At 48.7% G+C, this 117,265-nt stretch overlaps 6 protein-coding genes, 1 long non-coding RNA gene and 1 pseudogene across 17 annotated transcripts; 6 read left to right on the top strand and 2 right to left on the bottom strand.

The window, feature by feature from the left end:
• Positions 1 to 21,694: 21,694 nt before the first annotated feature.
• Positions 21,695 to 22,189, bottom strand: LOC129489758 (small ribosomal subunit protein uS8-like). Its single transcript, XM_055292836.2, has one exon. The coding sequence runs from the start codon at positions 22,130 to 22,132 to the stop codon at positions 21,740 to 21,742; it is 393 nt and encodes a 130-aa protein (XP_055148811.1). The 5' UTR covers positions 22,133 to 22,189; the 3' UTR covers positions 21,695 to 21,739.
• An 8,843-nt stretch (positions 22,190 to 31,032) lies between these two features.
• On the top strand, positions 31,033 to 35,688 carry LOC134737518 (uncharacterized). The gene is made up of 2 exons (XR_010122610.1): positions 31,033 to 31,126; positions 32,804 to 35,688. It is a non-coding gene; the product is annotated as an uncharacterized lncRNA (long non-coding RNA).
• Positions 35,689 to 49,686: 13,998 nt separating this feature from the next.
• LOC129489751 (speedy protein E12-like) lies at positions 49,687 to 56,624 on the top strand. Its single transcript, XM_055292829.2, has 6 exons — positions 49,687 to 50,228; positions 51,217 to 51,381; positions 52,415 to 52,473; positions 53,705 to 53,790; positions 56,154 to 56,397; positions 56,520 to 56,624. Exons 1-6 carry the CDS (start codon positions 50,111 to 50,113, stop codon positions 56,577 to 56,579), a joined length of 732 nt encoding a protein of 243 aa, XP_055148804.1. The 5' UTR covers positions 49,687 to 50,110; the 3' UTR covers positions 56,580 to 56,624.
• On the bottom strand, positions 55,321 to 71,787 carry LOC129489755 (putative postmeiotic segregation increased 2-like protein 1). 2 transcript variants are annotated; one of them, XM_063646450.1, is made up of 7 exons: positions 71,700 to 71,787; positions 67,996 to 68,135; positions 65,746 to 65,832; positions 65,462 to 65,564; positions 63,855 to 64,038; positions 61,716 to 61,802; positions 55,321 to 57,677 (listed from the first exon to the last, which is right to left on the bottom strand). In XM_063646450.1, exons 1-6 carry the CDS (start codon positions 71,720 to 71,722, stop codon positions 61,770 to 61,772), a joined length of 570 nt encoding a protein of 189 aa, XP_063502520.1. In that variant the 5' UTR covers positions 71,723 to 71,787; the 3' UTR covers positions 55,321 to 57,677; positions 61,716 to 61,769. The 2 variants fall into 2 exon arrangements, with proteins under 2 accessions (XP_063502520.1, XP_063502521.1); XM_063646451.1 differs by lacking the exon at positions 61,716 to 61,802.
• A 41-nt stretch (positions 71,788 to 71,828) lies between these two features.
• Positions 71,829 to 91,689, top strand: LOC129489754 (cohesin subunit SA-3-like). Of its 8 annotated transcripts, XR_010122564.1 has the most exons (9): positions 71,829 to 72,202; positions 77,292 to 77,374; positions 81,118 to 81,189; positions 84,493 to 84,591; positions 84,802 to 84,881; positions 85,189 to 85,242; positions 85,563 to 85,677; positions 85,986 to 86,137; positions 90,391 to 90,435. XR_010122564.1 is itself a non-coding variant. In XM_063646420.1 (8 exons), exons 1-8 carry the CDS (start codon positions 71,920 to 71,922, stop codon positions 90,514 to 90,516), a joined length of 912 nt encoding a protein of 303 aa, XP_063502490.1. In that variant the 5' UTR covers positions 71,829 to 71,919; the 3' UTR covers positions 90,517 to 91,689. The 8 variants fall into 8 exon arrangements, 6 of the variants coding, with proteins under 6 accessions (XP_063502490.1, XP_063502489.1, XP_063502492.1 ...); XM_063646420.1 differs by lacking the exon at positions 85,986 to 86,137 and having other exon boundaries at positions 90,391 to 91,689; XM_063646419.1 differs by lacking the exon at positions 85,986 to 86,137 and having other exon boundaries at positions 85,563 to 85,751; positions 90,391 to 91,689.
• A 219-nt stretch (positions 91,690 to 91,908) lies between these two features.
• LOC129489746 (transmembrane protein PVRIG) lies at positions 91,909 to 102,767 on the top strand. 2 transcript variants are annotated; one of them, XM_063646417.1, is made up of 7 exons: positions 91,909 to 91,994; positions 99,894 to 99,916; positions 101,094 to 101,307; positions 101,393 to 101,743; positions 101,826 to 101,952; positions 102,039 to 102,099; positions 102,202 to 102,767. In XM_063646417.1, the coding sequence occupies exons 3-7, from the start codon at positions 101,190 to 101,192 to the stop codon at positions 102,520 to 102,522; spliced, it is 978 nt and encodes a 325-aa protein (XP_063502487.1). In that variant the 5' UTR covers positions 91,909 to 91,994; positions 99,894 to 99,916; positions 101,094 to 101,189; the 3' UTR covers positions 102,523 to 102,767. The 2 variants fall into 2 exon arrangements, with proteins under 2 accessions (XP_063502487.1, XP_063502486.1); XM_063646416.1 differs by having other exon boundaries at positions 91,910 to 91,994; positions 99,894 to 101,307.
• LOC134737517 (cohesin subunit SA-3-like) lies at positions 92,201 to 99,916 on the top strand. 2 transcript variants are annotated; one of them, XM_063646456.1, is made up of 4 exons: positions 92,201 to 92,356; positions 92,544 to 92,694; positions 94,879 to 94,950; positions 99,810 to 99,916. In XM_063646456.1, exons 1-4 carry the CDS (start codon positions 92,352 to 92,354, stop codon positions 99,834 to 99,836), a joined length of 255 nt encoding a protein of 84 aa, XP_063502526.1. In that variant the 5' UTR covers positions 92,201 to 92,351; the 3' UTR covers positions 99,837 to 99,916. The 2 variants fall into 2 exon arrangements, with proteins under 2 accessions (XP_063502526.1, XP_063502525.1); XM_063646455.1 differs by lacking the exon at positions 99,810 to 99,916 and adding an exon at positions 95,190 to 95,540.
• Positions 102,768 to 102,871: 104 nt separating the features above from the next.
• Positions 102,872 to 108,772, top strand: LOC129490680 (paired immunoglobulin-like type 2 receptor beta-2; annotated as a pseudogene).
• Positions 108,773 to 117,265: the final 8,493 nt, after the last annotated feature.

Raw genomic sequence — 117,265 nt, 5'->3', positions numbered from 1 at the left:
GAACTTGATATAAAGGTATGTTTTACTGTGGGTCTTGGTAAAAAAAAAAAGATATATATATATATATATATATTTTTTTTTTTTTTTTTGAGACAGGGTCTTGCTCTGTCACCCAGGGTAGAGTGCAATGGCATGATCTCAGCTCACTGCAACTTCTGCCTCTTGGGTTTAAGCAATTCTCCTGCCTCAGCCTCCCGAGTAGCTGGGACTACAGGTGCACACCACCACGCCCGGCTAATTTTTGTATTTTTTTTGTTTGTTTTTGAGACGGAGTCTCACTCTGTAGCCAGACTGGAGTGCAGCATCATGATCTCGGCTCACTGCAACCTCCTCCTCCCAGGTTCAAATGATTCTTCTGCCTCAGCCTCCCGACGAGTTGGGACTACAGGCATGTGCCACCATGCCAGCTGATTGTTGTATTTTTAGTAGAGGCAAGGTTTCACCATGTTGGCCAAGATGGTCTTGATCTCTTGACCTTGTGATCCACCCACCTTGGCCTCCCAAAGTGCTGGGATTACAGGCGTGAGCCACCACGCCCAGCCAATTTTTGTATTTTTAGTAGAGACGGGGTTTTACCATGTTGGCAAGGCTGGTCTGAAACTCCTGGCCTCAGGTGACCTGCCTGCCTCAGCCTCCCAAAATGCTGGGATTACAGGCATGAGCCACTGTGCCTGGCCAAAACTATTTAAAAGCATTGTGGGCTTTATATTTCATCAAGCCAGACTGCCATAAAGTTTGCAAATTTAGACCACTTTGTTTTGACTTGCAGAACTGCTTTCGCTCAGTTGTATTTGGTGCTTAAGATTTCTGTGAAACTAACTTCCGAAATTCACGTTGGAGTGTTAAGGAAATTGACCTCTGAGTTGCCAAGTCCTGAGGATTCAGGCTGGGATTGGGGTGAAGCAAGTTGAAGCACTTTGGGCCCTGTATTTAAGGAGGTACTGGCAGGCCGGGCGCGGTGGCTCACGCTTGTAATCCCAGCACTTTGGGAGGCCGAGGCGGGCGGATCACAAGGTCAGGAGATCGAGACCATGGTGAAACCCCGTCTCTACTTAAAAATACAAAAAATTAGCCGGGCGTGGTGGCGGGCGCCTGTAGTCCCAGCTACTCGGAGAGGCTGAGGCAGGAGAATGGCGTGAACCCGGGACGCGGAGCTTGCAGTGAGCCGAGATTGCGCCACTGCACTCCAGCCTGGGCGAAAGAGCAAGACTCCGTCTCAAAAAAAAAAGGAGGTACTGGTAGAATTCCCTCCTCTTTCGGTTCCTTAGCACTACCCTTTTCTGGTATTTCACTCATTGGCTCTAGGTCTGGCTATGTGATTTTCATGGCTTTGGCCAATAGGGTATTGGCAAATCTGCTCCCTAAGTCCTGTGCATTGGGACTTGCCCTCTCGGAAAGAATGCTGCCCTGAGAACATCCTGCCGTAAAGAAGCTTGCAAGAAAGATCATATGAAGAGGTCCAGGTGTTCCAGCTGTGTCAGGCCTCTGCCAACAGCTAGCACCAACTACCAGACCATGCTAAGATGTGAACGAGACCATCTTGGACTTTGCATCTGACTATCTAACTGAATGCAGCCACACACATTAGCCCAGGTGAAACCAGAACTATCCAGCCAACCAATAGAAACATGACGAATAAAAAATAGCTGTTGGCTGGGCACAGTGGCTCACGCCTGTAATCCCAGCACTTTGGGAGGCCGAGGCAGGTGAATCACAAGGTTAGGAGACTGAGACCATCCTGGCTAACATGGTGAAACCCTGTCTCTACTAAAAATACAAAAAATTAGCCGGGCATGGTGACGGGCGCCTGTAGTACCAGCTACTCGAGAGGCTGAGGCAGGAGAATGGCATGAACCCAGGAGGTGGAGCTTGCAGTGAGCTGAGATCGGGCCACTGCACTCCAGCCTGGGCGACAGAGCGAGACTCTGTCTCCAAAAAAAAAAAAAAAAATAGCTGTTGTCTGGGCGCAGTGGCTCACACCTGTAATCCCAGCACTTTGGGAGGCCAAGGTGGGTGGAGCCCTTGAGGTCAGGACTTTAAGACCAGGCTGGGCAACATGGCAAAACCCCTTCTCTACAAAAAAATACAAAAATTACCTGGGAATGGTGACACACGCCTGTAGTTGCAGCTACTTGGGAGGCTGAGGTGGGGGGATCACTTGAGCCCAGGAAGTTGAGGCTGCAGTGAGCCGTGTTTGCACCATTGCACTCCAGCCTGGGTGACACAGTGAGAACCTGCCTCTGACCAAAAAAAAAAAGTTATTTTTCGCCATTAAGATTTGGAATGGTTTGTTGGGTAGCAGTGGATATAGCTGACACATCCCCGCAGCCCTCACCTTCTTTTACTGTGTGGGTGTACCCAGTCTCTGGCTTCTAATGTCAAGTCTCCAACTTGACACTTCCAGCTCCGAGTATGTTCTTAAGGCCCTGTCTCACTTATAGAACTTCCTAGTGGTTAGCTATGATGCATGGCAAACACACCTGACAACACTAACATCAGCATACCTTGAAAATGACCCCATGGTCTAAGAAGAGTATGTGTTGAAAGTTCTAAGCTAAGGAATCCAGGAGTGGCCAACCCAGAGATTGATTTCTTATCTATGAGGAACATCTGAACCCCTGGACCATCTAGGGGATGGTGCCCTTTGTTTGGGGTTCAATGAAGGTTGCCAGAGGGAGGGTGCTAGGGGGAGGGTGCTAAGTGGAAATGCTGTATAAACTGCATGCTTTTTTTTTTTTTTGTGAGACGGAGTCTCGCTCTGTCACCCAGGCTGGAGTACGGTGGCATGATCTCGGCTCACTGCAAGCTCTGCCTCCCGGGTTCACGCCATTCTCCTGCCTCAGCCTCCTGAGTAGCTGGGACTACAGGCACCTGCCACCATACCCGGCTAACTTTTTGTATTTTCAGTAGAGACGGGGTTTCACCGTGTTAGCCGGGATGATCTCGATCTCCTGACCTTGTGATCCGCCCGCCTTGGCCTCCCAAAGTGCTGGGATTACAGGCATGAGCCACCGCGCCCGGCCCAACTGCATGTTTTTTATAAGCAGGTGTGGTTCTCCTGTTCCACCTGCCATGTCTGGACTACCCTGTAAGTCCCCTCAATAAACCCTATGTCTTGCTTGCTGGCCAGGCATGAGCCTGGCCAGGCATGGTGGGTCATGCCTGTAATCCTAGCACTTTGGGAGGCCAAGACAGGCAGATCACTTGAGGTCAGGAGTTTGAGACCAGCTTGGCCAATGTGGTAAAAACCCCATCTCTACTAAAAATACAAAAAAAATTAGCTGGGTGTGGTGGCATGCACCTGTAATCCCAGCTACTTGAGGGGCTGAGGCAGGAGAATCACTTGAACCGGGGAAACGGAGGTTGCAGTGAGCCGAGATCACCCCATTGCACTCCAGCTTGGGCAACTAGACTCTGTTTCAAAAAACAAACAAACAAACAAAAAACAGGCCAGGTACGGTGGCTCATGCCTGTAATCCCAGCACTTTGGGAGGCTGAGGCAGGTGGATCGCCTGATGTCAGAAATTTGAGACCAGCCTGGTCAACGTGGTGAAACCCTGCCTCTACTAAAAATACAAAAGTTAGCAGGGCATGGTGGTGAGTGACTGTAGTCTCAGCTACTCGGGAGGCTGAGGCAGGAGAATCTCTTGACCCTGGGAGGCGGAGGTTGCAGTGAGCTGAGATTGCACCACTGACTCCAGCCTGGGCAATAGAGTGAGATTCCATCTCAAAAAAACAAAACAAACACAGTACAAACCAAAAAACAAAACCCAGCTGGGTGCGGTGGCTCATGCCTGTCATCCCAGCATGTTGAGAGGCTTGAGTTGGGCAGATCACTTGAGGTCAAGAGTTCGAGACTAACCTGGTCAACATGGTGAGATCCTGTCTCTACTAAAATTACAAAAAAATTAGCTGGGAACGGTGGCATGTGCCTGTAATCCCAGCTACTAGGGAGGCTGAGGCAGGAGAATCACCTCAACCTGGGAGATGGCGGTTGCAGTGAGCCAAGATGGCGCCACTGCACTCCAGCCTGGGCGACAGAGTGAGTGAGACTATGTCTCAAAAAAACAACAAAAAAAGAAAAATGATGTCCAAGTATGTTTGGAAGAGGTTGACCAACTGCCCTGATTTTCCTGGGACCAAGGAGAATTTCAAGATGTAAGACTTTCATTTTTGAAACCAGGACACTCTCCAGGAAGACAAGTTGGTCACAGGACTTTGAAACAATTTAGTTATGTAAATCTATGAACTCTAAATACAGATCGAGTATTGTGAATGAAAATTAAGCATCCAAACTGAGATGTGCTATCATGTAAAATGAACCCTGGATTGCAAAGATTATTATGAAAAAATTTTAAAGAATTTTATTAATAATTTAAAAATATTGATTATATGTTGAAACACATTCTTTTTTTTTCTGAGATGGAGTCTCACTCTGTCGCCCAGGCTGGAGTACAGTGGCGCAGTCTTGGCTCACTGCAACCTCTGCCTCCTGTGTTCAAGTGATTCTCCTGCCTCAGCCTCCTGAGTAGCTGAGATTACAGGCATGCGCTACCACGCCCAGCTAATTTTTTTTTATAGCAGAGACAGGGTTTCACTGTGTTGGCCAGGCTAGTCTGGAACCCCTAATCTCAAGTAATCTGCCCGCCTCGGCCTCCAAAGTGCTGGGATTACAGGCGTGAGCCACCACACCGGCTTTTTTTTTTTTTTTTTTTTTTTGAGATGCAGTCTTCCTCCCTCACCTAGGCTGGAGTGCAGTGGCACGATCTTGGCTCATTGCAACCTCTGCCTCCTGGGTTCAAGCGATTCTCCTGTCTCAGCCTCCTGAGTAGCTGGAGCTACCGGCGCGCGTCATCATGCCCAGCTAATTTTTGTATTTTCAGTAGAAACGGGGTTTCACCATGTTGACCAGGCTTGTCTTGAACTCCTGACCTCAGGTGATCTGCCCGCCTCAGCCCCATAAAGTGCTGGGATTACAGATGTGAACCACTGTGCCTGGCCAAAATGCTAATATTTTGGCAGCACTTTGGCAGGTTGAGGCAGATGGATCACTTGAGTTCAGGAGTTTGAGACCAGCCTGGCCAACATGGTGAAACCAAACCCCATCTCTACTAAAAATACAAAAAAATTAGCTTGGTGTTGTGGCAGGCGCCTATAATCTCAGCTACTTAGGAGGCTGAGGCAGGAGAATTGCTTAAACCTGGGAGGCAGAGGTTGCAGTGAGCCGAGATCATGCCACTGCACTTCAGCCTGGGTGACAGAGTGAGAGTCTGTCTCAAAAAAAAAAAAAAAAAAAAAAAAACAACAGAGTGAAGTCAGCACCCAATTCAACATGGCAGGTTCTAGAGAGGTTCAAATCATGATGGGGCAGGGTGCGATGAGGGGAGGTCACTTCTGTTACAGGCTACTGTTAGTCCACACTTGGTCTGACCTAGTGGCCTTCTGTGCATGGCGGCCACCCAGCATAGATTTTGATGATTTCCCATATCATGAGCCCTGTCTTCACAAGGTGAGCTCCTGCAGCCTCCCTGTGGCTAAGATGCAGGTACATCAGACCTGGGTATGGCTCAGGTTCAGAAGTGAGCAAAAGGTGCATGGATGGGATTTCAGAGAAGGCAGCAGGGATTTGTCTGGTAACAATTACTATATACTACATAGCTCACACTTAGTGGAGAAAAATGACAAAATAGCCCGGTGCAGTGGCTTATGCCTCTAAGCACAGTGGCTCATGCCTGTAATCCCAACAACTTGGGAGGCTGAGATGGGAGGATTGCTTGAGACCAGGAGTTTGAGACTAGCAAGATCCTGTCTTAAAACATTTTTTTTAAAAAAATAGCTGGGGATGGTGGCACACGCCTGTTGTCCCAACTACTTGGGAGGCTGAGGCAGGAGAATCACTGGAACTGAGTGATTCTCAGTTCAATCAAGGCTGCAGTGAGCTGTGATTGCACCACTGCACTGTTGTCAGTTCAATCAAGGCTGCAGTGAGCTGTGATTGCACCACTGCACTGTTGTCTGGGCAGCCAGGCAAGACCCTGTCAAAAAGAAAGAATGAAAGAAAAGAAAGACAAAAGAAAGAAATGAAAGGCCAAAGAAAGAAAAGAAAGATGAACGAAAGAAAGAAAAGATGAAAGAAAGAAAGAGAAGAGAGAAAGAAAGAAAGAAAGGAAAGAGAAAAGAAAGAAAGAAAGAGACAGAAAAAGAAAAGAAAGAAAGAAAGAACAGGAAGGAAGGAAAATAGGAAATGACATTATATTAACTCATGAATTCTTCTTTTTTTTTGAGATGAAGCCTCACTCCATCACCCAGGCTGGAGTGCCGTGGCACAATCTCAGTCACTGCAACCTCCACCTCAAGTGAGTCTCATGCCTCAGCCTCCCGAGTAGCTGGGATTACAGGTGCACACCACCATGCCCAGTTAATTTTTTTGTATTTTTAGTAGAGACGGGGTTTCACCATGTTGGCCAGGCTGGTCTCGAAGTCCTGATCTCAGGTGATCCGCCTGCCTCGGCCACCTAAAGTGCTGGGAGAATTCTTCCTTTTTTTTTTGAGACAGGGTCTCACTCTTACCCAGGCTGGAGTGCAGTGGCATGATCACGGTTCCCTGCAGCCTCAAGCGATCCTCCCACCTCAGCCTCACAAGTAGCTGGGTCTACAGGCACACCACCACACCTGGCTAATATTTGTATTTTTTGGTAGAGATGTGGTTTCATCATGTTGCCCAGACTGGTCTCAAACTCCTGATCTCAAGTGATTCTCCCACCTCTGCCTCCCAAAGTGTTAGAATTACAGGTGTGGGCCACTGTGCCTGACCTGAACTCACGAATTCTATAGGTTGTTAATTCAGACAGGGCCTGTGAGAACAGTTTGTCTTTGCTCTGTGGTATCTGGCCTTTACTTGGAAAGACTTGAATGCTGGTGGTGATTTGGATGCCTGGAGGCTAGGGTCGCCTGGAAGCTTCTTTACTCTATGTCTGGAGCCTGGTTGATGGGTGCCTCTCTCCATGGGGCTAGGGCTTCTCACAGCTTGGCAGCTGGATTCTCAGAGAGGACATTGCAGGGAGAGTCTGGAGAGCAAATGTGCCAAGAAAGTCAGCTGGAAGCCACATGGCCTTTTATGACCTAACCTCAGAAATCAAGCTGGGCGTGGTGGCTGCGGGGCGCGGTGGCTGTGGGATGCAGTGGCTCAAGCCTGTAATCCCAGCCCTTTGAGAGGCTGAGGTGGGCAGATCATTTGAGACCAGGAGTTTGACACCAGCCTGGCCAACATGGTGAAACTCAGTCTCTACTAAAAATACAAAAATTAGCTGGGTGTGCGCCTATAATCCCAGCACTTTGCGAGGCTGAGGCGGGCAGATCACTTGAGGCCAGGAGTTTGACACCAGCCTGGTCAGGGTGGTGAAACTCTGTCTCTACTAAAAATACAAAAATTAGCCAGGCGTGGTGGTGCATGTCTACAGTCTCAGCTACTCAGGAGCTGAAGCATAAGAATTGCTTGAACCCAGGAGGCAGAGTTTGCAGTGAGCCAAGATTGCGCCACTGCACTCCAGCCTGGGCAACAGAGCAAGACTCCATCTCAAAACAACACACAAAAAAAGAAATCATAGGGACGTCACCTGCATGGTATTCTCTGGATTGAAACAGGTGCAACCCCAGCTTGAGTTAGGGGAGGGGGCTGATATAGTCTGAATATTTGTCCCCTCTAAATCTCGTGTTGAAATGTGATCCCCAATGTTGGAGATGAGGCCAAGTGGGAGGTGTGTGGGTCATGGGGGCAGATCCCTGATGAATGGCTTGGTGCCCTCCCTGTGGTAATGAGTGAATTCTTGCTCTATTCAGATGAGAGCTGGATCTTTGAAAGAACCTGGCACGTCTGTTGCTCACCACGTGATCTTGTCGGCCCCTCTTCACCTTCCACTATGATAGGAGGCTTCCTACAGTCCTTACTAGCAGCAGATGCTGGCACCATGCTTCTTGTACAGCCTGCAGAAGCATGAGCCAAATACACCTCTTTATAAATCACCCAGCCTCAGTATTCCTTTATAGCAACAAAAACAGACTAAGACAGGGTCATAGACCCTGCTTCTTGATGGAGGAGTGACAAAGTTACTTTGTAAAAGAGCATGTTGGATGAAGTTACTATCGTAGCCATTTTGGGAAAATACAACTCACCATTTAGAAACGAGAAGTCCTGGAGAAGGTGTGGCTGTGGAAGCTGCCACAGCTTCATTTTCTTTCTCCCTTCCCTTCCCTTCCCTTCCCTTCCCTTCCCTTCCCTTCCCTTCCCTTCCCTTCCCTTCCCTTCCCTTCCCTTCCCTTCCCTCCCCTCCCCTCCCCTCCCCTCCCCTCCCCTCCCCTTCCCTTCCTTTCCTTCTTTTCCTGTCCTCCCTCCCTCTCTTTCTGTCTTTCTTTTTTTTTGAGACAGAGTCTTGCTCTGTTGCCCAGACTGGAGTTCAGTGGTGTGATCTCGGCTCACTGCAATCTCCGCCTCCTGGATTCAAGTGATTCTCATGCCTTAGCCTCCCAAGTAGCTGGGACTACAGGCACCAACCACCACATCCAGCTAATTTTTGTGTAGTAGAGATGGGGGTTCACCATGTTGGCTAGGCTGGTCTCGAACTCCTGACCTTAAGTGATCCACCCACCTCAGCCTCCCAAAGTGCTGGGATTACAGGCGTCAGCCACTGTGCCCGGCCCACAGCTTTATTTTCTTATCAGGCCAGTTCTGCCCCATGGTGCTGGGTAAGGGTCCTAGAACTTTAAGCCTAGACTTTATTTCTTCAGCTTTCCAAAAGATCCTGTTCTCTGTTCAGTGTTTTAAAATTAAGCTTTTTGGCCAGGTACTATAGCTCATGTCTGTAATCTCCACACTTTGGGAGGCCAAGGTGGGAGGATCACTCGAGGCCAGGAGTTTGAGACAAGTTTGGCCAATACAGTGAAACCCTGTCTCTATAAAATAAATAAATAAAATTAGGCTTGTTATCTTAAGATAATTGCAGAATCACTTGCAATTGTAAGACATTAATACCCAGAGAGCCCTCGTGCCCTTCATGCAATTTCCCCCAATGGTAACAGCTTGCAAAACTAGAGTACAATCTCACAACCAGGAAATTGACTTCGATACCATCCACTGAACTTATCCAGGTTCTATCAGTTTTACATGTAATTGTGCGTGTGTGTTTAGTTCCATGCAATTTACTCAGTACTCTAAAAGTAGACTCTTCATCTTACAATGCTTTACATTTACAGAAAAATTGTTAAGGCAGTAGGATTATCATATATCCTGTACCACTTCCCCCTATTATTAACATCTGGCACTGGTATAGTATATTTGTTACCGTTAATGAACTGAAATTAATACATTGTAATTAACTGAAGTCCATACTTTAGTTAGACCTCCTTTTTACCAATTTCCTTTTTCTTTTCTTTTCTTTTCTTTTTTTTTTTTTTTTTTTGAGACGGAGTTTCACTCTTGTTGCCCAGGCTGGAGTGCAATGGCACGATCTTGGTTCACCGCAACCTTCGTCTCCCAGGTTCAAGCGATTCTCCTGCCTCAGCCTCCCAAGCAGCTGGGATTACAGGCATGTGCCACCACCCCAGCCAATTTTGTATTTTTAGTAGAGACGGGGTTTCTCCATGTTGGTCAGGCTGGTCTTGAACTCCTGACCTCAGGTGACCCACCCACCTCAGCCTCCCAAAGTGATGGGATTATAGGCGTGACCCACCCGCCAGGCCCAATTTCCTTTTTCTGTCCGAAAATCCCATCCATGGCACCATGTGACATTTAGTAGTAATGTCTTCTTAGGCTCCTCTTGGCTGTGATAGTTTACAAAAAAAAAATTAATTTTCTTTGAGACACTCTCACTCTGTCACTCAGGCTGGAGAGTAATGGTGTGATCATAGCTCACTGCAGCCTCAATCTCCTGGGCTCAAGTGATCCTCCCTCCTCAGCCTCCCATATTTTTAATAGAGATAGGGTTTCACCATGTTGGCTAGGCTGGTCTTTTTTTTTTTTGAGACAGAGTCTCGCTCTGTCACCCAGGTTGGTGTGCAGTGGCGCGATCTCGGTTCACTGCAAGCTCCGCCTCCTGGGTTCACGCATTCTCCTGCCTCAGCCTCTCCGAGTAGCTGGGACTACAGGCGCCCACCACCACGCCCGGCTAATTTTTTTGTATTTTTAGCTGAGACGGGGTTTCACTGTGGTCTCGATCTCCTGACCTCGTGATCCGCCCGCCTCGGCCTCCCAAAGTGCTGGGATTACAAGCGTGAGCCACCACGCCCGGCCTAGGCTGGTCTTGAACTCCTGATCGCAGGTGATCTGACCTCAGGTGATCTGCCTGCCTCGGACTCCCAAAGTGCTGGGATTACTGGTAGGAGCCACCACACTTGGCCAGTTTACTTGATATTTTAAAAATAAATTCCCTTGCTATGTAAACTGACCAGAATGGATTCTGTTGATTGCAACTAAGACCCATAACTGATGCAGTTGGCATTCAAGCCTCACGCTGGCTAATTTTGTGTGTGTGTGTGTGTGTGTGTGTGTCTGTGGAGTCTTGCTATGTTTCCCAGGCTGGTCTCAAACTCCTGGCCTCAAGTGATCCTCCTGCCTTGGCTTCCCGAAGAGCTGGGATGACAGTTGTGAGCCACCACACCTGGTCAGTTTACTTGACATATTAAAAATAAATTTCTGGCCAGGCGAGGTGGCTCACACCTGTAATCCCAGCACTTTGGGAGGCCAAGGCGGGTGGATCACTTGAGGTCAGGAGTTCGAGACCAGCCTGGCCAATATGGTGAAACCCCATCTCTACTAAAAATACAAAAATTAGCTGGATGTGGTGGCACATGCCTGTAATTTCAGCTACTCAAGAGGCTGAGGCAGGAGAATGGCTTGTACCCTGGAGGCAGAGGTTGCGGTGAGCCAAGATCGTGCCACTGCACTCCAGCCTGGGCGATAGAGCAAGAATTCGTCTCAATAAATAAATAAATTCATTCGTTCATTTCTTTGCTATGTAGACTGACCAGAATGGATTCTGAGACCCATAACTGATGTACTTGGCATTCAAGGCTCACTGTGGTGTGGTCTTTGCTTATATCTCTGGTCCCATCTGCCACCATTCCCAGCCTAGTACTTTACCCTCCAGTGAGAGGTCTCTCTCCCTCTTCCATACTCTCTCATGGCCTCTGACCCTAGTATAGGCTGACAGATCCATATTTATTTCACCTCTGTCATCACGTCCTCTGGGAAGCTTTCTGTGATTTTTCCCAGCAGTCTGGGGTGCCTGCCTCTCATCTGTATGTCCACAGTTCTTCGGGACAGGGCCATATGCTCATTAAGATCATGGTCTCTGGCCAGGTATGGTGGCTTATGCCTGTAATCTCAGCACTTTGGGAGGCCAAGGCAGGCAGATCACTTTGAAGTCATGAGTTCAAGACCAGACTGGCCAATATGGAAAAACCCCTCTACTAAAAATACAAAAATTAGCTGGTGGTGTACAAAACCCCTCTACTAAAAATACAAAAATTAGCTAGGTTGTGGTGGTGTATGCCTGTAATCCCAGCTACTTGGGAGGCTGAGGCAGGAAAATCACTTGATCACTTGAACATAGGTGGCGGAGGTTGCAGTGAGTGGAGATTATACCACTGCATTCCAGCCTGGGCGACAGAGACTGTCTCAAAAACAAAAAAGAGGCCGGGTGCGGTGGCTCACGCCTGTAATCCCAGCACTTTGGGAGGCCTAGGTGGGCGGATCATGAGGTCAGGAGATCGAGACCATCCTGGCTAACACGGTGAAACCCCATCTCTACTAAAAAATACAAAAAATTAGCCGGGCGTGGTGGTGGGCGCCTGTAGTCCCAGCTACTCTGGAGGCTGAGGCAGGAGAATGGCGTGAACCTAGGAGGCGGAGCTCGCAGTGAGCCGAGATCGCGCCACTGCACTCCAGCTTGGGCGACAGAGCGAGACTCTGCCTCAGAAAAAAAAAAAAAAAAAAGGAAAAAAAAAAAAAGGCCAGGGGGCGTGGTGGCTCATGCCTGTAATCTCAGCACTTTGGGAGGCTGAGGCGGATGGATCATGAGGTCATGAGTTCAAGACCAGCTTGGCTAACGTAGCAAAACGTTGTCTCTACTAAAAATACAAAAATTAGCCAGATGTGGTGGCAGGTGCAGGTAATCCCAGCTACTTGGGAGGCTGAGGCAGGAGAATCGCTTGAACCTGGGAGGCGGAGGTTGCAGTGAGCCGAGATCGTCCCATTACACTCCAGCCTGGGTGACAAGAGCAAGACTCCGTCTCAAAAAAAAAAAAAAAAATCATGGTCTCTGATGTCAGACATAGCTGAGTTCTGACACTGCCTCCTTCTAGCTGTGTGGTTTTAGGCATGTTGTTTATTTTTTATTTATATTTTTATCTTATTTTATCATCATTTTTATTACTATTTTTTGACAGAGTCTCGCTTTGTCACCCAGGCTGGAGTGCAGTGGTGTGATCTCAGCTCACTGCAACCTCCGCCTCCTGGGTTCAAGCAATTCTCCTGCCTCAGCCTCCTGAGTAGCTGGGACTACAGGCGCATGCCACCACACCCAGCTAATTTTTGTAATAATAGAAACGGGGTTTCACCATGTTGGCCAGGCTCATCTCGAACTCCTGACCTCAAGTGATCTGCCTGCCTTGGCCTCCTAAAGTATTTTATTATTTATTTTTTTAAAAAAGAGATGGGGGTTTTACTAAGTTGCCCAGGCTGGTCTTGAATTCCTGGACTTAAGCAATCCTCCTGCTTTGGCATCCCAAAGTGCTGGGATTACGGTTGAACCACTGCATCTGGCCTGAACACACTGTTTAATCTCTGCGAATGCTCTTTTCCTCCTAGGTAAAATAGCATAATAAGAGTTCCTGACTCATAGGTTGCCACAAAAACTAAAGAAAATGCTGAAAAGCACACAGCGTGGCCGGACGCGGTGGCTCACGCCTGTAATCCCAGCACTTTGGGAGGGCAAGGTGGGTGGATCACGAGGTCAAGAGATGGAGACCATCCTGGCCAACATGGTGAAACCTGGTCTCTACTAAAAATACAAAAATTAGCTGGGTGTGGTGGTGAGCGCCTGTAGTCCCAGCTACTCGGGAGGCTGGGGCAGGAAAATCGCTTGAACCTGGGAGGCAGAGGTTGCAGTGAGCCGAGATCGCACCACTGCACTCCAGCCTGGCGACTTGAGTGAGACTCTGTCTCAAAGAAAAAAATAAAGCAAACAGCACACAAAGTAGGCCCATGGTCAGTGTTAGCTGTGGTCATTCCTACAGTCATGCCCAGAAGCCCTGACCTGTCATTCATCACATGAAGTTGAAATGGTCCGATTCCATGGGGGCTGTCACTTCCCTTATACCAGTTGCTTAGCTCCAGGATGGCAGAGGCCACTCCTTTTTCATCTTTCTATTCTCAGAGTTGACCTAAAAATAGGTGTTTGTCAAGTGGCCTAAACAGATTACCCACCCCAGCTCCTGTAGTTCCTGCCACATGGGACACCATGAGAATCTTCTTTTCTAGCTCTGTGCCAGGAAAGCTTTTGCTGCCTCCGAAGACCTGGGATTTTCTCCTTGGGGACAATTAGGCAACATGGTTCAAGGGCTGCTGCTGGTATCTGGAGTCTGTTAGCCTGGGTTTTGTTTCGTTTCTTTTCTTTCTTTCTTCTCTTCTCTTTCTTTCTTTCTTTCTTTCTTTCTTTCTTTCTTTCTTTCTTTCTTTCTTTCTTTCTTTTCTTTCTTTTCTTTCTTTTCTTTCTTTCTTTCTTTTTCCTTCTTTCTTCTTTCTCTTTCTCTCTCTTTTTTTTTTTGGAGTCTCGCTTTGTTGCCCAGGCTGGAATGCAGTGGCACGATCTCAGCTCACTGCAACCTCTGCCTCCCAGGTTCAAGCAATTCTCCTGCCTCAGCCTCCCGAGTAGCTTGGACTACAGGCGCCCGCCACCACACCCGGCTAATTTTTGTTTGTTTGTTTGTTTGAGATGGAGTCTTGCTCTGTCACCCAGGCTGGAGTGCAGTGGTGCGATCTCGGCTCACTGCAAGCTCCACCTCCTGGGTTCACGCCATTCTCCTGCCTCAGCCTCATGAGTAGCTGGGACCACAGGCGCCTTCCACCACACCCAGCTAATTTTTTGTATTTTTAGTAGAGACGGGGTTTCACCGTGTTAGCCAGGATGGTCTCGATCTCCTGACCTCGTGATCTGCCCGCCTTGGCCTCCCAAAGTGCTGGGATTACAGGCGTGAGCCACCGTGCCCGGCTAATTTTTGTATTTTTAGTAGAGATGGGGTTTTACCATGTTGGTCAGGTTGGTCTTGAACTCCTGACTTTAGATGATCCATCCGCCTTGGCCTCCCAAAGTACTGGGATTACAGGCATGAGCCACTGCACCCAGCCTAACCTAGGTTCTAATCGCAGCTGTGTGGCTTGCATCCTGTGTGAACCTTGGTGGAGTTATTTCCCTCTCTGTGCCTCATTTCCTTATCTGCTAGTTTGGCCTGACACCCAGGACCGGCTACATAATTTGCAGGGCCCGTTTCAAAATGAAACTTGAGGGCCCTTGTTGAAAAATTATTAAGGATTTCAAAATGGCCACCGTAGAGCATGAAACCGAGTGTGTAATTGCATGGGTCATGCTCCCTAAGGCTGGCTCTGCTGACACTCACCTAGAGTAGTGCTCGTTTTTTCCTATCTTGCTCAGTGCTCTGTCCACAGTCCCTAGAACAGTAGGTACAGACTGAATACATGTTTATTGAATAGGCCGGGTGCAGTGGCTCACGCCTGTAATCCCAGCACTTTGGGAGGCTGAGATGGGCAAATGACGTGATGTCAGGAGTTCCAGATCAGCCTGGCCAACATGGCGAAACTCCGTCTCTACTAAAAATACAAAAAGTAGCTGGGTGTGGTGGCACATGCCTGTAATCCCAGCTACTCAGCAGGCTGAGGCAGGAGAATTACTTGAACCCAGGAGGCGGAGGTTGCAGTGAGCAAAGATCGAGGCACTGCACTCCAGCCTGGGTGACAGAGCAAGACTCCATCTCCAAAAAAAAAAAAAAAATTATTGAATAAACAAACAAATAAATAACTAAATGGAGGCTGGGAGAAGTGGCAGCTGGTGGGGTTGGGGATGGCACAGGGCTCTCATCTCTGCCAGTCTCCTCTCTGGGACTCAGTTTCTTCTTTCTCTCTGTCTCTTTTTTTTTTTTTGAGATAGAGTCTCACTCTTGTTGTCCAGGCTGGAGTGTAATGGCGCGATCTCGGCCCACTGCAACCTCTGCCTCCCAGATTCAAGCGATTCTCCTGCCTCAGCCTCCCGAGTAACTGGGATTACAGGCGCCCGCCACCATGCTCGGCTAATTTTTGTATTTTTAGTAGAGATGGGGTTTCACCATGTTGGCCAGGCTGGTCTCAAACTCCTGACCTCAGGTGATCTGCCCATCTCCACCTCCCAAAGTGCTGGGATTAGAGGTGTGAGCCACCACGCCTGGCTAGGACTCAGTTTCTTTATCTGTAAACTAGAAGGGGTGGCCTATGATCTTGGATCTTCTTCTAGGTCTCTAGTTCCATGCCACCATCACTCAAAACAAATCTCAGCTCCCCTTTTGGGATTTGCCGTCAGAGGTGGCAACACTTTCTTCTGACTTTTTGTTACTCATGGCTTGGTTATAAAAAACAGACAAGGCTGGGTGTGGTGGCTCAAGCCTGTAATCCCAGCACTTTGGGAGGCTGAAGTGGGAGGATCACTTGAAGCCAGTAGTTCAAGACCAGCCTGGACAACAAAGCAAGACCCCATCTCTACAAAATGTAATAATAAAAAGAGAAATCAGCCGGTTGTGATGACAGGTGCCTGTAACCCCAACAACTCAAGAGGCTGATGGACTGGATGTCCCACTGGCCTGATCTGTGAAAGCCCAGGCCTCAGCCACCTCCGTTTCTCACACTTTACACAGTGCTTCAGGAAGGTAAACAGGCACAGCTTAATCCACATCGGCCATTATCCTGATCTTGGGAACAAGGGCTTCCTTCTCCAGTGCTCCCGGGCCTGCCCAGCCTTGCAGGAGGCCCCAGGGACCATATGCCAGCCTCTCTGTGCAAACTCATACGCTTAGACACAGATACCAGGCATCATTCAGCCCCGTCATGGTGGAGAGTGTGCATCTGGGAAACAAACAGACATTTGCATCCCAGACAGCCAGGCACCGTCTGAATCTGGTCTCGATCGCTTTCTGTGCTTTGCAGTTACTTCTGCTTTCTCTGCTTTGGTTGACTTATCTGTAAAATGGGCACAATGGTGCCTGTCTCGCAGTGCGCATGCCTGTGTGTGCGTGCATGGGAAATACATGAAAGAATGCCTTTAGAGCTGGGCGCAATGGCTGATACCTGTAATTCCAGCACTTTGGGAGGCTGAGGTGGGTGTCCGTAGGCAAGGCTGCAGCAGGACAAGAGGCCACTTGAGGTCAGGAGTTCGAGACCAGCTTGGCCAACATGGCAAATCCCCGTCTCTACTAAAAATACAAAAATTAACCAGGCATGGCAATGCATGCCTGTAATCCTAGCTACTCAGGTGGTGGGGCACAAGAATCTCTTGAACCCAGGAAGCAGAGGTTGCAGTGAGTCAAGATCGCACCACTGCACTCCAGTCTGGGCAACAGAGCAAGATTCCGTCTCAAAAAAAAATAAAATAAAGGAAAGGAAAGAAACAAGGAAAAGAGAATGCCTTTAGGAAAGGAAAGCCTCGGCCGCCCCGTTTGGGAAGGGAGGAGCGCCTCTGCCCGGCTGCCCTGTCTGGGAAGAAGTGAGGAGCGCCTCTGCCTGGCCACCCCGTCTGGGAAGAAGTGAGGAGCGTCTCTGCCCGGCCGCCCTGTCTGGGAAGTGAGGAGCGCCTCTGCCCGGCCGCCCCGTCTGGGATGTGGGGAGCACCTCTGCCCGACCGCCCCGTCTGGGAGGTCTACCAGGGAGGCCAGAAGCAATGTGGGGGCTGGACGTGGTGGCTCACGCCTGTAGTCCCAGCACTCTGGGAGGCCGAGGCGGGTTGATCACTTGAGGCTAGGAGTTCGAGACCAGCCTGGCCAACACGGCGAAACATATGAAAAATACAACAGACAAACCAACCAACCAACCCAGCGACAACAAAACAGCTCTACCCTGAAGTCATACTCTAATTTTTTCTATTTTCCTCCCTTTCTGATCCTTTATCCCACTTTCTTTTTCTTCCTCTTCCTTCTCCTTCTTCTTTGTCAAATAGAGGATTGAGTTATTATCATTGATCCATAAAAAAAAAAAAAAGAAATTATGTATTTGGTCTGTCTTCCACTCTTCCTTCCCTCAGGACTCAAGGTCTCCTAGCACAGACTCCACTCCTTGAATTCCTGGCCCACCAACATCAACCCAGAGATCACGTCCTTATCAAAGGCTGAAAAGAGGGAAAGCTTGAGCCTACCTGGGAAGGACCCTATCTGGTGCTCACAACAACTGAAACAGCAGTTTGGACCACTGAAAAAGGGTGGACCCATTATATTCGAGTCAAGAAGGCTTCACCTTCTCTGGAGACATGGACCGTTATTCGGTTAACTCCCACCAGAGTAACAATAAAAAGAGAAACTTAAAAAAAAAAAAAAAAAAAAAAAGGAAAGGAAAGCCTCAGTGCTCTTCCTGGCACACAGTAGATGCTCAGGAAGTATCTGTTGAATGACTGAATGAATGAATGAATGAATGCATGGACAAAGCAATTCTTTGGCAGTCTGGCTTAAGGGCAGGTTCCCTTTGTGGCTTGTATTCTGTACTCTTTCCTGACTTATGAAGGAGGAAAGGAAGGAAACGGGTGTGTGTCCAGGGCTCCTCCTTGGTGCCCATGGGTACATTGTTGCGTCTGATCCTCTGGAGAGGTGGGGATTCATGTGCCCTTTCTACAGATGGGGAGACTGAGGCTAGAGGAGGTTAGGAGGAAAGGTGCACGTGGACCCAGCTTTCCTTGGGTCTCCCCAGGGCTGCCGCACGGCTGAGCAGGCAGAGGTGGTGAAGGAACACCTATGAGTCGGATCAGTGAGGGAACACTAGGCACCATGGTGAGGGTGACAGCTCCAGGCTGTCCGTAGGCAAGGCTGCAGCAGGACAAGAGGCCACTCAGTCTTTCCCCCCATCTCTCTCTGCATCTGGGCTCACTTCCATCTGTCTCTTCTCCTCTCCTCTCCACTCCTCAGCTTGTGCCCTTTCAGCATTTTTTTTTTTTCTTTCTTTTTGGTCTTAATCCATGGCTGAGGACTTGCCTGTGCAGTTTCTGTTGCCCAGGCTGGAGTGCAGTGTCATGATCCTGGCTCCCTGCAACTTCCGCCTCCTGGGTTCAAGCAATTCTCCTGCCTCAGCCTCTCGACTAGCTGGGAATACGGGTGCGTGCCACCACGCCTGGCTAATTTTTGTATTTTTAGTAGAGACGGGGTTTCGCCATGTCAGCCAGGCTGGTCTCGAACTCCTGACCTCAAGTAAGCTGCCCGCCTCAGCCTCCCAAAGTTCTGGGATTACAGGTATGAACCATTATGCCCGTCCTGCCTGCACAGTTTTTCTTTCTTTCTTTCTTTCTTTCTTTCTTTTCTTTCTTTTCTTTCTTTCTTTCCTTCTTTCTTCTTTCTTTCTTTCTTTTTCTTTTTTTTATTATACTTTAAGTTCTAGGGTACATGTGCACAATATGAAGATTTGTTACATATGTATACATGTGCCATGCTGGTGTGCTGCACCCATTAACTCGTCATTTACATTAGGTATATCTCCTAATGCTATCCCTCCCCCCTCCCTCCACCCCACAACAGGCCCTGGTGTGTGATGTTCCCCACCCTGTGTCCAAGTGTTCTCATTGTTCAATTCCCACCTATGAGTGAGAACATGCGGTGTTTGGTTTTCTGTCCTTGCGATAGTTTGCTCAGAATGATGGTTTCCAGCTTCATCCATGTCCCTAAAAAGGACATGAACTCATCCTTTTTTATGGCTGCATAATCCATAAATGGATTTCTTAATCCAGTCTATTATTGATGGACATCTGGGTTGGTTCCAAGTCTTTGCTATTGTGAATATTGCCACAATAAACATACGTGCCTGCCTGCACAGTTTCTAAGAACCAAAAGGTTGACCTGGTGGAAGATAGAGGTTGCAGGCCCTCCACACCCCTGCTACTCATACCTCCATGCTTCAACTTTTCCATCTATAAATTGGGGTTGTTATAAGGATTCTGGGTGATGTGTGTTGGTTCTGAGTACAGTTCTGGCCAATGGGAAGTGCCCCAACAGAGGAAAATTGTTGCTGTTATTATTTTGCCTGTTCCTAAGGCTAACCCAACAGAAGCTCTTTAATATTCTGGAAACTGGGCCGGGCACGGTGGCTCACGGCTGTAATCCCAGCACTTTGGGAGGCCGAGGCGGGCGGATCACAAGGTCAGGAGATCGAGACCATCCTGGCTAACGCGGTGAAACCCCGTCTCTACTAAAAATACAAAAAATTAGCCGGGCGTAGTGGCGGGTGCCTGTAGTCCCAGCTACTCGGGAGGCTAAGGCAGGAGAATGGCGTGAACCCGAGAGGTGGAGCTTGCAGTGAGCCGAGATTGCGCCACGGCACTCCAGCCTGGGAGACAAAGCAAGACTCCGTCTCAAAAAAAAAAAAAAAAAAAATTCTGGAAACTGGGATGGCACAGTGGCTCATACCTGTAACCCCAGCATTTTGGGAGGCCAAGGTCGGAGGATCACTTCAGCCCAGGAGTTTGAGACCAGCCTAGGCAACCTAGTGAGACCTTCTCCCTACGAAAAAATTAAAAAGTAGCCAGGCCCAGTGGTGAGCACCCGTCGTCCCCCAGTGGCTTGGGAGGCTGAAGTGGGAGGATCACCTGAGCCTGGAAGTTCGAGGCTGCTGTGAGCTATGATGGCACCACTGCACTCCAGCCTGGGTGACAGAGCAAGAAATTATTATTATTATTATTATTTAAAGTGGCCAGGCATGGTGACTCATACTTGTAATCTCAGCACTTTGGAAGGCTGAGATGGGAGGATTGCTTGAGCCCAGCAGTTCAAGAGCAGCCTGGGCAACATAGTGAGAACCCTTCTCTAAAAATAAAAATAAATGTTTAAAAATCTGGAAACTAATTCTGGAGAGGATTGGAGTCTGAGATTCTGAAGGTTTATTTTGGATACATTGTGCTTCAATTTTTTTTTTTTTTTTTTTTTTGAGACGGAGTCTCGCTCTGTCACCCAGGCATCCAGGCTGGAGTGCAGTGGCGCGATCTCGGCTCACTGCAAGCTCCGCCTCCCGGGTTCACGCCATTCTCCTGCCTCAGCCTCTCCGAGTAGCTGGGACTACAGGCGCCCGCCACCACACCCGGCTAATTTTTTTTTGTATTTTTAGTAGAGACGGGGTTTCACCGTGGTCTCGATCTCCTGACCTCGTGATCTGCCCGCCTCGGCCTCCCAAAGTGCTGGGATTACAAGCATGAGCGACCGCGCCCAGCTACATTGTGCCTCAATTTTATGATCACTAAAATGCAAGTCTCTGCATGTCTGACCCCCAGGAAGGTGTTGAGATGTTGGTCATTTGAGTCAGTGGACAGGAAAACCAGGGGTGAATCCTGTAGAATTTACACAGGGCCAAGTTTGGATAGTAAGCCCAGGGAGGGCAGGGCTGAGACAAAGCATGGCCTTCCCCAACATGATGTTCATTTAAGGTTTGTGGAGTGACTTGTGACGCATAGGTGGTGACTGACCACTGGTGAGTATCCTGGAGCTAGAGAATTACCCCATGTCCTACGCAGCCCCAAAATTTCTTGGCAGGTCACGGCAGAGGGAGCTGTGCCCAGGGAATCTTTTTGGACTTTGCAAAGATGATTTTCTCTCTTGGGAAGGAGTCTGATCTCTTTAATTCCTTTGTGAAGATGCCAAAAACATCTGCAGTGGACGCTGCTGGAATTGCTCATGAGATGTAAGCCACGTTTCAGAGAAAAGAGCAATCTATTGGAGGATATTCCTTCCAGCAACTGAGAACCTTTCAGAGCTTGATTGCTGTGAATGCTCCAGCCTTTCCAAAGTGTTTTATTCTACCTCAAATGAGATAATGAAGACCTTTAATTTACTGTTCAACTCCCAAACAGAGTGAGCGGGTCAGGTGTCATTCACACCCCAGGCCCAAGGAGATAGAAGGCTGGAACCAGGCTCAGGAGGCCACACTGAACCCGGCATGTTGTCAATGGTCCTTCTCAGATCTTTTTTTTTTTTTTTTGAGACAGGGTCTTGCCCTGTCACCCAGGCTGGAGTGCAGTGGTGTGATCATAGTTCACTGCAGCCTCAAAATCCTGGATTCAAGGGATCCTGCTACCTCAGCCTCCTGAGTAGCTGGGACTACAGGGACATACCACCATGCCTGGCTAGTTTTTTTCATTTTCTTTAGAGATGGAGTCTTGCTATGTTGCCCAGGCTAGTCTTGAATTCCTGATCTTAAGCAATCTACCCACCTTGGCCTCTCAAAGTGCTGGGATTGCAGGCATGAGCCACTGTGCCCAGCTTCTTCCTAGCTCTTGGGTCCCTCTTGCAAACTGACCCATAGGAACAACTTTGCTGGGCCTCTGAATTTGACTAAATGTCCTTAAATCCTTTGGACATGATCAGAGTTTAAATTAAAGTGAGGACATCTCCTTCTCTTCCTTTTTTTTTTTGGAAGCACCAGAGTCCATGAGGCATTTTATTTGTAAATATATGTATTACATCCCTAGAAAAAGAATCCCAGGATTTTCCCTCCTGTGTGTTTTCGTCTTGCTTCTTCACGGTCCATGATGCCAGCTGAGGTTGTCAGTACAATGAAACCAAACTGGCGGGATGGAAGCAGATTATTCTGCCATTTTACCAGATCTTTGAGTTGCACATCAAATCTAGGGCTGATCACTCCACACTTGTTTAGCCTGCCTGTGAGGTTCACAGCAATTTTCCCAGCTCTGTGATCATCAATGATTTCAAATTTGCCAATGTAACCATGCTTCATCATCACAGCGAGAAACCGGATGATGACTTTGGAGCATGGCCCAATAAGCACCTGGCGTTTGCCTCTCTTTTCGGCATTGTTGATGCTCTTGAGAGCATCAGCCAGGACATTCATGCGCACCATTGTGGCGGTGCGGAAAGATGGCGGAAAGAGCCTTCTCTTCCTTTTTATCCCCCACCCCTGATCACAATCCCAGTCATTTTATGAGAGGGAAACTGAGGTTCAGAGAAGTTGAGTCACTCCCTTCAGAGCACAGAGTTAGGGCATGAAAGACTAAAATTAGATCCAGGTCTGCCTGGCCTTCCACTAGAAGCTGCTCCAGAGGGGTTCCCTTGTGTCTCAGGAAGGCCTGAAGCCACTTGGTCACCCTCTCCAGAACCTCCCTCCAAGAATATGAAAAGGCATTCTTCCTCATTCATGGCAGATGCAGATGAAAACACAAAACGTAAGGCTAGGCGTGGTGGTTCACGCCTGTAATCCCAGCACTTTGGGAGGCTGAGGTGGGAGGATCACTTGAGGTCAGGAGTTCGAGACCAACCTGACCAACATGATGAAACCTCGTCTCTACTAAAAATACAAAAATTAGCCAGACGTGGTGGTGCACACCTGTAGTCTCAACTACTGGGGGGGCTGAGGCAGGAGAATCACTTGAACTTGGGAGGTGGATGTTGCAGTGAGCCGAGATCGCACCATTGCACTCCAGCCTGGGTGACAAGAGTGAGATTCCGTCTCAAAAACGAAAAAGAAAACACAAAGTATAACCCTACTGTGGCAGACTGCAGAGGCGCATGGTTCACACCACCTTCCATGAAGGGTTTGTGGCCCCTCTGTGAATGCTGCCCACAGGAACTGTCTCAACTACAGGGAGCTCCTTCTCCCAATATCCCATGTCTGTGGAAGGGTGGAGGTCCAACCACCTTGGCCAAGCCTGGACAAGTGTGAATGGCTGTTTCAGCTCCTGTTCTCCTTCTGGGCTCAGTGGAAGCTTACCTTCTCGCCGTTTCTCCATTACTTGCTCCTGCTTCCTTCTGGCCTCTTGCTCTCAAGAACACCTTTTTTTTTTTTTTTTTTAAAGAGACATTGTCTCACTCTGTCACCCAGGTTGGAGGTGCGGTGGTGCAATCATGGCTCACTGCAGCCTCTTAACTCCTGGGTTCAAGTGATCCTCCTGCCTCATCCTCCTGAGTAGCTAGGACTACAGGTATGCACCATCATGCCCCGCTAACTTTTTATTTTTTGTAGAGGTGGGGGTCTTGCTATGTTGCCCAGGCTGGTCTTGAATTCCAATTCCTGGGCTCAAGGAATCCTCAACTTCCCAAAGTGCTGGGATTACAGGCATAAACCACTGTGCCTGGCCTTCAAGGGCACTGCTTAATAAATATCCTGCTTGCTCAACCCATCTCAGTGTTTCCTGGGGAACGTCATCTGTAAGGTTGCACATACACCTGTGCGTATGTATCAAAACATCCCTAGGTACCCCGTAAATATGTGCAATTCTTATTTGCAATCGAAACAAAACAGGCTGGGCGTGGTGGCTTATGCCTGTAATCCCAGTACTTTGGAAGGCTGAGGCGGGCAGATCACTTGAGGTCAGGAGTTCGAGACCAGCCTGGCCAACACAGTGAAACCTCGTCTCTACTAAAAATACAAAAATTATCCAGGTGTGGTGGCACATGCCTGTAATCCCAGCTACTCAGGAGGCTGAGGCAGGAGAATTGCCTGAACTCAGGAGATGGAGGTTGCAATGAGCCAAGATCTTGCCACTGCATTCCACCCTGGGCGACAGAGTGAGACTCCATCTCAAAAACTAAACTAAACTAAACTAACTAACTAAATAAATACAAATCTTGAAAAATATTAAAGAATTTTATCTATCTAAATTCCCCTTTCCTTCTCCCTAACAGGCAAAGCTCTATCCTGTTAACCATGTTTTGAAACTCCATAAACTAACACATACATGGTCAGTTGATTTTTTTTTTTTTTTTTTTATAATAGAGATAGGGTTTCACCATGTTGCCCAAGCTGGTCTTGAACTCTTGGGCTCAAGCGATCTGCCCACCTCAGGGTCAGTTGGTTTTTACAAAACGGCAAAGACAATCAAATGGATAAATGGTAGTCATGTCAACAAATGGTGTTGCAGCTGGGCGTGGTTGCTCACGCCTGTAATCCCAATGCTTTGGGAGACTGAGGCAGGAGGATGGCTTGAGGCCAGGAGTTCATGACCAGCCTGGACAACATAGCAAGACCCTGTCACTAAAAAAAAAAAGAAGCAGCAGCTGTGTGTGGTTCTATGTGCCTGTAGTCCCAGCTACTTGGGAGCCTGAGGTGGGAGGATTGCTTGAGTTTGAGGCTGCAGTGACCTGTGATTGTACCACTGCACTCTATTCAGCCTGGTTGACAGAGGAAGACTCTGTCTCAACAACAAACAAACAAACAACAAATGATATTGGAACAACTAGTCATGCATATATTTTTTAAAAAAAGAAAGAAACTTGACCACCTCTACCTCACAACTTAACAAAAATTATTTCAAAATGGATCATAGGGCCGGGAGCAGTGGCTCACGCCTGTAATCCCGCACTTTGGGAGGCCAAGGCAGGCGGATCACGAGGTCAGGAGATCGAAACCATCCTGGCTAACACGGTGAAACCCCGTCTCTACTAAAAATACAAAAAATTAGCCGGGCGTGGTGGCGGGCGGCTGTAGTCCCAGCTACTTGGGAGGCTGAGGCAGGAGAATGGTGTGAACCCGGGAGGCGGAGCTTGCAGTGAGCCGAGATTGCGCCACTGCATTCCAGCCTGGGTGACAGAGCGAGACTCCGTCTCAAAAAAAGACAAAAAACAAAATGGATCATAGACCTAAATCCAACCTCAAAATTAAAATACTTCCCAAAGGAAACATAGGAGAAAATCTTTGTGAGCTTAGATTAGGAAAAAAGTTTCTTAGATATAGCTTCTATATCCATGAAGCATAAACAAAAACATATGCTAAACTAGATTTCATAAAAATTAAAAACATCTGATTTTCAAAAGACACTCTTATGAAAATGGAAAAGCAAACCACAAACCGGGAAAAAATGTTTGCAAGGCACATATATGATAAAGGACTTTTATTGAGAATGTAAAGAATCCTCAAAAGTCAGTAGTAAGAAAATTAATAACTAAATTTAAAATGGCCAAAAAGGCCAACACAGTGGCTTATGCCTATAATCCCAGCACTTTGGGAGGCCAAAGTAGGAGGATCGCATGAGTCCAGAAGTTCAAGACCAGCCTGGGCAACACAGTGAGACCTTGTCTCTACAAAATATATATAGCTGGGTATGGTGGTATGTTCCTTTGGTCCCAGCTACTCAGGAGGCTGAAGTAGCAGGATCACTTGAGCCTGTGAGGTTGAGGCTGCAGCAAACTGTGATTGTGCCACCGCACTCCAGCCTCAGCAAAAAATAAATAAATAAAAATAATTTTAAATTAAAAAGAAAAAGAAAAAAATTTAAAGTGAACACATAGCCGGGCATGGTGGCCCACGCCTATAATCCCAGCACTTTGGGTGGCTGAGGCAGGTGGATCACCTGAGGTCAGGAGTTTGAGACCAGCCTGGCCAACATGGTGAAACCCCATCTCTACTAAAAATACAAGAATTAGCCCGGCATGGTGGGTGGTGTCTGTAATCCCACCTACTTGGGAGGCTGAGGCAGGAGAATCACTTGAACCTGGGAGGCAGAGGCTACAGTGAGCCGAGAAGGTGCCACTGTACTCCAGCCTGGGTGACAGAGTGAGACTCGGTCTCAATAAATAAATAAATAAATAAATAAATGTAACATACACTTACCACATGACCCAGCAATCCCATTTTTAGGTGTTTAACCAGGAGAAATGAAAATTTGTATTCAAACAAAAGTCAGTTTGTTTACAGTCAGTTTATTTATAATTGCCTCAAAGTACAAACAAGTCAAATGCACTTCAACTACAGAATGGATAAATTGGTACATCCATACAGTAGACTACTATTCAGCAGCTAAAAAAAAGCTGTTGAGATACTCAACAACATGAATGAATCTCAAAGGCATTCTGCTAAGTGGAAGAAGACAAACTCAAAATGCCACTTGCTCCATGATTACAGGAGATGTGAGGTGGGGGAAAGACTTGACTACAATAGGGCAGTGTGCAATTTTGGGGAATGATGGAACCCTTTTATATCTTGATTGTGATGATGTCTACCTAAGGGTACGCATTCCCCCAGACTCACAAAACAAAGACTTCTAGTCTTTGTGTACAGTTTTGTGAGTCTGGGGGAATGCGTACCCTTAGGTAGACACCATCACAATCAAGACCTTGTCTCTTTTTTTTTTTTTTTTTTTGAGACAGAGTCTCGCTCTGTCACCCAGGCTGGAGTGCAGTGGCGCTATCTCAGCTCACTGCAAGCTCCGCCTCCCAGGTTCACGCCATTCTCCTGCCTCAGCCTCCCGAGCAGCTGGGACTACAGGTGCCCGCCACCATGCCCGGCTAATTTTTTGTATTTTTAGTAGAGACAGGGTTTCACCGTGTTAGCCCGGATGGTCTCGATCTCCTGACCTTGTGATCTGCCCGCCTTGGCCTCCCAAAGTGCTGGGATTACAGGCTTGAGCCACCGCACCCAGCCAAGACCTTGTCTCTAAAAAGAGAGAGAGAGAAACCCTGCATGGACCTCCATTCAGATGGCCATTCTGTTACCAGAAGGGTCCAGACCAACACAAGAGCACTAGGAGCCAAAGATGAAATTCACAAAAGAGCAATTATGAGAAATCGGAGAAAGATGGAGGGATTGCAACATAGGGCTACTAGACGTTTTAGAAAAACAGCAGAAAATCACAGAGAAGCAATATATGATAGATAATCAATGAGAATTTTCAAAAACTAGGCTGGGCGTGTTGGCTCATGCCTATAAACCCAGCACTTTGGGAGGCTGAAGCAAGTGGATCACCTGAGGTCAGGAGCTCCAGGCCATCCTGGCCAACACGGTGAAACTATGTTTCTCTCTCTCTCTTTTCAGAGACAAGGTCTTTTTTTTTTTTTTCTTGCTTCATTGTCTATGCTGGAGTGCAGTGGTGTGATCTTGGCTCACTGTAACCTCTGCCTCCCAGGTTCAAGCAATTCTCCTGCCTCAGCCTCCCAAGTAGCTGAGATTACAGGTGCATGCCAGCACACCCGGCTAATTTTTGTATTTTTAGTAGAGATGGGGTTTCACAATGTGGGCCAGGCTGGTCTCGAACTTCTGACCTTAGGTGATCTGCCTGCCTTAGCCTCCCAAAGTGCTGGGATTACAGGTGTGAGCCACTGCACCTGGCCTAGAGACAGGGTCTTGCTCTGTTGTCCAGGCTGGAGTGCAGTGGTGCAATCCTAGCTCACTGCAGCCCCCAACTCCTGACTTCAAGAGATCATTCCTCCTTAGTCTTCAGAGTAGCTGGGACCACAGGTGCGTGCTACCATGCCTGGCTAAGGTTTCTCTCAAAAGTGACATTGAGGGCCGGGCGCGGTGGCTCACGCCTGTAATCCCAGCACTTTCGGAGGCCGAGGCGGGCAGATCACGAGGTCAGGAGATCGAGACCATCCTGGCTAACATGGTGAAACCCCGTCTCTACTAAAAAAATACAAAAAATTAGCTGGGCGAGGTGGTGGGTTCCTGTAGTTCCAGCTACTCGGGAGGCTGAGGCAGGAGAATGGCATGAACCCCAAGGGGCGGAGCCTGCAGTGAGCCGAGATCGTGCCACTGCACTCCAGCCTGGGCAACAGCGAGACTCCGTCTCAAAAAAAAAAAAAAGTGACGTTGAGATCTGAAGGGTGGCAAAATGTCATTTAGGAACAGGGGAAGGTAGGGCTGGGGGAGTCCTCCAGGCAATAGAAACAGGATTTATGAAGATAAGATGGTACCTGACACAAAGGGCTGGGAGGGTGCAGATTGGAAGCCACGAGAAGGCTCTAGCCCAAGAGAAGACTTGATACTTTGGCAGATTCTTCTGGCTGCCTTGTGGAGTAGAGGACAGGAGAAGGTCAAGGGCAGGGGTGGGGAATCCAGCCTGGAAGTGATTGCAGCCTAGCTGAGAGAGCCGTGGTGGCCAGAACCAGTGAGGTAGCAGTGGGGATGGAGAGAGAGAGGAGGGATGCAGAGATGTTTAGGTCGTGAGCTGGCTGGTGATGGATAGCATGGGGCAGGCTGGTGGTGGTGAAGGGGTCCAGGGTCCAGCTGCCACTAGGAGGGTGGGGAGGTTTGGGCATAACCCCTTGTCTTTCTGATCCTTGTTCAGGTGAGATCCCCCTGCACAAATTTCACCTGCTTTTTTTTTTTTTTTCCCTGAGCCATTTCAGACTGCCTCCTGGGGATGAGGTCTGCATAATTTTATTTATTTATTTATTTATTTATTTAGACAGAGTTTTGCTCTGTTACCCAGGCTAGAGTGCAGTGGTGTGATCTCGGCTCACTGCAACCTCCGCCTCCTGGGTTCAAGCGATCCTCCTGATTCAGCCTCCTGAGTAGCTGGGACTACAGGCACGCGCCACCACATCCGGCTAATTTTTGTATTTTTAGTAGAGACAGGGTTTCACCATGTTGGCCAGGCTGGTCTTGAACTCCTGGTCTCAAGTGATCCACCTGCCTTGGCCTCCCAAAGTGCTGGGATTATTGGCGTGAGCCTCTGTCTACAGAATCTTGTAGCCTACAAAATCTTCTGGCCTCTGTCTGCAGAATCTTGTCTCTACCCTGTGCTAGCCTCTCCTCTGACCCACTGGGAGTGTTAAGTCCATTCTTCTGGACTTTTGCTACAGTTGTGATGAACACTATGCTTCTACCTCAGTCCTGAGCCTGGACCCAGCTGTGCAAGCCTGGCCAGACCCCTCTCCCAGGGCTGGACACCAATTTCATGTCTTCAGGACTTACTGTAATCTAAACAGGCTATCCAGAAGAGAATCCTTCACCAGCCCAAGTGTGAGCAGGCCTGGAGACTCTGCTGCTGAACTGCACCCCCTGATGGCCAGCCTGGATGTCACTTCTATCCTGCTTGAGCCAGGCTCCCTGGATCCCTGGACCACCTCCACTCCAGACCAGACAATGGGGAAGCTGCTGGTCCCACACCATTTCTGAGTTTTCTCCTCTTTCCTTCTGCTTAAAGTTCCCTCCAAGGATTTAAGTGCAAGTCATCCCAGGAACCCAGGTAGGGGAGTAGAGAGGCCAGATATGGACAGGAAGGCTGCCAAGAAAGGGGTGTTAGTTGGGCACAATGGCTCAGGTCTGTAAGCCCAGAACTTTGGGAGGCTGAGGCCGGAAGATTACTTGAACCTAGGAGGACTGCTTGAGACCAGCCTGGGCAACATGGTGAAACCCTATCACTACAAAAAAAAAACCCCACAAAAATTAGCTGGACGTGGTGGTGTGCACCTGTAGTCCCAGCAGAGGGACTCTTGAGGCAGAGGTTGTAGTAAGCCCAGATCACACCACTGCACTCCAGCCAGAGAGAGAGAGAGAGGAAGGAAGGAAACGGCCAGGCGCGGTGGCTCATGCCTGTAATCCCAGCACTTTGGGAAGCTGAGGTGGGTGGATCACTTGAGGTCAGGAGTTCAAGACCAGCCTGGCCAACATGGGGAAACCCCCTCTCTACTAAAAATATAAAATTAGCAGGGTGTGGTGGCACATGCCTGTAATCCCAGCTACTCATGAGGCTGAGGCAGGAGAATCGCTTGAACCTGGGAGGCAGAGGTTGCAGTGAGCTGAGATCGCACCATTGCACTCCAGCTTGGGCGACAAGAGCAAAACTCCATCTAAAAAAAACACCAAAAGAATGAAAAAAGAAATCAGTGTTATCAAGGAAGTTACCAGTTACCAGTGTAGGCAATTGAGCTTAAACCTGGTGAGGACCTCTGGGAGGCAGTACAGAATGTGGAAACCCATGGTTGTCCCCACCTGTGTGGGGTCATGTGGCTAAGCTGTTGATACACCCATTGTCATCAGTCACTGGCTAAGAGCAGCCCCTGGGGGAGGGACCTTCATGCATTTGCTTCTGCTCTGCTCTGGCAGGCTCAGAGACTCAGGCAAGAGCTAGATGCTGATGACTGAATGTCTCACCTGGGCCCGGAATGGCAGCATCAAGCACCCTCTTAGCCTAGCTCAGAAGTCAGAGTTCCTATTTCATCAGCTGCAAAGCAGAGACAATGCCATCTGCCCGATAGCAGAGCAAAAGGCAGGTGGGAGCAGGGTCCTCTGAGAGCTGGGGAGGGGCTGGAGTGGCCCTCGGTGCTGTGCACATGTGCCCTAGGTACATGGGAATTGGACCTGGATCCTCCCTTCCCCCTAGCTCTGGCCACTGGCTCCTGCTGATGTGATGTTCTTGTTCTAAAAACAGATATGTCACACCTCAAGCAGATTTGCAGTCCCTTGACAGCAGCCTTGTCTGGCACATAAAGGACCTCTGCCTCTCTGCATGGCTTCCCAGGGCCCCGGAGAACAGTGAGGGCCAGTCCGAGGGGGCTGCTCCAGAGGGCAGCACAGCCCGGGAATCCAACTCCCCAGCCCCTGTGGCAAGGGGGATGTTCCTCGAGTGGGGGCCCAGTTGGTCTTACAACTCTGCTAACGATGGTTGGTACCTCCGAAGGCTGAACTGGGGAACCGTTTTATTTTGCTGCCCAGCTGTTTTTTTTTTTTTTTTCAGATGGAGTCTCACTCTGTCACCCGGGCTAGAGTGCAGTGGTGCTATCTCAGCTCACTGCAACCTCTGCCTCCCAGGTTCAAACGATTCTCCTGCCTCAGCCTCCCGAGTAGCTGGGATTACAGGTGCCCACCACCACACCCAGCTAATTTTTGTATTTTTAGTAGAGACAGGGTTTCACCATGTTGGCCAGGCTGGTCTCAATCTCTTGACCTCGTGACCCGCCCATCTTGGCCTCCCAAAGTGCTGAGGTTACAGGCATGAGCCACTGCACTGGGCCACCACCCAGCCACTTGGTTCCTCCGGGTGACAAGATTCAACATGTCCCTGAGGCTAGGGAATTTCTGTCCAGAGCAGGGTGGCCCCATCATCAGAGAGGAGCCTCCCACTTCAGGAATCCTAAGGCCCATGGAGCCTGGGTACCCTCTCTACTCTTCTCCCAGAAGGTATTTGCCCCAGGCACTTTGCAGACCAACCAGGAACCATGGCAGAAGGCCAGGAATGGCTGGGGGCTGGTGGGAAGGATCAGGCCCAGCCCAGGCATTGCTGCTCTAGGGTCTCAAGGGTTCCCTGTCACTTTGGCCATTCTTCTGTTGCTAGTGTTCCTGGGCCCTTGGCAGCTGGGACCATTGAGTCCTCCCCACTGGGGGTGCTGGGGCCAGTCCTAGCCAGGGCAGAGAGTGGGTCAGCTGTCTCAGCTCCTTGAGTGGTTGGTGTTGGTACTGGTCTCATGGTTTTAGACCTGGTACCCAGTGGGTATGGGGAGCCCTGGGCACCTGTGGGCCTACTTATGGAAGGCATCCTCTTCTCTTATCAGGTACTGCCAACCCTGTGGTGCAGCTGCTGCCTCAGTTTCCCCTCATGCTCCAGGTCCCCACTGTGGCGGTTGCTCTTCCCTGAGATCCAGCCAGTGTAGCTGAGTCCCTGGTGTCTTGCTAACTTCCTGCCAGCCCCTGAACCCAGAGCTCTCTCTTTCCCTTGGCCACTGGCTAAGAGCCTCTACCACTGAAAAAACTCAGTTTCCTAGCCAGGTGCAGTGGCTCATGCCTGTAACCTCAGCACTTTAGGAGGCTGAGGCAGGAGGATCGCTTGAGAACAGGAGTTTGAGACCAGCCTGGGCAACATAGTGAGACCCCACCTCTAAAAAAAAAAAAAAAAGCCAGGCATGGTGGTGCATGCCTGTAGTCCCAGTTACTTGGGGGGATTACTTGAGCCTGGGAGGTTGAGGCTGCAGTGAGCTATGAGGGGTGCCACTGCACTCCAGCTTGGGAGACAGAGTATGACCCTGTCTCAGTAACAAAAACCAAAACCAACCAACCAAAGAAAAAACGAAAAACCCTCATTTTCCTTCTCTGTTATATGGGTGATAATGCCTACCCTATAGAGTTGTTGGAAGGCATACTGATAGCATTTTTACACATTTGACACTCCCTGGTAGATAGCAGGTGCTCAGTAAAAAGTGACAATGGGCTGGGCACAGTGGCTCACGCCTGTAATCCCAGCACTTTGGGAGGCTGAGGCAGACAGATCACCTGAGATCAGGAGTTCGAGACCAGCCTGGCCAACATGGTGAAACCCCGTCTCTACTAAAAATACAAAAATTAGCTGGGTGTGGTTGTGGGCACCTGTAGCTACTCAGGAAGCTGAGAGGCAGGAGAACAACTTGAACCCAGGAGGTGGAGGTTGCAGTGAGCCATTGCACTCCAGCCTGGGCAACAACAGTGAAACTCTGTCTCAAAAAAAAAAAAAAAAAAAAGTGACAATGATCATTCCTGGTGTTAATAACAGACTTCCTTTTTTTTTTGAGACAGAGTCTCCCTCTGTTGCCCAGGCTGGAGTGCAGAGACACAATCTTGGCTCACTGCAAGCTCCACCTCCTGGGTTCACGCCATTCTCCTTCCTCAGCCTCCCAAACAGCTGGGACTACAGGCGTCCACCACCACGTCCAGCTAATTTTTTGTATTTTTAGTAGAGACGGGGTTTCACCATGTTAGCCAGGATGGTTTCGACCTTCTGACCTCGTGATCTGCCTGCCTCGGCCTCCCAGAGTGCTGGAATTATAGGCGTGAGCCACCGCACCCGGCCAATAACACACTTATCTTTCTGCCTCTCACCTGACTCAGAGAGACTTTTGCTGCCATGATCTCTACATGTGAACTCCTCCCAAGAGTAGAGCTGCCCAGAAGGACCATCTGTGGTGATGGAAATGTTCTACGAATGTGCCATTCAATATGCCGGCCGCTTGAACACATGTCGTCCTGGCCCTCTTGGGCACTGGAATTGTGAGCAGCGTGACTGAGTATCTTAGTCCATTTGGGCTTCTATTACAGAAAACCATAGGCTGGTGGCTTAAACAACACACATTTCTTTCTTACAATTCCAAGATTGAGGAACCAGCAGATTGGTGTCTGGTGAGGGCCCACTTCCTGATTTGTGGATGGCTGTCTTCTCCCTGTATCCTCACATGATGGGGAGTGATATGGTTTGGCTGTCTGTCCCCTGCTTAAATCTCATGTCGAGACCAGGTGCAGTGGCTCACACCTGTAATCCCAGCACTTTGGGAGGCCAAGGTGGGCGGATCACCTGAGGCCAGGACTTTGAGATTAGCCTGAACCACATGGTGAAAACCTGTCTCCACTAAAAATACAAAATTAGCCGGGTGTGGTGGTGGGCGCCTGTAATCCCAGTTACTCGGGAGGCTGAGGAAGGAGAATCACTTGAACCTGGGAGGCAGAAGTTGCAGTGAGGCCAGATGGCGCCACTGCACTCCAGCCTGGGCGACAGAGTGAAACTGTCTCAAAAAAAAAAAAAACCAAAAAAAGAAAAAAAAAGAGGTCTCATGTCAAATTGTAATCCCCAGTGTTGGAGGTGGGGCCTGATAGGAGGTGATTAAATCACCGGGCGGATTTCTCATGAATGGGTTAGCACCATCCCCTCCGTGCTGTTTTCATGGTAGAAGGTTATCATAAGCTCTGCTTGTTTAAAAGTGAGTAGCACCTCCCCACCTCTCTCATCCTCTTGCTCTGGCCATGTGAGATGTGCGTGCTTCCCCTTCACCTTCTGCCATGATTGTAAGTTTCCTGAGACCTCCCCAGAAGCTGAGCAGATGTCAGAATCATGCATCCTGTACAGCCTGCGGAACGTGAGCCAATTAAAACTCTTTTCTTGGCTGGGTGTGGTGGCTCACACCTGTAATCCCAGCACATTGGGAGGCCAAGGTGGGTGGATCACCTGAGGTCATGAGTTCGAGACCAGCCTGGATAACATGGTGAAAACCCGTCTCTACTAAAAATACAAAAATTTGCTGGGCGTGGTGGCGGGCACCTGTAATCCAGCTACTCAGGAGGCTGAGGCCGGAGAATGGCTTGAACCCAGGAGGTGGAGGTGACAGTGAGCCAAGATCGTGCCATTGCACTTTTGCCTGGGTGATGACAGTGAAACTCCATCTCCAAAAACAAAACAAAACAAAACACCCCTCTTTTCTTTAAAAATTACCCAGTCTCAGGTTTTTCTTTATAGCAGTGCCAGAATGGACCAAGACAGGGAGAGAGGAAGCAAGCTTGGTGATGACTCTTCTCGAAAGGCTGCTAATCCCATCAAGTGAATTCCACCCTTACAACCTCATCTAAACATGATCACCTCCCAAACTTCTCACCTCCAAATACCATCACACTGGGAGTTAGGAGTTTGACATATGAATTTTGGAGAGTCCACAAACATTCTGCCTATAACACTAGAAATGAATTTCATTTCATTTTATCTATTTGTTTGAGACAGAGTCTTGTTCTGTCGCCCAGGCTGCAGTGCAGTGGTGTGATCTCCGCTCACTGCAACCTCCACCTCCCAGGTTCAAATGATTCTCCTGCCTCAGCCTCCTGAGTAGTTGGGACTATAGGCACCCACCACCATGCCTGGCTAATGTTTTCTGTATTTTTAGTAGAGACAAGGTTTCACCATGTTGGCCAGGCTGGTCTCAAACTCCTGACCTCAAGTGATCCTCCCACCTCGGCCTCCCAAAGTGCTGGGATTACAGGGTGAGCCAGAGAACTTGGCCTTCCTTTAATTTTAATCAATTTAAATGTAAAGAGCTGCATGTAGCTAGGAGCTACTGAATTGGACAGCACAGCCTTAAGGAGAGTGGAAATCAGCTGAATCCAGTTGAAACAGGAGTTAAACCAGTTGGAGGCAGCCAACATTGGATGACCTTGGCTGAAACTAGCTGAAGCTGGTTGAAAGGAGCCACAAACTGTTCACAACCACCTGAAGCTGAATTAACTTGGCTGAAACTGGTTGAAGTCATTTGAAACCAGCTGAAACTGGATCAAACCAGCTGGCAGTGGTTGAAACCAGATGAAATCATTTAAGTAGGGTTTGTCATATTATTTTGCCTCTTGATGAACTAGTCCTGGGTTTGTTTTTTTTGAGGCAGAATCTTGCTGTGTCGCCCAGGCTAGAGTGCAGTGGTGCGATTTCAGCTCACTGCAACCTTCTCCCAGGTTAAAGTGATCTTCCTGCCTCAGCCTCCTGAGTAGCTGGGATTACAGGAGCGCACCACCACTCCTGACTAATTTTTGTATTTTTAGTAGGGACGGGGTTTCACCATGTTGGCCAGGTTGGTCTCAAACTCCTGACCTCAGGTGATCCACCCGTCTTGGCCTCCCAAAGTGCTGGTATTACAGGCACGAGCCCTGGTGCCCAGCAGCATACACATTTAGTTTTATTCTAACAAGGTAGCTTGTACATTTTAAGATATAAAACTGAACATCTTTTTTCCTCTGGAGAAACATAAGGAAAACCAAGGAACTTTTTACAACAAACATTTTTAAACATTTACAAAAGTAGACAGAGAGTACAGTGAACCCCCGTGCACCCACTGCCCAGCTTAAATAACAATCAGGATTTTGCCAATGTGCTCTAAACTATCCTCCCCTTCCCCTCTTTTTCTTGGCTGGGATGTTTTAAAGCAAATCCCAGATATGTCGTAAAAAGAAAATGTAAAAATAAAACAGAGCAAAAATTACAATGCAGATGCCCCGTCTGGGAAGAAATGAGGAGCGCCTCTGCCCGGCCACCCATCGTCTGGGATGTGAGGAGCGCCTCTGCCCGGCCGCCCCGTCTGGGAAGTGAGGAGCCCCTCTGCCCGGCCGCCACCCCATCTAGGAAGTGAGGAGCGTCTCCACCCGGCCACCCCGTCTGGGAAGAAGTGAGGAGCGCCTGTGCCCGGCCGCCCCGTCTGGGAAGTGAGGAGCTCCTCTGCCCGGACGCCACCCCATCTAGGAAGTGAGGAGCGCCTCTGCCCGGCCGCCTCTTCTGGGATGTGAGGAGCACCTCTGCCTGGCCGCCCCGTCTGGGAAGTGAGGAGCGCCTCTGTCCGGCCGCCCCGTCTGGGAAGTGAGGAGCGCCTCTGCGCGGCCACGCCTTCTGGGATGTGAGGAGCGCCTCTGCCCGGCCGCCCCATCTGGGAAGTGAGGAGCGCCTCTGCCCGGCCACGCCTTCTGGGATGTGAGGAGCACCTCTGCGCGGCCGCCCCGTCTGGGAAGTGAGGAGCGCCTCTGCGCGGCTGCCCCGTCTGGGAAGTGAGGAGCGCCTCTGACCAGCCGCCCCTTCTAGGGTGTGAGGAGCGCCTCTGCCCAGCCGCCCCTTCTGGGGTGTGAGGAGCGCCTCTGCCCGGCTGTCCTGTCTGGGAAGTGAGGAGCGCCTCTGCCGGGCCGCCCCTTCTGGGATGTGAGCAGCACCTCTGCCTGGCCGCCCCATCTGGGATGTGGGGAGCGGCTCTGCCCGACCGCCCCGTCTGGGAGGTCTACCACAGAGGCCAGAAGCAATGTGGGGGCTGGACGTGGTGGCTCACGCCTGTAGTCCCAGTACTCTGGGAGGCCGAGGCGGGTTGATCACTTGAGGCTAGGAGTTCGAGACCAGCCTGGCCAACATGGCGAAACATATGAAAAATGCAACTGACAAACCAACCAACCAACCAAGTGACAACAAAACAGGTCTACTCTGGAGTCATACTCTAATTTTTTCTATTTTCCTCCCTTTCTGATCCTTTATCCCACTTTCTTTTTCTTCCTCTTCCTTCTCCTTCTTCTTTGTCAAATAGAGGATTGAGTTATTATCATTGAAAAAAAAAAATTACAATGCAGAATACCATTTCCAAATAAGATCTGGCCAGGCATGGTGGCTCATGCTTGTAATCCCAGTACTTTGGGAGGCTGAGCAGGGGCAGATCACATGAGGTCAGGAGTTCGAGAACAGCCTGGCCAACATTGTGAAACCCTGTCTCTATTAAAAATACAAAAATTAGTCAGGCATGGTGGCATGCACCTGTACTCTCAGCTACATGGGAGGCTGAGGCACGAGAATCACTTGAACCTGGGAGGTGGAGGTTATAGTGAACTGAGATCACACTGCTGCACTCCAGCCTGGGCAACACAGTGAGACTCTGTCTCAAAAAAAAAAAAAAAGATCTCTTAGGCTGAAGCTGGGTGCAGTCGCTCATGCCTGTAATTGCAGCACTTTGGGAGGCTGAAGCGGGAGGAATGCTTAAGCCCAGGAGCTTGAGATCAGCCTGGGCAATGTAGCAAGATCCCCCAACTCTACAAAAATATAGAAGCCAGGTGTGGTGGTACATGCCTGTGATCCCAGCAACTTGGAGGGCTGAAGCAGGAGGATCATGTGAGCCCAGGAGCTTCAAACCAGCCTGGGCAGTATCAGAGACGCCATCTCTACAAAAAATTTTAAAATTTAGCCTGGCATGGTGATGTGCACCTATGGTTCCAGCTACTTGGGAGGCTGAGACTGGAGGATCATTTGAGCCCAGGAGTTTAAGGCTGCAGTGAGCTATGATGGCACCACTCAACTCCAGCCTGGCTGAGCAACAGAGTGAGACTGTCTCTAAAAAATAAATACATAAATAAATAAATAACGAAAACTAGGTATAGTGTGTAGTGGGTCATGCCTATAATTCCAGCACCTTGGGAAGCTGAGGTGGGAGGCTAGATTGAGCCCAGGAGTTTAAGACTAGCCTGGGCAACATGGCAAAACCCATCTCTAAAAAATATATAAAATTTAGCCGGGCATGGTAGTGCATGCCTATGGTCCCAGCTACTTGGGAGGCTGAGGCAGGAGGATCATCTGAGCCCGGGAGTTCGAGGCTGCAGTGAGCTGTGATCGTGCCACCACACTCCAGCCTGGGTGAAAGGGTGAAACCCTGCCTCAAAACAAACAAACATACAACAACAACAACAAAAAAATCCCTCAAACAAGATCCTTTATGTTCTTCAGTTTCTCTGTCAAGCAGCAGGGCCCCGGGTAGCATTAGAAGTGGATTTTCTTTCTTTTCTTTTTTTTTTTTTTTGAGGCGGAGTCTCGCTCTGTCACCCAGGCTGGAGTGCAGTGGTGTGATCTCGGCTCACTGCAAGCTCTGCCTCCCGGGTTCACGCCATTCTCCTGCCTCAGCCTCTCTGAGTAGCTGGGACTACAGGCGCCCACCACCATGCCCGGCTAATTTTTTGTATTTTTAGTAGAGACGGGGTTTCACCGTGGTCTCGATCTCCTGACCTCGTGATCCGCCCGCCTTGGCCTCCCAAAGTGCTGGGATTACAAGCATGAGCCACCACGCCCGGCCTAGAAGTAGATTTTCTTTCTTTTTTCTTTTCTGTTTTTTTTTTTTTTTTTGAGACGGAGTCTTGCTCTGTTGCCCAGGCTGGAGTGCAGTGGCACAACCTTGGCTCACTGCAAGCTCCGCCTCCCGGGTTCACACCATTCTCCTGCCTCAGCCTCCCTAGTAGCTGGGACTATAGGTGCCTGTCACTATGCCTGCCTAATTTTTTTGTATTATTTTAGTAGAGACGGAGTTTCACCATGTTAGCCAGGATGGTCTCGATCTGCTGATTTCGATCTCATGATCCACCCGCCTCGGCCTCCCAGAGTGCTGGGATTAGAGGCATGAGCCACCGCACCTGGCCAGGAGTGGATTTTATTTCTAAAGCTACAGTTTAAACCACAAGGGCATCTGCTAAATACCACCCAAGGAGAAGCTAAGTGGTCAAAATGCCCATTCAACCCTCCCAAACATCTCAAACCCACCCTTTTCTGATCTTCTCTGCTCCAACGTCTTTTGTTTTTGTTTTCTGTCTTACGCCAGGAGAAGAGAGAGATACGTGTTGACAAGTCCTTGTTATCCAGACGCACACAGATACAGCTGTGGGGAAGGAAGGAAGGCTGCAATGCTGCTGTTTCCATGAACATGCCTGGCACCCTCCAGGTGTCAGCAGGGCCAGGGGAGTGGAGAACTGGTCCCCCTCCCCGCTCCTCTATATAACACAGTATGTGGATTCTGTACAGGTTTTGTTGGGAAAGAAAGGAGTAAAAAGGGACTTGGGACAGAAAATGTTTCCTCCTTTTCAAATAAATTGTGCATCAGGATGTAGAGAGAGTGGAAGAGGGAGTTCAGAGGCACCAGGTGACCAAATGTAAGAGAAAAGAACGGTCCAGGTGAGGTGGCTCACACCTGTAATCTTAGCACTTTAGGAGGCGGAGGTGGGTGGTTCACCTGAGGTCAGGAGTTCAAGACCAGCCTGGTCAACATGGTGAAACCCCATCTCTACAAAAATACAGAAATTAGCCGTGTGTGGTGGTGGGTGCCTGTGGTCCCAGCTACTCGGGAGGCTGAGGAGGGGGAATTTCTTGAACCCGGGAGGCGGAGGTTACAGTGAGCCCAGTGCACTCCAGCCTGGGTGACAGAGTGAGACTCCATCTCAAAAAAAAAAAAAAAAAATCAGATGACCCGCTGTGGAGCTGACTCTATTCCCAAATCAGGATTTTCATCAAGGTAAAAATCTAGGCTGGGCTGGGTGGCTCCAGCCTGTAACCCCAGCACTTTGGGAGGCTGAGGTGGGCAGATTGTTTGAGCTTGGGAGTTGAAGACCATCTTGGACAACAGGGTGAAACATCGTCTCTACCAAAAATACAAAAAATTAGACATGCGTGGTGGCGTGTGCCTATAGTCCCGGATACTTGGGAGGCTGAGATTGGAGAATTGCTTGAACCTGGGAGGCGAAGGTTGCAGTGAGCCGAGATTATGCCACTGTACTCTAGCCTGGGTGACAGAGTGAGACTCTGTTTCGGAAAAAAAAAAAAAATAGGGCTTGAATCGGCAGAGTGACATGATCTGATTTACACTTGTGAAAAGATCAGTGTCATGAATACTTAGTGTTGGCAGAGATTTGAAACAAAGAATTCTCCTATGTGCTGGTGGGAATGGAAGTTGTTCAAACACCCAAGGAAACCCCAGCACCGGCAATGGACTCACCTACACCCCATTCACTCCACTCCTGGGTGAATGTTCTAGAGAGGTGTGTTTGTGCAAAAACGTTCATCACAACACTGTTCACAGTGGCGCTGGAAGGACCCAAGTGTCCACCCGCAGGAGAAATGAACAAATGCACTGTGGCATATTCATTTTTTCTTTTTCTTTTTCTTGAGACAGAGTCTCACTCTGTCACCCAGGCTGCAGTGCAGTGGCGTGATCTTGGCTCACTGCAACCTCCGCCTCCTGGATTCAAGTGATTCTCCCACCTCAGCCTCCCGAGTAGCTGGGACTACAGGTGTGTGCCACCATACCCAGCTATTTTTTTTTTTTTTTTTTTTTTGAGACGGAGTCTCACTCTTGTAGCCCAGGCTAGAGTGCAAATGGCACGATCTTGGCTCACTGCAAGCTCTGCCTCCCGGGTTCACGCCATTCTCCTGCCTCAGCCTCTTGAGTAGCTGGGATTACAGGTGCCCACAACCATGCCCGGCTAATGTTTTGTATTTTTAGCAGAGACGGGGTTTCACCGTGTTAGCGAGGATGGTCTTGATCTCCTGATCTTGTGATCCACCCTCCTTGGCCTCCCAAAGTGTTGGGATTACAAGCTTGAGCCATGGTGCCCGGCCCCGTCTTATTTTTTGTATTTTTAGTAGAGATGGGGTTTCACCATGTTGGCCAGGCTGGTCTCAAACTCCTGACCTCAGGTGGATCTGCCCACCTGGGCCTCCCAAAGTGTTGGGATGACAGGTGTGAGCCACTGTGCCCAGCCATTGTAGCATATTCTTACAATGGAACAAGAAAGAAGCTGCTGCTTCATTCAAAAACATGTATGAATCTCATGTTCAACATCTATGAACATAATGATGAGACCAAGGAGTAATACATGAAAGCATGTACAAAATATGATTCAATGCGTACAAAGTCTTTTACCTTTTTTTTTTTTTTTTGAGACGGAGTCTCGCTCTGTCGCCCAGGCTGGAGTGCAGTGGCGCAATCTCGGCTCACTGCAAGCTCCGCCTCCCGGGTTCACACCATTCTCCTGCCTCAGCCTCTCCGAGTAGCTGGGACTACAGGCGCCCGCCACCACGCCCGGCTAATTTTTTGTATTTTTAGTAGAGACGGGGGGTTTCACCATGGTCTCGATCTCCTGACCTTGGGATCCGCCCGCCTCGGCCTCCCAAAGTGCTGGGATTACAAGTGTGAGCCACTGCGCCCGGCCTACTTTTATATATATATATATATATATATATATATATATATATATATATAAAATACATATATATAATATATCATGGCTCACTGCAGCCTCCACCTTCCAGGCTCAATTATATATATATAAAATATATCATATGTACAATATAAACATAATATCTATAATATAATATCTATTATATATATATATATATATATATTTTTTTTTTTTTTGAGACGGAGTCTCGCTCTGTCACCCAGGCTGGAGTGCACTGGTGCAATCTCAGCTCACTGCAAGCTCTGCCTCCCGGATTCAAGCGATTCTCCAGCCTCAGCCTCCTGAGTAACTCGGATTACAAGGCACGCGCCACCATGCCCTGCTAATTTTGGCATTTTTAGTAGAGATGGGGTTTCACCATGTTGGCCAGGCTGACTTTTTAATATTTTTAAATTCTTATTTCAATAGCTTGCAACATTTTTATTTCTGAGATTTTAGTGCGCCTGTCACCTGAATAGTGTACATTGTACCTGATGTGTTGTTTTTTATCCCTAGCACCCCTTCCCCCACTCATGCATGTCAAATTTAAGAACAGGTAAAACAGGTCAGGTGCAGTGACTCATGCCTGTAGTCTCAGCACTTTGGGAGGCCAAGGTGGGTGGATCCCTTGAGCCCAGGAGTTTGACACCAGCCTGGGCAACATGGTGAAACCATGTCTCTATTAAAAAATACAAAAAATTAACCGAGCATGGTGGACTGCACCTGTAATCGTAGCTACTTAGGAGGCTGAGGCAGGAGAATCACTTGATCCCAGGAGGTTGAAGCTATAGTGAGCTATGATTGTGCCGCTGCACTCCAGCCTGGGTGACAGGGTGAGACCCTGTGTCAAAAAAAAAAAAAAAAAAAAAGGCCAGGCGCAGTGGCTCACACCTGTAATCCCAGCACTTTGGGAGGCTGAGGCAGGTCGATCACGAGGTCAGGAAATCGAGACCATCCTGGCTAACATGGTGAAACCCCGTCTCTACTAAAAATACAAAAAATTAGCCGGACGTGGTGGCGGGCACCTGTAGTCCCAGCTACTTGGGAGGCTGAGGCAGGAGAACGGCGTGAACCCAGGAGATGGAGCTTGCAGTGAGCCGAGATTGCACCACTGCACCCTGGCCTGGGTGACACAGCGAGACTCCATCTAAAAAAAAAAAAAAGACCAGGCAAAACAATATTATTAAAGAATACACGCTGCCTTCTTGGCTGGGCATGGTGGCTCACGCCTGTAATCCCAGCACTTTGGGAGGCTGAGGCAGGCGGATCATGAGGTCAGGAGACCGCAACCATCCTGGCTAACACGGTGAAACCCCGTCTCTACTAAAAATACAAAAAATTAGCTGGGCGTGGTGGCGGGCGCCTGTAGTCCCAGCTACTTGGGAGGCTGAGGCAGGAGAATGGCGTGAACCCCGGAGGCGGAGCTTGCAGTGAGCGGAGATCGCACCTCTGCACTGCAGCCTGGGCGACAGAGCGAGACTCCATCTCGAAAAAAAAATAATAATACATATTTAGATGGGATAAATGATGAAATTATTTTATTTTATTATTTATTTTTTTGAAGACACCACTGCCACCCAGGCTGGAGTGCAGTGGTGCGATCATGGCTCACTGCAGCCTCCACCTTCCAGGCTCAAGTGCCCCTCCTGCCTCAGCCTCCTGAGTAGCTGGGACTATGAGGCACAGACCACCACACCCAGCTAATCTTTTTTATTGTTTGTGGAGATGGGGTCTTGCCATGTTGCCCAGGCTAATAGATAGTGAACTTATTTTAAAGGAGCAAGAAAAAAATGTCCATCAGCACATGAATGGATAAAGAAAATGTGATATATACATACAATGGAGTATTTAATTCAGCCTTAAAAATAAGGAGATCCTGTCATTTGCAACACCGTGATTGAACCTGGGGATGTTATGCTAAGTGAAAGGCCAAGGTGGGCGGATCATATGAGGCCTGGAGTTCGAGACCAGCCTGGCCAACATGGCAAAACCCTGTCTCTACTAAAAATACAAAAATTAGCCAGTCGTGGTGGGGCACACCTATAGTCCCAGCTACTTGGGAGGCTGAGGCAGGAGAACTGCTTGAACCTGGGAGGCGGAGGTTGCAGTGAGCTGAGATCATGCCACTGCACTCCAGCCTGGGAGATAGAGTGAGACTCTGTCTCAAAAAAAAAAAAAAAAAAAAAAAGAGTCAAACTCACAGAAGCAGAGAATAGCCTGGTGGTTGCCAGGGGCTGGGAGGAGGGGAAATGGAGAATTGTTCTTCAATGGGTGCAAAGTTTCTGTTATATAAGGTGAATAAATTCTAGAGATCTGCTGTCAAAATAGTACCTATAATTCACAAGCCACCAAGCCAGACCAGGTCTCAGTCTGCAGTGAGCCTATGCCCCGGGGTTGTGCCTTTCACAGATTTCTCTCAGTTCCATCCCTACTGCCCTTTAGGCTACATAGGAAGGCTGGGGGAGCTGGAATAGGTATTTCTCTTATCCAGTTGTGGAAGGAGGGGGGTCAGGTTAGATATTTTCTTTTCCGCAGGCCAACTAGGCTCTGGAAAAACAGTTTCTTTTTTTTTTTTTTTTTTTTTTTTTTTTTTTTTTTTTTTGAGACGGAGTCTCGCTCTGTCGCCCAGGCTGGAGTGCAGTGGCTCAGTCTTGGCTCACTGCAAGCTCCGCCTCCTGGGTTCACGCCATTCTCCTGCCTCAGCCTCTCTGAGTAGCTGGGACTACAGGCGCCCGCCACCACGCCCGGCTAATTTTTTTGTATTTTTAGTAGAGACGGGGTTTCACCGTGTTCTCGATCTCCTGACCTCGTGATCCGCCTGCCTCGGCCTCCCAAAGTGCTGGGATTACAAGCGTGAGCCACCGCGCCCGGCCTGGAAAAACAGTTTCAATAGAGGGCAGGCCTTGCTAAGAATAACAGAATGTTCTAGGCATTTAAAAAGTATATTTTATTTATTTTATTATGTATTCATGTATTTTTGAGATGGAGTCTGGCTCTCTTGCCCAGGTTGGAGTGCAGTGGCAAGATCTCGGCTCACTGCAACCTCTGCTTTCTGGGCTCAAACCACCCTCCCACTTCAGCCTCCTGAGTAGCTGCGACTACAGGTGCCTGCCACCATGCCTGGTTAATTTTTGTATTTTTTGTAGAGATGAGGTTTCACCATGTTGCCTAGGCTGGTCTCTAATGCCTGGGCTCAAGTGATCCTCCTGCCTTGGCCTCCCAAAGTGCTGGGATTACCGGCATACCCACCACACCTGGCCTCTAGGCAGATTTTTACGTTTTTATTTTTAATTTAATTTAATTTTTTTTGGTATCTAAAATACCAAATACCACTCTGTCACCCAGGCTGGAGTGCAATGGCATGATCTTGGTTCACTGCAACCTCCGCCTCTTGGGTTCAAGCAATTCTCCTGCCTCAGCCTCCCAAGTAGCTAGGACTACAGGTATGCACTACCGTACCTAGATAATTTTTGTATTTTTAGGAGAGATGGAGTTTCACCATGTTGGCCAGGCTGGTCTCGAACTCTTGACCTCAAGTGATCTGCCTGCCTCGGCCTCCCAAAGTGCAGGGTTTACAGGCATGAGCCACTGCGCCCAGCCTAGGATTTCTTTGTCTTCTTCCAGTAAGCATTAGTTCAAGCTTTCCTCTCCCTACTGTTGTTTCTTACTGAGTCCCTCAGCAATCCTCCAAAAACCATATTATAGATCTAAAATTGCTTTTCAATTCTGGAATTCAAAAAGGTCTGGAGACTGGGCAAGGTGGCTCACTCTGGTAATCCCAGCAATTTGGGAGGCTGAGGCAGGAGGTGGGCTGGAAGTCAGGTGTTCAAGACCAGCCTGGGCAACATAGCAAGATCCTTGTCTCTACATCTCTACAAACAATTAAAAAATTAGCTGGGTCTGGTGGCATTCACATGTAGTTTCAGCTACTCAGGAGGCTGAGGCAGGGGGATTGTTTGAGCCCAGGAGTTCGAGGATGCAGTGAGCTATGATTGCACCACTGCACTCCAGGATGGGTGACAGAGTGAGACTGTGTCTCTTAAAAAAAGAGGAGGCATGGGTGGGCACGGTGCTCACGCCTATAATCTCAGCACTTTGGGAGGCTGAGGTGGGTGGATCACTTGAGCTCAGGAGTTTGAGACCAGCCCGGCCAACATGGTGAAACCTTGTCTCTCCTAAAAATACAAAAATTAGAGGGCGGGTGGTGGCACAAGTCTGTAATCCCAGCTACTCGGGAGGCTGAGGCAGGAGAATCGCTTGAACCTGGGAGGCGGAGGTTGCAGTGAGCTGAGATTGTGCCATTGCACTCTGCACTCCAGCCAGGGTGGCAGAGTGAGACTCCATCTCAAAAAAAAAAGAAGGGGAGATTAAGACATTCAGACAGAGACACCAGGGGTGTGTGTGCACAGAGGAAAGACCACGTGAGAACCCAGCAAGAAGGCGGCCATCTGCAAGCCAAGGAGAGAGGCTTCAGGAGAAACCACCCCTGCCAACATCTTGATCTTGGACTTCCAGCCTCCAGAGCTATGAGAAAATAAATCTCTGTTATTTAAGCCACCTGGTCTGTGGTATTTTGTTATAGCGGCCTGAGCAAACTAATAAAGCATCTCAAAGATGCCTCTAACCCAACTCCATTCCCACCCTAAGAAAGAAACTATGGAGAACCTTCAAGTTCAAGGGTATAATTTTGAGGTCAATACAGTAAGTCTGTCCTTTTAAATAGATCAGACCTGTGAATGTAAATGCCAGCTCCCAGCCCCTCCCAGGAAGCCTGAGTCTCAGACCCAAAGAAAAAGAGAAAAAGCCAATGACCCACCCTGCCTCCCTCATCCGTTCTTCCCCTCCATGGGGCTGGCTGAATGGGAACCTCATGAACTCCTCAGCCCTCGGCAGGCTTCAGCCCCGTGGGACTCTACTTTGTGGTCAGAGAGTCATCCATTTGCCTTCTGTCGCGGCACAGCCAGCAGACCTGCCCTGTCCTCCTTCTAATTAGGTCTGCAGACCCCAGAGCCTGCCACTCACCTGCTACTATCCCGGCAGCATGCAGCCATCTTCCCAACAGAGGCACCGATGATGAGCACCTGGGTCAAAGACCTTGACCCTGCCATAGCTTTCTCCAGACCATGGCAGCGTGGAGGCTGCTCCAGTGTCTGGGCCCAAAAGCTGGGTTTCCCTATCAGCCTTTCTCCCAGCCTCTCTCCTCATTAAAACAGCCATCCTTCATGGCATCATGCATCCAGACTCGCTGTGCATTGATCAGCTCTATTAACCTACTTTTCATTCCAAAGCTACACAGCCATTCCCACCGTTTCTGTCCTGGGTAAATCCTCACCCAAAGCACACTGCATGCCCTTTGTCTTCCTGCTATTTTTTGTTGGTTTGTTTGTTTGGTTTCCTACTCTTTTTTCCTAACAGTTTTTCTCTCTCCAAGGCACATGATCCCACAACCCATGTGATTTTAAAATTCTCTCGGGGGCCGGACATGGTGGCTCACATCTGTAATCCTGGTACTTTGAGAGGGCGAAGCGGGTGGATTGCTTGAGATCAGGGGTTCAGACCAGCCTGGCCACATGGTGAAACCCCATCTCTCTACAAAATACAAAAATTAGCGGGGGGTGGTGGCGCAGGTCTGTAATCCCAGCTACTCAGGAGGCTGAGGCAGGAGAATCGCTTGAACCTGGGAGGTGGAGGGTGCAGTGAGCTGAGATTGTGCCACTGCAGTCCAGCCTGGGTGACAGAGCAAGACTCCATCTCAAAAAAAAAAAAAAAATTCTCTTTGCAAGAGTGAAATTCTGTCATTTGCAGGAACACGGGTGAGCTTGGAGACCATTATGTTAAGTGAAGTAAGTCAGGCACAGCAAGACAAATGGGCCAGGTGAGGTGGCTCGTGCCTGTAATCCCAGCACTTTGTGGAGGTGGGGGGATTGCTTGAACCCAGGAGTTCGACACCAGCTTTGGTAACAGAGCGAAACCCTATGCCTACACAAAATAAAAATAAGAAATTAGCTAGGCGTGATGCTGTGCACCTACAGTTCTAGTTACCAGGAAGGCTGAGGCAGGAGGATCGCTTGAGCCCAGAAGGTCGAGGCTGCAGTGAGCTGTGATTGCATCACTGCACTCCAGCCTGCGTGACAGAATGAGACCCTGTCTCAATGAAAAAAAAAAAAGACAAATGCCACATTTTTGTGTCAACATGTTGTAGCTAAAAAAGTTAATCTCAGAATTAGAGAGGAGAGGCCAGGTATGGTGGCACACGCGTGTAATCTCAGCATTTTGGGAGGCCAAGGCAGGCAGATCACCTGAGGTCAGGAGTTCTAGACCAGCCTGGCCAACAGGGTGAAACCCTGTCTCTACCAAAAATACAAAAATTAGCTGGGAGTGGAGGCAAGTGCCTGTAATCTCATCTACTCGGGAGGCTGAGGCAGGAGAATTGCTTGAACCCGGGAGGCAGAGATTGCAGTGAGCCGAGATTGCGCCACTGCACTCCAGCCTGGGCGATAGAGGGAGACTCTTTCTCAAAAACAAAACAAAACAATTTATTTTCTATATTCAAATAGGTAGAAGAGCTGATTTTGAATGTTCCCAACACAAAGAAATGATAACTGAGGAAATGAATCCACTAATCACCCTGATGTGATCATTACACATTGTATACATATATTGAAATATCACCCTGTACCCAGTAAATTATTACAATTATTATATAAAGGTACAATTATTATACAAAATTAAAAATAATAAAAGCAAGAAAGAGTTCTTTTTGGCATTTTAAACAGGAATTCCCCCTCTTTTGCTTGTGAATTTGAGAGGCAGTGTTCGAATCACAGCTTGTTAGTGTGTGACCTCAAGGAATGTTGTTATCTGGGGCTGCTCAAACAAACCATCCCACAATTAGTAGCATTAAATGGATTGCCCCAAACTTGGTGCCTGTTGTGATTTCTTTGGACCAGCAATTCTGGAAGTACTTGGCTGTGCAATTCTGGCTGGAGGCAGGTGGAGGGGTGGAGGGAGTAGGGAGGTAGGCGGGGGTGAAAATGGGGCAGTGAAGGATGGGGTAGTGGAATGCTGGCTGGGGATGCATCTTCACGTCATTTCAGGGCACATCCTAGGGTTAGCTTGGGCTTCCTTGCAGCATGGTGGCCTCAGGGTGGTGAGTCCATTTACACAACAGCTCAGGGCCACCGCGTACATGTTTTTGACGGTAAATTGGAGGCTGAAAAACATCATAACATCACTTTTGCCTTACTCAATGACTATCCTGTTACCAAGGTTGGGCCAAAATTAAAGGGGGGGTCATAGGCCCCCACCTCTGTTATTTTCAGACAGGGTCTCCCTCTGTTGCCCAGGCTGGAGTGCAGGGGCGTGATCATAGCTAACTGCAGCCTTGACCTCCCAGGCTCAAGCAATCCTCCTGCTTCAGCCTCCCAAGTAGCTGGGACATGGGCATGCACCATCACACCTGGATAATTAAAAACTTTTTTTTTTTTCTGAGACGGAGTCTCGCTCTGTTATTCCGGCTGGAGTAGCGCGATCTTGTCTCACCGCAACCTCTGCCTCCTGGGTTCAAGCAATTCTCCTGCCTCAGCCTCCTGAGTAGCTGGGATTACAGGTGCCCAACACCACACCTGGCTAATTTTTTGTATTTTAGTAGAGACAGGATCTCACCATGTTGCCCAGGCTGGTCTCAAACTCCTCAGCTCAGGCAACCCGCCTGCCTTGGCCTCCCAAAGTGCTAGGATTACAGGCATCAGCGACCATGCCCAACCTAAAAACTTTTTTTTTAAGGGATGGGATCTTGCTAGGCTGCCCAGGCTGGTCTTGAACTCCTGGCCTCAAGCAATCCTCCCACCTTGGCCTCCCAAAGTTCTAGGATTACAGGCGTGAGCCACCATGTCTGGCTGACCCTCACCTATTTTTCTGTTGTTCTTTGTTTGAGACAGGGTCTATCTCCATCTCCTCGGCTGGAGTGCAGTGGCTTGATCATGGCTCACTCCAGCCTCAACCTCCTGGGCTCAAGCGATGCTACCACTTCAGCCTCCCGAGTGGCTGAGACTACAGGTGTGCACCACCACACCCTGCTAATTTTTGTATTTTTTGTAGAGATGAGGTCTTGCTATGTTGCCCAGGCTAGTTTCAAACTCCTGGCCTCAGTCAATCCTCCCACCTTGGCCTCCCAAAGTGCTGGGATTACAGGCGTGAGCCACTGTGCCTAGCCACAATAAATCATTTTTTAAAGGTTAAATTTAACCTCATTTAAGTAATACATGTAAGTCTCATTGAATAATTGAGGCCAGTTTGTGAGGTAAAGTCTATTATTATGTGCATTTTAATTCTTAGCATTAATTTTTAGCATTTAATTACAGCCTCATAAGTACAAATAAAAACAGGACTTGCTATTGTTGCCACCTATTTTCTTTAAAGATGACAAGCAGCATCTTATTTGTGTTCACAAGTCATCCACATAACAAATATAGATAAGAAAAGTGGCCAGGTGTGGTGGCTCATGCCTCTGCTGGGACAGGGAACAGAGGGATGCGGAGACCCTGAAGATGCTTTTGGACAATGGTCTGCAGTTGGGACAGTAGCAGGAGATACCATTCACTCAGGGTCTCCAGGACAAGAGATCAGCCTGGCAGTTACATGTGTTTCTTTTCAAACTGGTTGCCAGGTTGGACTGACCGATGACATCAGAGATTCCGACCTTCCTGATTGGAAGGACCGGACTCTGTGGGCACCTGGAAGTTCAGTTGGATAACAGCATCTTCTCAGAGCTGATCTCCACTCCCGACTTCTCCCAGCCTCGAGAATTGATAACACACTCTTCGGGATCCTACCAGTGCCCACGAGAAGGCCACGGACAGAACAGAGACTAGTTTCCGTGAGAGGGGATAGATTATGGGAAACATCATGACCTGCTGTCTACCGCACCCCCAGGATGAGCAGAGCCCCCAGCGAAGCACCTCGGGGTATCCCCTCCAGGAGGTAGTGGATGATAAAGTGTCGGGACCATCAGGTGAGGGGACTGGAGGAAGAAGAGGTGGGAGGGGACTGGAGGAAGAAGAGGTGGGATAGGACTGACTAAGACGAAGGAAGGGCGCCGGGCACAGTGGCTCACGCCCGTAACCCCAACCCTTTGGGAGGCCGAGGCGGGCCGATCACCTGAGGTCAGGAGTTCAAGACCAGCCTGGCCAATATGGTGAAAACCTATCTCTACTAAAAGTACAAAAATTAGCCAGGCGGTAGTGGTGCATATCTGTAATCCCAGCTAATCGGGAGGCTAAGACAGGAGAATCGCTTGAGCCTGGGAGGAAGAGGTTGCAGTGAGCCGAGATCATGCTACTGCACTCCAGTCTGGGTGAGAGAATGAGACGCTGTGTCAAAAAAAAAAAAAAAAAAGAAGGGCCAGAGGTCAGGAAGGAGAACCTGAGGAGGGTGTGTGGGAAGAATGGAGAAATTCAGACCGGGTGCAGTGACTCACCCCTGTAATCCCAGCACTTTGGGAAGCCAAGGCAGGCAGATCACTTGAGGCCAGGAGTTTGAGACCAGCCTGGCCAAGATGGTGAAACCCCGTCTCTACTAAAAGGACAAAATTGAGCTGGGCATTATGGCAGGCGCCTGTAATCCCAGCTACCTGAGAGGCTGAGGCAGAAGAATAACTGGAATCTGAGAGATGGATGTTGCAGTGAGCTGAGATTGCACCACTACACACTAGCCTGGGCGACAAAGCAAGATTCTATCTCGAAAAAAAAAAAAAGGAGGGACTGAGAGAGCCAGGGACCAGGGAAGGACATGAGTAGTGTTCTGAGGACAGAAAGACGGAAGAATGGGGAGGGGAAGGAGCGGCATGTGGGGTTGAGCAGAGGAGAAAGTCAGAAAGATGGCTTGGAGAAGCCAGCAGTCTGTGAGGCTGGGGAGGATGGAGAGTGGTTTGGGGTTTGGGGTCAGGCTCTAAGGTGATCAGTTGCAGAAGCGTTACACGGTGGCCTGGTTTCTTTACTCAGCCCCTGGGGGAGATCACAGCCCCCCAGGTAGGTCCTTTTGCTGGAAAAGGAAGGAGTGGTCGGACGAATCTGAGGAGTCGTTGGAAGAGCCACAGAAGGAACTCAAGCGACAGCGAGTGTTGCTCGTGCTCCCTGAGCACCACGAGGCCTTCAACAGGCTGCTCGGTAGGAGGACACCCCAGAGAGCACCTCCAATCCTGTTCTTCCTAAAAAGAGGAAACTTCTAATAACCACACTTTTCCAATGGGAAAAATATGCCCCCACTACTGGGTGAGCTCTCCATGCGGGAGGACTCTGAAGTGATCACCCATGAGGGACACTTAGGAGACGACAGAGGATTAGGTAGACTTGACAAAGGTTGGCGCTTGGGATAAGAAAACTTGGTTTTGGGCCAGGCGCAGTGGCTCCTGCCTGAGATCCCAGCATGTTGGGAGGCTGAGGCAAGAGGACTGCTTGAACTCAGGACTTTGAGGCTGCGGTGAGCTATGACTGCACCACTGCACTCCAGCCTGGGTGACAGAGCAAAATTCTGTCTCAAAAGAAAAACCAAGGCTGGGCACGGTAGCTCATGCCTGTAGTCCCAGCTACTCAGGAGTCCGAGACAGGAGAATCGCTTAAATCTGGGAGGCAGAGGTTGCAGTAAGCCAACATCACGCCACTGCATTCCAGCCTGGACCACAGAGCAAGACTCTGTCTCAAAATAAATTAATAAATAAATAAAAATAAAAATCAAATAAAGAAAAAATCAATAAACAAAGAAAGTGGTTTCAGCTGTGCCCTCTGAAACTTAATGTCTCTTACTGACTTTTCTAAATCTAAGTGTCTCCATCCATAGTGGGGGATACCAAGGCCATGGTCACACCCTGATGTGACTGTCTCATGAGGAAATGATGGGAATTCCTTTATGACTCTGCAGTGGTCCCTCCGTGTCTGCTGGAGGGGGTCCTGGCTGATTCCCAGCTCTACATCCTGTAGATTCTCACACCCAGGGCCTCCTTCGGCCTCTTCTCAGGGGATTCTCAGAGCAGGAGCCTCTCTCCCTTGCCCAGTGAAAGTCATTCTCCCCTCTCCCATCCACCTCACCCATGGCCACAATCCTGAGACTTCCCCCCGGGAGGCACACTTCTCCTCGCTGCCCTGCTGCTCCCACGGAAACCCTGTCCTGCTTCTCATGCTGACATCTGCTCTCTAATCACAGAGGATCCTGTCATTAAAAGATTCCTTGCCTGGGACAAAGATCTGAGGGTGTCGGACAAGGTAAGGTTGTTCTCCATGTAACTGTGTTCCTGTTCCAATGCACGGCCGGGGGAGGGCGCAGCTTCCAAACCCACAGTTCTCCCTCCACCACCCCCCACCAGATGCTCCTACAGTTTTTTTTGTTGTTGTTTTTTTTTTTTTTTTTTTTTTTTTGTGAGACAGAGTCTTGCTCTGTTGCCCAGGCTGGAGGGCAGTGTCTTGATCTTGACTCACTGCAGCCGATGCCTCCCGGGTTCAAGCGATTCTCCTGCCTCAGCCTCCAAGCAGCTGGGATTACAGATGTGAACCACTATGCCAGGCTAATTTTTGTGTTTTTAGTAGAGACGGGGTTTTGTCATGTTGGCCAGGTTGGTCCCGAACACCTGATCTCAGGTGATCCACCTGCCTTGGCCTCCCAAAGTGCTGAGATTACAGACATCAGCCACTGTGCCCGACCAGCTCCCACGGTCTTGAGTTTCGGCATCCACACATTTTTTTTTCTGAAACAGAGTCCAGCTCTGCTCCCCAAGATGGAGTACAGTGGCATGATCATAGCTCACTCTAATTCTTGGGCTCAAGCAATCCTCTCTCCTTAGCCTCCTGAGGAGCTGGGACTAGGCACATGCCACCACGCTCAAGTAATTTTTGAAATATTCATAGAAACAGGGTCTCGCTGTGTTGCCCAGGTTGTTCTCAAACTATTGGGCTCACATGATCCTCCTGTCTCCACCTCTCAAAGTACTGGGGTGACAGCCTTGAGCCGCCACTCCTGGCTATTTTTATGATTTGTCAGCATCTCCCTCAAGACTCTGCTGGTCTCTTGCAGAGTGAATGAGCGGCCCCTGCCTCTCCTACAGGTCGTTTGGGATCTGAGCCCTCGGCCACAGTCTGGCCGCAGCCCTGAAGCTCCTGGCCCCTCTACTCTCAACTCTTTGGGACAGTTCTCTGCCTGGCACACAAAAGACCCTCCTGACACCAGCCGACCTAGACACACCCCGACCTAGACACGCTCCTCCATCGGAGCCCACCATCCTGGGAGCATCACCAAAAACCCTTCCTCCAGCTTCTCAGATTTGCATCCGACCTTCGAATATCCCTCCACCCTGCAATTTCCACATGAGCACAGTCACCCCAATGCTGAGGTCCCTTCTCTGATGGGCAACCCCTCCCCAGGCCCCCATTCCACTATCTCCACAATCTTCCTCTCCCAAGATGTGACCTCTCCTTCTCTGTGTTCTTTTCTCTCCATCAGTACCTCCTGGCTATGGTCATAGCGTATTTTAGGCGGGCCGGCCTCCTCTCCTGGCAATACCAACGCATTCATTTCTTCCTGGCTCTGTGAGTGGTTTGCTGCCTCCTATCCGTCAATATCTAATGCCCTGGGACAGCCGGAGAAGTGGGATTCCAGCCTTTCATTTATTCTTTCACCTATTTGTCCTCTTTACTCTGTGTACAAAAAAGACAGGATTATAGCATCTTAGACTGTTGTTTCTAAAAAGAAACTCGGGCTGCACGTAGTGGCTTACGCCTGTAATCCCAGCACTTTGGGAAGCCGAAGCAAGCGGATCACCTGAGGTCAGGAGTTCGAGACCAACCTGGTCAACGTGGGAAAACCCTGTCTCTATTAAAAATAGAAAAATTAGCCGGGCGTGGTTGTGTGCACCTGTAATCCCAGCTACTGGGGAGGCTGAGGCAAGAGAACCCCTTGAACCCAGGAGGTGGAGGTTGCAGTAAGCTAAGGTTAAGCCACTGCACTCCAGCCTGGGTGACAGAGTGAGATTTTTCTGAAAAACAAAACAAAACAAAACAAAAAAAACCCAAACTCCAATGCCAGTATACAAATAAAAGAATAAAAGAGGCCGGGTGCGGTGGTCCATGCCTGTAATCCCAACACTTTGGGAAGCCAAGGCGGGTGGATCACAAGGTCAGGAGAGCGAGACCATCGTGGCTAACACGGTGAAACCCCGTCTCTACTTAAAAAAAAAAAAAAAAAAAATTAGTCAGGTGTGGTGGCGGGTGCCTGTAGTCCCAGCTACTCGGGAGGCTGAGGCAGGAGAATGGCGTGAATCTGGGAGGCAGAGCTTGCAGTGAGCGAGATCACCTACTGCACTCCAGCCTGGGCGACAGAGCGAGACTCCATCTCAAAAAAAAAAAAAAAAAAAAAAAGAATAAAACAAAAGGAACTATAAACTGCTCCTAAGGGGAGAAGAAAAGGAGCAGAGGAATGGACATGACACTTCCCCCAGCAAGTAGATGTTTCTGGTTCTCTCTCTGTCCTTCCCACATCAACCACAAACGCCATCAACCTCCTCCAGGTTCCCATGACAGAGGTCACAGTTCAGTTCCCCCTTGCATCACTCGAATCCACTGTCAAATGCTCCCTGCTGGGGTCTCCTGGAGTCTCTCCCCAAGCCAGGGGGCTTCCTAGGGCAGCCTGAGCATCTTCCCAAAGCATGACAACCTCACTGCCCATCTGAACAACTTCATTAGCTGATGTCTTTCTCTATCGAGGCCAGGGTCCACAGTGCCAATTCTGCCCTCTCTACAATCCCTACAAGCACACTGGCTCGCCATCTTGGTGTTCTCTGGTTTGGCTTTACTGCTTCTTCCAAATGCCCTCCACTCGACTTTGCATTTGTGTTTTCTGTCTGGGTGTCCCACACACATGTGGTTCTGAAGGGAAGGACCCATTCCTTGAACTCAGTTCACCCCACAGCCTCTGGGATGCCTTCCCTCATCTTCCAACTTCTGCATGCCCATAGCTCTCTAGTTACATCCTGGACACTGGGATTAGGTCATCTGCCCTGATTACTCCCAGTCCCATTAGACTAGACGCCTGTAGAAGGCAGAGTCCTGGCAAGATATCAATGTATTCAATTTCTTTTATTTCTTTGAGACAGACTTGCCCTGTCCCCCAAGCTGGAGTGCAGTGGTGAGATCATAGCTCACTGCAGCCTCCATATCCTGGGCTCAAGCGATCCTCCCACCTCAGCCTCTTGATTAGCTCCGACTACAGGGCTGTGCCACCACACCTGGACAGTTTGTTTGTTTATTTATTTATTTATTGAGACAGAGTCTTGCTCTGCCTCTCAGGCTGGAATGGAGTGGCCCAATCTCAACTCACTGCAGCCTCCGCCTCCTGGGTTCACACAATTCTTATGCTTCAGCCTCTTGAGTAGATAGGAATAACGCATATGCTACCACACCAGGATGATTTTTGTATTTTTAGTAGAGATGGGGTTTCTCCATGTTGACCAGGCTGGTCTCCAACTCCTGGCCTCAAGTGATCCACCTGCTTCAGCCTTCTAAAGTGCTGGGATTACAGGCAGGAGCCACCGCGTCTGGCATATTTCTTATACTTGTAATAGAGACGAAGGTCTTGCTATGTTGCCCAAGCCCATCTCAAACTCCTGGCCTCAAGTGGTCCTCCTGCTTCGGCCTCCGAATGTGCTGGGATTCCAGGCATAAGCCACCACTCTTGGTCACCAATTAGGTTTTTGTCTCTATCCTGAAGGAGTGGGAGACGCCCTTGATCAGGTCTCTGTCCAGCAGAGCCCTCCTGAGGAAGGCGTGGCTCTCTGCAGGGTGGGTGCCAGTCCTGAACTAGGGATGGTCCCCTGCCCCCCTCTCTGGGAAGCTGACCTCAGCCGGAGGTCTCTCCTGGTGGTGCCCCTGAGCAGTAACCTGATTTCTGTCCCCAGCTACCTGGCCAATGACATGGAGGAGGATGACGAGGCCCCCAAACAAAACATCTTCTACTTCCTGTATGGGAATACCCGCTCTCACATACCCTTTTTCCATAAGCATCAGTTCCAGTTACGCCATTCCATGAACTGGAGGGCCAAGAAGATCCGCTCTCAGATAGCCTTGTTCCACAAGCTTCGGTTCCAGTTCTTCTGTTCCATGCGCTGCAGGGCTTGGGTTTCCCCGGAGGAGTTGGAGGAGGTGGGTGGGGCCTTGGGAGGTGGAGGAGGTGGGGAGGAATCGGGTGGGCTGGAGGCTGGATGAGGGGAGGGAGGGGTATCCTGGGGAGTCCCTGTCTTCTCAAAGGGCATTTGTTTTTCCAGATCCAGGCTTATGACCCACAGCACTGGGTGTGGGCGCGAGATCGCGCCCGCCTTTCCTAGAGCTCCAGGGACCGTGGAGGCCTGAGGTCATCGGCCTGAGAGAAGGTACGACTGCATCCTCCGGGGTAAAGGCAGAATATTGAGGTCTATTTTGGAAATCCGAGGAACCCAATTGCTTGATCCAGCTTCAAGCCTGGGCAACGTGGCGAGATCCCCTCTCCACAAAAATACAAAAATTAGCCAGGCGATGTGGGAGGCATCTCTACTCCCAACTACTCAGGAGGCTGAGGCGGGAGGATCGCTGGAGCCTGGGAGGTCAGGGCTGCAGGGAGCCCTGATCCTGCCACTGCGCTCCAGCCCGGGTGACAGAGTGAGACCCTAACTCAAAAATAATCATACTGAGTTCGGGGAGGTTCATTATGATTGACACACCTGAGATACCGATTTGGGTCGAGGGTTCAGTGAAGCTTTGGTTACATCTTGCGCAGCTAACCACATTAAGCACAGAGCATGAGACTTCATCATGAGGAGGGAGGATTAGGATTAGGCTTCTGGACTCGTGGTTCGCGATGTTGTCACATTAGAAACAGATCTAGCATGGTTGCAAGTTTAGATCTTAAGTGACACGAAAGGCCCCAGCTGTGATGAAGTCCAAAGCCACATTCTCTGAGGGTGCCCTACTCCCTGGGCAGACCCACCTAAAGTCCTTGCTATGAAGCAGATCACTGGGGCTGACCTTGGGTGTATTAAGTGAGTTTTGGAGTCATGGTCACCAAAGCGTGAGTATCACATTTGAACACGATGGTTCAGAAGCAGGATATAGAATGAAAGGCAGGAGATAAAATTGCATTTCTCAATTGCTCTGAACTCTAGTTAGACTTGACATGGGATGTGAATAACCTTCCTGTCTCGAGAGCTGCCTCCTTGAAGTGTCACATCGTCTCTCTCACTTCCAGAACACTGGGCCCAGGGGAGATGTGGATTTTCAGCAGGAACTTTATTCCAATGCTAAAGGCAGACACCAGGAAGGAGGAGAGGAGCCATTTGTGCAGATCATCTAGAAGAACCTGGACCGTTCTTGATGGAGCTGAATACAGTGATCACGTTGTCCTCCTAGGAGCAGGGGTGGGGGTGGGGGTTGGGGTACTTCTAGGAGTCCTTGGAGAAAAGTAAGAAACCAGGAGTGTTTCCAGCTATGTAGTAGTTCCCTTAAATTCTTATAAAAATAAATGTTTATTTGATATTTAGTGTATGTTTGAGATGTGAGAATTCAGATGTAATTTTTTTACCTTGCATTGGCATGTTTGTATGTTACTTTAAAGAGGATGTGTGTTCTAAAGGAGGGCATGAGCTATGTGTTTTCTTTTTTTTTTTTTTTTTTTTTTTTTTTGAGACGGAGTCTCGCTCTGTCGCCCAGGCTGGAGTGCAGTGGCGCAATCTCGGCTCACTGCAAGCTCCGCCTCCCGGGTTCACGCCATTCTCCTGCTTCAGCCTCTCCGAGTAGCTGGGACTACAGGCGCCCGCCACCACGCCCGGCTAATTTTTTGTATTTTTAGTAGAGACGGGGTTTCACTGTGGTCTCGATCTCCTGACCTCGTGATCCGCCCGCCTCGGCCTCCCAAAGTGCTGGGATTACAAGCGTGAGCCACCGCGCCCGGCCGAGCTATGTGTTTTCAAGAGAACAATGCAGTGCGTCTCTTGGGGAAACATAATAAAGATGAACTTTTCTCACCTTCACAGCGAGTGTGATCACCTTGGTCTGGATTGATTATTTGCTGTCAAGTGATGTTTTTTCCTTAATGGGGTTGTGGTTATTTGAACATATTTATTAGCTCTGGAAGATAATCCTGTGTTGTTTTTTATGTAGAAAAAAACAAAAGGCTGGGTGCAGTGCTCACACCTACAATCCCAGCAGTTTTGGAGGTCATGGCGGGAGGATCACTTGAGGCCAGGAGTTTGAGGCCAGTCTCAGCAACATAGCATCTACATCTATTTTTAATTTTTATTTTTTAAAGAAAAACAATAGAAGAGAAGGCTGATCCCAAGCTACAGGGTTTTGGTTTGTTTGTTTGTTTGTTTTGGAGACAAAGCAAGACTCTGTCTCCAGGCTGGAGTGCAGTGGTACAACCTCGGCTCCCTGCAACTTTCACCTCCGGGTTCAAGGGAATTCTCCTGCCTCAGCCTCCCAAGTAGCTGGGACTACAGGCACCCGCCTGTACGTCCAACTAACTTTTGTAAAAATAGTAGAGACAAGGTTTCAACATGTTGGCCAGGCTGGTCTTGAACTCCTGACTTCAAGTGATCCACCCACCTCGGCCTCCCAAAGTGCTGGGATTACAGGCATGAGCTACTGCGCCCAGATGCCAAGCTAGAGTTTTAAGGCAGGAAATGAGAGAAAGATATTGAGAGAGGAAAACCAGGTGGTAAGAAAACTCTAAAGGTGGCCGGGCATGGTGGCTCACGCCCGTGATCCCAGCAGGAGTTTGAGACTAGCCTGGCCAACATGGTGAAACCCTGTCTCTACTAAAAATACAAAAATTAGGCAGGCATGGTGGTGCACGCCTGTAATCCCGCTATTTGGGAGGCTGAGGCAGGAGAATCACTAGCAGAGATTGTGTCTCCCCACCCCCTCTCAAAAAAAAAAAAAAGGAAAGTTCCTGCAGCAGTTCAAGCTGTGAAAGGCAGGCACTCTGCCATGCAATTCTTTGTGATTTTTCTTTTTTCTTTTTGGAGTCGGAGTCTGGCGCTGTCACCCAGACTGGGGTGCAGTGGTGTGGTCATAGCTCACTGCGGCCTCAGACTCAAGCTGAAGTGATCCTCTTACCTTGCCTTTCAAATTACTGGGATTATAAGCATGAGCCACTGCATCTGGCCTGTGTGACACGATTCTGTTTTTTTCTTCTTTGAGATGGAGTCTCGCTCCGTCAGCCAGGCTGGAGTGCGGTGGTGTCCTCTTGGCTCACTGCAAGCTCCACCTCCTGGGTTCAAGCCATTCTCCTGCCTCAGCCTCCTGAGTAGCTGGTACTACAGGCGCCTGCCACCACGCCCAGCTAATTTTTTGTATTTTTAGTAGAGACGGGGTTTCACTGTGTTATCCAGGATGGTCTCGATCTCCCGACCTCGTGATCTGTCTGCCTCAGCCTCCCAAAGTGCTGGGATTACGGGCGTGAGCCACCGTGACCGGCCTGTGTGATGCAATTCTGATGTCAACTCCCTGATGTTACCTCAAACGCCACAGGTTAAGGCCACCAGCCCCAATAGGCTGCCCTCGCTTTAGACGCAGCTGCAGGCTTGGGTGTCCTCAGACCACAGGTACTTCTCACCAACTGGCTGCAAATTTGGAGGTTCCCACCATGCCTTCAAGTTTGATAATTCACTATAACAACTCACAGAACTCAGAAAAGCATGATACTTTCTCTCTCTCTCTCTTTTTTTTTTTTTTGAGATGGAGTCTTGCTCTGTCGCCCAGGCTGGAGTACAGTGGCCACCACGCTTGGCTAATTTTTCTATTTGTATTGGAGATGGGGTTTCGCCATGATGGCCAGGCTGGTTTTGAACTCCTGACCTCAGGTGATCTGCCCACCTTGGCCTCCCAAAGTGCTGGGATTACAGGCATAGCCACCATGCCCAGCCGACTTCTAGAGTTTCAATAACAGAGATGTGGTTCAAGAAGAAAAGGAAGATATGTTTTGTAGATGGCAGGAGCTTCATGAAAAGAAGCCAGTGAAGGGCAGGGTGTGTAGCTGTCTACCTACGGGAACCAGCCAGGAGCCTCCCCGCAGGGACTTCAGCACAGACGGCTGGGAAAATCTGCATTCACCTGAGCTCTGGACCTAAGAGAGGACAAGGCCTTGACTGTTTCTACAGACTCACAAGATGCAATCTCTGTGGTCCATGCCCAGGGTGCGATCTGCAAAACAGAGGGCCTTCTAAATGCCAACAATAAGGAAATCAAATGTGCAACACACAGAAATACTGGCATTGATGTGGGCCGTGGAGAGGCCTAAACAGATGACTGCAGTCCACTGCCAAGGTCATCAAAGGAGTGACTCTGAAATAATAAATTTCAGACGCCATGGCCCAAATAGCTGCATGAGGTGGGGAAGTCCTCCACATGCCTCTGCTTCCTTCAGTACCTCTTTATGAAATAAGCCGAGGTACTTCCCTGGGGAATTTCCTTTTTCTTTCTTTCGAGACGGAGTCTTGCTCTGTCACCCAGGCTAGAGTGCAGTGGCGCAATCTCGGCTCACTGCAACCTCTCTCTCCCAGGTTTTAGCAATTCTCCTGCATCAGACTTCTGAGTAACTGAGATTACAGGTGCGTGCCACCATGCGCAGCTAATATTTGTATTTTTAGTAGAGACGGGGTTTCACCATCTAGGCCAGGATGGTCTTGAACTCCTGACCTCGTGATCCACCTGTCTTGGCCTCCCAAAGTGCTGGGATTGCAGGCGTGAGCCACTGCACCCGGACTTCCTTTTTTATTTTTTGAGATGAAGTTTCGTTCTTGTTGCCCACGCTGGAGTGCCATGGCAAGATCTCAGCTCACTGCCAGCTCCTCCTCCCAGGTTCAAGCGATTATCCTGCCTCAGCCTCTTGAGTAGCTGGGATTACAGGCACCACCCAATACCAAACCCAGCTAACTTTTTGTATTTCTAGTAGAGATGGGATGTCACCATGTTGGCCAGGATGGTCTTGAACCCCTGACCTCTAATGATCCACCCGAAATTGGTCTCCCAAAATGCTGGCACTACAGGCAGGAGCCACTGCGCCCAGCCCCTCCCATACCTCTTTTGGCTAAGGCAGTACAATTCAGAAGAATCTTGCCAGGGAAGACTGGTAAATGGACATCAATGTGATGCCGATGGCTCCTGGTGGATTTAGATACCTCCTGGTGCTTATAGATACCTTTACCAGTTACATGGGGGCTTTCCCATGCCAGACTGAAAACGCAGGAGATCACTGATCAACCTTCAGGTATTCACTAGCAGAACACTGAGGGGACTGTGCGGTCACCAATACCTCCTATTGCACTTGGATAAACACCTCCCGGGAAATAGAGATGAATAGAAAGGAAATAGTCAAACAAGCAGAATGGCTTCATTCCTTCAACCAGACAGGTCAATTAGTCTGTTTTCATACTGCTATAAAGAACTACCAGAAACCGGGTAATTTAAAGAAAAGAGGTTTGACTCACAGTTCTGCAGGCTGTACAGGAAGCGTGGCTGGGGAGTCCGCAGGAAACTGACAATTATGGCAGAAGGTGAAGGGGAAGCAGGCACATCTGGCCATGGTGGAGCAGGAGAGACAGAGAGAGTGAAGCCGGAGGTGCTGCACGCTTTTAAACAACCAGATCCCATGAGCGCTCACTCACTACCATGAGAACAGGAAAGGGGAAGTCAGCCCCCATGAGCCGATCACCTCCCACCAGGTCCCTCCCTCAACACTGGGAATTACAATTTGACATGAGATTTGGGTGGGGATACAGAGCTGAACCATATCAAGGGTAGTTCAACCACTGAGATTGATTGATTGATTGATTGACTGAGATGGTGTCCCGCTCTGTTACCTAGGTTGGAGTGCAGAGGCACAATCTCGGCTTACTGCAACCTCCGTCTCCCGGGTTCAAGCAATTCTCCTGCCTCAGCCTCCCAAGTAGCTGGGACTACAGCACATGCCACCACGCCTGGCTAATTTTTGTATTTTTAGTAGAGATGGGGCTTCACCATGTTTGCCAGGCTGGTCTTGGAACTCCTGACTTCGTGATCACCCTACCTCAGCTTTTCTTTTGCTGGAATTACAGGCGTGAGCCACCGCACCTGGCCAACCACTGAGATTTAGAAGGCAGTCGAGTCCACTATACCACACCTCACCTGGTTTCTTCCTCTGTTGGGGCCCCTCGTGGCCATTGTTCTGTCACTTTTCGGTCCTATTCATTTGAATGGATGGTGAGCTGTTGGTCCTCCAGGCTCCAACACTTCCAACTTCAGCTTGTATTACAACCCAGGAGGCAGAGGTTGCAGTCAGCCAAGATCACACCACTGCACTCCAGCCTGGGAGACAGAGTGAGAAGACTCCGTCTAAAAAAAACAATGTTAAAATTAGCACCCAATGCTCTACAAGTAAAAAAAGTTTTTAGTTGCATATGTTTACATAACTTCTTAGATTACAAAAAACACACATACAAAATGGAAAGGCACAAAGAAGAGAGCAAAAAGTGCATGAGATCTCACACCCAAGGATAACCACTGAGAACATGAAGTGCTGACTCTTCCAGCCTTTATACTATACACATTTAGGCCTGTTGTTTTGTTTTTATAAAACTGTAATCATATAATACAGATAGTTTTATAATCTGCTTTTTAAACACAACAATTACATAACATTTAGCTGTTTCATTTGCATTCAAATTCATAAGGGTTCCAGTAACTCATTTATCAGAAAACCAAGAGAAATATTCTCATGAAAATATAAGTACGTAAGGCCAGGCATGGTGGCTCACGCCTGAAATCCCAGCACTTTGAGAGACAGAGGTGGGTGGATCACCTGAGGTCAGGAATTCGAGACCAGCCTGGCCAGCCTGGACAACATGGTGAAACCCTCTCTCTGCTAAAAATACAAAAATGAGCCGGGTGTGGTTGTGTGCACCTGTAATCTCAGCTACTCAGAAGGCTGAGGCAGGAGAACCGCTTGAACTCGGGAGATGGAGGTTGCAGTGGATCGAGATTGTGCCACTGCACTCCAGCTAGGGTGCCAAAGTGAGACTCCATCTCAAAAAAAAATAAAAATAAAAAATTATATATATATATATATGTGTGTGTATATATATATGTGTATATATATATTATACATATATATGTGTATATATATATTATACATATATATGTGTATATATATATTAAATATATATGTGTGTATATATATATATTTTATATATATATGTGTGTATATATATATATTTTATATATATATATATATGTGTATATATATAGCTCACTGCAGCCTCAAGTTCCTGGGCTCAAGTGATCCTCCCACTTCAGCTTCCCAAGTAGCAGGAACTACAGGTGCATGCCACCATGCCCAGTCAATTTTTTTCAACATAGTGAGACAGGGTCTCACTATGTTGCCCAGTCCTAATAAACACTATGTGATGAAAACAAAAAAGTAAATCACCCTAAAGTTAAGTCTTTAATGTTGTCTTTAATGAGAAATGCAAATAAAGCATTTCTCAATAAATTATGGGAAGAGAATCAACTGAAGAATAAACATCTTTAGTAAATCTTTTGCTCATGTGCATTAACCAATACTCTTGAAAACCAGGATTAATTTACTGTACCTTCTTAACATTCCTTTGATATTCCTTATGGCGCACAGGTACCGTAGAAAATAACTGCTTCACGCTGACTGTGGTCCCTCTGGGGCAGGGGTAGGGGGTTTTCTGGATGATTTTCCCATTGTGATCAAACACCAGCTGAGTCCCAACCTTTGTCGATGCATGGCAGGTAGAAATGGTGACATTGCTGTGAGAGAATACCAGGCAGGGTGTGTTCAGTGAGAGACCCATGATGTTGGGCACTGACTACGCTTTTCTTCACTTGCTTTTCTCTCAAAACTTTCTTAAGAAGCTGATGATCCCTCTGAGATAACCAAGATCTAAACGGTTGAGGAGTCATCATAAAATCTAAGGTTTGGCATCTAAAAGACAGTGAGACAGAGAGCACTAAACATGCTTTGTTTTGAAAAAAGCTTTGATTTCATTTTCAGGTTGAACTGTAAAACCATAAATGAATGATCTCAAGATTTATTTATTCACAAATAGAGATTTGTTTTGTTATTACTCTTCAAACAACATTTTTTTAAAGAATTTTAAAGAATTTTTAAAAAGTTTAAAAAAAATTTTTAAAGAATCCAAAAGATACTATAATTAAAATGTATATGTAGGGCAGGGTGCGGTGGCTCATGCCTGTAATTCCAGCACTTTGGGAGGCTGAGGAGGGCAGATCACTTGAGGCCAGGAGTTCCAGACCAGCCTGGGCAACATGGCAAAACCCCATCTCTATTAAAAATACAAAAATTAGCCAGGAGTGGTGGTGCACGCTATAGTCCCAGCTCTTCAGGAGGCTGTGGCACGAGAATCACTTGAACCTGGGAGGCAGAGATTGCAGTGAGCTGAGACTGTGCCACTGCACTCCAGCCTGGGGGACAGAGTGAGACACTGTCTAAAAAAAAAAAAAAAAATATATATATATATATGTATTTATATATAATTATAAAAATTTCATATCTGTGCTATAATTAAATAGTGCTTTGGTGAAATGTTTCCCTAAAATTTGATAGTGAAAACTAATGGTAACTATCATTTATTATCTACATGTTATGTTAAAATTGAGAAGTTACTGTTTTAATAAGGGTAGCCATTTTTTTAACAATACTATTTGCTTCATTTCATTCATTTACTGCTCACATTTCAGAAGTACTATGACTTAGACTGGCAGTGAGACAAAACAGAATTCAGAAGCTAGAAGCTGAGATACTGAGATAGAAAATTGCTAATAATAACGATTCCAACTAATTTTCAGAGAGGTTTTTCTAAGGGGTCAAGTGAATGGATAAAAATATTGTTTCACGCCGGGCGCGGTGGCTCACGCTTGTAATCCCAGCACTTTGGGAGGCCGAGGCGGGCGGATCACGAGGTCAGGAGATCGAGACCACGGTGAAACCCCGTCTCTACTAAAAATACAAAAAATTAGCCGGGCGTGGTGGCGGGCGCCTGTAGTCCCAGCTACTCGGAGAGGCTGAGGCAGGAGAATGGCGTGAACCCGGGAGGCGGAGCTTGCAGTGAGCCGAGATTGCGCCACTGCACTCCAGCCTGGGTGACAAAGCGGGACTCCGTCTCAAAAAAAAAAAAAAAAAAAAAAAAAAAAAAAAAAAATATTGTTTCACCTCAGTGCACAAAGTGAGCTCAGAGCTTCCCCCCGAAAACCGAAAGTTTCAACCTGAGTTAGGTCGGCAAACTCTTGAATCCTAGATGTGTGATGTTTCAGAGCTTCATGAAAGAGAGTGTAAAGTAAGGACTAAGATATCTCAAGTGCTATAACAACGAATATACATGATATCTAGTAACTCTCTTTAAAAAACTGTTTTTGCGTTTCCCAAGACAGTTTTACTCAAAATTCTGAGACATGTGGCCCATTATTTTATAATAGGATTAGAAGAAGTCAACTTACTTAAGCCTTCGAAGTTTTCTTCTTCTACCCTACATCCATTGTCTGAAACTTCAGTGAGATCCACACCATAATCCTTAAGCTTTAGATCTAGAAAGTTTAAAATATTTACATAGTTAGGCCGGGCGCGGTGGCTCACGCCTGTAATCCCAGCACTTTGGGAGGCCAAGGCGGGCGGATCACAAGGTCAGGAGATCGAGACCATCCTGGCTAACACGGTGAAACCCCGTCTCTACTAAAAATACAAAAAATTAGCCGGGCGAGGTGGCGGGCGCCTGTAGTCCCAGCTACGCAGGAGGCTGAGGCAGGAGAATGGCGTGAACCCCGGGGGGTGGAGCCTGCAGTGAGCCGAGATCGCGCCACTGCACTCCAGCCTGGGTGAAAGAGCGAGACTCCGTCTCAAAAAAAAAAAAAAAAATTTACATAGTTATTAAAAATGGACCCATGCTATAAGTTTTTATATTGATATTATTTATAACATATGCAAATTTAAGAGTCATAGCTATACCTTTAGTTAAATGTACTACTGTCATTTTGTATATTTCATTTTTATAAAGTCCTTTCTGGCTATTTACTAGCCCAGATTAAAAAGTTTAGCGTTTTCTTTCTTTTCTCTTTTTTTTCTTCCTAGGCTAGGCAAGTGAAGCAGTTGGAGTGGAGAAGGAAGAAAAAATCTGTAACTGGTTGTGATCAAGTAGTGGGTAACACCGTTGCCCTTTGACCAGCTTTTTCTTTTGAAAGAAATAATTTTAACATACCCAGTAAGGAGAACGGGGGCTGGGTGTGGTGGTTCATGCCTGTAATCCCAGCACTTTGGGAGGCCAAAGTGAGCGGACCACCTGAGGTCAGGAGTTCCAGACCAGCCTGACCAACGTGGAGAAACCCTGTCTCTACTAAAAATACAAAATTAGCTAGGCGTGGTGGCGCTTGCCTGTAATCCCAACTACTCGTAAGGCTGATGCAGGAAAATCGCTTGAACCCGGGAGGCAGAGGTTGCGGTGAGCCAAGATCGTGCCATTGCACTGCAACCTGAGCAACAAGAGCAAAACTCCATCTCAAAAAAAAAAGAAAGAAAAGAGAACTGGTTCTGGAATCAGACTTCCTGGATCCTATTTTATTAGCTTTATAATCTCAAAAACAGGAAATTTCCTGTTCCTTAATTTCCTCATCTGTAAAATGGAGATAGTAAGTTCTACCTCACAAAGTTATTCAGCAGATTAATAATTTTTTATTTGTTTTAATTTTGTTATTTTCTTTCTTTTTTTTTGAGATGGAGTTTTGCTCTTGTCACCAAAGCTGGAATGCAGTAGCACGATCTGATCTTGGCTTACTGCAACCTCCACCTCCGAGGTTCAAGCAATTCTCCTCCCTCAGCCTCCTGAGGAGCTGAGATTATAGCCATATACCATTGCATCTGGCTAATTGTTGTATTTTTAGTAGAGACAGGGTTTTACCATGTTGGCTAGGCTGGTCTCGAACTCCTGACCTCAAATGATCAGCCCCCCTCAGCCTCCCAAAGTGCTGGGATTACAGATGTGAGCCACTACTCCAGGCCTATTTTATTTTATTTTATTTTTTTAAGACAGAGTCTTGCTTTGTCCCCAGGCTAGTGTGCAGTGGCATGATATCGGCTCACTGCAACCTCCGCCTCCCGGGTTCAAGCAATTCTCATGCCTCAGCCTCCCAAGTAGCTGGGATTACAGGCTTCTGCCACCAGGTCTGGCTAATTTTTGTATTTTTAGTAGAGACAGAGTTTCACCATTTTGGACAGGCTGGTCTCAAACTCCTGACCTCAGGTATCCACCCGCCTTGGCCTCCCAAAGTGCTGGGATTACAGGCGTGAGCCACCACATCTGGCCTACTTTAGTTTTTAATAGAGACGAGGTCTCACCATGTTGGCCAGGTTGGTCTTGAACTCTTGGACTGAAGCAATCCCCCCAACCTCGGCCTCTCAAAGGGCTAGGATTACACGTGTGAGACACCATGCTCAGCTATTCTGCAAATTAAATGAGATATTTCTGTCTAATTCTTAGCATAACACCTGCCTGGCACACCATAAGAACACAATAAAAGCTGTTATTATTATTACTACCTAGCTAAGTACTAGGCACATAATAGGTGCTAACTTTAACTAAAAAATAATAATTTATTACTACATCAACACTTGATAGTCTTATTTCAATAACAAATGTTTCTTGACTACAACAACATTCACTGATCATTTCTTGTGGCTTAAAACTCTCCCAAACTTACCAATATTAGTGGCACCAGCATCTAGACTGTTTTCTACTAACTCCTTCACTGCAGTGCTTAGACTCAGTACCACCGGCCCAGAGCAAATCTGATGGACTGACTTCCGACCAATAGGTTCGATGGCCTTAGCAGGTTCTGTACTAAAGAAATGTTGTAAGAAACAAAGCAACTATTCAACTATATATTTTCATCCTGATTTTAACTGTGGGAAATGACTCAACACCGTAAATAGTTTATGGGTCTAATCCATTTATTATATTAACAAATACATTTATTATATCCAGAAATAGAAACACTGTTTTACAATCCTTAAACACATACCCAAAATACTTCTGGATAGATACTTGAAATTCAACAGATCCTTACTATCTAATTATACTAGGATCCACATGGAGAAAACATACATTCTATCTCTCAAATTACCAAAATCTTTGGCAACAATGGTGTCTTCTTTCTTGAAAACTGAAAGCATGGCCGGGTGGGGTGGCTCACGCCTATAATCCCAGCACTTTGGGAGGCAGAGGCAGGCGGATCACTTGAGGTCAGGAGTTGGAGACCAGCCTGGCCAACATGGTGAAACCCTGTCTCTGCTAAAAATACAAAAAATTAGGCAGGCATCATGGTGGGTGCCTATAAACCCAGCTACTCAGCAGGCTGAGGCAGGAGAATCACTTAAACCCGGGAGGTGGAGGTTGCAGTGAGCTGAGATTGCAGCATTGCACTCCACCCTGGGCAATGAGCAACAAAACAAAGTGAAAGCAACATAATCTCCCACAGAATTAGAAAAACCAACAGTATGCTTGAAAATACACAATGTTTAAGTCAAAATCATCTCAGAAATTGGGTACCAGTTACATAACTATTCCTTATACACAGTTGCCTTTGATACCCTACTCCAAATTGAAGCTGCCAGCTGCTGTCTTAGCAAAGACCCTCAAAGTTCTTGCTGTACTACCTTTAAGAGTTTTATAATGGTTTTATCTCCCCTTGTTCCCTGCTCCAAGCCATCCTCCACTCTATCACCCGAGCTATTTTTGAAATCACAAATCTGGTCAAACAATTTTTCTGCTTAAAAATTTACTAGTGCCCCACTTCCTACTATATGAAATTCAAAATCTAGTCATCACTGGGCCCCAGACTACCTTCTTTTCAGAATCTTTCTAACCCTTTTCCTTTATCAAGTCCCCTACATTATTACTATTATTATTATTTATTATTATTCTTATTATTATTTGAGAGTGCTCACCCTGTCGCCCAGGCTGGAGTGCAATGGCATGATCTCAGCTCACTGCAGCCTCTGCCTCCCAGGTTCAAGCGATTCTCCTGTCTCAGCCTCCCGAGTAGCTGGGATTACAGGCACCCACCATCACACCCAGCTAATTTTTGTGTTTTTAGTAGAGATGGGGTTTCACCATGTTGGCCAGGCTTGTCTTGAACTTCTGACCTCAGGTGATCCACCCGCCTTGGCCTCCCAAAGCGCTAGGATTACAGGAGTGAGCCACCGCAAGTGGCTGTCCCCTATATTGTAGCACAGCGAACATCACAAGCTCTTTTAGACACTACAGTGCATAAGCAGGTCTCTCTCTAAACTGCTCTCCTCTTCCTCCTTTGCCCAACCAATGTCTGCTCATCCGAAGAATGTATCCCGTGTGTTCATTAACTTACCAATTTCCAGTAAACAGGTTAATTGACAACTTGTTAAGAGAAGGCAGGAAACCTCCATGAAAGAGAATTCACTGGGTATTTTCTACAGCATTTAACACATTGTAGGCCTTCAATAAACCCTTGTGAAATAAACAAACCTCTTTACTCTTCATTCTACCTTGCTAAGAATCTCACCTAAGTCTGTCTACCATGTGAAACTGCAGATGACCTCACAGAAAATGGAAAGAAGTATCTCTAAAAATAAGTTTATTTGGCAACACACCAAGGCTACAGGTCCACTTCTGATTTTTTTTTTTTTTTTTGAGACGGAGTCTTGCTGTGTCACCCAGGCGGGACTGCAGTGGCGCGATCTCAGCTCACTGCAACCTCCGCTTCCTGGGTTCCAGCGATTCTCCTGCCTCAGCCTCCCAAGTAGCTGGGATTACAGGCGCTGGACACCATGCCCAGTTAATTTTTGTATTTTTAGTAGAAACGGGATTTCACTCTGTTGGCCAGGCTAGTCATGCACTCCTGACCTCATGATCCACCCGCCTTGGCCTCCCAAAGTGCTGGGATTACAGGTGTGGGCCACCGCGCTAGGCCCACTTCAGATATTTATTTTGAGGAGGGAGCGCATTTAGATAGAGACCGAAAATGTATTTAAATGTCTCAATACATTTCAATGTAGTTACTTAAATATATCTAATATATTTAAATGCAGAGAGCAAATTTGCGTTTACAAATCTGACATGGAATGCAACTGTGCTAGCCAAGATTCGGTGTAGCTTACCAGCGAGAAATCACATACCCTAACAGGTAGAAATGCATTGCATTTTGTAAAACTGCACGGCTATGCAAATTAGGATGTGTCTGGACGCTCTACCTTCCCCAAAATAACCTCAATTTTTTTAAAAGGCCAGGCACAGTGCATCACGCCTGTAATTCCAGCACCTTAGGGGGCCGAGGCGGGCGGATTGCTTGAGCTCAGGAGTTCGAGATCAGCCTGGGCAACAGCGAAATCCCTGTCTCCACAAAAATAAAAAATAAAAAGTAGACCGGGCGTGGTGGCTCACGCTTGTAATCCCAGCACTTTGGGAGGCCGAGGCGGGCGAATCACAAGGTCAGGAAATCGAGACCACGGTGAAACCCCGTCTCTACTAAAAATACAAAAAAAAAAAAATTAGCCGGGCGTGGTGGCGGGCGCCTGTAGTCCCAGCTATTCGGAGAGGCTGAGGCATGAGAATGGCGTGAACCCGGGAGGCGGAGCTTGTAGTGAGCCGAGATTGCGCCACTGAACTCCAGCCTGGGCGACAGAGCGAAACTCTGTCTCAAAAAAATAAAAATAAAAATAAAAAATAAAAGGCCGGGCGCGGTGGCTCACGCTTGTAATCCCAGCACTTTGGGAGGCCGAGGCGGGTGGATCACGAGGTCAGGAGATCGAGACCACAGTGAAACCCCGTCTCTACCAAAAATACAAAAAATTAGCCGGGCGTGGCGGCGGGCGCCTGTAGTCCCAGCTACTCAGAGAGGCTGAGGCAGGAGAATGGCGTGAACCCGGGAGGTGGAGCTTGCAGTGAGCCGAGATTGCGCCACTGCACTCCAGCCTGGGCGACAGAGCAAGACTCCGTCTCAAAAAAAAAAAAAAAAAAAATAAAAATAAAAATAAAAATAAAAAATAAAAAGTAAAATAATATAAAAATAAAAATAAAAGGGGAGAGAGAACAGGTAGAAAGGAAATACATTCAGTCTATGGGGATTTCACGCTCCGGCTTCAAGTCCACGGCCCTGTGATGGGATGTGGGCAGGGCCTGTCTGGGACAGGCCGAACCCAACTCCTCACAGGGCCGAATCCTTTGCCCGCAGCCCAGGACCCGGAAGGAGCTTGCCTCGGCCTCAAGGCGCACCCAAGGGGCACTGGGTCGCTGAGGACGCCACTCCGGGGCCTCCACGCGGCGGCCTCGCCACGCCCTTCGGCCATGTTCCCCCCATTTCCAGGGAGGTTGGAACGCCGTGGTTCTCCAGGACGGCGCGCGAGAGGGGAGACCGCGAGCCCAGCTCACCTCGAGCTCTCAGCTCGCTCCATGGACTCAACACCCGATCCGCCTCGGGGCCTGGGAAAGTTCCCTCCTCGACTCCCACAGGCGCCCCGCCTCCTGGGCTCCCATTGGCTGCTTTCGACGTTGTGCTCCACCCTTTCCGGGCGGGGCGAAAAAAATACTTCCCGTCTCTCCTTTTCGCCTATTGGCTCTGTCAAAGGTCGAGTCCGTGACGTCAAAGAGCATGGGCCAATCAGAGCACACCGGACTGCGTGTTTTCCGAACCACTGCAGCAGGGTCAGAAGGGAGATGGCCGCCTTCAGTCGTGGCCTCAGACGGTTTCCGAGCGTTAGTGTCTGGCACGCACCACCCCCTCTTGCTTTGGTTCCGCCACGCCGATGTACCAGGTAAAGCCTTATCACGGGCGCGGCGCGCCTCTCCGTGTGGAGCTTCCCACCTGCATGTACCGGCTCCCCAACGTGCAAGCCAGGAGCGGCAGCCCAGAGGCCGGCGTTGCCCACGTGCAGGTAGGAGCGCGGGCCCTCCCCCACCCCGCCCAGTGCGCACGCGCGGCGGCCCGCTGCTGGCCCGAGTCCCCGCGAGCAGGAACGAGTGTGTCCCACCCGGTTCGCGGTCTCACCCCGGCATCTGTGCCGGCCGGCCAGGGACTCACCCAAACCTTTATGTTTTAAAAGATTTATTAAGGCCTGGCGCTCTGGCTCACGCCTGTAATTCCAGCACTTTGGGAGGCCCAAGCAGCAGGTCACCTGAGGTCAGGAGTTCGAGACCAGCCTGGGCAACATGTTGAAACCTCGTCTCCACTAAAAATACAAAAATTAGCCGGGCGTGTGGCGGGCGCCTGTGATCCCAGCCACTTGGGAGGCTGAGGCAGGAGAATCGTTTGAACCCTGGAGGCGGAGTTTGCAGTGAGCTGAGATCAAGCCATTGCACTCGAGCCTGGGCAACAAGAGTGAAACTGTGTCTCAAAAAAACAAAAATATGTTTATATATCTTTCCTGGTCGGGCGCGGTGGTTCACGCCTGGAATCTCAGCACTTTGGGAGACCGAGGCGGGAGGATTGCTTTAGCCCTGAGAGTTTGAGACCAGTCTGAGCAACATAGTGAGACCCTTGTCTCATTTTTTTTTTTTTTTTGAGTTGGATTCTAGCTCTGTCGCCCAGGCTGGAATGCAGTGGCCTGTTCTCGGCTCACTGCAAGCTCCGCCTCCCGGGTTCACGCCATTCTCCTACCTCAGCTTCCCGTGTACCTGGGACTACAGGTGACTGCCACCACGCCCGGCTAATTTTTTTTTTTTTTTGTATTTTTAGTAGAGACAGGGTTTCACCGTGTTAGCCAGGATGGGCTCCATCTCCTGACCTTGTGATCCGCCCGCCTCGGCCTCCGAAAGTGCTGGGATTACAGGCCTGAGCTACCGCGCCCGGCCACCTTGTCTCTATTTTTAAAATATTTTATTTAAAATAAAAATCTATGCATATTTTTTCTTTTTTTTGTTTTTGCATATGGCGCTTAAACATGTTAGTTCAGAGAGTCCACCCTCTGAAAAGTGAATAGCACATAAATGCTCATTTTGAGGAATTGCAAAGCGAACTCTGGGGTCACCACCTCCCAGGTTGACACACAATGTCACTGCTCCATTCTTTCCACTTAAACCTTCCCCCCCCAACCCCCCCAGGTCCTGATTTTTATGGTAATTATGTCCTGCTTGTGTCTATTATTTTGTCAACTAAGTATCCCTAAACAATATAGTCTGGGTTTTTGTTTTTTTCAGACACCATTACCCACACTGGAGTGCAGTGGCATGATCTTGGCCCACTGCAACCTCTGCCTCCCAGGTTCAAGCAGTTCTCCCGCCTCAGCCTCCTGAGTAGCTGAGATTACAGGTGCCGTCCACTGCACCTGGCTAGTGTTTGTATTTTTAGTAGAGACGGGGTTTCACCATGTTGGCCAGGCTAGTCTCGAACTCCTGACCTCAAGCGATCTGCCCACCTTGACCTCCCAAAGTGCTGGGATTACAAACATGAGCCACTGGTGCCCAGCCCTGCCTTCTTTTTTGTAGACATTATTTTAGAAGTCATTTGATTGTAACAACAGAAGTATTCATTTTCTCTCTAGTATACTGGTATACTGTTCTTCGTATACTGTTTTTTTTTTTTTTTTGGGACGGAGTGTTGCTCTGTCACCCAGGCTGGAGTACAATGGTGCGATCTCGGCTCACTGCAATCCCCGCCTCCTGGGTTCAAGCGATTCTCCTGCGTCAGTCTCCCGAGTAGCTGGAACTACAGGCGCGCGCCACTGTGCCTGACTAATTTTTGTATTTCTAGTAGAGATGGGGATTCACCATGTTGGCCAGGCTGGTCTGGCACTCCTGATCTCAGGTGATCCACCTTCCTGGGCCTCCCAAACTGCTGGGATTACAGGCGTGAGCCACCCCACCCAGCGTTGTTTTAAGCATTTGGGGATCAATTGCAGGGACCTATTGAATTATGGGGAAAATGAGATGGTTCTACTCCTGTATTTTAAAGTCTTCTTTTTCTTTTTGGTTTCTTTACTTTGTAGTTAAGGCTTTGCAGACTTGCATCCAATAATGTCTTCTTTTATTTTTTATTTTTTTAATTTTTATTTATTTATTTTTTTTTTAATTTTTATTTTATTTTTTTTTTGAGATGGAGTCTGGCTCTGTCGCCCAGGCTGGAGTGCAGTGGCTCGATGTCTGCTCACTGCAAGCACTGCCTCCCAGGTTCACGCCATTCTCCTGCCTCAGCCTCCCGAATAGCTGGGACTACAGGCGCCCGCCACCGCGCCCGGCTAATTTTTTTGTATTTTTAGTAGAGACAGGGTTTCACTGTGTTAGCCAGGATGGTCTCGATCTCCTGACCTCGTGATCCGCCTGCCTCGGCCTCCCAAAGTGCTGGGATTACAGGCGTGAGCCACCGCGCCCGGCCTTATTTTTTTTTTTTTTTTTTTTTTGAGACGGAGTCTTGCTCTGTCACCCAGGCTGGAGTGCAGTGGCGCAATCTCGGCTCACTGCAAGCTCCGCCCCCCGGGTTCATGCCATTCTCCTGCCTCAGCCTCTCCGAGTAGCTGGGACTACAGGCGCCCGCCACCACGCCCGGCTAATTTTTTTTTGTATTTTTAGTAGAGATGGGGTTTCACCGTGGTCTCGATCTCCTGACCTCGTGATCTGCCCGCCTCGGCCTCCCAAAGTGCTGGGATTACAAGCGTGAGCCACCGCGCCCAGCCGGCCCGGCCTTAATTTTTATTTTTTGTAGAGTCTCACTCTGTTACCCAGGCTGGAGTACAGTGGTGTGATCATAGCTCACTGCAGCTTTGAGCTCCTGGACTCAAGCAGTCCTCCCACCTCAGCCTCCTGAATAGCTGAACACAGGCATGCGCTACCATACCTGGCTAATTAGTATTACTTTTTTTTGGAGAAATGGGGTCTTGCTGTATTGCCCAGGCTGATCTTGAACTCCTGGGCTCAAGCCATCCTCCTGCCTTGGCCTCCCAAAGTGCTGGGATTATAGGCATGAGCCACGGTACCCAGCCTTTGTCTTAGTTTTTGGTCACCGTCACCCAACCCCAGAGTTCTAGAACGATTCCCTTGGAAAGAAAGGGACTGGTCAGGGCTGGGGATGGAGAAGTGCTGTGGTAGGAGCCTTTTCTTCTCTTTGTCTCCCCAGCTGGATCGCCAAACCTACCCTGCGGTCCTCATCTTCCTGGCCCCCTAGCTCCTCCTCTCCGTGCATGTCTTCCCCACTGCAGAGAACTGCGGGAGGTACCAAGAGGGCCTTGTCTGCATCTTCTAGTTCCTCTGTCAGTCTACCCTTCGATGACAGGGACTCAAACCATATCTCAGAGGGGTAAGTAGATGTTGTAGCCGGGCGCGGTGGCTCACGCTTGTAATCCCAGCACTTTGGGAGGCCGAGGCGGGCGGATCACGAGGTCAGGAGATCGAGACCACGGTGAAACCCCGTCTCTACTGAAAATGCAAAAAATTAGCCGGGCGTGGTGGTGGGCGCCTGTAGTCCCAGCTACTCGGAGAGGCTGAGGCAGGAGAATGGCGTGAACCCGGGAGGTGGAGCTTGCAGTAAGCCGAGATCGCGCCACTGCACTCCAGCCTGGGTGACAGAGCGAGACTCCGTCTCAAAAAAATAAGAAAAAAGATGTTGCACTGTGCGGCCACTTCCTGTGTCCGTGGCAGCCTTCCCCCTCTCGTTTTCCCACATTGATGGTAATATGCGTGGGACTGTGTGTAAACACAAGAAGTGCTATACGCGTTCAGCACAGTGGCACCCTCCCTCCAGCTCCAGGTGTTTTTTTTGGTGGTCCTAGATGTTGTAGACATCAAAATAGTAGTACATCCTGGTTTTTGTTTGTTTTTTTTTTTTGAGATGGAGTCTCACCCTGTCACCCAGGCTGGAGTGCAGTGGTGCGATCTCAGCTCATTGCAACCTCCGCCTCCCGGGTTCAAGCACGTCCTGTTTTTAATCCATCATCCATGTTGTCTAAACCTCTCTTAAACACATTTCTGTGTTCAGCATGTACAACCCCTGGTGGGGGCTGGGAGGTGGCAGATCGGGGAGTAAAGAGTTCTTTATTTGTTGCCTGGTAAATTGTATATACTTTTTAGCTGGTGTCCCCTAGTTCTCCTACTTGGGGATTTTGTAAACAGGTCTGTGTATCCTTATTTATTACAATATATGAGTTTATTCTGTGTAGGTTATAATATATCTTGGTTTTTTATATTTCCAGAAGGAAAAAAGCTAATTTCATACAGATCTGCTTTATCCCCTGGCTGTTTTAATTGGCTTTCTCTGAATCATTTCTGTTTCTGTCAGTGCTGCTGTGGGGGACCCGATTATATCAATGTTATAAACTTGAATTGATAAGACATGTGGTTGATGTTTCACGGGGTGAAATTTAACTCTAGGTCCATATTACTCTCCTGTTTATGGATGAGTGATGGATGACTTCCTGAGCCATGATTATTTTTCTCTACAAAGAGCAGTGATCTCTGTACCCGCTAAGGGAGTAACATTTGATTCTCTTCTTCGGAGAGAATACTAGGAAGGGTTGTCCTTCCCGTGCCTCGTTTCCTCATTCTTCATCTCCATTCCTTTCACCTGAAAGTTTTCCTTTAAGGCTTTGTCCCAGCTGGGTGTGGTGGCTCATGCCTGTAATCCCAACACTTTGGGAGGCCGAGGCAGGTGGATCACCTGAAGTCAGGAGTTTGAGACCAGCCTGGCCAACATGGTGAAAAACACCTGTAATCCCAGCTACTAGGGAGACTGAGGCAGGAGAATCGCTTGAATTTGGGAGGTAGAGGTTGCAGTGACCTGAGATCACGCCATTGCACTGCAGCCTGGGTGACGAGTGAAACTCTGTCTCAAAAAAAAAAAAAAAAAAGACTTTGTCCCAACTTTCTACTAACAATAAGCTCATTTTTTCTTAAAATCTGAATATGTTTTTCTCATGGAGATGGAGTGTGGTGAGAGACAGAGAAACTATAATTCATTAACCTTTTATATGGAGGGAATAGGGTGGTTATATTTAAAGAGAACCGTACTTTCTCACAGGAATACTGACTCTTTGTTAGCTGATGAAGGCAGTGACTTTGAGGACAGCTTGAATCGCAATGTGAAGAAGAAAGCAGCAAAACGACCACCGAAAACAACGCCAGTGAGTCAGCCAGTTTTCTTTTGTTTTTGAATCTTGTGGGGGAAGCAGCCCAGCTACTCGGGAGGCTGAGGCAGGAGAATGGCATGAACCCCGGGGGGCAGAGCTGGCCGTGAGCCGAGATCGCGCCACTGCACTCCAGCCTGGGCAACAGAGCAAGACTCCGTCTCAAAAAGAAAAAAAGAAAACCTAAAAGAAGTTCGGGTGATATGACTCATAAAAGGACAAGATTTGCAAAGTATTAAGGGACAGAAATAGGAAGAAGAGAAATTTTGAAGAGAAAAGAAGAGAAAAGGACGTTAGGATATAGGGATACAGGAAGGGGACTCAAGGACTTTTTTTTTAAGGGAAAAAAGTTAATAAACTTCATAACAGTATAAAAATCAATTATTTCAGGACTGAGTCTAACTCAGACTCTGCTGTGGAATTGGCAGCGTAAGCCTACTTGTGTGATAATGATGAAACCAAGTGTTAATGTCACTGTTACCTTTTTTTCATATTTCTGATCTTTTTATACATATTAGGTGGCAAAACATCCAAAGAAAAGTCCTGAGTGGTACATCGTCATAGTTGGAAACAGTCAGAGCCACCAGCCAATGTTCTTTTCAATGCTGTGAAAGCCGCCAAAAGTGACATGCAGGTAAAGCAGTGTCTTACCTCTGTTGATACCATCTCAGTTTTTGTAAGGTGGTAAGGACGAGTGTCTACAGACTTGATTTGATGTGAACATTTTAGTGAGTGTAACATATCAAGAAATAAGATTATGGAGTGAATCCTTGGAGTGATAGAAGGGTAACCTTGAATAAGAGAGCATGTTTTTTTTGTTTTTTTTTCGACAGAGTCTCTTTCTATCCTCTCAAGTATCTGGTACTACAGATTGCATACCACATCTGGCTAGTTTTTGTTTTGTTTCTGTAGAGACAGGGTCTCACTATGCTGCTCAGGCTAGTCTTGATCTCCTGGGCTTAATCAGTTCTCCCACCTCAGCCTCCCAAAAAGTTGGGATCGTAGGCATGAGCCACCATGCCTAACCCCAAGAGGTTTTAAATGGACTTTGCCTAAATCATCAGAGAAATGACTGTGGCAGCTATAGCCTTATGAAATGTATTTCTGAAATAATAAGACTTGAAAGTTGAAATTACTCTTTGTTCCATGGGCTGCACAATGGATGTTGTGTTAGTGGGCATGAAAAAAGCAACATGGATCTGCTTGTACATCCTCACCAGAGCTTTTGGGTGACCAGGTGCATTGTCACTGAGCAGTAATATTTTGAAAGGAATCTTGTTTTCTGAGCAGTAGGTCTCATCCATGTGCTTAAAATATTCAGAAAACCATGCTGTGAATAGATGTGATATCGGTTAGGCTTTGTTGTTTCATTTATAGAGCATAGGCAGAGTAGACTTAGCATAATTCTTAAGGGCCTTAGGATTTTTAAAATGGTAAATTAGTATTGGCTTCAACTTAAATCACCAACTGCATTAGCCCCTAACAAGGAGTCAGGCTGGCCTTTGACGCTTTGAAGCCAGGCATTGACTTCTCCTTAATAGCTGTGAAAGTCCTAGATGGCGTTTTCCAATATAAGGCAGTTTAGTCCACACTGAAAATTCATTGTTTAGTGTAGCCACCTTCATCAATGATCTTAGCTAGATTTTCTTGATAACTTGTTGCTTCTCTATCAGTATTTGCTGCTTCACCTTGTACTTGGATGTTATGGAGAGAGCTTCTTTCCTTAAACCTCATGAACTAACTTCTAGCTTCAAACTTTTCTTCTGTGGCTTCCTTACTTTGCTCAGCCTTCATAGAATGGAAGACAGCTAGGACATTGATCTGGATTGGGCTTTGGCCTAAGGGAATGTTGTGGCTTGATCTTCTGTTCCGACCACTAAAACTGTCCCTATATCAGCAGTAAGACTGTTTAACTTTCTTACCCTTTGTGTGTTCACTGGAGTAGCGTTTTTACTTTCTTTCAAGAATTTTTCTTTTGCATTCACAACTTGGCTGTTTGGCACAAGAGGCCTAGCTGTTGATTGGCCTGTCTTGGCTTCCAGCTGAACTTAATCATTTTTTTTTTTTTTTTGTCTTTTTGAGACAGAGTCACGCTTTGTTGCCCAGGCTAGAGTGCAATGGCATAATCTTGGCTCACTGCAACCTCTGCCTCCCAGGTTCAAGCGATTCTCCTGCCTCAGCCTCCTGAGTAGCTGGGATTATGGGCGCCCACCACTGCACCCAGCTAATTTTCTATTTTTAGTAGAGATGGGGTTTCGCCATGTTGGTCGGGCTGGTCTCAAACTGACCTCAAGTGATTTGCCCACCTCGGCCACCCAAAGTGCTGGGATTATAGGTGTGAACCACCACGCCTGGCCTCTAAGCTTAATCATTTCTAGCTTTTGATTTAAAATGAGAAACATGTGGCCGGGCGTGGTGGCTCACGCCTGTAATCCCAGCATTTTGGGAGGCCGAGGCGGGTAGATCACGACGTCAGGGGATCGAGACCATCCTGGCTAATACGGGGAAACCCCGTCTCTACTAATAATACAAAAAATTAGCTGGGTGCGGTGGCGGGTGCCTGTAGCCCCAGCTACTTGGGAGGCTGAGGCAGGAGAATGGCATGAACCCAGGAGGCAGAGCTTGCAGTGAGCCGAGATAGTGCCACTGTAGTCCGGCCTGGGCGAAAGAGTGAGACTGTGTCTCAAAAGAAAAAAAGTGAGAAACATGTGACTCCTCCTTTCATTTGGACACTTAAGAGGGTTACTAATTGACCTAATTACAATATTTTTGTGTCTCAAGGAATGGTTCGGGAGGCCTGAGGAGAGAGAGAGACAAGGAAACTCTTGTTGGTAGAGTAGTCAGAACACAGACATTTGTTAAGTTTGCCATCTTATATGGACAGGTTCGTGGTACCCCAAAACAGTTACAGTAGTAACATCAGGCTGGGTGTGATGGCCCATGTCTGTAATCACAGCACTTTGGGAGGCTGAGGTGGAAGGATCGCTTGAGCCCCTGGGCAAACATAGGGAGAGCCCGTCTCTACAAAAAAAATTTTTTTAACTAGCTGGCTGTGGTGGCATGCACCAGTACTCCCACCTACTCGGGAGGCTGAGGCAGGAGGATCCCTCGAGTCCAGGAGGTGGAGGCTGCCATGAGCCATGGTCACAGCGCTGTACTCCAGCCTGGGTGCCAGAGTGAGACCCTGTCTCATAAAAAAAAAAAAATGTAACATTAAAGATTACTGATCACAGATAACCATAACAGATACCATAATGAAAAAGTTTGAAATATTGTGAGAATTACCAAAATGTGCCACAGGAACACAAAGTGAGGATATGCTATTAGAAAAATGGCACTGATAGGTATGCTCAATGCAGGGTTGTCACACACCTTTAGTTTGTTAAAAAACAACAACAGCAGCAACAACAACAACAAAATCCACAATGTCTGCACATCAATACAGTAAAGTGCAATAAAGCGAGATATGCCTGTATAATGCCAGCTAGGGCTTCTGAATAGTCAGAATAACCACATGCAGAGGGGATATTATTTTTACTAAACACAAACCTCTGAGGTGTTACTTGACTATACAGCTTCTTCCAGAATTAGAAGGTTTAAAAGAGAGCATAGGATTACGGAGGTTCACACTATCCTGTAATAAACAGGAAGTAGGTAGAAGTTGTACTTTTTGTGTATCTTCAGGGCCTTATGCTTGTTAGGGTACAAGAGAGATTAACCCACTTCTCCCTGTCCTCCAGCTCCAAGAGCGTCAAGAGGAGATTGAGGAGATGATGAATACCCTCTTGGGATGTCTTTGTTCGTCGGTACAGGTGAGCTAATGGGTTTCTCTCATTGAAGCAGCTGGCCTTTGGTTATGGCATCTGAGGAGGTGAACAAGGTTTCCCTCCTCCAACCCTTAGTTATTGGGTTAGTCCCAGAATTAATGCAGCTGGAGCAAAGACTCTTTTTTTTTTTTTTTTTTTTTTTTTGAGACGGAGTCTCGCTCTGTCGCCCAGGCTGGAGTGCAGTGGCGCAGTCTCGGCTCACTGCAAGCTCCGCCTCCTGGGTTCACGCCATTCTCCTGCCTCAGCCTCTCCTAGTAGCTGGGACTACAGGCGCCCGCCACCACGCCCGGCTAATTTTTTGTATTTTTAGTAGAGACGGGGTTTCACCGTGGTCTCGATCTCCTGACCTCGTGATCCGCCCGCCTCGGCCTCCCAAAGTGCTGGGATTACAAGCGTGAGCCACCGCGCCCGGCTAAGACTCTTAACAAATGTTTTAAATTGGTGAGGTTTAGTTTATCACCACGTACAAAGGATCTTGTAAGTGCTTCTGGGAGAAAATAAGAGAATAAAGCATTGCTGAGAATTTTCCTTCTCCGGCTTTGCCCCAGGTCTGCCCCAACTCCTCATCTTTCTGGGTTTGGAGACTTGAGGATAAGAGCAGAGAACAGAAAGGTGGGGCTTTTCTGAGGGATGCTGCAGCCCGGTGAGCCTTCTCCTGGCCCAGCCTACTGTCTCACTGTGTGAAGGGCAGGGGAGTTTTATACTGTTTAAAGACCTGATCAAGTTAAAAAGAGTATCTGTAGGCTGAGTATGGTGGCTTATGCCTGTAATCCCAGCACTTTGGGAGGCCAAGGCAGGCAGATCACCTGAGGTCAGGAGTTTGCAACCAGCCTGACCAACATGGAGAAACCCCATCTCTACTGAAAATACAAAATTAGCCGGATATGGTGGCGCATCCCTGTAATCCCAGCTACTCGGGAGGCTGAGGCAGGAGAATCACTTGAACCCGGGAGGTGGAAGTTGCAGTGAGCTGAGATCATGCCATTGCACTCCAGCCTGGGCAACAAGAGCGAAACTCTGTCTCAAAAAAAAAAAAAAAATAGTATCTGTAGATGTTTCGCACTCTTACCTAGGTTTCACTTCTGCCTTTCCAGAACCTTTCAGCTGATTTAAACTTTTCTTTTCTTTTTTTTTTTTTTTTTTTTTTTGAGACAGAGTCTCGCTGTCGCCCAGGCTGGAGTGCAGTGGCGTGATCTCGGCTCACTGCAGGCTCCGCCCCCCGGGGTTCACGCCATTCTCCTGCCTCAGCCTCCCGAGTAGCTGGGACTACAGGCGCCCGCCATTTCGCCCTGCTAAATTTTTTTGTATTTTTAGTAGAGACGGGGTTTCACTGTGTTAGCCAGGATGGTCTCGATCTCCTGACCTCGTGATCCGCCCGCCTCGGCCTCCCAAAGTGCTGGGATTACAGGCGTGAGCCATCGCGCCCGGCCTTAAACTTTTCTTAATGTGGAATTAAAACACACTCATGGGCGGGTGTGGTGGCTCACGCCTGTAATTGCAGCACTTTGGGAGGCCAAGGCGGGCGGATCACGAGGTCAGGAGATCGAGACCATCCTGGCTAACACAGTGAAACCCCGTCTCTACTAAAAATACAAAAAATTAGCCGGGCCTGGTGGTGGGCGCCTGTAGTCCCAGCTACTCGGGAGGCTGAGGCTGGAGAATGGCGTGAACCCAGGAGGCGGAGCTTGTGGTGAGCCGAGATTGCGCCACTGCACTCCACCCTGGGCGACAGAGTGAGACTCCGTCTGAAAAAAAAAAAAAAACCTCACACACTTTGGCCAACAGCTGAATGCTTTTTTGGGGGGTAGAGGGGGACAGAGTCTCATTCTGTCACACAGGCTGGAGTGCAGTGGTGCAATCTCGGCTCACCGCAACCTCCACCCCCTGGGTTCGGGTGACTCTCCTGCCTCAGCCTCCCAAGTAGCTGCGACTACAGGCGCCTGCCCCCATGCTTGGCTAATTTTTGGCCACCATGCCCAGCCTGAATGAACTTTCAAAACTGGTTTTTAAAAGAGGTATGGAGGCCGGGTGCAGTGGCTCACACCTATAACTCCAGCACTTTGGGAGGCCAAGACGGGCAGATCAGTTGAGGTCAGGAGTTCCAGACCAGCCTGGCCAACATGGCGAAACCCCATCTCCACTAAAAATACAAAAAGATAGCTGGGCGTGGTGGTGCACCTGTAATCCCAGCTACTCGGGAGGCTGAGGCAGGAGAATCACTTGAACCCGAGAGGTAGTGGTTGCAGTGAGCCGAGATCGTGCCACTGCACTCCAGCCTGGGCAACAGGTGGAGTGGAGAATTAGGCTGTACAAGGCTGGTGTTTAACTATTTTATGGGTTGCTAACGGAAAGAAAATATTTACTAACTGGGTATGGCACATTTTTGTAGTCCTAGCTACTTGAGAGGCCAAAGTGGGAAGACGACTTGAACTCAGGAGTTCAAGGCCAGCGTGGGCAACATAGCAAGAGACCCCATCCCTTAAAAAAAAAATAAAAAATATTTACCTGTATTTTACTATATATATAGTATTACATTGGGAGGAAGAAATGAAAGGCATGGGGTACATGGCATTTCAAGAAAATAAATTCTTCCATGAGAGGGAGTTATCTGGTAGGATAGAAAGTGAGTTTGGAGAGAGGGTGGCTATAAGAGTCAACTTATCTGTCTGTGTCTAGGGATGTCCTTCCTGAGATCCGTGCTATCTGCATCCAGGAAATTGGGTGTTGGATGCAAAGCTACAGCATTTCTTTCCTCACCGACAGCTATTTAAAATGTATTGGTTGGACTCTGCATGATAAGAGTCATTTTCCTTTTCCGTTTCCCTCATCTTTTTCCTGTCCTAGGACACTTCACCTTTTCCTGGGCCTGCCACTGTAATATTTTACCTAGTGAGCAATGATTAACCCATCAAGTCGCTGAACCTTGAAACTCCCGTAGCACTGGGGAGGGTAGGATAAGGTAGAGAGAGACATCCAGGAGATGAAATGACTCAAAACATGAGGTAGGGGGAGAGAGAGTTTCCCAGGGGAGAGAGTTACTGATGGATGGTAATGCAGGTGCTAAGGGGGGCAGCCAAAGGATCCTTCTCATCATGAATACTGCTGTGATCCTTTTGTTTTTTAAGGAAGAAGACAGCTGTTCATTGTTTCTGATATCTCAAGAGTCCTCAGCATAGGGGACACCCAAGGTAGAATGAGGGATTGGAGAGGGGAGTCTGGAGGCTCAGCAGGGGCAAGTAGAGTGTGGTTAGTCTTATTTCCATTCTCCTGATTTTCCCTCCTCACCAGCACCAAGAAGTCCGCCTGAAGTGCGTGAAGGCCCTGAAAGGGCTGTACAGCAAATGGGACCTGACTGCACGCCTGGAGCTCTTCACCAGCCGCTTCAAGGTAAAATGGGTGGCGCTCCATGGCTTGGCTCTTTGTCGTAGTTCCCGTTTCCCCACCTTGTATCTTTCTACCCCTCATGCTCTAAGATGTCTTGGCTATCCCAGCATCTGCCTCTGCGTAGGCACTCTCTTGAGGAGTCTCTGATTCTAAGAGAACAGAATGTTTGGAATGGGTGTAATGAGACATTGAGTGACTTTCTCCTTTCTGCAGGACCGGATGGTTTCCATGGTCATGGACAGAGAGTACGATGTGGCAGTGGAGGCCGTCAGATTACTGATACTTATCCTTAAGTGAGTCTGGGAAGAGGGGAGGCCAGTGTCTCAGACCTTTGCCCTTCCAGGGTCCTCTCCCTCCACCTGTCATAGCTGACACTTCCATCTATGCAGGTTGACTGAGGCCATTCCTGAGTTGCAGTATCTCCAGGGGGGCATATTTCTGTCTTCTCTAACTCCCCATACTCCTTTGTCTTCCACTGTCTATTTAGGAGTTCTTTGTGAGTTATGTCCTTGTTGCTTTTGCCTCTTTTTGTTTCTAGCCTTGATTGTGCTAGAAGATAATGCCCCTATTCACACACTCTTTCTGCTTTTCTGTGGGCAGGAACATGGAAGAGGTGCTGACGGATGCGGACTGTGAGAGCATCTACCCCATTGTGTATGCCTCTAATTGAGGCCTGGCCTCTGCTGCGGGCGAATTTCTGTACTGGAAATGAGTGGGGCTCCTTTTATGTTTCTTTAACACCACCCTCTCGGTTTCTCTCCCTCATCTGCTGCTGCCCTACCTAAGGCCTCCCCATCTCCATGGAAGTCTCTCTCTGGTGTCTCTTTTCCTCTCTCAGCTCCTTGGGGCTCTCGTTAGCTCTGCACCTCCTTTTCCTTTATCATCTCTTTGGGCCATCTCCTCCCTCTGTGGTCATCGTTACACCTCCTTGTTGCCTTCTGTGCTGAGCCCTTTCCTTGTGTCCATTCCACCAGACTCTTCTACCCTGAGTGCGAGATAAGAACGATGGGTGGAAGAGAGCAACGCCGAAGCCCAGGCACCCAGAGGACTTTCTTCCAGCTTCTGCTGTCCTTCTTTGTGGAGAGCGAGGTGACATATACAGAGAGAAGTCTGGCTGTTGTGCATAGGACCTACAACTGGGCTGGGCCTGGTGGCTCATGCCTGTAAGTCCAGCACTTTGGGAAGCTGAGGTGGGAGGATCCTTTGAGCCCAGGAGTTTGAGACCGGCTTGGGCAACATAGTGAGACCCGGTCTCTACCCCCCAAAAAAACAAAAAAAGACAAATGGAGAAGCATGGGGGTGGACACTGTAGGAAGGAGAGAGATATTTAATCAGTAACCGCTTCCTAGGGTATTTTAACATGCCATCACTAACTCCCCATGTACCTCCTTCCCCAGCTCCATGACCATGCTGCTTACTTAGTAGGCAGCCTGTGGGACTGTGCAGGGGCTCAGCTGAAGGACTGAGAGAGTCTGACAAGCTTGCTGCTGGAGAAGGACCAGAGTGCATGCCACATGGAGCCAGAGACAGGGACCTTCCACCTCCTAGGGTGAAACCAGGAGAGATTGCTTGCCTGACTTGTACAAGGCAGCAACGGTGGCATGGGGTGGGGGGAACTTGGAGTTGGAAGGTGGCTAATCTTTGATTCTGTTTTTGATCCTCCTGGCACTCCAGACCTGGGTGATGTGCAGGAGAGCACACTGATAGAAATCCTTGTGTCCAGTGCCCAGCAACTCTTGCCTCAGCCTCCCGAGCAGCTGGGACTATAGGTGCCCGCCACCATGCCCGGCTAATTTTTTTGTATTTTTAGTAGAGACGGGTTTTCACCGTGTTAGCCAGGATGGTCTTGATCTCTTGACCTTGTGATCTGCCTGCCTCATCCTCCCAAAGTGCTGGGATTACAGGCGTGAGCCACCGTGCCTGGCTGCCTAAGGTTTTTTCTTTGCTTTTTAAAAAACAGCTTCATATTAAGTAACATTGTGGCATCATTATTTCATATGCAAGTATGTGTTCTCAGTGTACATTTTTAGATGGGACTTTTTTTTTTTTTTTTTTTGAGACGGAGTCTTTCTCTGTCCCCCAGGCTAGAGTGCAGTGGTGCGATCTCGGCTCACTGCAAGCTCCGCCTCCCGGGTTCACGCCATTCTCCTGCCTCAGCCTCCCGAGTAGCTGGGACTACAGGCGCCCGCCAACACGCCCGGCTAATTTTTTTTGTATTTTTAGTAGAGACGGGGTTTCACCGTGTTAGCCAGGATGGTCTCGATCTCCTGACCTCGTGATCCGCCCGCCTTGGCCTCCCAAAGTGCTGGGATTACAGGCTTGAGCCACTGCGCCCAGCCTTTAGATGGGACTTTATGTGACAGCTTTATTGAGATACAACTTACATATCATAAAAATCACCCCCTCCTTTTTTTTTTTGAGACAGAGTCTCGCTCTGTCACCCAGGCTGAAGTGCAGTGGCGTGATCTCAACTCACTGCAACCTCCACTTCCCAGGTTCAAGCGATTCTCCTGCCTCAGTCTCCTGAGTAGCTGGGACTACAGGCGCCCACCACCACGCCCGGCCAATTTTTGTATTTCTGGTAGAGACAGGGTTTCACCATGTTGGCCAGGCTGGTCTCGAACTCCTGACCTTGTGATCTGCCCACCTCGGCCTCCCAAAGTGCTCACAAAGTGCTGGTGAGCCACCACGCCCAGCCAAAAATCACCCTTTTAAAGTGTACACTTAGCATATTCACTGAATTGTACAACCATCACCACTATCTAATTTTAGAACATTTTCATTATTCTCAAAATAAACCACATACCCATTCGCAGTCTATCTTCCCACCCTAAGGTGGTATCACTAATAGAATTCCTGTCTCTTGATTTGCCTATTCCGGGCCTTTCATATAAATAGAATCATAATATGTGGCCTTTTATGTCCAGCTTCTTTCACTTAGCACAGTGTTTTCAAGGTTCGTCCATACTTTGACATATATCAGTATCTCATACCTTTTTATGGCCAAAACAATATGTCATCATGTGGATATGCCACATTCTACTTATCCACTTGTCAGTTGATTGACATTTGGGCTGTTTTATGCATAATGCTGCTAAACATGCATGTACACATTTTTGGGTGGATGCATCTTTTCAGTTATCTTGAGATACACCTGGGAATGGAATTGCTGGGTCTTATGGCAATTCTATATTTAAGTTTTTGAGGAACTACCACACTGTTTTCCAAAGTACCTACACCATTTTACAATCCTACCAGCAATGTATGGGGGCCCTGGTTTCTCCATGTTGTCACCAGTACTTATTGTCTTTTTTAATTTTATCCATCTCCTAGTAACTGTGATGTGTGGTATCTCATTGTGGTTTAAATTTGCATTTCCCTAATGACCAGTGGTATTGAGCATTTTTTCGTGTGCTTATTGACAATTTGTTTATCTTCTTTGGAGAAACGTCTTTTCTGATCCTTTACTATTTTAAAATAGGGTTGTCTTTTTATTGTTGAGTTGTAAGTATTCTTTATATATTCTAGACACGAGATTCCTTATGATATGCAAGCATTTTCTTCCATTTTTTGGGTTGTCTTTTTGTGTTATTGGTGGTGTCTTTTGAAACATAAAAGTTCTTGAATTTGATGAAATCGAACTTGCTTTTTCCTTTTGTTGCTTGTGCTTTTGGTGCCATATCTTGAGAAATTGTTGGCTAATTCAAGGTCACAAAGATTTATTCCTGTGTTTTCTTCTAAGAGTTATAGTTTTAGCCGGGCACGGTGGCTCACACCTGTAATCCCAGCACTTTGGGAGGCTGAGGCAGGCAGATCACGAGGTCAGGAGATCAAGACCATCCTGGCTAACAGGGCGAAACCCCATCTGTACTAAAAATACAAAAACTTAGCCGGGTGTGGTGGTGGGCGCCTGTAGTCCCAGCTACTGGAGAGGCTGAGGCAGGAGAACGGTGTGAACCCGGGAGGCGGAGCTTGCAGTGAGCTGAGATTGTGCCACTGCACTCCAGCCTGGGCAAAAGAGTGAGACACTGTCTCAGAAAAAAAAAAGAGTTATAGTTTTAGCTCTTAATTTAGATTTGTGATCCAGTTTTAGTTAATTTTTGTATATAATGTGAGATGGGGTGTGTTTTCTTTTTGTTGTCTTCTGTGTACCACCTAAAATTATATCTTATACCACCAGGAAACTCTTCTTTAATCAATTAACTAATACATATTTGTTAAGGACCTACTATATGCAAGATACTATGTTCAGTGTTTTAGGGGCCATGAAGAATCCTCCAGCAGCTTATTATCTAATAGGAAAGGGGGAAATTGTAATTATGGAAAACCCAAATTATGAACAGTTGCCAATAAATAACTGCCTGAGGGCTTGTACAAGTGAATGCTGTAGAATTCAGAGAATGAGGAGGGCTTTACCAAGAAGATGGAATTGCTGGAGCTTAAAAAATAAGTAAGATGTGTATAAGGAAGGAGGAGCATCATGGGCTGGCAGAATAGCACAAGAAAAGTGTAGAAGGCTGTGGCTGGGCGAAGTGTGGAGGCACATAGGTCGCTCTGCCTAAAGCGTAGGGTTTGTGAAGGCAAGATAAAACTGAAGAGATTGGGGCTGGGCGTGGTGGCTCATGCCTATAGTCCCAGCACTTTGGGAGGCCGAGGCGGGTGGATCATGAGGTCAGGAGTTCGAGACCAGCTTGGCCAAGATGGTGAAACCCTGTCTCTACTAAAAATACAAAAAATTAGCTGGGCATGGTGGCGCATGCCTGTAGTCCCAGCTACTTGGGATGCTGAAGGCAGGAGAATCGCTTGAACCCGGGAGGCGGAGGTTTCAGCGAGCCGAGATCGTGCCATTGCACTTCAGCCTGGGTGACAGGAGCGAAACTCCATCTAAAAAAAAAAAAAAAAAAACTGAAGCGATTGGTTTTATTCATTCAACAGATACTGAGCACCATGTGCTGGGAATATGGCAGCAAACAAAAAAGCCAAAAATCTCTTTCTTTAGAGGGTGTCAGATAGTAGTAAATGCTATGGCAAAAAAGCAGGGAGGAGCGTGAGGAATCCTGGCAGGGTGGGGATTGCAGTCTTACAAAGACTGATCAAGGGAAGACTCAGGAACACAAATGTTGGGCAAAAAGCCTAAAAAATAAGTTAAAAGATACACTTAGGCGCATTACAATTTTAACAGGTTTATTTGAGCATTCAGCAATTTTATCAATCAGGCAGTGGCAGACTGCAAGCAGTTGAGGGCGCCACCACCGAGGAAACCAGAGGGGACACTTACAAGGTGTCTGTGGGAGCAAGACAAATAAAGTATTTGATTGGTTAAAGTGGAAAGTTCATGTTTAGAGGTTAACTGACCATAAATCTCTTGTTAGAGGTTAGTCAGTAGTTTCTGACTGGTTAAGCTTAAGTTTCCTGCTCCTAGGTTACACACAACACTTTCACTCTGAGTTGAGTTTCAGTTTGCTGACGTAGGAACCCAAAGTGCAGGAGCCATTTCAGCCTATTGGCCTCCCAGCGAATTTTTTATAACAGGTGAGGGAGGGTGCTTAGTGTGTTTTAGAATCCCATACCAAAGGAAGCAGCCAGTCCTGAGGCCACGAGGGGATGGGGAGAATGTTCCTGGCATGTTCAAGGAACAGCAGAGAAGACCATTATTGCCAGAATGCAGGTTGTAGGACAGGAGACCAAAGAGGGTGCAGGATCCCAGAGCATCTAAGGCAGAGACTGGCTTTTACTCTGAGTGCAGTAGGAAACCATTGGAGGATTTTAGAGGAATGACAGGATCAACCTCTGTTTTTAAAGGATCCTTCTGGCTGCTGTGTCGAAAACGACAGGAGATGGAGGAAGGCTAGAAGCTGGGAGACCAGCAGGGAGGCTGTGGCTGTTGTAAGAATCCAGCCCAAGATTCAAGATGAGAGAGCTTCTTAGGCCGGGGGCAATGGTGGAGGTGCCGAGAAACGGCTAGATTCTGGGTGCATTTTCAAGGTATCTCTAATAGGCTTTTCTGACAAACTGGATGTGGGATATAAGACAAAAAGAGGAGTTGAGGATGGCTCCAGACCATCCTCAACTTTTGAGGATGACAGAAGGATGGAGTTGACAGTAGCTGAGATGGGGAAGGCAGAGAGTGAAGATAGCTGTGGGGGAAGGTTGGGGCATTGGTGTTGGCCACGGGATTACAGGTGGAGATGTTGAACAAACCGTGGGGGCTGTTAAGATGGAGTTCAGGGGAGAGCTGAAGGCTTGAGATCCCTTTGGGATGTGGCAGAGTATAGGTGATATTTAAGGACGTGAACCTGAGTGGCTGGGGAAGCCAGTGAAGATGGAGAAGAGGAGAGACTCAAGGGCCCAGCCCTCGGGCATCACACCATTAATAGCTTGATGAGATCAGGAGGACACACCTGGGGCCCCAAGGTTTCCTCTCTGGGAATCCAAGCCCAGGGGTATGGCTCTTCCCTGTTTTCTGTAGCCCTCTGCTTAAACCCATAGCAGCTCACTTTGAGATCATTGTTTTCAGTGGATGAACGTGGCCATGGAGAGGGAGGGTAATGGGAGTGTGACTGTTTACAGTTAACAGATGTTAATGTCAATTTGATTGATGCTTTAAAATAGTATTGCCTGGGTTTTCTCAGGCACTGAGAATCTTTGGATTCTATCTCCTCCTCTGTTCTCCGATTTCTGCAGGAGATAAGTCCCCCTTCATATCATATCAGTTATACAATCACTTCATTTTTTTCTAGCTTTTAGAAAATCATGTCTCCCATTTTCCAGTTCCTCTCTGGCCCTCATGCGTCCACTCTAGCCTCTGGTACCAAAACTCTATTGCCATTTTAAGCTTTTTCTGACCACAGAAATCTTGGATAGGATCTCAAATGTCTTCATTGGCTAACTCTGACCTGTCAATCTTAGAGACTCCAACCCTCCCTCATATTTGTGTTCACCTGTTCACCTGTTACAGTTCATCTGTGAAATGTATATTTATGTATCTTTCCATCTTGTTTTCTAAGCTGTGTAGCAAGTTTTTCTTGGACAAGGCCTAGCTACAATTCTCTAAGCCTTACTTTTTGGTACACAGGACTATGCCCATTTGAGGGCAACAGAATGAGGCTGTATAAGTTTTCCATTCTCTTCCTGATTGACTTTCCCTTACTAAATCCTGGGCAGGTCTTGGAAAGAGAGCATGCCTGTCGCAGGCCCTGGGCTGTGGTTAATGTGTGCATCTGCTTGGCAGGGCCTGCCAAGCATAACAGAGAAGACGTCTCCTCCTCCCAGGAAGAAAGTCTGCAGCTGAACAGTATCCCGCCCATACCCACCCTCACCTCCACAGCCGTGAAGAGCAGGCAGCCCCTGTTGGGGTGGGAAGAGATGGAGGAAGAAGATGGCTCAGAGTTGGATTTTGCCCAGGGGTGAGGCCATGGAGGGAATCTGGGTGTCTGAGTTCCCCGTTTGGTGTCTGGCTGCCTCCATCTTGCTGTTTCTGTTTCGTGGTTCCCTGCTGTAGCACTCCCTCATTATTGGGTTCTTCTCTAACCCTTCTCCAATTGTTTAGCTTTAAAATGCATCTCCTCCAACACTGAGCTTTTCTCCCTGTTAACACCAGCTGCCTGACATCATCTTCTTACACTTGATGTTTATCCCATCATTGATCCTGCTTCATTCCCAGTAGTCAGCCCCTCACAGGCACCCAGAGGTCAAGGTTCTTGGGTCCACAGTATTTCCAGACTCCACGCAACCCTTCAGGTCCTGGTCTGGGCAACCAGTTGATGCGGTGAGCTTTTCTCATCATCTCTTGTCTTCACTTCAGATCTGTCACCCACTGTGAGGGGACTCCTGTCTCACCCATTGCCTCTCCGGGGGTGCTTTTTGGACTTGTTTTAGCCACAGAGCACTTCCTGTCAGTACAATCTGGAAACCTACTATGCTGTACTTACTGCTCCCCACTTCCCCCACCCCAGGTGTCTGAGAAACTCTGAGAGGTCCTCAAAGAACAGGTTAAAAAGTCCAACTCTTTACCCTTACATCAGACTCAGCCTTGTAGAAGAGGACGAGGAAGAAGAGTTAGAAATTCAGGATGAGTCAAGTGAAGAACGGCAGGATACAGACGTGGTGAGTGGACCACCCTACCCTTCTCTCCCAAGAACTAGGGGCTGATGTGCCAAAGAGAAGCCAGGGTGCTTTCCCTCTCTCTGCTCGGTGATGCCTGGTCTCTGAAAGCTGAATGAATCTAGGGTAAAGGAGGACAGGTTATACGTCGGTTTGGACTTTGCTTGGACTCTACTTTCATTAAAGAATGAGGAAAAGAGGCCGGGCGCGGTGGCTCACGCTTGTAATCCCAGCACTTTGGGAGGCCAAGGCGGGCGGATCACGAGGTCAGGAGATCGAGACCACGGTGAAACCCCGTCTCTACTAAAAACACAAAAAAATTAGCCGGGCGTGGTGGCGGGTGCCTGTAGTCCCAGCTACTCAGAGAGGCTGAGGCAGGAGAATGGCGTGAACCTGGGAGGCGGAGCTTGCAGTGAGCCGAGATTGTGCCACTGCACTCCAGCCTGGGCGACAGAGCGAGACTCCGTCTCAAAAAAAAAAAAAAAAAAGAATAAGGAAAAGAAAATTACAAATACCAAAGAAGATTAGAATAGCACTCTTGGCTCCCAATCCCTAAGTAAATATTGTTGCCTCCAAACCTCCTCGGAATTGGAAGGAGTCCTAATGCTGGTGGTGGGAGGTCATTCAGTCCGGGTGGCAGCCCCTTCAGTGTCTCTCCTCCCAACACATGACCCCCTGTCCTCCCTCTCCCTACTAGAGGGCTTCCCCTCCCTGTCCCTTCCCTCACTCCCCTTCTAACCTAGCCTGTTTCCCCCGGAGGAACTGCTGCTGGTGTAGTGGGAAAAGCCTGGCATTTGGAGTGAGGTGACATGAGTGCTAGTCCTCAACTCCATGTCAAGTTAGCGCTTTACCCCTCGTCAGCCTCCATTTTCTCATCTTTATTTTTGAATTATTTTTACTTTTTGAGGTAGAGTCCCTCTCTGTCGCCCAGGCTGGAGTGCAGTGGCACAATCTCAGCTCACTGCAACCTCTGCCTCCTGGGCTCAAGCAATTCTCCTGCCTCAGACTCCCAAGTGGCTGGGATTACAGGCGTGTGCCATCATGCCTGGCTAATTTTTTTTTTTAATTTTTTTATTTTTAGTAGAGACGGGGTTTCACCATGTTGGCCAGGCTAGTCTCAAACACCTGACCTCAAAGTGGATCCACCTGCCTCAGCCTCCCTAAGTGCTGGGATTACAGGCGTGAGCCACTGCCTGCGGCCCATTTTCTCATCTTTAAAACAGAGCTGTTAGCCTGTAGTTCCAGCAACTCAGGAGGTGGAGACAGGAGGATCAATAGTCCAGGAGTTGGAGTCCAGCCTGGGTAACATAGTAAACTCCTGTCTCTTAAGAAAAAAATCAACAATTCAAAAATAAATAAAATGGACTTTTTACATAAAATGTAAGGTATTTATATTATTTATATTTTTCCATTTATATTATTATAAATGGAAAAGGGCTATGTCTGAGTTCAGGCTACCGTAACAGAATTCCATAGTCTGGTATCTTAAAGACAGCAGAAATTCATTTCTCACGGTTCTGGAGGCTGAAGTCCAAGGGTTGGGTTCTGGTGAGGGCCTTCTTCCAGCCTGCCGACTACTGGCTTCTAGTTATATCCTCACCTGGAGGAGAAACAGCAAGCTAGCCCTCTGGCCTGGGCTTAGAAGGGCATTCATCCATCCATGAGGGCTGCACCCCTATGACCCAATCACTTCCCAAAGGCCCCACTTCCAAACAGCATCATACTGGGGGAAGGATTTCAACATGCAGGTTTGGGGGGACACAGATATTCAGTCCATTACAGGCTGTGTATCTTCTGCTGTTATTCTTCTGTTCTGTTCTCTTCTCTGCAGGGAGGGGAAAAAGAACAGAACAGAACAGGGGAGTCTTGTGCTCACAATGATACCTTCAGACCAGACACTAGAGAGCAAGGCCTCTGTTGAAATATTATTTCCTAACATCTCAGGAAAAATCCATTTTCTGGTTTCCAAACCAAAGGCATTTAAGGGGCTCAGTCAGCAGGCCAAGAAGTGCTCTGCAGTCAGGCCTGATCCTCGTGCCCACACTAACTTCCCTCCCAGGAGGTGCTATAGGGGCCTGCCGTGCCCAAATTTGTTCTTATGAGGCTGGGAAAGGAACTGGTTTTTTTCTTTGCGAAGTGACAGGAGTGTGGAAAGGCCTTTTTGACTTTCAACCTCATTCTCTCTAGCAAGCAAGTAGCTACTCTTCCCCCAGTGAGCGTGGGCTGGACCTCTTAGATTCTACAGAGCTGGATATTGAGGTGAGTGTCCCCAGAGCAGAAGGAGTTATGTATCCTTGGGAAATGCTGGCAGGCAACCCATGTACTCATCAAATTGACAGAAAGGCCACAGCCTGGGGGTGGCCCTCTGAGCTGTCTCTGGGGCTTTAAGGGTAACCCAGGGGAGGACGGTCTGCCCATTGGCCCGTTGGTGTGTCTTGTGTATTCCTTTCATCTTTCTCATTATAAGATTTCTGACATGAGTCTGGGCCCCTCCCCAGCTCCACTCCCTACCTCAAGGATGTGACCACTTGGAAAAGGCAAAGAGAAAAGGAGCAAAATGAAGCAGGGCTTCAGCCCTGGGCTCTGAGGGGAAGGAGTTGGGCATTGTTTTTCCAACCTAACCTTTCCCTCTGGTGATGTTGGGGTAGAGAAGCCAAGAGACCCTGTCCTCCCTAATGCACTGTGGCCCAGTCCCCCTGCCTTTTTCCTGTTCTGTTTGGAGTGGAGAGGGGCAGCGCCTGTCTGTGTTTAATGGAAAGAGCCCATAGTCTCCTGGATTTTTGGAACATCTTTCTCAGCCTATTTTGTGTCCTAATGATTGGCTCAATAAACATATTTGAATCCACGTTCCCAAGGTGTGGCTTGAGATCGTTAAACTGATGGAGGTCAGGTTCTTCGTCTGCCTTGTCCCATGGCCAGTGTATAGGTGTGCCCCACACCCTGCAGGTGCTTTGTCTACAGGCTCTCCAGGAAGTATCACTTAGTAACTGAGAGGCGGGGTGAGGCAGTGGAGATAGGGAGAGATTGACTGCCTGTGAGTAGTTTATCTAGTGGCCTCAGCCTCTGCAGCAGTGAAAGTTGTGCCGACAGGTGGCAGAGTGGAGCAGGACCTTGTGAAACTGCCTGTCTCACCCCCGTGAGCCAGGCCAGGCCATGTGTCCTGGCAGCCTTCATCCAGGGGTTCTTTCCAAAGGAAATTTTATCCTCTCATCCCAAAGATACCTGCCATAATTTGGAATTTGATCAAATCACAGTATCTGAGAGTTAAAAGGAAACTAAGGAGTTACTCTAAATGTCCAACCCTAAAATGCAAGTGACAGATGTCACCTTCACTCTTGCCTTCTCCAGCTAGTTCTTCACCAAGTTCTGTCAAGACTTGGTGAAGAAAATTCTCTGGCCTAGGTCCTCCACACATTGTCACCATCATCTCTCACCTAGACTGCTGCAGTGCAGCCTCAGGGCCAGCCTCTTGAAACTCAGACAGACTTTTTTGCTCTTGTTTTTCCTTGTGGAGCAGCACAGCACCTCTGTTCCCTTTTGTCCCTCTGACAAGCAGTATTTGAAGACAGCTGTTGTCATTTTGTACTTTCACTGTTTTCTTCTGTGGTTTAAGGAATGCTTCAGCCTCTCTCTTTAGATATAATTTCCAGTTCTTCCCATCATGGGCACCTACTTTAGTGACAGGTTCTCACTGTGGTCTCCTAGGCCAGACACAGCCATCCAGCTAGTGATCTGTGCAGAAAGAGCCATGACTTCCTGCGATCAGGTCACTCAGCCAAGACCACCTCACCCCTTTCATTCTCCCTCCCCGCCCCCACCTGCCCCTCCCAGATGGAAGCTAGAAGAAATTGGGTTGTGAGTCTCCTTTTGGAAAGATAGCCCTGGGGGAGTCAGAGCTGGGGTGTGGGGGAAGGCTAACTCATTGAGTGATCTTTCGCCTGTATTCAGGTAGAATAGCTCTGGGGAAAGGAGTCTGTTTTGTGGGATGAGAGAACAGAGTGGGAGAACTGAGGAGAAGATGTGGAGGTCTCTAAAAATCCAGGAGGGGAAAGATTCCTGGGTTATTTAAATACTAACCAAGCTAAGGGTGCTTCACAAGAGGATATGAGCAGCTTGGGGGCTTTGCATCAATATGGACACCTGTATACAGCCAGGCAGCCCAGTGCACTGGGTTGAGTCACAGCCTTAGAATCTGGGAGCTTGACACCATGCTCCCTAAAGCCTTTGACACTGTTTATTGAGAGGCTGAGTCTAGGTTGTCTCCTCTTGAATATGGGCTCTGTGATGCTTGACTAATAGAAGATGATAGAAATGATGCCATGCTAGTTAGTGGGCCCACATTTTAAGGAAACTGGCAGTTTCTATTTCCTGTCTCTTCCTGTACCTGGGTTCACACTTGGAACCCGGTTACCATTCTGTGAGCAAGCCCAGCAGCCTAAGGAAAAGGCCGTGTGTAGGTGTTCCTGCCAGCAGTCCTCACTGAGGTCCCAGCCAACATCCATGCTGGCTGCCAGACTCAGTCCAGACGGGAGTCAGATGATTCCAACCTCCTGTTTTTCCATTTTCCCAGCTAGAGGTCCAGGCATCAGGGAGCAGAGACAGCCCATCTTTTCTGTGCACTTTCCAAATTCCTGACCGTGGAGCCCATGAGCATAATAAGATGGTGGTTGACACCACTCAGTCTGGAAGGGTTTGTTGTGTAGCCATAGCAACTGGAACAGGGCCTTAGAGTCATAAGACTCTCAACGTTTGGACATTTATATCAGTTTTTTTTTTTTTTTTAAATTGTAAGTTAGATAAACATATACTAATTCTATGTTATACACATTTAAAATGTAACAGATGAGTTGATGAAATAAGTGTTTTAAAATATTTCATTGGTTAGCAGTGCAAAATACCTTTTTTGCTCCTTTTCTTTTTGAGACGGAGTCTTGGTCCGTCACCCAGGCTGGGGTGCAGTGGAGTGATCTCGGCTCACTGCAAGCTCCACCTCCTGGGTTCACGCCATTCTCCTGCCTCAGCCTCCAGAGTAGCTGGGACTCCCAGCACTTTGGGAGGCCAAGGTGGGCAGATCACGAGGTCAAGAGGTTGAGACCATCCTGGCCAACATGGTGAAACCCCGTCTCTACTAAAAATACAACAAAATTATCTGGGCGTGGTGGTGTGCGCCTGTAGTCCCAGCTACTCAGGAGGCTCAGACAGGAGAATCGCTTGAACCTGGGAGACAGAGGTTGCAGTGAACCGAGATTGTACCACTGCACTCCAGCCTGGCAACTGGATGAGACTCCGTTTAAAAAAAAAAAAAAAAAAAAAAAGCTTAGTTTATTCTGATACTTAATTTTAATGACCTTCATAACTGCCAAGAGTACCTTTCAAAAACAGGCAAATCCAAGTGGATTAGGTGCCTCTTTGCGGTGACCGCTTTTTAAATAGATCCAAATCCGCTGAAAATCTTCACTAGAAGACTTGTGAACAGGTCAGGGGATGATTTCCCGGCGCAGACAACAGTGCTCTCATGAGGATAGGCATTGTCTGGGAGCACAAAACCTGAAGTGTGTGAGCTGCAGTGTGTGGTGATGGGCTGGGGGTTCGCATCTCTTCCTTCAGGATACTGATCATTTTCCAGGGGAATCATGACTTACCATGTTTTTATCTACACTTGATCTTGGCCAAAAGGCCAAGAAGCGATACTGTATTTTTGTCTTAAAAGGTTAGAATTTTTCTTTATTTCTGCGGCACATCTGTGGATTTTTTTTTTGTGCACGCCCCCACCCTGACAGGCTCAGCTGTGAAGGGTTCGTGCCAGTGAGCCCTACTGCCAGCCGGCTGGGACAGCCCAGGGCTCTGGCTTCTCAGCAGCACCTCCCACTGGCCAGGCCCAGGCCAGGCTGGATGAGCTGAGGCCAGCTCAGGTAGCAGGCACGGAGGCCTCTGCCCAGCCTGATAAGTGATGCAGAGCAGTGCTTTTCAGGGGCTGGCACAGTAGGGTCCAGCCCTACTGGGTCTGTGGGTGTTTCTCCTTGTGTGCGGAGACGAGAGATCGTAGAAATGAAGACACAAGACAAAGCGATAGAAGAAAAGACAGCTGGGCCTGGGGGACCACTACCACCTAGATGCAGAGACCAGTAGTGGCCCTGAATGCCTGACCGTGCTGCTATTTATTGTATACAAGGCAAAAGGGGCAGGGTAAGGTGTGTGAGTCATCTCCATTGATTGATAAGGTCACGTGATTCACGTGTCCACCGGACAGGGGGCCTTTCCCTTTTAGGTAGTCGAGGCAGAGAGAGAGGACAGTTTACGTCATTATATCTTCTATGCTCTTCTCAGAAAGATCAAGACTTTAATACTTTCACTAATTCTGCTACTGCCATCTAGAAGGTGGAGCCAGGTGTACAGAGTGGAACATGAAAGTGAAACAGGAGCGTGACTGCTGAAGCACAGCATCACAGGGAGAGTTAGGCCTCCGGATGGCTGTGGGCGGGCCTGACTCATGTCAGGCCTTCCACAAGAGGTGGTGGAGCAGCGTCTTCTCTAACTCCCCTGGGGAAAGGAAGACTCCCTTTCCTGGTCTGCTAAGTAACGTGTGCCTTCCCAGGCACTGGCGCTACCGCTAGACCAAGGTCAGCTAAGTAACGGGTGCCTTCCCAGGCACTGGTGCTACCGCTAGACCAAGGTCAGCTAAGTAACCGGTGCCTTCCCAGGCACTGGCATTACCACTAGACCAGGGAGCCCTCTAGTGGCCCTGTCTGGGCATGACAGAGGGCTCACACTCTTCTGGTCACTTCTCACCATGTCCCTTCAGCTCCTATCTCTGTATGGCCTGGTTTTTCCTAGGTTACAATTGTAGAACAAAGATTATTATAATATTGTAATAAAGAGTAATGCTATAAATTAATGATCCGTAATATTCATATATAATATCTATAATCTATTTCTAGTATAACTATTCTTATTCTATATATTTTCTTTATTATCCTGGAACAGCTTGTGCCCTCGGTCTCTTGCCTTGGCAGCTGGGTGGCTTGCCTCCCACATGGCACTGCGGGGCATTGTCTGTTAATATTGAATAATTATTTTGAGATTATTTTTAATAACGCTTTACCTTTTTTAACTTGCAGTATGGCCATGAGCTCTGCCAGAAGTGACTTGTTGGTGTTATCTCCTGAGTTATAAAGTGAAGGGATTTTTTTTTTTTTTTTAAGATTACTGAGTCTTCAGTTACTAGGTAAGTCGCCCCATCCTTATAACTCCAGGTGACACTGACCGGGGTTTATGGGATGAAAGAGGAGTGTGTGCTTGGATGATGGGGTGTGATACTGAAGGGGTGAAAAAGGTTTCTTCTCACACATTGACATCGTGAGGTCTTCTTGAGCTCTTTAGAGCCTTCCCTCAGGATAGAATGAAATACTGAGATCCTAGAAAGGATTCACAAGACGAGTCACTCATCAGTGCAGATTCACCGATTCACCCCTAGATGTGTGTGGGATTTGGATAGCAGAGAGAAACAGGCACTGAAGATTTTTGGTCAGGACAGGGCAGAGAAATAAGGAGAAGAGTTGAAAATTCACCAAAGGATAGATAAACCCGGGGCGTTTAGAGAAGACCTGTAGTGTGCAAAGGAGCCCAGAATCCTGGGGAAACTTGGAGGGAAATATACTTAATTTGGTTCAGTAAGTTAGGCCCAGTGAAGGGATTGGGCGGCATAGGTAGAAGCCAAAAAATAAAGCATCTTGTATTGCTGGAGTAGCCTCTGTTTCTGAGGTCACATCCGAACTTAGCGAGGCAGCTTAACCTGCTGAGAGACGTGGGTTCAACTCCTGGCTCCTACATTGCCAGGGCAGAGGACTGCCGTTGGCTGACACAATCTTGGTGCATTGGAGGTGAAAGGGAAGAGGCACTGGTGGCTGTGCTTTGGGCCCGAGCAGCCAGAAGCCAGTTGCCATCACCTATGACGAGGGAGACAGTGTCTGGGGCAGAGCCTAGTATGAGGTGCATTCAGGGTAGATCACGAGGTATGAGTGGGCAGTAGGGGAGCCAGGCTGGGGGTTGTGGGGGAGGCCTGGGTTGCAGGTGTAAGCGTGGGACCCACGTCAGATAGGTGGCTGGTCACGCACGCTGGGCTGGCTCTCAGGTCCTCCCTGCTGGCTACCCACTCCCAGGGGCTTTCTCCTCCCAGATTCCTTAGCTGGGTGAGGGGCGGGACAGAGCCCTTTTCTAGGGAAGCCCGGCACCCCTTGCTGTCCAGGGAAGGGGAGTCCTTATAGCCCCTGGCAGTTTCTCTGTCCCTCTCCTGGCCTCCCCAGGCCTAGCCAGGGCTGGGTTCTCACCCACCTGTGCCGCCCTGCCTTGTTACCCAGAAGCACAGCCTTGGGGACTAAGTGGGCCCTCACTGTCACTTTAAGAAGGGAATCAGCCACCTTGTGTTCACCACCTCTGGGGAAGGTGTGAGAGAGAAGGAAGTGGCTGTTTGGCTGCTGACAACATGAAGACTTCCTGCGATGAGAGCAGAGGCACAGGTGCCGGCCCTGCGGCCCCCAGAACCCGGACTGGAGGGGGCCATGGGGCGCCGGACCCTGGCCCTGCCCTGGGTGCTGCTGACCCTGTGTGTCACTGCGGGTGAGTGCCGGCACCAGAGAGGGGCAGGGGCTGCAGGGAGGGTGATGTAGGACAACGGCCCACTGACCCTGCTGCTGTTCCACAGGGACCCCGGAGGTGTGGGTGCAAGTTCAGATGGAGGCCGCTGAGCTCTCGTCCTTCACCGTCCGTTGTGGGTTCCTGGGGTCTGGCTCCATCTCCCTGGTGACTGTGAGCTGGGGGGGTCCAGATGGTGCCGGGGGGACCACGCTGGCTGTGTTGCACCCAGAACATGGCATCCGGCAATGGGCCCCTGCTCGCCAGGCCCGCTGGGAAACCCAGAGCAGCGTCTCTCTCACCCTGGAAGGCTCTGGGGCCAGCAGCCCCCGCACCAACACCACCTTCTGCTGCAAGTTTGCGTCCTTCCCTGAGGGCTCCTGGGAGGCCTGTGGGAGCCTCCCGCCCAGCTCAGACCCAGGTGGGGCCGGGCCGAGGGGCCCAGGAGGGCAGGGAGGGGCTCGGGAACTGGCCACCCATCTGATTCTTGTCTCCGTGCCCAGGGCTCTCTGCCCCGCCGACTCCTGCCCCCGTTCTGCGGGCAGACCTGGCCGGGATCTTGGGGGTCTCAGGAGTCCTCCTCTTTGGCTGTGGCTACCTCCTTCATCTGCTGTGTCGACAGAAGCACTGGTGAGACCTGGTCCCTGTCCATGTCCCCCTGACACTGGGCTGGCCACATGCTCTGCAGAGCCCTGACCATCCTCGCTCTCTCCCAGCCCTGCCCCTAGGCTCCAGCCGTCCCACACCAGCTCCCAGGCACTGAGAGCACGAGCATGGGTGAGGAGGAGACCTGCTTTGGGGACAAGGTGGCAGGGGCAGGGGGGCCAGGGCTGGGCCCAAGCTGTGCAGACTCACTTGACCCTCCTTCCCCCCGCGCAGGCACCCAGCCAGGCCTCCCAGGCTGCTCTCCACGTCCCTTATGCCACTATCAACACCAGCTGCCGCCCAGCTACTTTGGACACAGCTCACCCCCACAGGGGGCCGTCCTGGTGGGCGTCACTCCCCACCCACGCCACACACCCACCCCAGGGCCCTGCCACCTGGGCCTCCACACCCATCCCTGCACGTGGCAGCTTTGTCTCTGTTGAGAATGGACTCTACGCTCAGGCAGGGGAGAGGCCTCCTCACACTTGTCCTGGCCTCACTCTTTTCCCTGACCCTCGGGGGCCCAGGGCCATGGAAGGACGCTTAGGAGTTTGATGAGAGAGACCATGAGGCCACTGGGCTTTCCCCCTCCCAGGCCTCCTGGGTGCCACCCCCTTACTTAATTCTTGGGCCTCCAATAAGTGTTCCACAGGTGCCTAGCCAGGCCCACCTGCTGCGGATGTGGTCTGTGTGCGTGTGTGGGTGTGTGTGGGCACAGGTGTGAGTGTGTGAGTGACAGTTACCCCATTCCAGTCGTTTCCTGCTGCGACTAAGTCAGCAACACAGTTTCTCTGACGTGGGCCTTGGCTGTGCTTCTTCTTTGGGGGTGAAGAGAGTGGGGAGGAAGTCTCTACCCCTGCGAGGCAGAAGCCAGGTGATAACCAGAGTGGGTTGGGGCCTCCTTGCAGGGCTGGGTTTGGCCCAGGGAGAGGGCAGTGTCCCAGTCTTAGACATCTGTCCTGGCGTCTTGGGGTGGCGGAGGGTTGGGGGAGCTTCTTGAGGGACACCTGTGGCTGCCTAGATAGGATTGGGGGATCCCAGCGGGATGGTCCCTGCTCCAATCCCACCATGTCCTAGGACAGCAGCAAGGGTTCCTGGGGCTTCAGCCTGAGAGAAGTCCCTGTGGTTTGACCTGGCGTCCCTCTGCCGGGCTCCCTGCTGTGGCCTGGACTGGGGTCCTGATGCCCTCCTTCCAGAGCTGGCGTCAGGCAGTGGGTGGGAGAGTAGGGGGACTCGCCTGAAATCTTCCCTCAGTCACTTCCCCCACCTCCTCTTGGGGCAGGCAGAGGCCTTCACAGACATGGGGGCCTCCCCACAAAATGTTCCATCCAGAGCCAACCCTTCTGCTTGGGGCCTCACAGCCTGGGCCTGATGGGGCCTTTGCTGCAAGAGACAGTGTGAGTGAGAGGGTCTGGGCTTCGAGACTCCCCAGGAACGTGGCAGGCCCTAGGTGGCAAGGCAGTGTCGTTCTGGAGCCAGGCTGAGGCTGCTCCCCCAGCTGGGGTGAGTACTGGGGAGGAAGGGCACCTGCCCCCCAGCCCTTCCCTGGGTCTGCATGGGGGACATCCCAGGAAGTGCCAGCTGCCAATCAGGAACCACGCCCTACATCCGTCTCAGGGACGGCCTGCCCAGAGGCTGCATCCACCTGCACCACCCTCCGCAGCCCAGCTCACTTCCCCAGGCAGACCCTGATGTGGCCTTGCCAGGACCCAGCCCCATCCAGCCCCCAGCTCTGCACTGGGAAGAGGGTGGTTGCAGGTGGTCAGGCCTGCCTTCCTCAGCTGGTGGTCATCCTCCTCCTCCCAGAAGCCCTCAGCACTGGCCTAGGCAGCTCAGCAGTTCTTCCAGGGCTGGGGGCTCAAGGAAGACAGGAAGGGGTGCTGCAGAGGTCCCTAAGGAGGGTCAGGAAGGCAGCGCCGGGAGGAAGATGACAGGGAAGGAAGAGAGGCAAGAGTACCCTGGACCCGGGGCAGGGGTGTGAACAGTGGGACTTGTAAGGTCTCAGGGGAAGCCTGAAGGGGGTCTCCAGAAAGCTGGGTTTCTCTAAGAAGCAGACAAAGGAGGAGCAAAAATTGACCAGCTGATTTAATAAGTTGATGTAAAAATTTTACAGTCAGCTACCTCTGGGAGGGGAGTCTCTCCCTAGTCAGTGAGGCACCAGATGCCAGAGCATTGGCAATGTACAAGGGGCTCAGCCCTGTGGCTCTTGTCTGTAATCTCAGCACGCTGGGAGGATGCCTTGAGCCTGGAAGATTGAGGCCAGCCTGGATAACATAGTGACACCAAGTCTCTGCAAAAAAAAATCAGAGGGGAACTGTGGTGCGTGCCTGTAGTCCCACCTACAGGCAGAGCGAGCCCATGTCCCCCACTAAAAAAAGGCCAAGGATGCAGGAAATGTAGATAATATGGGCCCTGTGATGGGTGGAGGCCAAATAGATCAATACAGAATTGAAGAAGACACAGAGCACTTGTATTTCCTTTCAGGCATAACACGCTGACTAGGACTCCAGTACCATGAAGGGAGGCAGTGAGAGCAGACGTCTGTGCCTCATGCCTGATCCCAGGGGGAAAGCAGGAACAGGGTGGGTGCCAAGGAGGGGCAGGGGGCCGGGGCAGGGATAGACGTGGCCGGTAAGGAAAGGAGGATAGTTGTTGGGGGAAGGTGGGGACATACAAGCAGCGGTTCTCAAAATGTGCAGGGTCCTGGCCCCCTCCCTGCCCCTGCTCCTGAACACTGCATCCCGTGCCTCTCCCATGGCCACCTGCTGGGCTAACGGGCTGGATTTAGGCTCTGCCCATGTTGGAATCATGCCCTCCTCCAGAGCCACTTCCTCCTAAAAGCACCCTGTGTGAGAGAGCCTTAGCCCCAGGCCCTGTCACTGCTGTTGGGGGACGGAGGATGAACCCCCCGGGAGACCTCACACCCAGACACAAGAAATCTCCCGTGGGGGTTCAGCTGGGTCCAGGGCCTGGAAAGTGACCTAAACATGCACCTTGCATCTAAGGAGAATGCAGGTGGCGGTACTGGGCCTGAGGTCCCTGGGGAGTACGTACCCTCTGGAGCTACCCAGAGGCTGTTGGCTGAAAGTTCTATGTGGCGCCCTCCTCGGGCAGCCTGGTAAGCAGGTGACCTTCCAGCTGGGTCCCATGGCCCACGGGCAAGGCAGGAATGGAACCAACAGTCAGTCCTCAGTGGCTAGGCATTGTATTCCATGCCTGTAATCCCAGCACTTTGGGAGGCTGAGGTGGGCAGATCACTCGAGGCCAGGAGTTCGAGACCAGCCTAGCCAACATGGGGAAACCCCGTCTCTACTAAAAATACAGAAATTAGCTGGGCATGGTGGCATGCACCTGTAATTCCCAGCTACTTGGAAGGCTGAGGCAGGAGAATTACTTGAACCCAGGAGGCAGAGGTTACTGTGAGCCAAGATCGCACTACCGCACTCCAGCCTGGGCAACACAGCAAGAATCCATCTCAAAAAAAAAAAAAGTCCTCAGGCAGGGCGAGCCACCCTCTTGAGGCCCTGCCCAGACAGCCAGGGGGTCCCTTGTCCTCTCTTCAGCCCACCTTTGCAGGTGGGACCAGTTCAGTCCAAAGCCCCTGTGCCTCAGTTTCCCTGTGGGGTGAATGCGGTGTTTAGGGCCTGGCTCAGGCGGAGGGGTTTCCTGAGCACGGGGAACCTGTTTCCTCAGGCCTGTGAAGGGAGGGAGGGCGGGGCGGCCTGACTGGCCGTGGGAAGCACAGAGGAGCCTACTGGGACCAGGGAAGAGACTGAGCAGAGAAGGGAGGCCCGTCCCTGCCTGCGTCTGTCTCAAGAAGGCTGATGCCACTTCCCCTAGAGAGGGTGGGCAGAGCCTCCTATGGAGGGAGCCCTGTGGGCCACCAAAGCTCCCCGCTCCAGTGACCACCCCCGGGCAAAGGCCGGCAGATCCCCCTCTTAGAGACGGGCCCAGGACTGTGTGCGGGGTGCCCACTGTTGCTCTGAGCCTTCACATCCTTCAGTGTCCAAGGAACCTTCTGGTTCAGCCAGAGGCTCAGGTGTGTGGAGGGAGTGACCTGGGGTTCCCCCACCCCTGAGTTCCTGCACTCAGAAATTGAGGCCCAGAGATCGAGGTAGAGGGGGCTCCAGTCCTGGACCTGCCACTGCAAGTCACGTGGCCTGGGACAGGGCTTCTCCAAGTTCTGTCCCCTCCTTTGTAAGGCGAGGAGGTCAGAGGGGACCCTGCAGATCCAGTCTCATGTCGGGGGGTCAAGGGGTGGCCTCCAGAAGGACCAGTCTCTGTGTAGGGGACCGTCAGCCCCCTCACCCCTTGAGCAAGATTGTGGTCCCTGCACCAGGGGAGTGGGCCTGGGGCGGGAAGTGGCCAGCTGGGCCGTGGTAGTGCCTGGGGACTGCATGGGAGCCCCTGCCAGGGAGGGAGAGGGACAGAGGACAAGCTGGGGGCTCTGCTGCTTGGGCTGGGGGCTGAGCGCCTGTGATCTCCACCGGCTCCCTCTTTCTCCTCTCTGAGGACTGAATTGGGGGTGCAGCAGGGCAGAGATTCAGGCCCGCCTTTCCTCTCCCTGAAAGAGCCTGCACTGGCCCTGGGCAGAGAGAAGGATGAGAAGTGAGGCTGAGTGAGGTGGGGGCTGCAGGGATCCAGGTGGGAGGGGCCCGGCCACCAAGGTCAGGCCCAACCCCTCAGCAGGAGGATGGGGACTGCGGCCCTTGGGCAGGGCTGACTTGACACCACAAGGGAGGCCCTTTTGCAATAAGGGAAGAGAAGCCAGATGGATAAAGGAAGTGCTGGTCACCCTGGAAGCGCATGGGTTTGGGGAAGGCCCCCGGCCCCCACAGCCCTCTGCGGAGCCTGAGCCCGGCTCTCCCCACTCACCTCAACCCCCAGGCGGCCCCTCTCGTGCCTGGACCGCTGTGCTGGTCTCCCCATCCCCTGAAGGAGAGCAAGGCCCTGGGTTGGCCTCTGCCGCTGCCGCCAGTATTTCTTTAGGCTGGTGAGTGCCCAGGACCGCCCAGGTGTGGGCTCTGCCCAAACCACAGGAGGGGCCAACCTGAGACAAAAGGGGAGGGCCCAGGCTCCCACCCCCAGCAAACAAGGGCAGGTCCCACAGGGGCAGGTGCCCCCATCCTCTCCCCCTCCTCCCTCCCCCATGCCTGAAGAGTGGGAGACCCAGGCCAGAGGTCAGTCCAGCCACCTGTCACATGACTGCCTGTGGGTGAAGGTGCTGGAGCGTCTGGGGTCACCCTCTTTGTGTCTCGCGGTGGCTTCACGGTCTCTCCCCCACTCACTCACTCCCTCCTCTAGGTGGCTCCACAGAATCTGGTCCAAACTACCCTTTCGGGGTCACTCAACCAAAACACCTCTCAGCCCCCATGGGTGGCTCCGTGGAAATCCCCTTCTCCTTCTATTACCCCTGGGAGTTAGCCACAGCTCCCAACATGAAAATATCCTGGAGACGGGGCCACTTCCACGGGCAGTTCTTCTACAGCACAAGGCCGCCTTCCTTTCACAAGGATTACGTGAACCGGCTCTTTCTGAACTGGACAGAGGGTCAGAAGAGCGGCTTCCTCAGGATCTCGAACCTGTGGAGGAAGGACCAGTCTGTGTATTTCTGCTGAGTTGGACTGGACACACGGAGATCAGAAAGGCAGCAGTGGCAGTCCATCGAGGGGACCAAACTCTCCATCACCCAGGGTGAGTCCAGCTGCCCTGGCACTTGCTTTGCCCACTGCAGTGAGGCTTTTATCATCACTGGTGACGCCGTCCCCATCATCTCAGACCCCACTACTTCTGATGACCTCTAAGCTCTCTCTTTGGCCCCTAACACTTCCTCAGGCCTTTGCCACCTTTTCCCTTTTCTATTCCCCTTAATTGTCTCCACATCTGATCTGCTTTCCCTGACAATCCCCTCACTGTCCCCTCCAGATCCAGCCCTGCCCCAACTCCTCAGGCCTCAGCATCTGACAGACCCTCCAACTGTCCTCCTGCCGAGACCAGCTCAGTCAGGGAGACCCTAACCCAGCAGCACTAGAGGAATTAAAGACACACACACACAGAAATATAGAGGTATGAAGTGGGAAATCAGGGGTCTCACAGCCTTCAGAGCTGAGAGCCTCAAGCAGAGATTTACCCACGTATTTATTAACAGCAAACCAGTCATTAGCATTGTTTCTATAGATATTAAATTAACTAAAAGTACACCTTATGGGAAACGAAGGGATGGGCCGAATTAATTGCAGCAGGAACACGCTCTTAAGACACAAATCGCTCATGCTTTTGTTTGTGGCTTAAGAATGCCTTTAAGCAGTTTTCCGCCCCAGGCGGGCCAGGTGTTCCTTGCCCTCATTCCCGTAAACCCACAACCTTCCAGCTTGGGCGTTAGGGCCATTATGGACACGTCACAGTGCTGCAGAGATTTTGTTTATGGCCAGTCTTGGGGCCAGTTTATGGCCAGATTTGGGGGGGCTTGCTCCCAACATGTCTCCCTTCTTTGATTTGCAAAGATATAAAAGCAAGCAAGGGCAGCTTTGTCATAGTCAGCTACTTCTCACAGGAGTCGGAGTTGGAATCGGCGTCTGCAGACTATCCAAAGACAAACAACATAGATTAAAAGCACAGTCATCATTGAAATCACAGAGCTTCCAAGTGTCTTTATCCATTTTAATGGGTTACTAGCTGCTAATTTGTCTGCAGCTCCTTCAAGCACTCCAGTTCCTGGCATTAAGCTCAGGTGTGCCTAGGATGCTTTAAATATTTGTTCTTTTAATTTTACTATATCCAAAAACAAGTTTGTAGAGTGTGCTTCTAGATGCTTTTTTATTCTTTTCCAAATTTTGGTCTTATAAAGAGCATTTAATAGTTTCTACAAATACTTACGTTTAGCTCCTAGAGCGGGCCATATTATTGACGTTGAGGTGCCATTATACCGCCATGGTTCCAGATAATAGGAACTTTTGCCATATTTATTATTTCTACCATCTGACCATTTTGTTCAGATCATCTGAACATAGTGTGACTGTGGCACGCAGACTGAGAGGTGCAATTTAAGCTAAACATCCCCTTAGGGGACCAATTAATAATGATTCCATTGGAATCATTGTGCAGCACCTCTCCCAGCTACTTGGGAGGCTGAGGCAGCAGAATCGCTTGAACCCAGGAGGCGGAGGTTGCAGTGAGCCAAGATCGTGCCATTGCACTCCAGCCTGGGTGACAAAGCAAGACTTCATCTAAAAAAAAAAACCAAAACAGAGTTTCTATGGTGGGAGAAGCAAGCCAAAAAGACCTGAGGCTACTTCTCCTCCACTGAGTGCTCAGCCTCTAAATCAGGAGTGTCATTCAGAGGGAAGCATAGATTGTCCCATCCCCCAGCTATACAGCAATGGCATAGAGATTTTGCCCAGAAAGTGAGGCGGGCTGTAGCACAGAGAATTCCAAGTCTGTTCCCAAAAGAACTGACATCATCGGCAACTGAATGTGGAAAGGTTGAAGCCTAAGGCTGCTCCAAAAACAGTAGAGATTGTGGTGAAAGATAATTGGAAAGAGATTGGTAGATTCCTTAGAGATGTGGGCTGAAGTTTAGGCTGGCTAGTTTTCTGGAAAGAGACAGGGAAGGAGACCACTGAGATGTGTCCTTCTGGGGTCAGAACAAATCTCAAACACTGACCTTGGGACCTATCTCTTTAAAAATGAGCCTAAAGTTGATTGGATTAGTCTGATTGGGACAATTTATGCCCCAGGGGAATGTTGAGAACAATAGAGCTCTATCAGGTGTAGGTTTTATTAAAAAGGGAGAGAGAGAGAGAGAGAGAGAACAATAGAGCAATCAACTAACAATTAGTAGAGCTTAATGACTGGGTGTGGTCAGGGAAAAAGATGGCCAAATAGAGACCTTCCCAAACCACTGTCATCTCAGGGTGACTGGGGCATATCCAAGGCTGCATCCCCTAAGAAGCAACATCAGAGGCCACATGCTTAGGAGGGGAAGAGCGTGGAATAGACCATGCTAAAATAATCCATCCAGGCCAGGTGTGGTTGTTCATGCCTGTAATCCCAGCACTTTGGGAGGCTGAGGCGGAGGATCTGCTTAGTTTACCTGGGCAACACAGAGACCCTGTCTCTATAGAAAAAAAAAAAAAAGGAAAGAAAAATGGTTAGCCAGGTGTGGTGGTGCATGCCTGTGGTTCCAGCTACTTGGAAGGCTGACTTGGAAAGATCACTTGAGCCAGGGAGGTTGAGGCTGACGTGAGCTATGATTGCACCACTGCACTCAAGCCTGGGCAATAGAGTGAGACCCTGTCTCAAAAGGAAAAAAAATCCATCCAGTCATTAAACAAATAAGCAAATAACAAAAATAACTCCTGGGAAGTGGATGATCAGTACTGTGTTGCTACACTATATTATCTAAAGTGTTTAGTTTCCAACAAAAATATATGAGACATGCAAAGAAACAGGTGAGTATGACTCATACACCAGGAAAAAAGCAGGTAACAGAAACTGCCTGTGAGAATGACCAGATGTTAGATTTAACAAAGACCTTAGAAAAGCCGTTAAAAATGTATTAAAGGCCGGGCGCGGTGGCTCACGCTTGTAATCCCAGCACTTTGGGAGGCCGAGGCAGGCGGATCACGAGGTCAGGAGATCGAGACCACGGTGAAACCCCGTCTCTACTAAAAATACAAAAAATTAGCCGGGCGTGGTGGCGGGTGCCTGTAGTCCCAGCTACTTGGAGAGGCTGAGGCAGGAGAATGGCGTGAACCCGGGAGGCGGAGCTTGCAGTGAACTGAGATTGTGCCACTGCACTCCAGCCTGGGCGACAGAGCGAGACTCCGTCTCAAAAAAAAAAAAAAAAAAAATGTATTAAAAGAACTGTTAGATATGAGTTCTAAATTTCTCTTCAAAGAATCAATATGTCAGTGTGTTCAATTCTTTGCCTTCTACTTTTAAACTTAAATTCCTTGTAAAGCAACCTTTTTGGATTCCCTGCTCCACCCTGACTCATTCCGATTATCTGCTCCACCCTGAATCATTCCAATTACCTGCTTATTCTCCACCCTGACTCATTCCGATTTCCTGCTCTGCCATAACATCTTTCCCGCCAAACCACTCACCCCGTCATTCTCTTTAAATTAGCCAATCGGAATTAGTTTAGTCTTTGCGGTCTAACCCTAGCCAATAGGGGAAGAACACAGCAGCAGGGGCCACGTGCGTCAAAGGTAAGAACCCCTTCCCCTCCCTTGTCCAAGTGTGTGCTTACCATTGCTCCATCTTTAAGGGCGCACCCTTCTATAGAAGTACATTGCCTTGCTGATAATTAAAAAGAAAATTTTATATTTGAGTGCTATTTCTTTTGCAGCACCGAAACTTTATTTATAACAAGAACTAAAGAAAACCATGATTAAAGAAGTAAGGGAAGACATGATTACAAAGTTGCATCAAGTACAGAATATCAATGAGATAGAAATTATTAAAAAAGCCAGGCGTGGTGGCTCACGCCTGTAATCCCAGCACTTTGGGAGGCCGAGGCGGGTGGATCACGAGGTCAGGAGATTGAGACCATGGTGAAATCCCGTCTCTACTAAAAATACAAAAAATTAGCCGGGCGTGGTGGCAGGCGCCTGTAGTCCCAGCTACTCTGGAGGCTGAGACAGGAGAATGGCGTGAACCTGGGAGGCGGAGCTTGCAGTGAGCCAAGATCGCGCCACTGCACTCCAGCCTGGGCGACAGAGCGAGACTCTGTCTCAAAAAAAAAAAAAAAATTATTAAAAAAAAACCAAATGGAAATACTAGAATTGGAAATACAACAACTAAACTGAAAAACACACTAGAAGTACAGCAGTAGATTTAAACTAGCAGAAGAAACAATTAGTAAACTTGAAGATAGATTAATAAAGATTATACAATCTGAAGAAAAGAGTTTTTTTTTTTTTTAGATGGAGTCTCGCTCTGTCTCCCAGGCTGGAGTGCAGTGACGAGATCTCGGCTCTCTGCAAGGTCCGCCTCCCGGGTTCATGCCATGCTCCTGCCTCAGCCTCCCGAGTAGCTGGGATTACAGGCGTCTGCCACCACGCCCGGCTAGTTTTTTGTATTTTTAGTAGAGGCAGGGTTTCACCATGTTAGCCAGGATGGTCTCAATCTCTTGACTTCGTGATCCGCCCGCCTCGGCCTCCCAAAGTGCTGGGATTACAGGTGTGAGCCACCGTGCCCGGCCCAGAACAGAGATTTTTTAAAAGTGTGAAGAGAAATGAACAGAGCCTCGGAGAAATGTGGGACATCACTGAACACAATGGGAGTACCAGAAAGAAAGGAGAGGGGGTAAGGAGCAAAACAAAATATTTAAAGAAAGAATGGCTGAAAACCTGCAAAATCTATTGAAAAACATTAATTTACATCTTTAGGAAGCTCAACAAACTCCAAATAGGATAAAGAGATCCTAAGGCCAGGCTCAGTGGCTCATGCCTGTAATCCCAGCATTTTGGGAGGCCAAGGTGGGTGGATAGCCCAAGGTCAGGAGTTCAAAACCATCCTGGCCAACACGGTGAAACCCTGTCTCTACTAAAAATACAAGAATTAGCCAAGTGTTGTGGCAGGCACCTGTAATCCCAGCTACTCGGGAAGCTGAGGCAGGAGAAACGCTTGAACCTAAGAGGCAGAGGTTGCAGTGAGCCGAGATGGAGCCATTGCACTCCAGCCTGGGCAACAAGAGTGAAACTCCATCTCAAAAAAAAAGATCCACAAATAGGCATGTTGTAGTGAAAATATTGAAAGCCAAAGCCAAACAGAAAATCTTGAAAACAGGAAGAGGAAAACAACTCATCGCTTACAAGGGAACCTCAGGAATGACAGCTTAGGCCAGGTATGGTGGCTCATGCCTATAATCTCAGCACTTTGGGAGGCTGAGGTGGGAGGATCACTTGATGCCCGGAGTTCAAAACCAGCTTGGTCAACATAACAAGATTTTATATCTACAAAAGAATAATAAAAAAATTGGCTGGGCATGGTAGCACATGCCTATAGTTCTAGCTACTCAAGAGGCTGAGGCAGAGGATTGCTTGAACCCAGAAGTTTAAGGCTGCAGTGAGCCATGATTATGCCACTGTACTCAGGCCTGGGTGACAGAGTGAGACTGTCACAAACAAACGAAAAGAATGAAGGCCAAAAGGCACTGAAATAGATATAAAATATTCAAAATGCTCTAGGGGAAAAAAAAAAAAATCTGTCAACCAAGAATCCTATATCCAGCAAAGCTATTGTTCGAAAATGAAAGCAAAATAAAAACATTCCCAAATAAACAAAAAACTGGGATAATTAGTTGTTAGCAGGCCTTCCTTATAAGAAATACTAAAGAAAGCTCTTCAGGCTGAAAGCAAGTGACCCCAGACAGTAAATCAGATAAAAAACCAAAAAAATCAATAAAGACAATTACATAATTATAAAAGACAGTATAAAGTCATATTTGGCTGGGTGCAGTGGCTCAGGCCTGTAATCCTAGCATTTTGGGAGGCCAAGGCAGGCAGATCACCTGAGGTCAGGAGTTCGAGATCAGTCTGGCCAACATGATGAAACCCCATGTCTACTCAAAATACAAAAAAATTAGCCAGGTGTGGTAACACATGCTTGTAATCTCAGCTATTTGGGAGGCTGAGGCAGGAGATTCACTTGAACCTGGGAGGCAGAGGTTGCAGTGAGCCAAGGCCGTGCCATTGCACTCCAGCCTGGGCAACAAAACAAAAGTCTGTCTCAAAAAAAATAAAGGCCGGGCACGGTGGCTCAAGCCTGTAATCCCAGCACTTTGGGAGGCCGAGGCGGGTGGATCACGAGGTCAGGAGATCGAGACCATCCTGGCTAACACGGTGAAACCCCGTCTCTACTAAAAAATACAAAAAAATTAGCCGGGCGTGTTGGCGGGCGCCTGTGGTCCCAGCTACTCGGGAGGCTGAGGCAGGAGAATGGCGTGAACCCAGGAGGTGGAGGTTGCGGTGAGCTGAGATCGCGCCACCGCACTCCAGCCTGGGGGACAGAGAAAGACTCCGTCTCAAAAAAAAAAAATAAATAAAATAAAATAAAATAAAATAAATAAAAATAAAGTCATATTCCTTCTTCTTCTCTTAACTGTTTTACAAAGCAAAAGTATACATCTTATAGTATGTATTGTTGGGCCTATAACATATGGAAATGTAATGTATATGCCAATAACAGCACAAAGGAGATGAGTGGGAGGAAAGCTGTATTGAGTGAAGGAAATGACTCAAGATAGTAACTTTATTATTATTATTATTATTTGAGACAGTGTCCCACTCCATCACCCAGGCTGGAGTGCAGTGGTATGATCTTGGGTCACTGCAACCTCTGCCTCCTGCCTCAGCCTCCTAAGTAGCTAGGACTACAGGCACCTGCCACCACGCCCGGCTAATTTTCATATTTTTAGTAGAGATGGGGTTTGGCCATGTTTGCCAGGCTGATCTCCCAATTCCTGGCCTCTAGTGATCTGCTCACCTCGGCCTCCCAAAATGCTGGGATTACAGGTGTGAGCCACCATGCCTGGCCTTAATGTGATTTTTACCTTTCCTGTTCAGTAATAATTTAGTTAAATAAATAATTCTAAGCTCATTCTTATTTTCTGTTAGCATTTTAAAGATAATTCTTCAAGATAGTCTTTTTTTTTTTAAATATTTTTATTTTTATTTTTTTTGAGACGAGTCTCGCTCTGTCTCCCAGGCTGGAGTCCAGTGGCACAATCTTGGCTCACTGCAACCTCTGCCTCCTGGGTTCAAGCAATTCTCTGCCTCAGCCTCCCGAGTAGCTGGGATTACAGCGCCTGCCACCACGCCCGGCTAATTTTTTGTATTTTTAGTAGAGACAGGGTTTCACCATCTTGGCCAGGTTGGTCTCAAACTCCTGACCTCAGTTGATCCACCTGCCTCAGCCTCCGAAAGAGCTGGGATTACAGGCATGAGCCACTGTGCCTGGCCAAGTTTTTTTAAAGTTTTAGAGAAGGAATGAAAGGAAGTACACTTGGAAGTACAAGTCACCACCAAGTGGGTGACTTGAGAGATTCAAGTGCCCCATCCAACCCTTGCCTTGGGTTTTCTCTTTTGAGACAGGGTCTTGCTATGTTGTCCAGGCTAGACTACTGTGGCCATTTACAGGTGCAGCCACTGTGCACTCCATCCTCAAACTCCTGGGTCCAAGGAATCTTTCTGCCTCAGCCTCCCATGTAGCTGGGACTATAGGTGCATGTCACTGGCTATTCATTTATTTGTAATTGACAAATAAAATTGTCTATATTTATAGCATACAACATGATTTGAAATATACATACATTGTGGAATATCTAAATGACATTAATAACAAATGCTTTGCCTCGCATATCAGTTTCTTGTGGTAATACTTAAGACGTACGCTCTTAGCAATTTTCAAGTATACAATACATTGTTATTAACTAAAGTCACAGCTGAGTGTTGTGGCTCATGTCTGTAATCCTGGCACTTTGGAAGGCTGAGTGGGGAGGACTGCTTGAGCCCAGAGTTCGAGACCAGCCTGGGCAACATAGCGAGACTCCCATCTCTACAAAAAGTAAAAAAAAAAAAAATCAGATGTGGTAGAGTGTGACTGTAGTCCCAGCTACTTGGGAGGCTGAGGCAGGAGGATTGCTTGAGCCTGGGAGGTGGAGGCTGCCATGAGCTATGATTATGCCACTGCACTCCAGCCTGGGCAGTAGAGTGAGACTCTCTCAAAATAAAATAAAATAGTCATTATGTTGAACAATAGATTTCTTGAACTTACGCCTTCTGTCTACTTGAAATTTTGTATCCTTTGACCAACATCTCCCCAATCCTTTCCCACAGCCTGTGGTAACCACCATTCTACTCTCTGTTTCTATGAGTTCTGCTTTTAAAATTTCACATATAAGGGAGATCATGTGGTATTTATCTTTCTGTGCTTCTTTATTTCACTTAATATAATATCCTTGGGGTTTACCCAGGTAGTCACAAATAACAGGATTTCCTTTTATTTTATTTTTATTTATTTATTTTTTTGAGACGGAGTCTTAACTCTTGTCGCCCAGGCTGGAGTGCAATGGCCCAATCTTGTTTCACTGCAACTTCTGCCTCCTGGGTTCAAGCAATTCTCCTGCCTCAGCTTTCTGAGTAGCTGGGATTACAGGCGTGCACCACTATGCCCAGCTAATTTTTGTATTTTTAGTAGAGACAGGGTTTCACAATGTTGGCCAGACTGGTCTCAAACTCCTGACCTCAGGTGATCCACCCGCCTTGGCCTCCCAAAGTGCTGGGATTACAGGCTTGAGCCACTGCACCCTGCCGGATTTCCTTATTTTTAAAGGCTGAATAGTATTCCACATTTTATTTATAAGACAGTCTTCTGACTCCTTCTTTTTTTTTTTTTTTTTGAGACAGAGTTTCACTCTTGTTGCCCAGGCTGGAGTGCAATGGCGCGATCTCAGCTCACCACAACCTCTGCCTCCTGGGTTCAAGCGATTCTCCTGCCTCAGCCTCCTGAGTAGCTGGGATTACAGGCACGCGCCACCACACCTAGCTAATTTTGCATTTTTAGTAGAGATGGAGTTTCTCCATGTTGTTCAGGCTGGTCTCGAACTCCTGACCTCATGTGATCTGCCCACCTCGGCCTCCAAAGTGCTGGGATTACAGGCATGAGCCATCGCATCTGGCCAACAGTCTTTTGACTTCTAATGTTGCTATTGATGAATCTACTGGCAGAATAATTGTCATTTCTTTGAAGGCAATCTTTCTTTTCTTTCTTTTTCTTTTTAAAAATACAGACAGGGACTTGCTATGTTGGCCAGGTTGGTCTCAAATGCCTGACCTCAAGTGATCCTACCTCAGCCTCCCAAAATGCTGAAATTACAGGCATGAGCCACTGTACCTCACCAGTCTTTTCTTTTTCTTTTCCTTCTTTCTTTCTTTTTTTTTTTTTTTTTTGAGACGGAGTCTCGCTCTGTCACCCAGGCTGGAGTACAGTGGCACAATCTTGGCTCACTGCAAGGTCCACCTCCCGGGTTCACGCCATTCTCCTGCCTCAGCCTCCGAGTAGCTGGGACTACAGGTGCCCGCCACCACGCCCGGCTAATTTTCTTTGTATTTTTAGTAGAGACGGGGTTTCACCGTGGTCTCAATCTCCTGACCTCATGATCCGCCCGCCTCGGCCTCCCAAAGTGCTGGGATTACAAGCGTGAGCCACCGTGCCCGGCCTCTTTCTTTCTTTTTGAGACAGAGTCTTGCTCTGTCTCTAGGTTGGAGTGCAGTGATACAATCTTGGTTCA

Source organism: Symphalangus syndactylus, chromosome 9 (genome assembly GCF_028878055.3).
Source record: "Symphalangus syndactylus isolate Jambi chromosome 9, NHGRI_mSymSyn1-v2.1_pri, whole genome shotgun sequence".
NCBI classification, from domain to species: Eukaryota; Metazoa; Chordata; class Mammalia; order Primates; family Hylobatidae; genus Symphalangus; species Symphalangus syndactylus.
Note: the sequence above shows the minus strand (reverse complement) of the source record. Positions and strands in the feature narration are given on the sequence as shown.

Coding starts and splice junctions, on each gene's coding strand:
- LOC129489754 (XM_063646419.1), top strand. CDS start 71,920: ATGGGCCAATCAGAGCACACCGGACTGCGTGTTTTCCGAACCACTGCA. Junction 84,592..84,801: donor TCTTCACCAGCCGCTTCAAG/GTAAAATGGGTG, acceptor TCCTTTCTGCAG/GACCGGATGGTTTCCATGGT. Junction 84,882..85,188: donor TTACTGATACTTATCCTTAA/GTGAGTCTGGGA, acceptor TTCTGTGGGCAG/GAACATGGAAGAGGTGCTGA.
- LOC129489751 (XM_055292829.2), top strand. CDS start 50,111: ATGGGAAACATCATGACCTGCTGTCTACCGCACCCCCAGGATGAGCAG. Junction 53,791..56,153: donor ATTCATTTCTTCCTGGCTCT/GTGAGTGGTTTG, acceptor TTCTGTCCCCAG/CTACCTGGCCAATGACATGG. Junction 56,398..56,519: donor CCCCGGAGGAGTTGGAGGAG/GTGGGTGGGGCC, acceptor TTGTTTTTCCAG/ATCCAGGCTTATGACCCACA.
- LOC129489746 (XM_063646417.1), top strand. CDS start 101,190: ATGAGAGCAGAGGCACAGGTGCCGGCCCTGCGGCCCCCAGAACCCGGA. Junction 101,308..101,392: donor GACCCTGTGTGTCACTGCGG/GTGAGTGCCGGC, acceptor GCTGTTCCACAG/GGACCCCGGAGGTGTGGGTG. Junction 101,744..101,825: donor CCCGCCCAGCTCAGACCCAG/GTGGGGCCGGGC, acceptor CTCCGTGCCCAG/GGCTCTCTGCCCCGCCGACT.
- LOC134737517 (XM_063646455.1), top strand. Junction 92,695..94,878: donor AACGGCAGGATACAGACGTG/GTGAGTGGACCA, acceptor CATTCTCTCTAG/CAAGCAAGTAGCTACTCTTC. Junction 94,951..95,189: donor CTACAGAGCTGGATATTGAG/GTGAGTGTCCCC, acceptor GCCCCTCCCCAG/CTCCACTCCCTACCTCAAGG.
- LOC129489755 (XM_063646450.1), bottom strand. CDS start 71,722: ATGGAGCGAGCTGAGAGCTCGAG. Junction 65,833..67,995: donor TGCTGGTGCCACTAATATTG/GTAAGTTTGGGA, acceptor TAAACTTTCTAG/ATCTAAAGCTTAAGGATTAT. Junction 61,803..63,854: donor ATCAAAGGAATGTTAAGAAG/GTACAGTAAATT, acceptor CACCATGGCCAG/ATGTGCCTGCTTCCCCTTCA.
- LOC129489758 (XM_055292836.2), bottom strand. CDS start 22,132: ATGGTGCGCATGAATGTCCTGGCTGATGCTCTCAAGAGCATCAACAAT.